At 38.4% G+C, this 121896-nt stretch overlaps 3 protein-coding genes and 2 long non-coding RNA genes across 5 annotated transcripts in view; all 5 read right to left on the reverse strand.

Annotated features, from left to right (window-relative positions):
• LOC121639980 (titin-like) overlaps positions 1-31861 on the reverse strand; it is a 618411-nt gene extending 586550 nt beyond the window's left edge. Inside the window, exons 1-6 of the mRNA XM_041985600.1 lie at positions 31753-31861; positions 31384-31416; positions 30281-30538; positions 29443-29706; positions 22530-22802; positions 21046-21309 (exon numbers count right to left, since the gene is read on the reverse strand). Of these exons, the coding sequence (XP_041841534.1) occupies positions 21046-21309; positions 22530-22802; positions 29443-29706; positions 30281-30538; positions 31384-31416; positions 31753-31792 (1132 nt within the window). The 5' untranslated portion in view covers positions 31793-31861. The remainder of the gene's footprint in view (positions 1-21045; positions 21310-22529; positions 22803-29442; positions 29707-30280; positions 30539-31383; positions 31417-31752) is intronic.
• Positions 31862-49752: 17891 nt separating this feature from the next.
• Positions 49753-81015, reverse strand: LOC121640020 (Fc receptor-like protein 4). The gene is made up of 12 exons (XM_041985686.1): positions 80884-81015; positions 80166-80429; positions 78943-79248; positions 78350-78610; positions 77523-77771; positions 77191-77304; positions 76185-76200; positions 76007-76098; positions 75005-75055; positions 74844-74909; positions 50494-50544; positions 49753-50093 (listed from the first exon to the last, which is right to left on the reverse strand). Exons 2-12 carry the CDS (start codon positions 80422-80424, stop codon positions 50086-50088), a joined length of 1473 nt encoding a protein of 490 aa, XP_041841620.1. The 5' UTR covers positions 80425-80429; positions 80884-81015; the 3' UTR covers positions 49753-50085.
• On the reverse strand, positions 59790-61178 carry LOC121640085. Its single transcript, XR_006010339.1, has 3 exons — positions 61100-61178; positions 60731-60763; positions 59790-59887 (listed from the first exon to the last, which is right to left on the reverse strand). It is a non-coding gene; the product is annotated as an uncharacterized LOC121640085 (long non-coding RNA).
• A 9197-nt stretch (positions 81016-90212) lies between the features above and the next one.
• On the reverse strand, positions 90213-121662 carry LOC121639282 (high affinity immunoglobulin gamma Fc receptor I-like). Its single transcript, XM_041984442.1, has 6 exons — positions 121546-121662; positions 121160-121435; positions 118743-119015; positions 118137-118400; positions 91078-91213; positions 90213-90270 (listed from the first exon to the last, which is right to left on the reverse strand). Exons 1-6 carry the CDS (start codon positions 121574-121576, stop codon positions 90213-90215), a joined length of 1038 nt encoding a protein of 345 aa, XP_041840376.1. The 5' UTR covers positions 121577-121662.
• Positions 110145-111635, reverse strand: LOC121640071. The gene is made up of 4 exons (XR_006010325.1): positions 111608-111635; positions 111447-111512; positions 111280-111330; positions 110145-110880 (listed from the first exon to the last, which is right to left on the reverse strand). It is a non-coding gene; the product is annotated as an uncharacterized LOC121640071 (long non-coding RNA).
• Positions 121663-121896: the final 234 nt, after the last annotated feature.

Consider the following 121896-nt stretch of genomic DNA (forward strand, 5'->3'; position numbering starts at 1 on the left):
ATAGATTTACTAAACTGATGATAAACTGAGACATTTTAGAAAAGAAAAAGCACAGATCAACAAGAGAAAAAAGAGGAGCGCATTAAAACCAAAAACATTTCTACAACTTAAACAACACACATGCTGTTTACACACTTCTTCAGTCTAACCTGGACCAAGACACCTGCTGCTTAAACAATCTGATTAGCAAGAAACACACAGCTCTGTTCTTCTCAGGCTCTCAGAGAAACACATTAAACCAATGATACACAGTCATTCTCACTATATAGAAATATTTTCTATCATCTGCAGACAGAAAGTCAGTGATGTACTTACAGAATAACCCCAGCACACAGAGAAAAGAGTGATCCATCATCACATCCAGTCCTGCTGCACAGCCAGTCAGAAAGTCTTCTAATGTGCATCAACAGTAATGATGAAGGAGATGTTACATCTGACATGCATGTAAGACTAATGTCTTTCTAACTTCTCTTCTTAAACAAAAACCACCTCCGTTTCCTTCCCTTTTACACTGAGCTCAGACAGCGTTGGTAGTTTTGACCGCAGCAGTTGGTTGTCATGGTGACATTTCCTGTCCACTGTAGAAACATTTAAGCTGTTTTCATGTACAGAGGTCTGTGCAAGGTCGTAATTAACATAACTCCTAAAGAAATATTACAATGCCTATCGATAAAGGACGTGTTGTGTGGATGGTGTGGACAGCTCTGCTCGTCCTGTGAATGAGGACATTTCTAGTTTTACTGGCTGTTAAGTGACAGCAGAGAGCGGTGAACAAAGCGCTTTTATAATGTATAAAAACTTATGTCTTAATGTTCAGGAAACAGGTACCAGAAATGGGTTGCGTGTAAATCAAGATGCTCAATCTGTTGATAAATCTCAAAAGAAGATGGGTTGTTCTACCCTCAGGCAAGAGGCAGGTCCAACATGCTAAGATATATTTTTTTTTAATTTAAAGAAAAAAAAAGTTGCTAAAACAGTGACAAAGACTGAAACTACATAATGAGGAACTGGTGTGTCACAAACTGTTTTCTGTAACGAGTTCTGCAATCATTTCAGATCTTTTGTGATGTATGTGCTTCTGGTTTGTCACGCCATGCTAATACTTCTGCCTCTGCCTGCGGTCTATTTTTCCACCATGCGTTTCCATGTAAAGCAGATTGAGGTTACGTATAATAATTTGCTGGATTAGAGAGGATAGAAATGACTAGAGAGGACAGTACAAAGTAGGGATGTCACAGTTACTTAATTTCACATTTAATTGCAGTATTAAACGACACTATTAGTTCATCGTAAATAATCCTGAATATTGTCACTTTCCATAAAAGATCATGTTTAAATTATAGCAGCAGATCAGAGCAACTTGCCCATAAAACAAAAACATAGTTATTTGAAATATCAGATGGATTATCCTACGACCATCAAATTTGAGACTTGCAAATTTTTAGAATCTTCATATATAAAAGAGGATAAAGTGGTTTTTGGTGGATTCGGATTACTGCTGTGGCACCTACATGTCCAAAATCGTCTTCTCTCTCCGAGATAATACCAAGTTTGGATTTTACTATGGCATGAATAATCACTTTGTCATTTATGCGTTAATGCAACAAAATAAAAATAAGGCATTATTTCCACAGATTTATCTCTTTGCATTAATGCATTAATTTTGACAGTCCTAAATAAAACTTGAAGGTTGTGATGTTATACTATGATGTTAGCCTGTCTGCTAGATTCTGCCTCGATCTTATGAACTGGAAGTGTTGCAAGTATTGTTTGAATATGTTGCTTCAGCCAAAATGCCAAAAACTCATGACTGAGTTGCTACCTGTGGCTCTAACACCCTCATCAAATTTGTAGATGATAGGCTACATGATGTAGGCTGATCAGCAGCGATGAGGGGCACCATACAGAGAGGAGGTCCAAGCACTCACAGCCTGGTGCAGTGACAACCACCTCAACCTCAACACCAAGAAGACAAAAAAAATCATCATTGATTTCCAGAAGTCCACACTGCACTCAGGCCTTAACATCAATAAGGAAGAAGTGAAGCGGTTCACAAACTTTAAGTTTCTCAGACAGCACATCTCTGAGAACCTGGGCTGGACTGTGAACACCACCCACATAAGCCCAGTAGCATCTCTTTTTTCCTGAGAACGCTGAGGAGGAATAAACTCCCTCTATCTCTGCTGAAAAACTTCTACCACTGCACAGTAGAGATTGTCCTGATCTAATAATATACAGTTTGGTATGCCAGCTGCATCTGAGAAGAAAGAACTGCAGCAGGTCATCAAGACTGCTCAGTGGATTATTAGCTCCGCCCTCCCACGCCTAGAAGAGATCTATTCAAGCCATCTCCTCAAACCTTTTACGAATCAAACATCTGGGTGAGACACCATTGCCACGGTAACTACTGAATGTGCTTATACTATGAGAACACAGCGGTCTGTGCCTTCAACATGACCGGTAGGCTATGTTTCCTTTTCTTTATATTGTTATCTTTTATAGAGCTTTGCAAAAAGCACACTTTAAAAGTGAAACCATATAAACTTTGGATTTGGAGCTACAGAGGAGCACGACAACCTATGGGACCTTCTCAACAGTTGGTTGGTATTGACCTTTAATCACCCTTAGCATTTATTTTTGATGCCTTTAAAGTTGGTTAATTGTCATCTATTCTTGGATTTCAGGTGCAACCTAGAGAAGTTGTGAGCCAGAAGAGGAGCAGATTGCAGCCAATCATCAAAGAAATACTTTTTTAAATAATAAAAAACCGGAATTAATGATTTTGGCAGTGGCAGAGCGTCGTGAATTTATTTTATCTGTCAACCTTGCCCATCAAACTCAGTGGGCGGTTCCTGACGCCTGATTGGTTGCCCTTTCCACAAGTCCAGGAAAATATGCTCCAGATACCGAATCAATGCAGAGCTACTGAACACATTTCAATACACTGTGTGGCGTTATTCCTCAATGTTGGTTCAGATACTCTATTAAACAAACCCATATAACAAACTTTTATTAACGCAGAATATTGGACAGTATGCGACGTGAAGGAGCTGCTGAGAGAAGCAGCCGATTTGATCGTGGAAGCTCTAAACAGAACTTCTACTTGGTTCTCCAGATTTGCCGTCGGGTCAAACTCCAAACGTCCCGGTCCCTGTGTGTTCTGCTTGTTGTATCATGGTACCAGAGAAGCGTGGAGTACTTCTAAACTTTCAGTCACTCTGTGGTCAATATTTTGGTCGGAAAGTTACTAAATGAGTCCAACGCATTCCGGCAGAGAAGTTCTAAGAACGCAGTTCTAATAACTGTCCTAGTTCTAAGAACGGCTCTTCTCCAGGGGAACTGTTTCATGTTGCATTCTCACATGAGTTGGGGGCGGTAGCGGGACCGATGTGACGCATACGTCTGCGACAGTGGCGTGTGACTTTAGCGCCACATAACAACAAAACAAAACCTGCTAAAAACAAAACAACACGTCAAGCTAATATGGAGAACGAAGAGATCGTAGTGTTCATGCTCTGCTTGATGGAGATGTTACTGATGGACTATAAAATCAGGAGTCCAAAGTCGAGGCTGGAAGGCTCCTGAAAGTCAGAAGATGAAAAATCCAGCGGCAGGAGATACGCTGCAGACAAAGGAGACGACGTGTAAGTTTAACTTATTAAACATGCGCCGATTGTATACGTGTCTTATGAGTAAATATTTCAGACGGCAGGTTTATTGTAACTCGTGTTCTGCGTTTCAGACGTTACTGCAGCTCATTGAACTCCTCACCGTCCGGCTGGTCCGGAGCAAAGCTGATAACTAGTGGGAAAAGGTTGTTCTCAATTTTACCGATGAGCAGTGGACAGAGAATTTCTGTTTGTCCAGGGAGACATTTCAATACATCTGTGGCCGCCTGAATCTGCACTGGAGAGGATGGACACAACCACCTGCTGCAGATACTGAAGGAGATGGAGAACAGCCTGGATGTTTTACCTGCTGCCTTCCAGCTAATCACAACACACCTCTTCATAATAAGCATCATGTTCTGGAAGTTCGACAGACAGAACATACATGTATACATGATGTACACATTTAAAGAGAAAATGTTCCATAGAAAATTCATCATTTCCTTTTTTTTTTTCATTTTGTGTTATGTGCAAAATAAAGATCTCATTATCTGTTTTATGGAATCATCAGTAGAAAGGTGAAGGAGAAATCTGTCACTGAAGGGTTGGTTGTGACTGACTTATGGTCTAGAATTATGAGGACATAGTCACACAGATTTAGCGTATATGAAGGTAAAAATATAAAAAGGGTGGTGAAATGTTTACAGGTGTGTAATTTGTGCCAGATCTTGGTTAAACATGATAAACTTCGTTCTGTGATATGGAGCATATTATAAAGTTGATAAACTAATGTAATTTACACCCAGGGATAAGACTTAAAATGTAGCAGCCAAAGATGGATTATTTAATATTTCATAGCTGTGATAAGTTAAAAAAAACTCAATATTTTTATTAGCTAATATTTTATAGATGTGGCCAAAGCACATCTAACAGACACAAACTGAATACTTCAGACTCTTTACAAAGTCATTTATTTTTTTATAGTGAATACAGTGAGTGAATAGTGAGCTTCGACCTCCTCGTCGGCCCATTTATCGCTTGCTCTGTTGTTGTTTTTGTCCGTACGTGCAACCGTGTTTTTTAAATGTGGCGGGGACACAAAATGCGGAAATCTGGCAAGGGGCTACGTAGCTACCAGTCACCAAACACCTACGTCATGAGGGTTCCTATAGAACCCCGCTCAGACCCTGCCTTGGAGCAGGAGCTAAAATGGTTATAGGAACTGGGGGATTTGGTCCCTAGTTCCTATATGTCGGAATGCGCGAAAAAACGGCCTGGTTCCTGGTTCAGGTGCTGAAGGCGCACAGATTGAAACGTAAGCAGAATGCGGACATTGGCGAAGTCATTCACTTCATCCAGAAGGAGCTGGAAGGACCCAGGAGACTCCATGGTTACAGGTGTATTCACAAAAATTTTCTGATGGATGGCATCAGGTTGAAAAATCCTCATATCTCTGGATCCACACTCATCCGCTCAGCGTCAAGCCCGGAGACTAAACTGAAGGCAGTATTATGCTCAGGGACCAAACTATATTTGGCATGTAGATTCATATCACAAATTCAAATCTACATAAACTGTTGCATTGATGGGTTTTCCCGCAAAATAATTTGGTTAAAAGCTGCAAACACAAGCAGCGACCCACACGTTATTGGAGGCTACTTCATTAATGCCAGTGAACAGGCTGGTGGATGTCCTCGGGTAGTCAGGACAGATTTAGGTACAAAAATGTCATTATCATCCAAACCTCCCTTCACCACCATGATACCGACAACAGATATGGGAGTCAGAGTTTCATTGCTGCATCCATTACTTCAAACCAACACATCAAGAGCTGGTGGGGGATCCTTCACAAAGAAGGAATGGAGTTCTGGATACAGTTCTTCGGAGAGCTGAAAGATGAAGGCCTTTTATGGGTAACTTCCTGGACAAATGTCTGGTGCAACTCAGTGTTCAGAACATGATTCAGGTAACATTTTAGGAATCTCATGGCCTCTGGGTTTTGAGTAATAGATAAATAAATATATAAAGTAAGTAAATTAGGTAAAGTAAATAAGTAAAAAAAAAAAAGTTCAGGTTTACAGAACTACTCCTGAAGTCGAGTGCATGTATATATATATATATATATATATATATATATATATATATATATATATATATATCCATCCATCCATCCATTATCTTGACCGCTTATTCCATTTCGGGTCGCGGGTGAACTGGAGCCTATCCCAGCATTTTAACAGGTGAGAGGCAGGGTACACCCTGGACAGGTCACCAGTCTGTCGCAGTATATATATATATATATATTCATGCACGGCGGCGAGGTCAAAAACAGGGTTACTAGCACAAACCATCTCAGCATTACCATCTCACATAGGAACACAAAGTTCTTATATCAACCATGAATAACAGTGAATAAGGTGGCTCTGTTTATACAGCTCAGCACAGAGCAAACAACGCTGCTGTCCATGGTGCTAAAATACACTGAACGAATCACCAGCGTTGGTGGTAAAAATTCCATGTAATAAATGAATAAACACACAACACTGACAAATTAATGCTTTTCTTTTAAATTAAGAAACATTTGGAACATCATGAATAAATAAATTTATTTTAACTTGAAAGTGAACTTTTTCTTTTTTAGAATTCTGCCTTTGTGGCGTGTTTTCAGGGATTGCAGCTGCTTTTCAGGAAAACCGAACTCCGCTTAGCTCCTCCGTAATTCGGACCATGAACTCAGACAATTATGTCTATTAATCTGCTTTAATTTGGTGTAACACTGCTGTACCACTTTAAAAATTAGAAAATAGAATCTGTCTATGTTGCCAGTGACCTAAATAATCTATGTTTCTCTTTAAAAACATAAGCTTTTAAAGACGTTAATGTGCAAAGACATAATAAATGTACAGATAAATTGTGCACTGTGGCTACTCCATGTCGCGTGATCCCTTGTCCTAAGGTGCACAGACAAACAGGGAGGGTTACTATGTTTATAGTTACTTTCTTTCTTTATCTTGTCAATAAAAGCAAACATTTTTCTTTCGCATGAGAAATGTTTTAACCTGGATTTAAAAGTGTCTCTTGTAAGAAATCTCCTTTTGTTTTTGGTTTTGTGTTATTGGTTTTTCTTTTGTTGTTAAGCTGCCACTTTGGGCTTTACCTGTTTTCACTTTAACTTGGTTTTTGCTTTTTAGTTTAATGAGTTACACTTTTATGGTCGGAGTTATTGTGAAACAAATACTGTTGAGGTGCCTTTCTTTCCCTTTGGTGCCTTTAATACAGACACCCTACCTTGTTTTGAATATTTTATATTATTATTGTAGATAAATTAATTGCACTGTGAGTATCTGTCTCCGGCCTTGTTTTGCTACTACCCTTCTTGCCCCTAGATCACCGAGGGGTCGTTACAGTCTACATAATCTCCACTTGCAGTTTATTTAATGAAACTGAAATTCATCCATGTCTGTTCTTTCCTCCATTTTCATCCTTTGACCTCTGTAATATGATCATGTCAGAGTCAGCCTTACATTTCCAACAAACATACCAGAAGCTGAAGTCCGGGAGGTTCTGCGTTCACTTGTCTTTAACTAAAGTGATTGAGAAATCTGTATTTACAAACTTTACTTTTGTCAAGATCTAAATCACTAAATTTATTGTAACATGTTAAAAAAAACTGTCACCTTAAAATGATGTAGATTTATCTGCTTTATTTGATAACTGTTTAAGTTTATTTTGCTCAAATGAAAGGACTGTTGCATTCCTTCAATAAGTATAATAGAACAGAATATTTTCTGATTGTGTTGCTGGTCATTGTGAAAAGAAAGAATAAAAGAAAAAAAAAAACTTTAGGATTTACACCCCCTTTTCGGTGCCCCAGCTTCCTAATGTTCTTTGCACATTGTAATGTCCTGTGACCTGCTTTGACACGTTATTTTCCCTACTCTGGGATCAAAATATATATATTTTTGTTGTCTGATTTTGCAGCAGTCTCGTGAAACATTTCGTGATGTTTAATGCATCTGAGCTATAATCATTTAGGTATGCCAGTGTGACAGAGGCACAGATACGTACAAGATAAGATCAAACCTGGAGACTTCTTACAGACTCTATGCCCAGCTTTCATAGGGGGGATACTTAGCTTCTGTCAGCAGTGAAATTAATACACAGCCCCATATATATATATATATATATATATATATATATATATATATATATATATATATATATATATATATATATATATATATAAAACCATGACACATCAGGAGAAATTTGGGGTTCAGGGTCTTGCTCAGGGACACCTTGACATGAGCTCGACAGGCAGAGGATCTAATCTGCAACCTTCAGGCCACAAGGTGACCACGCTACCCACTGAGCCACGCCGCCCCTATTGTTCCTGTTGAGGGCAGGAACTGACTGGGAATGATGGTGGATTGACTGGCGTACATAAAATTATATGGATATGGATAGCATCCTCTGCATAGGCTCCTTACTAAAAGCGTACGTGCACCCAAAAGCCCAAAATGTATTCAGATTTATAAAACCAGCCGTACGCACAAATAAAAACAATTTCCCCTTTATAAATCACACCCTTCTTAAATGTTTGCATGAGGGAAATTGGCTTATATCCCGACCCCTGCACACCCACATTCCCACATTCTACCATAAATGGTTAATGCAGAATACCTTATGTATTTAAACAGACCATCTCAGCTGTGGCATTTTAAGCTTAATCGTGACAACAGAGAAGACAAGAAAATGTAATTTTATCAAGACTGAAGTTGAGGTGCTTGTTGGTGAGGTGGAAGCTTATTAAAACACTTTATTTATGGTCAAAGTAGTGGAATCACAAATAAACGAAAGGTTGCAGGGATGGCCTTCCTGAGCACAAGTGTGCCCCGGGCATATGGTGCACCTCGAAGTGGCCGGGTTCTAATGGACGCCATCCTGCAAACACAAAGAGACACAAACAGCGTGGTGAAGAAAGACATACCTGTTCTCTGCTGCATTTCACTAGTTTTTATTTAGAAGTCAAATCAGGTTCTTTTAAGCTGGAATCATTAATATTGTCTTTCCCCACAGTGGAACTTTATTTCTTGCATTTTATCTATTTGATTTTAGTGTCTTCTTTCTGTTTTTATTTTATTAATTGCAGTTCTTTTAATCTTTTTTTTATGAACTTGCATTGCTTTCTGCACCCTACTGTAATGTTTTATGTAAAGAACCTTGAATTGTCTTGTGCATGAAATATACTATACAAATAAATTAGCCTTGTCTTGGAACAATGCATCCAATTCTACAGCAAAGGAAATCGGTGATGAACTGGTCTTAGTCTTTACTGATTGGATGATCATGGTTCAATTTCAGTGGCAGGTCAAAAAGGGGACTGGGATAATTATAACAAAAAAAACACTGATTTTTACGTGCGTTGTACTTGCACAAATCGCTGTCTTTACCACGTGTTAAAGTACGACAAAATGGCACTTTTTGCATGCTTTCATTGAACGCCACAAAAGGCTGTGTGGCCACCAAGAACGTCGTACTTTTGGGCGTTTACAGAAGCTTTAAAAAACGGCATATTATGTGTTTCATGTGGCTAAAATGGAGCTTTTAATGCTGCTTTTCAAACCACAAAATGGTGTATTTTATGCCGTTTTATTACAAACACACCAATAGAGTGGCAATTTATGGCCCTTTTGGCTTGCCATTTGTGTGCACAAGTGATGCACACATACCCATGCACACTCGCAGCACAAAAATGCGTGTACACGTACACATTCACACCTATCTATGATCATGTTAACATTTAGGTGAACATCCAATGCAGCTTTTCCCAGACTTTGTGATCTGCTTAAAATAAGTCCCTCTAGGAAATTATGATTCAAACTCAGACAGCCCTCTCAAATTTAACATATTTTAGCAATTTTGTCCAGTAACTTTGACGCAACCAAAACCAAAACGCAGCAGTCTTCCATGTTACCCAACATACATCTTTACTTTCTGTTTTTGACTGTGGTAGCAGAAGGGCTGGAAATGTGTAGGAGAATACTCTGACAATCTGGCAGTGAGCAGCAGAGAGACTTCTGCTTATGTAGGGAGCAACACAGGTGGAGAGCATTAGTAATCAGGGTAAAGCAATCAGAGCCAGAGGAAAGATGCCGCCCCCTTCAGAGGCGGCTGGGAAATCCCATCCCCAGCCCAAAACCGTGACAACAATAATATCCTCTTAGTGGATGGTAATATTAGTTCAGCCAGAAAAGACTCAGGAGCACGACGTATTTCACAATTTATTGATGTCAACAAATGGATAAAATAAAAAAAAAAAAAAAAAAAACAAAAAAAAAAACAAATGGATAAAATCTTTCTTGTAAGCTCTGTCTGAGGTCCTGGCTGAAGAGCAGTAATTAGCAGATTCTGCCTTGATGTGAAAGCAGGGGTTGTAGCCCTCCCCCAGTAGATAGAAGTTCAATTTAATCCATAAAGAGCTAAAAACAATAAAGTTGTCACACAATGGCTCTGCAGACTTCTGGACGTTCTTGTATTTTTGCTGAATTAAATGCAAATAGTGCAAATAATGCAAAACTTATTAGCTCATTAAGTCTTCATCGCCATTAAAATGTGTTCAAGAGAAAAGTTCTTACATGTGGTAAGCTGCAAAAGCAGACACCGTCTGATAATAAATAACTTCTCTTAACTATGACCAATGGATGAAATCAAAGGTTTTGTATCATCGTTAATATTATTTGTGAGATTCCCAAAAAAGTCACACACTCCACTATTGTACTATGTAAACTAATGAGTGCAGATTTTTACCCTTTTTTAAAATGATAAATTGTGCTTTTAGAAATATGTTCGCTGATAACAAATTGTATTATATTAAACACCATTTACTCATAACATATAATTTACTACTGCTGTCTTGCAAGATTTTTTTAGTGATGAAGGAAAAGTTCTTTCCCTTAGATTTATAACAAGAGATGATTAGGGAGGGTCTCTGCACATTTTGTAGAAGCCGTTTTGATACCTTCAGGATTGTTAGGTGTGACTCTACCACCTCCTTGCTGGAATCAGTCTTATTGAAACAAGATGCCACCGAGAACTCCATCCATTCAGGATAGCAGGGCACTCTGTATAGAACTGTTTGAGAATTGGTCTTCGTGTTTTTCTGTACCAACTGTACATCTCTCTTCATGATCATGGGTTCAGTGTGACTGAGATACTGGCTGTTTCACATCCTTAGGCCTCCCCAGTAACCTACACCAAAATAGCTTGGGACTCCAGAGCCAAAAACAGCTCCCAAGTTTTTTGTCACCTCTCTTTAAGTATGATTAAATGTCTTTGTTAAACCAACAATCTGTGGAATGACACACATTCTACTTTACTTAACTTTGCTAATACACCAGAGCACCTTATGTAAATTAATTTGATAACTAATGTATTTTTGTGTCAATTACACAGCACCTCTGTAGGCACTGGAAAGAGTAAAGAATATGAAAGTGATGAAGAGGTCAACGTATGATGTTTGTCAGCCATGTAAACCTTTGAGAGCCCCTACAAAGACCAAGCATCACCCCCAGCCTACAGCTGTCACTCAAGACAGACCTGCAGGGTTCCTAAAAAATCGGTTTAAATTAAAAATAAATATTTTGAGTTTTTGCATTTCCATGTAATATATATTTACAAGGTTGTGTGTTACTCTTGTGACTTTGTGTAAGTCAAAATACACTTGTTTATTAAATCTGTGCTCTGCTGAGCAAAAGAAGTTGATGTTTAAAATATGCACATTTCACTGTATTTTGTGAAGCTGAAAAACCCACCTACAGTGCTTCATAAAATGCCTCATTACCCAAGCCTGCTAATCTCTATAAACCTGTCATACCCCACATTATATTCATGTAACTATTGTTACATTCATTCATTTAATTTCAGACTGATTGTCATTCATCTTACAATATACATGTCACACTGTACAGCCCTGTCACATGAATAAAAATGTGTACACAAGTTACTTTTTGAGGACATTGTAATAGTGTTGTTGTCTTCGTTATGGACACAAGGCTAACTGTATTACAAAGCTTAGATTAGCTGCTGATACCTGCAAGTGTGTTACTGTGATAGAGTGGGACACTCTGAAGTGGATGTTTATGTTGCTGGGTTGGTAATTCCCTTTCGACAGAGCTCCGGTCAGAGAGAAGGGCACAGAGACGACAGCTCCTTCAACTTCTTTATTGTAGTTGGGTAACAGGATGTCTGTGTTTATTTGTGGGTGGATGAGTGCAGTAAACGTGTGTGTTAGGCGTGTGTGTGTGTGTGGTCTGTGAAAGAAACAAAGTACAAATAATATTAATATTACTGTACATTTGTACAAACTTGCATAGCAAATAATAAATACTATACATATTCTGACTGGTAATATTGTAATTTAGCCCCAATATCTCAGCTGAACCATGAATTAACCATAATCCAGTCAAAGGATCAATAACACAAGTTGGCGGGGTTAGACCAATTTAGCGGTCTCTGGCTCCATCTAGTGGGCGCAACCCGCAATTGCACTGCAGGCTCTCAACACGTGGAGGACGCATGAACCGCGGCAGCAAATTACACTACATTGCTTCGTAGGGAGTGGATTGCATACAATGCGGCTAGAAACACAAACTAAATAAACGACAAATTAAGTAGACATTTCGCTGATACAATGCTTACACACATTCTGGACAATATTAGTATAATAATGTTAAACCTTACTTCTTATTCATGTACACACACAGCGGGTGACCATGTTGTAGCTTGCGGTGTCAGTCAGTAAGGATACACACCGGAAAAGGAAGTAACGCCAGTAACATGCAAGCTTCACAATAATATAGCTAGAAACATAATAGACTTTCCGACAGTTATATACCTGACTTGCTTCCAATACAGGATTCCATATGAACCCCGAATGATATGTGAACTTATGTTTAGATGATATAAACGCAGAGAAACTAATGACGTCTTTACTTCCTGAGTTGGAAGCTATATTATATGGAGATACGTGGACTCTTCACTTTTTAATGTTGCAGTGGCCCCTGAAAGATGGTTTCATCAAGCATGATATCACAGTCAAAATTTATTTAATCCATACAAGTAGCAATGGCACAAGCAAATAACAACATTCTGTTTTCTAATTTTTTCAAAAGCTAATCTTGGTAGACTCTAAAAATGACCTTCAGCTCCTCATGTGACAGCTTTCGCTCCACTTCTCCAACGGTGCCTTTAACAACATCAGATGTTAACTTTAATAACATAAGTCACCACCTCCACACATCGCTATGCAAAGAAATGCAACATATTTATGAGCAACTGGCCCCCTGGAGTGCTGAAATGATGCCTGGAGTAAACACGTTCATGTGCTGAGGTCTGAAAAGAAGAATGAAGTGTGAGCACCTTGACAGAAAGTGTTGCTACTAGACTTGTTGATAAAGTTGCTGATATTGTTATAGGAGACATGCAGGTTGCAGTAAATTATTTCTTTGTGTATGTTGTAAATTCTTAAATTGTTGGTGACATTATATAAAAATGGTATGACCTCTTAAATTCAATTTCTGTTTTGAAATGGCAAACCTAAGCAAACCTATAAGAACCTCACGTTATATTTAAAGCAGACTGAGTTAGAATGTACTGTATGTTGTTAAATAAGTGACGTAATCTTACCAGTGCAGTGTGTTGATTTGCATCCATGTAAACGAAAGGAAAAGAGGGACAGCATGGCTCCTCTGCTATTTTCATCATCTTCTCAATATTTAAAGAAATGCAAAAGATGTAACTTTCAGCAATTACAGGCTGACATAACCTCAGCAGTGGCATGCTAGTACGTTTGAACAAATAATATTTTCAGCAAAAAACACTCGTAATGCATCTCACCCTTTTCTGCAGTAAAGGTGATGTAAAGTAAAAGTAAAAGTATTGTTAACAACTCAATTTTGACAATTAATATTGGCAATAAATAGAAAATCTGCACAGTAAGAAATCTGGAAAATTAACAGCAGCAGGTGGGCGGAGACTTTACTTGCTTTTGTTTTTCCTGTGCACCTGTGCATACAGCATACCGACATCTAAAACAAAAGCCACATGTCACATTTAAGTTTTTAACTCATCATATAATCTCATCGAGGGTGTTCTTCACACACAATAAAACCTGATGAAACTTGACTAGTTGAACCTTTTTAAATGGTAATGCTTCAGTCTGAGTTTTAAAATAAACATATGGCATCTAAACCATTTACACTGAGATCATCTGAAGTACAACAAAACTAAAAATGTCTGATCTTTGGTGAGAAGAGTTAAACTGCAGGAAAAAGAAAACAAAGCAACATTCTGAACAAGTGAAACTTCACATGTTGAACTTAATTAGAACAAATGATTAAAAAGTCAGAGGTGGGAGTGTGATATGTGTCATGTGACTGTCATAGAACAAATACAGTAAAATAATTCATTGGAAATAATTCAATTCAATTCAAACACATCAAAACAATGAATGAGCTTAAAATAAGTTAAATACAATCACAGCTAAAAACAAATAGAAGAACTCTGTCACTTTAGGCCATTACTGTTAAGTAGATGAACAGCAGGAGGGACAAACGACACTTTAGGTCTCTTTGTCCTCCCAAAAGAGGCCCGAAGGTAATAAAATAAACTCATTCTGGAGAGGGTGGTTCGGGCAGTTTAATATAGAACAAGCTTTCCTCACCATGTTTTTGTTAAAAATGGCCAAAAGGCCCTCCTGCTGGGATCCAGAAACTTTGCCAGCAGCTTTCACTAAACGACCCAAACGGGTTTTATTTGCCAAACTAAGGCTCCCGAACCAAGCAATGATACAAAAAGATAAAACCCATTCAATTACACTTTTATAAAAAAGAGACAACATTTTAGTGCAAACTTTAAAAGACCTCATCATTCTTATAAAGAATAACCTCTTATAAAACATTTTTGAGGTGATGTCAATGTGAGACTCAGAACATAATTTATTGTCAAGAACCCAAATATTTATAACTGTCTACCTCCTCGATGGCAGCTGCTTTAAAGGTCCCATATTATGCAAAATTCACTTTTTAATGGTTTTGGAACAGTCATACTGGTCCCCCCGCATGTGTAGGAGACCCGTAAGTGTGAAACTCTTTCAGGCGCTCTCTCTCCCCCCTGCTCCACCTCTAGGGAAGTAAGCGCTGAAATGAGCTTGTTTGAAAGCGTGTACGTTATGACGTCATAAGGGACAATAACCACTCCCCACAGAGCGATGGACCCATCTACCGGCTCTCAAAGCCTGCCCTCTAAAAATCACCTAGCGCCCAGTGTTTTTCCCTCTTCGGCAACCCTCGTTAGCGGACATGGCTAAGCGACAGAAGCACTGTTCTGTTTGTGGCTGCATAAATGAACACGAAAACGTTTTTTTACTTCCATCCACTGAACCCACGAGGACTGAGTGGATTAATTTTATTTTTGGAGGAAACGTACCCGGAAAACTTCCAAAGGTTTTGCATGTCTGTGGCCAGCATTTCAAAGAGGACTGTTTCCACAACATGGGTGCATGGAAAGCAGGCTTCGCCAACCGTTTGAAGCTGAAGCCAGGTTCAATACCAACTGTCCGTGACACAGCTGGAGAGGTAAGAGCTGGCAGTTATTTTATCGTTTCGGCCTTATTAGTCTGATAGCTTGAAAATATATTAACCTTTCAATCACCTCATGACGGGCGATGCGATGGGCGGAGCCAACAGCTGAGCTGCTCCACCAGGGTTCCGCCCAACATAAACGGCACATTTCTGAAGCTGCTAAAAAGAGGGAGGTGAAGAGAAGCCGCTGCACTCAAACTGAGGGTCGATTTGTCCATACCATGGCGGAAATATTTCATTTAGATATTAATGAATGGTCTCAGATTGGGAATAAAGTGTATAATATGGGACCTTTAATAAAAGTAGACGGGGGGTTTGACGGAGACTTTCTAAAATCAATAACCATATCTTTGGTTTTGGACACATTTATATGGAGGAAGGAGTTTTCACACCAGCTCACAAAATCATCCACAACCTGCCCGTGTGCTGTCTCACCACCATCAAGAAGGCTAACGACGGCGTGTCCTCAGCTAATTTTACGATATAATTTTAGAATATAATAAATAAAATAAAGTTATTAAAGCTGCAACACTTTAAAATCTTCAGTGATCTGAACTCATCATGTATCTTAATCTTTTAAATAAAAGAACAAATTATTCATTTTTGGTTTTCATTATTATATTTTGCAAATATGAAACACAACAACACACACGTAAAAAGTTCATAAAAACAATTTACATTTTTCTGCTAAACAAAGTTTGAAGTTATCATAAAAATTAATCATAAAAAAAATATATTAAAACATTTAAACTCCATCCAGGTTTAAAAAAAAATGTATGGAATCGTATATTTTCATATAATTTGTCAAAAATACATATTTTAAAAAATTAAGCTACAATGCAGATATAACAAAGTATATTTTACTTTTATCATTTGCTCCATTTACACATTAAAATGTAACTAAGTGCCTAAATGATAAACAATGAGCAGCTTGAGCTTTGAGCTTAAATAAAGAGGATAAATAAAATGTTCATCATAAAAACAGAAGCTACTCAACATGTCTGATATTTGGATAACAGAGTTACAAACAGCAGTTTCATACAATGATTCTCTTTGCTGCTTCGCTTCTCTTCACAGACTAAGAACCACAGAAGAAGAACAAATGAGGTTATCTAAGACGTCTGCATGTTACTGAGTTTTCTTCAGTCTTGTGTTTTCCTGAATAAAGCAGCACAGCATGCAGCCTACATGGCAGCATTGTTATCCAGAGCTGCTCCTAATCCGACCTCAGAATAAACTGCTGCATCACCTGCTGCAGGACTCCACTTTCCTGTGAACGGAGATTATCTGAGTCACATATTTGCCTGTAAAATCATCTTTAAGACTTAAAGTGGACTTAATATAATTTCTTTATATAAAAGGAATAATAATCTATAAAATGTTTTATTGTCCTTCATCAGTTACCTGCAGACTGTTAGTTAATACATGCAACATGTCAAATGAGGAGGATTTTTAAGAGGTACAATTTTAGGATTATTTGATGAATTACATGCTGTGAATGACCCAAAATAAACTTCTGGGAAAATAAGAAATGCAGGTAAATGCAAAGAGTTTACGTACTTTTGTTTTTTCTCTTGCCTTTTCCTTTATTCTCATGGTTGATTTCAGCGTACACTGGAGTGGACTCTAAAACCAGATACATGTTAGCAGACATGCAACAATAATGCTAAACCTTCATTATTATTATTATTGTTTAATGTAAATGACTGACAGTATTTACAGAGAAACTGTGTAGATGATGAAGCGCAAAACAACAGTAGCAGAAAAAGAAAACAGAAAAACTTAGAACAAGAAAAAAAAAGGAAAAAAGTTTCTAATGTTGACGTTACATGGAGCAGCGTTACTGTGTTATAGGTGTGTATACACATGTGTAATAAGAAAGTAGAAGAAATAATATTGATTGACTGACTGTACCTGCAGTTCCTGTCTTCACTTCAGCGTAAACACAACTCTCCTCTGGTTCATGATGCCTCCCTGTTAACACACTCACATTCATCCACTAAAACACACGAAGCTCAAAACCTTCAGAGCTGTTTTTCCTCCTTTAAACAGTGTGTGTGTTGGTGTAACTCACTCTTTTTCCCAAAATGTTTCAGTTCAATAAGAGAGTATGTGCCATCTCTGGATTCATCTGCATCTGAAACATTTCATAATTCCACATCAGTCACTTGTTACAAGTTTTCTGAAATCACATCATTTTTACATTTTATTTCCTTTCAGTGGATTTGATCGACTCATAGAGACAAACATCATCTACTGGAAATAAAAGAGAAAAAAGAGAAGATAATGGTTATTCCATGATTGGAACAAACATGAAATATTCTATAAAAATATTGTTTTCTGAACTTTTTCATTTTTATTTATTTGTTTATTCTTATTCTGATCAGATCATCGATTTTAAAGGTTAATAAAAAGTTAGTAAAATAAAAAGTGTAAGTCCTGACCGTGGAGAGGAGAGCTGTACTGGTTAGTTTCATTCTGGTTGACTCCAGGATGTGAACTGGAGCTCTGACTGCTGCTCTGTGACTGGATCCACCTAAAACATCATAAATACACAATGTTTAACACAGAAAAGTTAAATAATGAGGATTTATGTTGGAGACGGGGTTAAATGAAAGAATGATGTACAGACCTGATGCAGCATAAATCTGTGAAAAAGACATTAGTTGTTAAAGGACTTTGTAGGTCATTTTGTTCTACTGCTGGTTTGTTGTATAACATCAGAATAACTCTGAATATTTGGTTTATTAAAGAGTAAAAAAGGTCTCACCCTTGGACCGTTTGCAGAGACACAACAAGAGCAGGAAAGTCAATAATATGATTCCAATAACTGATCCAACCAACAACAGCACAGTAAATGAAGAGCTTTCAGGTCTGGACACAGCTGGAAACACAACAGAAAGTAATAATGTTATTTATATGAAGGGTTTAGAACATAATTCTCTCAGTGTTTCCAGAAAAATAAATGTGATTTCAAGCTTGAACACAATGAAAAAAAATCCAGATCTACAATAAAAACTCATCAACAAACTTTTTGTTTCTCCTGCTTTGAGCAGAAAAATGATTTACAAAGTAAAATGTTTCATAATTTAATCCTGCTCACCTGTAACTGACATCCAGCTCTGTTGTGACGTCTTTCCTGCATGTTGACACTTGTAGAAACCTTCATCTGACTGTGACACTGCAGAGATGTTCAGCTCCTCTCTGCCATCAGGTTGGAGAAGTTTGTCATTGTGATAGAAAGAAACACTGGAAAGTGTGTTTTGTTCTCTCAGTCTGCAGCTCAGACTGACAGAAGCTCCCTCAGTCACAGGATGGACGGGGCTCACCAGGATGACGCCATCATCATCATCTGTAAAGAAAAGTCAGTGGATATTAAGTTCAGTCAAATCAAATCTTATTTAAAAAGCACTTTTTATACACACACACACACACACACACACACACACACACACACACACACACACACACACACACACACACACACACACACACACACACACACACACACACTCATGCCCAAAGTATTGTAAATCCTGACAGCAGCAGGCAGGAATGAGCTCCTTTATAGTTCCTTCAGACAGAGAGGTTGGAGGAATCTGCTGCTGAAGCTGCTGTTCAACCTGTCCAGTGAGTCATGGAGGGGGGAGGACACATTCAGAGACTTTTCTCTGAAAACTGTTACTGTGGAAGTTTTTGCTGTGATGTTGATGTGATGTTTAGTTCAGTCAGAGATTAGAAGTCAGAGTGTGACTTGTTAGATCTAGACTGGATGGAAACATCATTCTTGTCAATATATTGTTGATAAAACTTGATAAAAATCTAAAATCTACTTTGAGCTCAGTTTTCTGTAAACAGATCAGTTCTGTTCCACTACAAATGATCCCAATGAACAAGTTTTACATAGTTCCAGATATGACTTCTTTTGTGGCATTTAGTCATTCTTTAACTAAAACACGTGATAATGACCATCTTAAGGAACATTTTGATGTCACAAATATTGAGAAATTCATCAGGAAGAAGAAATATTTATTGTTCTATAGTTTTGTGAAGAGATGAAGTGAATGAAGTAAAACCTACAGTCAAGAGTTTGATGCTGCTTTGTGGTGATGGAAGAGAGAGTAGTTTATTTAAAGAATGGATTTATATTTAATCCGCTGAACACAGAAGGAATTAATCTAGCAATAATAAACACAAAATCATAGGATGCAATCACGAGACAAACACTGAAAATCCATTTCTATATGGAAATGACATTAATGATAAGTGATACTTAAAAATGAAAACAAAGCATCATAACATACTCTGTACAGTGATGTTGACTGTGTTGCTGAACTCTCCTGATCCAGACTCACACCAGTAAACTCCACTGTGGTACCAGTTCATGTTCATGTTACATGAGGATCCAGTCATTCTCCCCCAGGAGGAGCAGCGTGACAGATGATGTGTTTCTGTAAACCTCATCACTCTCCACTCAGCAGAGTTTCCTCCACAGTTCAGTGAAACAGAGTCAGATGTGAAGTGTTGAACTCTGTCAGGATTCACTGTGAGAGACGCTGCTGGATGAACATCTGAAAAACAAACATGTAATGAGATTTCTATAAAACACATTAAAATATAAAAATGCCTCATTGCAAATATTCCTTTGGTTTATATTTTATTTAGTTCTGAAGATCAGAGCTCACATGTCAACAAGATTATCAAACTGGGATTTTATGAACATTTTTAATATGTTTTAAATGATAAGCTGTGTACATCTAAACACTTTGGTTTTAAAGATAGTTTCAGTCACAGAGAAAAATATTAGAATGAAAGTGAGCTCTGCAATATTATTACAATGACAATAAAGTGTTGAATCTGAAAACATAGCTGATCCTCACTGAGAGGACAGAAACACACTGACCTGCAGACCAGAGAAACTTTACTTCACTGTAATCAGTGTGATACTCTGGGTCTCCTCTTCCAGCTCTACACACATATCCTGCTGTGTGTGTTTGTCCATGAATGATGTAGGAATCATGTTCAGTCCCAGCAGTGCTACCAGGCAGCAGATCATAACTGTAGCTGTTGTTTAACAGATCAGGAACAGCTTTATACCAGTAGAACCTCCATCCTGCAGACGGAGGTTTAATCTCACATCTCAGAGTTACTGAGGATCCAGGACTCAGCCATGATGGAGACACAGAGAGGACAGGCCGGGGTTTATCTGCTGGAGAGAGAATTTATCTGAAATATTCATTTCAATATTTAGTTCAGTGGAATTAGAGAAAATGTGCAGCATTCAGATGGATGTCTCTTCGTGAAATGAAATCATTTCTGTTTGTTGTTAAGTTTTCAATAACTAACTAAAGACACATTTCATTGTGCTCATGAGATCCAACTCTGTCCTAAAGAAACACTATTAGGTATCAGGTCAGATATACAGGGATTTGATTTAACTAAATATAATAATAATAAGCAGATAAATGAAGTATCATCTGTTTCTGTACATTACTACTACACACCCATGTTACGTGTTAGAGATTTAACTGTATCAGTCAATAAAATATCTTTTTATTAATGAGGTATTACAGCTGAGATAGATTCAGTATTTTTCCTGTTTCCATGTAACTTTGTAGTACTTAATAAATTACAGATGTACTATTAAATTTTCTGTCTCAATATAAATGATTCTTTGAAACAATAAGAATTAATTTCAGCCACCAAGACAGCAAAAATATTCTTACTTGATGTTTTTACCCTTATTTAGATAAAACTGATGAAAATTCTAACATGATGAAAGACGTCCAACTTACCTGATACAGTTACTGAGACGACATCACTCCACTGTGTTAAATAAAAGTCGTCTCTTCTTCCCCGGCAGCTGTAGTCTCCACTGTCAGTAACTCTGCTGATCCTGTGTTCTCTGGATGATGGAGGTCTATTTAACCTGGTTGGTCTCCATTCATACGTCCACTGAGTTCCTCCACCTTCCTGGATCTCACATCTGGCAGTGATTGTCTCACCTCTGTATATCAGAGTCCAGCTGGGCTGCAGGACCACTGTGGGCTTCATGGAAACTGTTCATACAAACATGCAGTTAGAAAACTTACACACACAGAAAATATTCCCTTTAGGTTTGGAAAGTAAATCAAATAATTGTTTGCTTAAAAAATATCCAGAAATTAGCTGATGATAAGTAAACAATAGTAATGTGAATAAATTCATTTAAATTTAAAGCCTTTATTGTCCTTACACATAGATTTCTTGTCACTCCAAATACATAAAACACACAAAGGTAATGACACAACATGCATAGAATATATTATACATTAAAATCAGTTAAAAAAAATAGTAAAATAGGTATAGAAATAAAAACTGCATGAAGGTGACTGCTGCTTCATTGAGTGATACGTTCTAATAAAGAGCAGGGGGTCATGAGTTGGTCATTTCTTGTTCAGTAGGCTGATGGTAAATGGATAAAAACCTCCGTGTTCTGGCAGCTCTGTAGCGTCTACCAGAGGGCAGCAGTTAAAAGTGGTGGTGGCCAGGGTGAGACGGGTCCTTCATGATGTTCAAAGCTCTGCTGAGCTAGCGTGATGTAACAAGGTTATCCAGGGGGGCAGGGGACAGCCAAGGATCTTTTCTGCTGACTTGATGACTTTCAGTAGCACCTTTTTGTCTGCAGCTGTACAGCCTGCGTACCACACTGAGATGCAACATGTCAGGATGCTCTCAGTCGTTGTCCTGTAGAACGCCACCTGCAGCTTCCGCTCCACGCTGTTCCTTTTCAGCAGCCGGACAAAACAGAGCCTTTGTTTGCTCTTTTGGTGATGGCAGAGGTGTTTAGTGACCAGGAGAGGTCCTCACATATATGGACTCCAGTGAGTTTGAAGGACTGCACTCTTTCCACAACCACACCATTAATGTGGTGAGACAGAGGTGGAGCGTAATTTAATTTATAATTAAACTTTAATTAAATTAATTATTCATTTGTATTAAATAAGAGACCCAAACTATTTTATACAACTACTTGAGATGTGTTGACTACATATAAACTCAGAGCCATGTTGTCATGGAAACAACTAGTGTTTGTTTTCTTTTTCCAGAGGCAGTAATTTCTAAAATCCAAACTAAAGATGAGGATGAATCATCAGTAAAGCTGTCGTCATAATCATGGTTTCATTTGTGAATTTTATTGTTTTTGGTACCAAATGTGTCTTTTCTACATATTTTTCAACTAGTTGAATTTTTTAAAGAGTTTTTATTGTTTAATTTTTAAACAAAGAGCAAAACTCACGAGGTTCCGCGATGGTGACGTCATGGCTGTCTTCTGTGTAGAAAACTGGTTCTCCTCTTCCTCCTCTGCAGCGGTACAGATCTCTCTGTGAGACTCTGATGACTCCACCTGGTTCATTGTTATTTCTGAGCTGAGCTGCAGGATAGACTGACCCATCTCTGAACCAGTTAAACTTCCAGTCAGCAGAGTGGTCCACAGAGCAGGTCAGTGTTACACTGCCCCCTGCTGGTAGGATTGAACTGTCTGCTGCCAGACTGGCTCTGGGTTTACTGGCTGGTGAGTTTAGAGCAAAAAACAACATATGTATTAAAATGTGACTCATTTCACAAACAAATTTGCTAAATTCATCACAATTTATACATTTATCAAGTCATCTTTTGGTTAAATTGACAGTCCTCCCAATCATAGACTACAGTGATGTTGTTTATAGAGCTGCCTCTAAACACTCCTCTATTAACTGGACACCATTTATAACGCTGCCATTTGCTTTATTACCAGATCTTCCTTTAACACACCACCACAGCTTGTGTTCCCTGGTCAGTTAGCCCTCTCTTCACTCTCTTAGATAAACACATTGGTATCTGTTGATTTTAAAACCCTAATTAGAAAAACACAGTTGCATCTTCACTCATTACTCAGATTCATAACATCAGACGTCCTCTTGGCTCAAGTTGCCTCATGAAGCTGCTCATCCACAAAGTCTGCACTACCTTCAGTCATTCATCTTTTCACTTTTCTGCTGCAGATGACTGGAATCACTTGCAGCAGAAACTAAAGCTCAGGACTTTTATACCACTGTCATCTTTTAAAAACTTGCTAATGGAAGCGGTCCAGGATTGTTACACTTACTTTTATCTGTAGCTAGTTGGACCATTTTTATGTCTTCCTACAATCTGTTTTAAATTGCTGTGATCTGCCTCTGGGATCAGTCCTGAGAAAGCATGGCATGTTATCACTTTTTGCTGACGATAGTTAGATCTATGTGCCACTCAAAAAGAAAAATGTTTCCTCCCTTGCACCTCTTCTGACATGTCTTGAAGACATCAAAGCCTGGTTGGCCCTAAACTTTTTATATCTTAATGAGGAAAAAACTAAATGATGGTGTTTGGTTGCAGTGGCTTTTTTGAAGCCCTTTATGTTAATTTGGGGTCTTTGGCAGTTTTTTTTTAAAGCCAGCACTTTCAAACTTCGGTGTTTAGATGGACAGGGATTTTTAATTGGATCGGCAAATCAGCTCTATACTGAAGTCCAGTTTTTTCCACTTCAGGCAGCTAGCTAAGGTCAAGCCTTTTCTTGCACAACAGCACTTTGAAACAGTAATTAATGCCTTCATTACATCTCGGCTGGATTACTGTAATGCTCTCGCTTTTGGGGTTAACCAGTCCTCCCTCGCACGTCTCCAGCTGGTGAAAATGCAGCTGCACGCCTTCTAGCTGGAGTACGTAAGAGGGAGCACATAACCCCATCCTGGCCTCCCTCCACTGGCTGCCAGTGCACTACACAGTTCATTTTAAGATTCTTTTATTTGTTTTTAAATCTTTAAATGGTCTGGCTCCTCTTTACCTCTCTGAGCTACTCCACCTCAACGCTCCTTCTCTGTGCCTGAAGTCAGCTGACCTGCTGCTCCTGGACGTACCGAGGTCCAAACGGAAGCTCAGAGGGGACCAAGGTCCAAAACTATGGAGTGAGCTCCCCCTCCACATTAGACAAGCTTCCTCACTCTCTATTTTTAACAGGCTTCTTAAAACCTGCTTTTTTTGGCTTTCAGCCCAGTATGAGACTCTGTTCCTGCTTTATTGTGCTGTGGTTTGTTTTATTTATTAGTTTTATTTGTTATCAGTCTGTTTATTCTTTTAAAATTGTTTATTGTTTTTAAACTGTTTTAAAAACAAGGAACAATTATTTCATTATTTTATTTATCCCCTGTTGATTGTTGTATTTTCTGTGTTGCTTGTCCATTTATGTACAGCACGTTGTTTCAACTGTGGTTGTTTTAAAGGGCTTTGTAAATAAAGTTGAGTTAGAATAGAATAGAATAGAAATACTTTATTAATTCCTTCGGAGAGCCCTCAAGGAAATTTGGGTACCAGCAGCAATACAACACCAACAGTAAAGCAGGACAAGCACAAGACACAGGTACAAAGCAAAATAGAGGCAAATAGAATACAATAAATATAACAATAATAACAATAAGATAAGTTAAATAAAACAATATAAACAAGCATTGCACACAGTAGAGGTGGTACAGATTCCCAGTTCACTATTGCACGGATAAGTTATTGCAACTGTTTGTATGGGTTATTGTGCATGTGTTGTATCAGGCGGACTGCACACCTCCCTCTCCCCCCTCCTTCTCCCCCTCCTGCCTAATGCAGAGTTGTACAGTTTGATGGCTCGGGGGACAAAGGAGTCTCTGAGATGGTTGGTCCTACTCTTGGGGAGGAGCAGCCTGTTACTGGTCAGGCTTCTCTGTGCACTGATGACAGTGTGCAGAGAGTGACTGGCATCATTCACAATAGCCAGTAGTTTTTTTAGTGTTCTCCTCTCTGCCACTGTCACCAGGGAGTCCAGCTTCATGCCAACCACAGAGCCTGCCCGCCTGATGAGTTTTTCCAGCCTGTTAGCACACCTTTTTGTCATGTTACCCCCCCAGCAGACAACAGCATAAAAAAGCGTACTAGCCACCACAGACTGATAGAACATCCACAGGAGTTTCCTGCAGATGTTAAAAGATCCCAGTCTTCGCAGGAAGTACAGACGGCTTTGGCCCTTCTTGTACAGGTGATTTGTACAGCATGTCCAGTCCAGCTTGTTATCCAGCCACAACCCGAGGTACCTGTAGTTGTCTACAATCTCCAACTTGTCATCCCTGATGGTCACTGGACGTGGTTGTGGGCTGGACTTCCTGAAGTCAATAACCAGCTCCTTAGTCTTTGAGGTGTTAAGCTGGAGATGGTTCATCTGACTCCAGGTGACAAAGTCACTGACCAGATTCCTGTACTCATCCTCTCCATCATCCCTGATACACCCCACGATGGCTGTGTCATCTGCAACCTTTTGGATGTGACACAGCTCTGAGTTGTAACAGAAGTCTGAGGTGTAGAGTGTGAAGAGGAGGGGGGCCAGCACCGTCCCCTGGGGTGCTCCCGTGCTGCTAATAACAGTGTCAGATGTGATGTCCTTTAGCCTGATGTACTGCGGTCTCTCTGTGAGGTAGTTACCAATCCAGGACACCAAGCAGGGATCCACCTGCATTTCCCTCAGTTTGTCCAGAAGCATCAGGGGCTGGATTGTGTTGAAGGCACTTGAAAAATCCAAGAAGAGGATCCTCACTGTGCCCCTCCCCTTATCCAGATGAACTTGGACACGGTGTAAGAGGTAGAGAATAGCATCCTCCACACCCACACCTGCGTGATAGGCAAACTGTAGGGGGTCCTGGGCCTGTTGCACTTGGGGCTTGAGGAGATTGAGGATGAGCCGCTCCATCGTCTTCATCAGCTGGGATGTAAGTGCCACCGGTCTGTAATCGTTCAGCTCACCAGGACGATTTTTCTTTGGAACTGGAACAATACAGGATGTTTTTCACAGGGTAGGCACTTTCCCCAGCTGTAGACTGTGGTTGAAGACATGCTGGAGTGGTTCTTCCAATTCAGCAGCGCAAGTCCTAAGCAGACGAGGAGGCATTCCATCAGGGCCTGCTGCTTTCCATGGGTGGAGCTTCCTCAGTTCTCCCCTCACCTGCTCTGCTGTTATGTGTGGAGGGTGTTGAGATGGGGGGAGGAGTAAAGGTTGGCAGGGGGGCTGCACAGTGGATGAAGTCAGGGAGGTTGTGTACTGCAGTGGGGGAGGGGGGACCGTGGGCTGGTCAAAGCGGTTAAAGAAGATGTTCAGCCTGTTTGCTTCTTCCACTGTCCCCCCCGCTGTTATGGCCTTTGATCTGAAGCCTGTGATGTTGTTGACACCATCCCAGACCTCCTTCATATGGCTCTCACTCAGTTTATCCTCCACCTTCTTTCTGTAGGTGTCCCTCACCACCTTCAGGCATTGTTTCACCTCCCGCTGTGCTAACTGCATTGCCTCCCTGTCATGGTTCATGAAAGCCACCTTCTTCCTGTTGAGGGCAGCTTTGACATCTTGTGTTATCCAAGGTTTGTTATTTGGATAACAACGGACAGTCTTATTGGGGGAGACTACGTCCAGCGAGAAGTTGATGTAGTCCGTCAGACAGTGAGTCTGCTCCTCTATGTCCTCACCATGTTGTCTCAGCAGTACATCCCAATCAGCGATGTCAAAGCAGTCTCTCAGAGCATCCCCTAACTCAGGTGACCACTTCTTGATCGAGCGTGTGGTTTTAGACATCCTTTTGACCAGGGGGGTGTACTGTGGCTGTAGGTGAACCAGGTTGTGGTCAGACTTTCCAAGTGGGTGGAGGGGGGTGGCTCTGTAGGCATCCTTCACATTGGAGTACAGCAGGTCTATTGTTCTGTTGTTCCTTGTGGGACAGTCTACAGCCTGGTAGAAGGAGGCCAAGGTTGAGTCCAGGGAAGAATGATTAAAATCCCCAGATATGACCATAAACGTCTCGGGGTGCTTTGTCTGCAGCCTTGCTGTTACTGTGTGTATCTTCTCACAGGCAGCTGATGCTTCCGCGCTCGGCGGGATGTAAACACAGAGCACGATCACGTGACTAAGCTCCCTCGGCAAGTAATATGGCCACAGACTAATGGCTAACAGTTCCAAGTCATGGCAACGCAGTTCCTTTTTCACTGAGACATGTCCTGGGCAACACCAACGTTTGTTCACGTATATGATGAGCCCCCCACCTCTGCTCTTACCACCGGCGTTCATGTTTCTGCCAGCTCTCACAGCAGTGAAACCCGGTAGATCCACGTTACCATCCTGTATCGCATCAGTGAGCCATGTCTCTGTGAAGATGTATAAGCTACACGCGCTATAATTCCGTTGATTGTTCAGTGCCAACAGCTCGTCCATCTTGTTAGGTAGTGAGCTGACGTTCCCGATTAGTACAGAGGGGATCGCTGGCTTAAAACGTCGTCGAGCAGCCTTTAGCTTAGATCCTGACTTGGAGCCTCTGTACTTCCTCCTCAGCTCTGTCGGAACGTTGTGCTGCATTCCGACGTTAGTTTTCCATGAAAAAAGTTCCTCTCTTGAATAAACAAGACGACGTGCAAGTGCCATGCTAAAGTTAAAAAATATTCAATAGAATCAAAAAATAGGATATATATATAATAAGGAATAAAACGATAATAAAGAAAGAAAGAAGCACTCGAGTGCATAAGAGACACTGGTAAGGCAGCCGTTTCCTGCAGCGCCATTTAAAAAAAAAAAGTTGAGTTGAATTAAGTGGATAATGTGCTGTTAGATGTGTATTGATGTCTTTTGTTGTCTGTTTTTGTTTTTATTTTCCATGTGCTGCCTCTTGCCAGGTTGTCATTGTAAATGAAAATTTGTTCTAAACTGACTCATCTGGTTGAATAAAGGTTTATATTTAGCTAGTAGCACCGCATAGAAATGACAAACCCCACATGAGACATTAAGCTCTGTTATGACAAAACTACACATTTATAAAGATGTCTAAATGTAGTTATAAAATCTTGGACATAAAAACAAACTCTTTACAACATTTAAAAAGCAGATTCACATTTAAGTAAAAATAATAAAACAGCTTCCTAATCGGTTCCAGCTTTGTCAAATAAATCCTGCAATTTTTACCTAAAACAGGTTTTAATATATAAAAACTTGTTGTGGACCAACTATTTTACTGGAGGACTTTTACGGGAGCCTTGCTGGTGAAACAGGAGCATTTTTGTTGCAGCATCATCTGCTACTGGAGCACAGCATGGCTTCATAGATAAACTGTGTTTGCGACTACTCTGAAACAAGTGTTAGCTGAATCTAGAGTTATGATTGTAGCCTGGAAAGGTTTACATCGTTCAGATCTCAAGACTCTCAGCTTTCCAGTGGCGTATAACATGTGAAGCTACTTGGAAGATAGACTGAGTAAAATACATATTTATTGTCATGTCCCGTCCACGGGACGTCTGGTACCAGCGGGTTAAAAAGTGAAGACGTAAACTTTGTATCTACAATCGTGTCCAAGTCAGCTGCAGCCACTAAAGTTCATATTTATCTGAGGTGGCCGTCAGTAGCTTTGTTGGTGTCGGCTCATTGGGTTTTCATAGAACTTCATTTATGTTTTGTCTTTGTGTGATTTTAGTCTGGAAAAAGTTTCCTTTCTTTCATCACTTGAGACACTTTTGTCTCATTTACTGCTGTTTGTTTGATGTGTTGGAAATATATTTGATACCATTTAATCTGATAATTTACCGTTAACTCATGGCATTTAGTGGAACAAAGAAAATGTAAAAATAACTGATTTAAAATGGAGAATTTTGCGTGTGTGTTAAGTTATTAGACAGTTCTTGTGATTTTACTTCTATTGAGGAGGTGCTGATATGATTTATGCTAATTAATATTGCAGCATGAAGCTGTGCTGAAGAAGAAGGTTACATATTCACCTGATGATTCATTATTTCAGGAACCAGAGAGATTGTCTACAAAGAAGATTTACTGCTGTTTGGACAGAAGTGCTGGCAGCTCATACGAATTGTAGTGATTATGTAATGCCAAGAAAACATGCTAAATTTAACTGATTGTGTGTTTAAATCTGTTAGATGTACCATAAAATTTGATTATAACAGGACAGTAAAGTAATTTATTATTATTCTACCTGACACCATGTAAGAGATATAACAAAAATGTTTGAGGACACAAACTCCAGATTATATTAAATAAGAGGAAAACAACCATATTGTTGTTGGAAGTGTTTCCTTCTTGTTTGGATGAATCAGATGAAAACAGAGTTAAAATGGATGAAAGACGTCCAACTTACCTGATACAGTTACTGAGACGACATCACTCCACTGTGTTAAATAAAACTCGTCTCTTCTTCCCCGGCAGCTGTAGTCTCCACTGTCAGTAACTCTGCTGATCCAGTGTTCTCTGGATGATGGCGGTCTATTTAACCTGGTTGTTCTCCATTCATATGTCCACTGAGTTCCTCCACCTTCCTGGATCTCACATCTGGCAGTGATTGTCTCACCTCTGTATATCAGAGTCCAGCTGGGCTGCAGGGTGACGGTGACTCTGTTAGAAACTGTTGACACCAAAACCACCATTTAGGATACAAATAAAAGAGGTTCAACTAAAAAAAACACAACTTTTTCGAGCTTTAATTTTTATAGTAATTATGTGAATGTTTGTTGTTCTGCTCTGACGGAAACTGAAGAAAACTCATCAGTTTATCTTGAACAGTCTGACTCCAATCCATCAGATAAAATCCTGATTACCTCCTCTAGCTGAGGCTTCTGTCTGGTTTCTTAGTTCCCCTGCAGACTCATTTCATCTTCTAAGCTTTATTAACATTAATAGCTTTAGTATATGCACCTTTAAATCTTAATGAAACAAAAACCAGTTTATCAATCTGGACTTGGTGTAACTTTCTTTACTTTCTGAATTCATTTCCATCATTTATCTACTGATTGTGGATGTAACGTCATTTACTTCAGTTTGAAATAAAAATGTTCTCTTTATGTAGATAAGAATGAGGTTAGGCCTTAAATTACTTCTATATTAGTTTTACACTTTTAGAAATAATGTTTTCACAATGAATCTTCTGTCCTCAGAAAATCCATGTTGTTGTATTTAAAAAGAAAAATTTCTAAACTCACCAGTTTGCTGAACAAAGACTGTGTTACTGAAAGATGTATAGAAGTATCTTCTAATCCTTCTAAATCCTCTGCAGGTGTATTTGCCTCCTTCTGAGATCTTAAAAACTCCTCCTGGTTTTTCAGATAGTTTGACGTGATTATTTCTGTACAGTTCATAAGTGAATCTTGCAGGAACCTTCAGAGAACAGGTCAGAGTCACACTGCCCCCTTCTGGTATGATTGAACTGTCTGCTGTCAGAGTGACTTTGGCTTCATCTTCTGGAAGTTAATAAAAAACAAGGAAATGATCATCACTATGATGATGTAAGTTATCTATTAAAACATCATCAGATCAGAAATATACTGAACACCAATGAAAACTTTGTAGTTACACGTTAGACACTCTGATCCAACCAGAATCATTAAAACACCAAATGAGAGGAAAGTTTTTTGGAGGAATTCTGTCCATAATTTCAGAAAAATCCACAAACTTATAAACTACATGTCATGAAGCACTGATGCTGTTTATGAGGCTCTTTGTTTCATCTGTAGCAAACCTGGATGTGAAGCATTTCTAGTTCTGAATGTGTAATTTCTAACTTTGGCAGATCTTGTAGGAGACACTTAAACAACTTTTCAGCAGACAGAACAACAAGTCGCTGTTATTACTGATATTATTAACAGTCTATAATGCAAATACATAATAATAAACAATAAAATAAATAAATAAATTATAATAATAAATACCAGATAACTAACAGACTCTGGGGGAAAATCTCATGGTTCAGGGTCAGAGTAGCATCTCATTCCTTTATAAAATCCACCCCATCAATGTACAGAAAAGAGAAATATTTCATTTTACATCCTTGTGTCTGAGAATGTGATCATGTCTACTATCAGTAAATAGACAGTATCTACATGTAATCCTGAAGATTTCAACTGAATAAACACAAAAAGAAACACAAGTTGTTCTGGAGGCTCATGGTGTCCCAACATCTTAATAACATAATACTGGTTTAACTTTCTATTCACTTATATATGAATAGAATATGAACATGAAAAGAAACTAATGCGATTATGAATATGAACTCAGTTTAAATAAAAACAGAAAAATAATTTCTCACCTTCAGCATTAGCATCAATGGACGTACGGAGCACTGCAATAAAGATGAAAACCTCAATAGATTTACTAAACTGATGATAAACTGAGACATTTTAGAAAAGAAAAAGCACAGATCAACAAGAGAAAAAAGAGGAGCATTAAAACCAAAAACATTTCTACAACTTAAACAATACACATGCTGTTTACACACTTCTTCAGTCTAACCTGGACCAAGACACCTGCTGCTTAAACAATCTGATTAGCAAGAAAAACACAGCTCTGTTCTTCTCAGGCTCTCAGAGAAACACATTAAACCAATGATACACAGTCATTCTCACTATATAGAAATATTTTCTATCATCTGCAGACAGAAAGTCAGTGATGTACTTACAGAATAACCCCAGCACACAGAGAAAAGAGTGATCCATCATCACATCCAGTCCTGCTGCACAGCCAGTCAGAAAGTCTTCTAATGTGCATCAACAATAATGATGAAGGAGACGTTACATCTGACATGCATGTGAGACTAATGTCTTTCTAACGTCTCTTCTTAAACAAAAACCACCTCTGTTTCCTTCCCTTTTATCACAGAGCTCAGACAGCATTGGTAGTTTAGACCGCAGCAGTTGGTTGTCATGGTTACATTTCCTGTCCACGGCAGAAACATTTTAGCTGTTTTCATGTACAAAGTTCTGTGCAAGGCCTTAATTAATATAATCCCTAAAGAAATATTGCAATATCATAAACCTCCGTCTTTGTTATGTTGTCGACTTTTATTCCTTCTGTTCTGTCTCTGTTACATTCAGTAAATCTGTGTTTGTGTTTCTCTTGACTTCACTGAAGCTACATGGCTGCCTTTACAGACCTAAACACCAGACAACAGAAATCATGATGAAATTCTGCATGAAATCATACTGCAACACACCTGTGAACATCCAGGGACTGGACACTGATGTGGTAAAGGAGTACCAGTGACTGGGTGTTCACCTCAACAATAAACTGGACTGACCCACCACAGATGCTCTATACAAGAAAGTCCAAACTCATCTCCACTAGCTGAGAAGGCCGAGGTCTTTTGGAGTTAGGAAGTCAGTGCTGAAAACATACAACACTGTGCTAGCATCAGCATGTATTACTGTGTGGTCTGCTGGGGTGGTGAATGTACAGAACAGGGCAGGAAAGAACTGAACAGAAGCTGATCAGAGGATCCAGGTCAGTCCTGGACTTTACTCTGAGCCCCACAGAGTAGGAAGTAGCACCACAGCAGCTCATTCACCCCCACAGAAAACAGTTAAAGTAGTTCAGCCTAACCACAATTGTTATAAATGCCTTGTGCTTTTGTCTGCTACCCACTGTGGTTTTCTCCATCTCAGAGCTCTATTTGTTATTTTCCTCTGCAACACCCACACATCATTCCTCTAGTGCATCTATAGATCAGATCTATATATAAATAAAAACTCTCATATGGATGTATATAGTGTCCAACCTGCCTGGACTAGATTTAAAATCTCTTTATCTCTACATTTGTCATGTTTTGTTTAATTCAGTGTTTCATTGTATTGATGCTACAGTCTGCAGATGTTCTCACATTGTGGTGGGATTGTGGTTTAGACCCCAAACCGTTGACTGAATGTGTCACTGAGCTGAAGCTAAACCTTTTGTTTCACAAAGACAGCATTTATAGCCACAATGTTAAAAACTCTGACAGGTGAAGTGAAGAACATTGATTGTCTCTTCATGATACAAACTCCTGCTGGGAAACATCAGATTGCTGCAGATTAAAACAGAAAATATTTTGTGAAATTGTAAAGATTCTTATTTGAGATGCCTTTGTTTTTCAGCCATGTTGTTATGATAACCTTAAAAATTTTATCTTCTCAGGAGAAACTAGATAGAATTCTGAATTAAATAATAAAGTTTTTTTGTTTGTGTGTGTGTGTCAAACATTATTAGGCTTCTAGGGCCTGAGAACAAACTGACAGGCCAACTTTCCAGTTCTTCACCAAATACAAGTAGGTGTGAGAGTAAGAATAAGCTCATGCATCACATTCAGCTCAGAGCAGCACGTTTGGTTTGAAACTTCCACTTCCCCATTTTAATCCTGCAGCACAGAAAGAAAATAAGCCCACTGTGAAAACATTGTGCAGATAATCCAGTATCTGTGTGTGTTAGTGTGTGTGTGTGTTGGGGGGGGGTTACGCATTTGCAGCAACAGCAAAATAAATATATATATGGGTGGGCCTGGGGGTGGTGCGCCATGGATCTGGGCTCTCGCTATTCTCCTTCCGCTCCCCTCCTTCCATCCTTGGCTGTCTGGTGGGTGGGTGTCTCCTGAGGTCGGTGGCGGCTTGTTGGCTGCAGTTGCTGTGTGGCCTGGTCATGGGGGGCGGCTGCCTCTGGCCTGTCTTGCACTGGGGGGCTTCCTGGGGAAAGGGGTGCCTCGTGCTGCTAGCAGCTCACCATTCGGAGGGAGGTTCTCTTCCCTTCAGACTTTCATCTCCGGACCCCTCTTCTTCCCCGCTCTCTCTCTCTTTCTCACACACACTGTTGTAGAAGAATTACCAAGAGCCCGGAATGAGTAAGAGTATATGAGGTTGATTACAGGAGAAGTATAAGAAAAATACAAACCATACTTGCAAATTTGCGAGAGCTGTCTTGTCCGGGGGCAAACAAGAGGACTCTGATTTGTTACATTTTAGGAATCAGTTTTATTCAACCTGATCGAAGCTGAAGGCCAGTCTCTGAACCAATAAAAGGAAGGAGAGACTGTGAGGCGCCGTTCCCCTATTGTCTCGCCCAAACAGGCTGATATTTTCTAAACAACTGTTCGTATCTAGCCGCTGCCCCGTCAGTCTCAACCTTTCCCCATATCACGAGTCTGGAAGGAAAGTGGTCAACCTGACCTTACACAAGAACACAACAGGAGAATAATAACTTCAATGTTCTATATAAAGGAAAATGCACATTATAAAATGTAATTGAGGATAATAAAGGAATAAATGTATCATATGAATACAAGAATGATTCCACTTGTGATTGTTATATGAGTAAATAAATCGATTACCATATGCATTAAAATTACTTCACACGAAGGGATTTAAGAGGCGTGCATGTCATGCGGGTCATCACTGTCCACTGGTCCACCTGGGGTATCCTCCATGGCATGGTGGGTGGGTTATGAGTGACGTGACTGTTTGATAGTGAGTGCTTGTGGGTGCGGCACAGGGGAGGGTGTGAGTGTGGGGTTATATGGGGTGGAGATTGGAGTAGGCGGACGGTGGGGGAGGGGGGTCGATGTTGCCCTGGTTCCTGGGGTGTGCAGCTGGAACGTCGGGGTGTGTGCTGGCCTACGCCGGGTGGTTGTCTGGGGGGGGGGGGGGGGGGGGGGGGGGGGGGTGCTGGTCCTCCTAGGCATGATGCGGGCCCTCTGCCTTTGGGGGGTGGGGAGGCCGCCTCTGGGCTCCTGAGGCCCTGGGCCCTTTGCTCAGGCCTCCCTGGATGGCCGGACCCTGGCGGGGCCGGCAGCTGCCGATCTTGGACCACTGGGGCTTGTGCTCCAAGACCGTGGGGGGCTCTTGCTGGGGCTCTCCTCTGCTACCCTTCGAGTGGGGCTGGAGTCGTCTTTGGGGTGGGGTAGCTTGGGTTGGGCTCCAGGGCTGCTGCTGAGGGCCCGGGTCTCTGGGCTGCCCTGGTCTGCCTCTGACCTCCGTAGAGGCGTGGTCACATTTGTATGATCTCACTCACCACTCATCACTGATCACTCCTTATTCCTCATCCTCTGCATGCTGACACAGTCACTGGGTTGTCCAGTGGGTTTATACACTGCTTTTATGTGAGATCTTGAATCTCTGTGGTCTTTGATTTTCTTCCGCAATGAATTTTGTTTATTGCCCTTGTTATCCCCAAATGAAGAGATTAAACATCCACTCCACTCACTTGAAACCCTAAGTCCTTGCTCTGTCTGAACACCCAGTGAGCCGACTTTGCAACACACATTGCATCCAAGCTTTTCGTCCTTGGCAATAAGCCAGTTATTCTTTGAGCAAAAATACTGCACTTGATCCTTTGACCAACAGTCTGGCCACTTCTCATCTTGTCTTATGTCATTGTTTATGTCTCTTTCGGTAGCGGTGTCTACAGGAACAGATGTTTGTGTAGCAGCAGCCTCACCGTTGAATGCTAGCTTGCAGCAACCGACCTTCATTGTCTGGTGTTGTAAATGACTGTTCAGCAGTACTACTGTCATCATTCAACTCTGCTCCAGTACATGTCCTCTTTGAGCCCTTTTGGAGCCAGGCTAACATTACAGCCGTGATCATTTTTCTTCCTCTTTTCCTCTCTCATCCAAAGCACATCCACTTGAATACAAATACAGAAGCGAGTGAATAACGGGAAGTGTGGCGTGACATCGTACAACAAGCGTTGTGAGTTAAAACAATAGATTTCTTTTGAGACAACTTTTTTTCTTTTAAATCAACAAATACAAGCTGTAAACTGTGTTGAGGTCAGAGGAGGGTATACAGACTACTGAGGAAAGCCTATAAAAGTCCCAGTATGCACTGCACGCTGTAAAAAAAAGTCCCAGTATGCTAAGGGATAACATTTAAAAGAGCCGATACTGCGTACCCCTGCATACCGGCCCATCTGACACCCAGTAACTTTATTTGACGTTAGCAACAAGGCTAATCAGACTCTTTTGAAATTGTAAAGAGGAGCACTTCTTATTTGAGATGCCCTTGTTTTTCAGCCATGTTGCTATGGTAACCTTAAAAACCTCATCTTCTCAGGAGAAACTAGATAAATCACTAAATTAAAGAATAATTTGCTTTGTTGTGTCAAACATTGTTAGGCTTCTAGGGCCTGAGAAAAACCTGACAGGCCAACTTTCCAGTTCTTCACCACATACAAGGAGGTGTGAGTGCAAGAATGACCTCATGCATCACATTCAGCTCAGAGCTAGTGTGTTTATAGCAGATAAAATGTGTGAAACTGTGAAAGATGTGCTTCAGTTTTTTCTTTGTTTCATTGCAATGATTCTGAAGAGCTCATAAAGTGACAGAAGTATAATACAACGTGCATTGTGTGTTTTCACAGTTAGTGAATGTACAACTGGATGGCCAATATTTAGTTTTTTCTGAAACATTATGTGAGGACGTCATCAAAGAGATGAGTTGAGCAAATATGAAGATATTTTCTACTTTTTTTGTCAGTTAGGAGTAAATACAGTATGATGTGCAGAAAGCAGCCCGTTTGGCTTGAAACTTCCACTTCCCCATTTTAATCCTGCAGCACAGAAAGAAACATGAGCTCAGTGTGAAAACATGCTGCAGATAATCCAGTAGACGCATGAACTAAAGTCAAATTCAAAGTCAGCTTTATTGTCAGTTTTCTTCACATGTGCAAGACATACAAAGGACATACATCATATTTCCCACGGTCCTGCAGTAAAGACAGGACAGGACGTTTCAACAGTGAAGTAACCATTAAAAAATAAAAAGTGCACAGGCACAACAAGCATCTGACACAGTGATAATAAATAAAGTGAAAAGATTTAAGGCATGAACTGATCCTAAGGCTGACTGTACGGGGTTCACAGTGATTTGAAAGTAGCAGCAAAGTTGTATGTATTAGTTGTGGTACTATGTACAAGCAAAGTGAGTCTGGTGGTACGGGAACTGAGACTCCTATACCTCCGCTAGAGGGCAGGGGGCTGAACCTTTTGTGTGCAGGGTGGCTTGCATCACTAACATTGTGATCACTTTGCGTGTGAGGTGGGTGGTGTATATGTCCTTCAGGGAGGGAAGTGGTGCACCAATGATCCTTCCAGCTGGGTTCACTATGTTCTGCAGGGCTCTGCTGTTGTAGTCAGTGCAGCTCCCGCCCCACACAGTGATGCAGCTGGAAAGGATGCTCTCAATGGTTCCTCTGTAGAATGTGGTCATGATGGGTGGTGGAGCTCTTGCCTGCTTGAGTTTGTGCAAGAAGTAGAGGCACCGCTGGGCTTTCCACACCAGTGATGCAGTGTTGGTAGTCCAGGCGAGGTTTTCGCTGATGTGCAACCCCAGGAATTTGAAGCTGCTCACTCTCTCCACAGCAGCGCCATCGATGGTCAGTGACAGGTGTTGAGTGTTGTCTTTCTGGAAGTTGACAACAATCTCCTTGGTCTTGCTGACATTCAGCAGGAGGTTTTTGTCTCTGCACCATGTGGTCAGAAGATCGACCTCTTTCCTTTAGTGAGTCTTGTCGCCCTTGATGATGAGACTCACCAGAGTTGTGTCGTCCGCAAACTTCACCTGGTGATTTGTGCTTAGGTTGTTTTGCAGTCGTGTGTCAGCAGGGTGAAAAGCAGGGGACTGAGCACACAGCCTTGGGGAGCCCCTGTACTCAGCGTGATGCATCTTTGGGTGTTGTTGTCAACACGTACTGCTTGTGATCTCTGACTGAGGAAGTCCAGCAGCCAGTTGCAGAGGGAGGTAATTTATTTCAAACAGGTTCATCGAGGCATAAAATGAACCTGAGGCATTGTTTAGCTTTTATTCTCACCCCAGCCATACCCAGGGGGAACAGGGGTGTGAGAGGTCCACATTACCCTCTCCCTCCCCGCTCCTGACTGTTTGTGAAGTGTGTGTTGTTTGCAATTTAAATTGAGGGGCAGTGACCGCAATGTCCCGGGAGCCGGGCCGCCCGACATGCACCGCATGACATGTCCCCCACGGTATTGTTTGTGTATTGTGTTTCTTGTGTTTTGGTGTCTAAGTGCAATTAAAATTGAGAGGTGAGTCGCCACGGGGTTCATCCGAGGAGACCACTGAATGGCCCCCTCCGCTCCACCCCGCATGGCGGGCACACAGACATGATGCACAAGACAGACAGAGGGAGCCAGATGCACGCACTAGGGCAATCCAGGAACACACACACACAGGGGAGACAGACAGGAACCCTAACAATCACGCTCTTGTTCATGGTGACTGGTGTCGGTCTTTATTGCTGGCTGAGGCCGAGAAGCCTGGTTGTTGTAAAATGCAGTCAGCATAGCTCATCATTAACAACTAAACGTCCAATGTATTTATATTCTTTAGCTTTGATGAAGGTAGGGGTGTTGCAGCTCTGCTCTTCCTGTGAATGAGGACATTTCTATTTTTACTGGCTGTAAAGTGACAGCAGAGAGCCGTAAGCAAAGCGCTTTTATATTGTATAAAAACTTGTGTGTTAAAGTTCAGGAAACAGGTACCAAAAATGGGTTGTGTGTAAGTCAAGATGCTCAACCTGTCGATAATACTCAAAAGAAGGCACTTACATGCTAAGAAATTAAAAAAAAAAATGTTGATGTGATTTTATTTGAATCGTTTTATGTGATATTTTGTAGCACTTTAAGATTGTTCTTCAATTTAAGTGCTTTACAAATAAATTATTATTATTATTATTATTATTATTATTATTATTATTATTATTATTATTATTATTATTATTATTATTATTATTATTATTAAATGACCAACAGTAACAAAAGGTGCTCAACAAGGGTCTTTTATTCTTAAGTGTGAACACACCTTTAGTGTGCTGGAGATCAGTGCGCAGATAAAATAAGCCTAATTCCCCCAAACTGCAACACAAAAAATATCAGCAAAGGTCTTTGCATGTAGATCTTAATTGACCCTAAATTATTAGAATGTATAAAAAAGCTCTAATTTCAGCTCTGTCTGCTTTCTGCTGCAGTGACGTTTGACAATAAATAAATCCACTTCCTCATTTCTTACTGCCGTCACCAAGAAAAAACTAAGCTCTTTTTTCTTTTTACGTACTAAGATGTACAGATAAACCTGAACAATGACTTAATGTAAAAATACAGGAACCATTAGAAATACATAAAGTGATGTTGTATTGGCCTCTTGTTATTTTCCTTATAGTCTATAGTGAGTGGATTTATCAGCAGGCCTATCTAAAAATTAGCTAATTATTAAGTTCCTGGGTTAAATTCCTAATGGATGACAATGACGATGTTAACATCATCTCAATCTGCTTTACAGTATGTCATTTTTTTTTTATACATGTTTTTTTTTTTGTTGTTGTTGACTTCTTAAGAAATCAGGTGCTTGTTAGAAACCTGTCTGAGCAAAGTGGTCCAGGCTGGTTCCAACCACCAGCCACGCTGTAAAAACTATCATATAGTCTTTCTTCAAAAGCTTGCGCAATTTCTGCAGTTGTTCTCGTCTTCATCCCCCCCTTAATGATCCTCTTCTTCTCTGGTGTATTTCTTTTGCTGGTTGCATGTCAGCTAAACTCTCCATCTGTCTGCGTATCCATCTTCTGCGTCGAGCTTAAATGGTCTTAAAGATGTCGGCTAGAGCTGTGAAACCTCAACAAGTGTCCAGATCATACACACTGGGTTGTATGGCATGTGCCCGTTTCTTTTTCTCAGCAAGTCACCAAAGTTTACAGAAAGATGTCACGCTTCAGCAGATTGAACCCACAAAAGATCAGAGCCTCAGGATTGGATCAATAAAATTTTATTGTGCACAGGAAGATGTCTCAAGACTGTTATATCTGGTCCTTGGCAGTAGGCTCATCTGTGGACGTAGGAGAACTGAGTTGGCGAACTAAATGACCGTAGGGCAATGTTTCAGGTATATGAACAATATAACAGCAGAAGTGATGCAATCCTGATCTGGAATCTCCACCGGGAAACTGCGAGCGACAACAGGAGATAATGTAAGAAGAACTAGAGGGTTAATAGCACCAGGTTATTCTGATTCAGGCAGAGCACTCCAAGAGCTCCAGTATTTCCTTCTATTCCTCCAAAAAGGAAATAAGCTTGGTCCAGAATCCATATCCAATACGTAAAATAATGAGAAGGTGAAAATCCAAGAGAGCCGCACAAAAAATAGAGCAAAACGTTACCAGGCTGATGCAGACAGATGAGAAGGGCTGGAAACCAAGGTTATTATAGTTAACGAAAACTAACGAAAAAACGAAAACTAAAATTAAAAAAAACATTCTCGTTAACTGAAATAAAAATAAAAACGAGAGTTTTAAAAAAAACGAAAACTAACTGAAACTGTATTGTGTGTTTACAAAACGAACTAAAACAAACTAAAATGAAAGCAAAAATGTCCTTCGTTTTCGTTTTTTGTACATTTATTTCATACATAAGGCCTCGGGGTTGATATGAAATCTGTTTACTTCGCTCTGCCGGATTTACGCCAGGTGTCTGCGTCGTACGCCGTGACGTCACGTGTCAAGAGCGTGTCCGCCCGCGCCGCTAGCGTGATGCTACGGAGAAAGTTAGGAGAAAGCGAGGAGAGTCCTATTTGGGATTTCTTTCATTATGACCATGTCAAAGATAAAGTGTCTTGTAGAGAAGAAGCAGGTGGTAAATATGTGGAAGGAAAAACCACGATTCTGAAAATCCATTTGAAAAGCTGCACATGAAGGTTAACCAGGAGTCCCTGGACGTTAAGCTTCAGCCAGGCCGAGCAGCATGGGGAGGGACCGTGAGTCACAGACACACTGACAGTTACACACACACACACACACATACGCAAACAGACCTACACACACAGTCACACACAAAATCTTGAAAAGCTGAATTTGAGAGGCTTAAACTCGTTTTTGTTTACAGTGTTGGACAGCAGGTTATGTATGTTTAGCATAGAAGGAAAGGCAGTTTATTTGTACAGCACATTTCATGTACAGGACCATTCAAAGTGCTTTACATAAAACAAAAGCATTAAAGATATTAAGAAATAGTAAAAGGCAGCAATACATAGCAAGAATCAGCTGCTAGGTTTATATTCTCTGAACATATCACAGATGTATTCTGGGCCTAAACCATTCTGCAATGTAAAAAAGCAGAAGGGTTTTAAAATCTATTCTGTGACTGACTGGAAACCAGTATAAACTAGAAACCAGGTTATACTAGAAACGAGTGTAAAGATTTCAAAACTGGTGTGATGTGTTCAGATCTCTTAGTCCTGGTTAAAACTCTAGCAGCAGCATTCTGGATGAGTTGCAGATGTTTAATGCTCTTTTTAGGAAGTCCTGCTAAAAAATATTACAGTAATCCAGTCTACTGGAGATGGATTCATGGATGATTTTCTCCTGGTCTTTCTGGAAGACTAAACTTTTAATTCTGAAAAGAAAAGAAAAGCACATTAGCATCCAGCTGAGATACATCAGTATCTTAACCAGCTGCTGGCTCTGTGTTCTACCAAACACGTTAACTTTCAGTGTGTAAAATATTCACAGCTTTATCATGTCCAGTATAACATGTAAGGTTCTGTACTGTTAAACAGATGCAGTGATTTATACTAAAGCTGCTGCACCTTTAGTTCAATTCTTTATGTAGTTAATTGTGAATTGTTTCATCTGAATGAATTAAACCTCTGGTCTAGAGTTTGTTGGATTGTTGAGGTTGTTCATGATGAGTCAGATTTATCTCCTTTAGACTCCTGGCTGCCAAGAACTGTGAATTGTCTCTTGAATGGATTCATGTTGTGTTGATGTGTCTTTAGTATGTTGGTTATGTTGATTTTTACCTAGCACACTATCTCAGAAGCAGCATTGCACACATTTTATTTTTTTTATTTATGGACTGTTGTCTTTGATTTGTCGTTGGCTGTTCATGTTTCCTGTTTCCTCCTGATAAAGTTTTTAAAAAGTGTATCTTAAGTTTTATTATACAGTGCTTATTCTGATTACTTTGAATTTTGCACCTGGCAAATACTCTAATTTAGAAAAAACTAACAAAAAACTAAAACTAACACTAAAACTAATAAAAACTAAACTAAAACTAAGCATTTTTAAAAAAACGAAAACTAATAAAAACTAGAAAATATGTTCTAAAAACTAATTAAAACTAACTGAATTTGAAAATAAAAAGTCAAAACGAAATTAAAACTAAAACTAATAAAAAATCCAAAACTATTATAACCTTGCTGGAAACTTACAGGAGTAAACGCTGATTATCTGGCAGTAAGCAGCAGAGACTCCTGATTATCAAGGGAGCAACACAGGTGGAAAGTATTAGCAATCAGATGCCTTCAGAGGCAGCTGGGAAATCCCATCCCCAACATAAAACTGTAACAGAAAGATGTCTCATTAGCAAAGACCTTGATGAGCAGTTTGATTAATCTGAATCAGGTGTGCTGGAGTTTGAAACCTCGAAAACATGCAGGGCAGGTGTCCCCATAGGCCAGGATGGAAAAAGACTGAATTAAATAATAAGGAATTCAAGAAAATAATCATTATAAAATAAAAATGAACATGAAGTTGAACTTCAGCACACAAATGCATGAATAACAAACCAACAGTTTATTCAAATTTCCAAGTTACTGATGAAACTTACAAGCTGTCTCCATCCTCTCTGTGATGTTATTTGTGCTAACATGGTTGTTGCCACTGCAGACAACAGTTCTGTTCTCAGTGAAGACGGTGATGTTGAAATTGTGGAATGACTTCTGAGGTGGTCTGCAGCCGTCTTCATCACAGACGGACCACAGCAAGTTGTCCTGGATGGAGCAGTTTACTGTGACGCTGCAGGATCCCTCAGTCAGGTTGGAGTGGTGCTCTGACGTCATCGTCATCACTGGTCTGGGAACCATGTCTGCAACAGCCAAACAATCAGATACAATCATGATATAATGGCGCCCTCCTCTGGCCGCCAGCTGTAAACACAAGACAATCATCAAACGTTCAGATGTGTGTTTTATGTTTTTATTAAGATATGTGAGGAAATGAGAATTGACTACTTTTAAAGTTGCAGTGTAAAAAAAACATCCTTTTGTAATGTCTTGTAAAGACAGCAAAGATTTATTTGTACTTTCTACCAGGTCAATACTCAGTACAGACATATAAATAGAGAAGATCAATGTATAGTACAGGCTAAATACAAAGTACTGCAAAAGGACTGACCTTGGATGAAGACTTGATATGTCTCAGAAACTGAATTATAATCACTTTATAGATACTGGTGTCGTTGTCAGTCAACATTTTTATGTAAAGGGAAAAGTTTTTGCGACCAGGCCGTGTTTTCTCTTTATAGCTGGAATTGATGCCTCTCTCAGTATAAATAACTTTACCAGAGAATTTCCATTTACCACCAAAATATGGAGGATTTTTACTGACATTCAGACACAAAGTTGTTTCTGAGAACGTAATATGTTGCTTTTGGATGTTCTGCCATAGTTCCTAATGAAAGGAAAAAGAAAACATTCAAGGTCATTTTTAAATACACAGTCACAGCCTTTCAAAACAAAGAACACATAGCAAACATACGGAAATAGGTGATAGAGGGAAAGTGGAGAAAGTGCTCATTTTTAAATTTATTTTACATTAATTTAGTGGCATTGTTGTAAGCAAATGTCTGTAAAGCTAAAGTGAATGCTTGTTAAAAAAAAAACATTAAAATAATCACTTTTTGTCTGTTTGTTTTCTCGTTTTTTAGAGTTGAGCAGGATAGGAAACATATTCTCTAAGATTTTACTTAATTTTTTTATTTAGTTAATGGTCAAAAATGAATAAATGGACAGATTTAATTTATCATAAAATAACTTGTGAAATATATTCATCACTACAATGGTGTTACAGTAATTTTCTTGTTTTTGTAATGAAAATTAAATTAAAGCACATTAACTAGTTCAGACATCCTATATGCAAAGATGAAAAAATGTCATAATTGATCTTATCTGTAAAAGTCCAGCAGCTCAGAAAAGAAACATTTTTTGGACGCTCATCGTTATAATCTTAACAAGTGTGGAATAGGAACGCATGGCGTGTTAAATAGTGCAGCAAACCATGAATCTACCCAGAACAACACCACCAGGTGCCAAACTCAGGAAACGAAAGAGAAAAGAAAAAAATAGAAAAGAGTTCCAGCATTAGAGAACCAATAAATAATTTATCTAAATGCAGTCGACAATCTAGTGTTGCTTCTTTCAACCATGATGCCTAACGTCCCACAAAAAGTGAGATAGCAGTAAGTTATTTTGTGTTAATGCATGCCATAGGGAAGTAGGGCTGGTTTGTGTATCTTTGAGATCTCACGCTGCCATTATGAAGTAATAAAGTAACTGGCTAAAATTCTGTTTGATTTTACTTATTTTATTTGGTGTTGCCTTCAACCATTACTAACAAATAATGTAAACTAATAACTGCAGTTTCTCCCTGTGTGTCAATAACACCCAGACGGTTACTTAATACAAGCACCAGAATAAGAAAACTGGAACCACAAAATGTGTAACTGCAGCTTTTTCTAAGTGAATAGATAAATATTAATGCACCATCAAGATGATGAGCAAATGTTATCTTATTATTACCATTGTAATAAAAACCTGTTACTAATCATAAAGCAGCATTCTGAGAAGCTTGTATATTTGTCTTCTTACGTAAATTACATTTCCTATAAGAGAGGGAATTAATGATATGCCAGCCATTTATGTTTTAGTTGGCAAGCTTCAAGTTCTCTGTGAATGGTTTTTATCTTAAAAATGTCATCAAATAATTTCACATTTCCTGTTTTTTTTTAAACTTGTCCCGTCCAACATTGTAGTAACAGAATGATTAGGTGTGTCCCAATTCAGGGTCTGCACACCCGTGCCTCTATTGTCGAGGCGGCCAGCCGCAGCTGTGGCCGTAAGGGCATCGGTGCCTGTCGTGGCGGTAACCCCCGAACTCGTTGGTGGACACCAGCAGTAAGGGATGCCGTCAAGCTGAAGAAGGAGTCCTGTCGGGCCTATTTTGGCCTGTGGGACTCCAGAGGCAGCTGATGGGTATCGGCGAGCTAAGCGGAGCGCACCTTCGGTGGTCGCTAAGGCAAAAGCTCGGGCATGGGAGGAGTTTGGAGAGGCCATGGAGAATGACTTCCGGACGGCTTCGAGGAGATTCTGGTCCACCATCCGGCGGCTCAGGAGGGGAAAGCAGTGCTTCGTCAACACTGTGTACAGTGGGGATGGGGGGGCTGCTGACCTCGACTCGAGACGTTGTGAGGCAGTGGAGGGAATACTTCGAAGACCTCCTCAATCCTACCAACACGTCTTCTGATGAGGAAGCAGAGTCTGGGATAGCTGGTGCTGGCTCGCCTATCTCTGGGGCTGAGGTCGCTGAGGTGGATAAAAATCTTCTTGGTGGCAAGGCCCCAGGGGTGGATGAGGTCCGCCCGGAGTTCCTTAAGGCTCTGGATGCTGTAGGGCTGTCTTGGTTGACACGCCTCTGCAGCATCGCGTGGACATCGGGGACAGTCTCCCTGGACTGGCAGACTGGGGTGGTGGTCCCCCTCTTCAAAAAAGGGGACCTGAGGGTGTGCTCCAACTACAGGGGGATCACATTCCTCAGCATCCCCGGTAAGGTCTATTCAGGGGTGCTGCAGAGGAGGGTCCGTTGGATAGTCGAACCTCGGATTGAGGAGGAGAAGTGTGGTTTTCATCCCGGTCGTGGAACAGTGGACCAGCTCTACACCCTCTTTGGGGTCTTTGAGGGGGCATGGGAGTTTGCCCAACCAATCTACATGTGTTTTGTGGATTTGGAGAAGGCATTTGACCGTGTTCCCCGGGGACTCCTGTGGGGGGTACTCCGGGAGTATGGAGTGCTGGACTCGCTTGTAAGAGCTGTCCGGTCCCTGTACGACCGGTGTCAGAGCTTGGTCCGCATTGCCGGCAGTAAATCAGAATCGTTTCCAGTGCGGGTTGGACTCCGCCAAGGCTGTCCTCTGTCACCAATTCTGTTCATAACTTTTATGGACAGAATTTCTAGCCGCAGCCGAGGTGTGGAGGGAATCCGGTTCGGTGGCCTCAGGATTGGGTCTCTGCTCTTTGTGGATGACGTGGTTCTGTTGGCTTCATCGGGACATGATCTTCAGCTCTCACTGGAGCGATTCGCAGCCGAGTGTGAAGTGGCTGGGATGAGAATCAGCACCTCCAAATCCGAGACCATGGTCCTCAGCCGGAAAAGGGTGGAGTGCGCTCTCCGGGTCTGCGATGGGGTCCTGCCCCAAGTGGAGGAGTTTACATATCTCCGGGTCTTGTTCACGAGTGAGGGAAGGATTGTGCGGGAGATCGACAGGCGGATTGGTGCGGCGTCCGCAGTGATGCGGGCTCTGCATCGGTCTGTCATGGTGAAGAGAGAGCTGAGCCAAAAGGCAAAGCTCTCAATTTACCGGTCGATCTACGTTCCTACCCTCACCTATGGTCATGAGCTGTGGGTAATGACCAAGAGAATGAGATCTCGAATACAAGCGGCCGACATGAGTTTCCTCCGCAGGGTGGCCGGGCTCTCCCTTAGAGATAGGGTGAGAAGCTCTGTGATCCGGGAGGAGCTCAGAGTAGAGCCGCTTCTCCTCCACATCGAGAGGAGCCAGATGAGGTGGCTCGGGCATCTGGTTAGGATGCCTCCTGGACGCCTCCCTGGTGAGGTGTTCCAGGCACGTCCCACCGGAAAGAGGCAGACCCAGGACACGCTGGACAGACTACGTCTCTCGGCTGGCCTGGGAACACCTCGGGATCCCTTCGGATGAGCTGGTGAATGTGGCCGGGGAGAGGGAAGTCTGGGTTTCCCTGCTTAGGCAGCTGCCCCCGCGACCCGACTTCGGATAAGCGGAAGAAAATGGATCGATGGATGGGGAAAAAATTAACATTTTTATCACAATTTAGAATGTAAATCTGTTCAATTATTGTTAAGAATGTTTTCATCTTTTGTATAAAACTGTACCAATGTTATTTTCAGAATCATTCAGAGTCACTGTGTTCATATTGTTGGTGCAGTTTTATTTGGAATTCTAGTGTTTTGAAATGGCGAGTTTGTCAGATTGTGTTTTATGTAGAGAACCTGTTTGGTGTTTATAAAAATGTGTAATTTTGAATTGTGTTGTTGTGTTATTGTTATTCATTGTTCACATGTGTTCAATAAATGTTCATTAAAATGTTCAAATGTTCAATAAAAACATATTAAAATGTCCATTCAGTTTTGTTCACTCACCAGTAGGTGGCAATATTGAGACAAATGTTGGTAATTGTGTCACTCAACTGTAGAAGAGAATCAACTGATGTTTCAAGCTGTTTGCAAACACTGCAGCTGCAACATTGCAATATGTGACAAAATGAATAACGTTATAAATGCATAAATTTTTTTTTATTTAAACAGATGCTGTAAATGATAAAGATTTCTTTTGAGATGTGAGATGCAGAATTGGAGAACTGCTGATGTAAAACGGTAGGTTGAAGTACAGTTTAGTCCATTATTTACCTGATAATAGCAGTTATCTTTTATAATAGATTTAAGCCAAATGTATTAAGCAACATGATAACAGCACAGAAATAGTTAACAATAAACTGCAACCTGTAAGTTGATGATAACATGATGATGAGCTTCTGCAGCTGATGCGACGTCATAATCAGTGACAAAACCTCCTTTATCCATTTTACATCAGCAAGAAACCTTCTAACTCCATGTAAGCTTGATTTGGGTAAAATATTGATAAAGTAATAACACAATCAAATATATGATGATAATGTAAAACATAATACCAAGTTTGATGATATTATGTCCAATTATTACAAAAACCATAAAGTTTTATTCATTTCTTGAAAAATAACAGTTTTGGACACAGGAGGTTTGCGCCCGACAGCAGCGATATGATGATCGTAAGGAACAGCATGTTTGATGAGACAAATATTGAGATATTTGTCAGGAAGAAGACATTTTTATTGTTCCATAGTTTTGTGAAGACATGAAGTGAATGAAGTAAAACCTACAGTCATACTTCTGCTTTCATTGTTCTACACTGTATACATTTTCTGTAAAAACTGTTTTTCTTCTTGATGGCATTTTGTAATCCTTTGTAATCCATGGACAATGATTATATTTATATTTACTTAAGAATTTGTCATATGCTCTATCAACATCTGCCTCTTCCAATATAGTTTCCAGTTGAATGTTAAGAGCTCATTTTAAATCCATATTGTCTCTTCTGTCCTCACCCGCTTATACTTTAACATATTATCCCTTTTGTCCTTGTTACAGTTATAATAAATGGCAAAAACTGGCAAATGATCACTGATATCATTGATCAGTAATCCACTCACAGTTTTGTTGTGCATTTCATTTGTGAATATATTATCGATAAGTGTAGCACTTTGTGATGTAATTCTGCTAGGTCTTGTTATTTTGGGGTACAGGCCTATGTTATACATTGTACTGATAAACTCTTCTGTCATATTATGCTTATTTGGATTTAGTAAATCTATGTTAAAGTCATTACAAATAAAAATAGTTTTATTACATGAATTCCTAAACTTTTCATCCATCTATTCTTTGAGAATCTCATTTCTGGAACCTGGTGTTCTATATATACATCTCAAAATAACATTTTTCCTATTTTCCTGACATATTTCTATTGTTATAACTTCCAATATAATATTAATAACTGTTGTCATTCTTTCTACCAGCTTATAAACATATGTCTTGTCCACATAAAAGGCCACTCCCCCTCCTTGCTTGTTTTTTCTGTTAATAAAGATCAAATCATATCCATCTAATTCGGAGTCTGTTCCCTTATCTGGTTTCATGCCAGTCTCTGTAACTGCAATGATACTGAAGGCACTGCTGGCTTTTAGGCTGGGCCATTTTTTTAGGCTACTAATAGTTCTAATTATAAAAGGTATGATACCTGTTGGTACACAAATCTTAGATCAACCATTTAGTCATGATTGATTCTTGGCTGAACTAATTATAGCTGAGCACCGATGCCCCCTCCCTCTTGGGCCACGGTTGTCATGTCAGTCAAATTGTTTTTAAAGTTCTCTATAAATAAAGTTGGATTGGATTCCTGATGTTAGAAAGTTAACACAGGAAATTAAGCAGATAATATTTTGTGTGTTATTCTTTTTCTTAATGATTCCAGGCTGATGTTAACGTCCTCCTCTCACCATTTTCAACATGTATAAGATAACAAGACAAGTAACATTTAAATAAAGATATTCAAACATTTATTTTTCACTCGTCTTTATTAACACTCAACAAAATTTGATAAAGAAATGAAACCGGAAAAAAAGGCTAAATAATATCCACACAATAGCATTCTTAGCAATCTTGCTCATCACACTTTAAAGCGTACACCATCATTGTTCAATCCTTGAAAGACATTCAGGGAAACACACACACACACACACACACAACATAACACCACCAACCTCTGACAGGGAGGAAAAACACCACATAACATCCAACATATGACTTGGTTATAGTACACTTGTATATTAAATAAGCAGAGTACTACATACTTACACAGCTGAGCACATTGAAATGTTATCAAAGCCAGTTAACTCTATTAAACCCATTTTAATACTGACAGTGAATATTTCAGTCATTTAATGTTTAACTTGTAAAATACAACAAGGTCAATTTGTTTTTCTTCAATCCATGGTCACATTATTAAAAATCTTTTCATAATTTTGTTTTAATTTGCTACTATGTATTATGTTGCAGACGAGGTATAAGATGGACATGGCTGTTAAGCTTTGGTCTTAGTTTTCTTACGTTTTTGCAACAAAAAGCATAAAAAAGAACAAATAAATCCAGATCATGTAATATTTTAAAGAAATGTGACACAAAACTGGACAAATGACTGTCTGATGGACGCTTGGACGTATAGAACAGTTGCTAACACGTTTAAACAAGAATATTGTTTCTGCTTGTTGTCCACAAGTCTCTTCTTTTGGTGGTAATAATCTTCTTTTCATGGACCTAAAACACAGATAAAGAAAACATTTTAAAGAAAAAAAGAAAATGAAAATGGACAAACGGTGAGATTTTTAAGTTAAATGGTAAATATGAGGTGATGACTGTTAAACTACGATGAGGAACAAAGTGACATCAGAAGCTGATTCATTCACAGTAAATGAACTAGTTGGTCAAATATCTCATCCAAGTTAAAGAAAAAGAAAATGTTTTATTTTACAATAAAACAACATTTTCCTTTGATAAATTTCATGTAAATATCTAAATCTAAAACTTCAACAGCCGTAGTAAGATTGAAGAGGTCCATAGTTACTTCTAGAAAATGATGAAGAAACTTCATTATAAATATATAAATGCAGTTATTTTACTGCTACTCATCCAGAAGTTGTCATGTTTACATTAGTACCTGTTGCTGATTCAGGATGCACATTAATGTAGTCAGAGCTCTCGTGTCTCCCTGTAACAATGATGGTTTCAGTGTATTCAGTAACACACACTTTATGTTTCTATTAGACTCTGATATTTGTAGTAACATAAACAAAAATGATTTTGTAAAATATTTTATGTACTTACTGCTCTTATCACGACCTTTAAGGTTAAGATGAGATGTGACGTTGCTGTGTTCATCTGCTGGTGCGTCTAAAATAAATATTTACATACATTTAGGGCGAGTCATGCTTCCCTACATTATATGGTCTTCTGACAGCTCCACATGAATCAGGTTTATACTGTACCACTTCCAGTGTTTCCACAACCTCTGACTGATTCGTAGACAGCAGCATCACCTGCATGTCAGAGAAAATAAAGAAAATCAGATTTGTGACAAGTTACCATTTTATTACTGTTGTGAAATGCTAAATGAATAGTGATGTTTAATATGTTTAGTTCGCTGAGTATGAATTTGCCTGTATTTCATGATTAGTTGCTGTTAAAACTCTGACATGCATATGAATCGTTTAGTTTCTAAGAGCAACGACAGTGTTTTATTTTGAAGTGCTTTATTTTAAAGTAACAGGAAGTGACCGTTTTTAAAAGGACAAACTGTTTTGAGTTAAACTAGATGTGGCGCGTTTGTCGTTTTTGTTTATTTTAACTTTAAAGTAAAAGTTTAATAACATCCGTTTTGCCTGATTTATGAAGCTCCAGCTACGTAACAATTACAAACTGAGACATTATTTGTAGGACTGACCATGAAGGAGAGAGGAATAAACCTGAGTTTCATTCTCGTTGACTGACTGTTGTGTAGCAGAGACTCGGTCGATGTTCAGAATCTGATTCAACCTGAAAAATAAAAATAAATAATGTTCATTTAATAAGAGTCATATCATGTAAAACAGTTGTTATATTTAATGTGAGCCATGTACCAACCTGTTACAACATGCATCTGTAAAAAATAAAAAAGAGATGAAAATGAGTTCTTGTATAATTAATCTGTTAAACCATGTTAGAATAGTTAGTCATTTTCAGTAAATCAGTTTCTACCATTTTCAATAAGTGATAAAAGTTTTCACCTTTTTTTCTGCAGCAACACAACAGCAGCACAAAGACAATGTGCTGCTGTTGTGTTGTGTTCGTATGGGGTGGTATTTTTAATGTGCTCTTGATTTCTTACACAAGTCTGATGAATAATGGTGAAAGTGTGGTGTCTAATTATTAGCATCATGTAGGCAGTATAATCATGTTTAGATGTACTAAGCACATTTAGGAATTAGGGTTTGTTTCTGTAAGTATCATATGGATCCAGCAAACTCCACAACCTTTAGAGTAGGCAGTACCACATGAACTTGGTCAACTCAATGAACCCTATAGGGTACAGCATCACATGATTTCATATACAAGTCTCAGGGGTTCCACATGTTAGCTTAGGACTGTTCTTTGTCTGTGAACCTATATAAGGCCAGTGGTACCCATAGTCCAGGGGATTTCTCTACAACTGGCCCAGAGACCTCACAGATGCTGCAGATCTGTTTAAGATGTCACTTTTTGTAATAAACCTTTTTGTATTTTACATCAAGCTGCTGTCTAGAGCTCTTTTTACCACTAAACTATTGTTCCACATCATCTGTTTCAAGTAATTCACAACAAAAGTGAGACAGAAATGTTTATAAAGTTCAGCAGGAAAGTCATCAGGTCCAGGTGATTTATTGTTGGACGTGTGGAAAAGGGCTTTATGGAGATCTGCTGATGTTAAAGGTGTTTCAAGCACATCTGCTGTTTCTCTAAACATCTGAGGTAGATTAAGATTTAAGAAAGATTATATTTCCTCTTGGTTTGGATCTTCTTCTGATTAATGTAATTTTATATAAAGTATGTTGATGTTCTTAAGTTTATTTGTTTTTTTTATTTATTTATTTGCAATAAAGAAATTAAGGTCTCACCCTTGGACCGTTTGCAGAGACACAACAAGAGCAGAAAAATCAATAATATGATTCCAATAACTGATCCAACCATCAACAGCACAGGAAATGAAGAGCTTTCAGGTCTGGACACAGCTGGAAACACAACAGAAAGTAATAATGTTATTTATATGAAGGGTTTAGAACATAATTCTCTCAGTGTTTCCAGAAAAATAAAGGTGATTTCAAGCTTGAACACAATGAAAAAAAATCCAGATCTACAGAAAAAACTCATCAACAAACTTTTTGTTTCTCCTGCTTTGAGCAGAAAAATGATTTACAAAGTAAAATGTTTCATAATTTAATCCTGCTCACCTGTAACTGACATCCAGCTCTGTTGTGACGTCTTTCCTGCATGTTGACACTTGTAGAAACCTTCGTCTGACTGTGACACTGCAGAGATGTTCAGCTCCTCTCTGCCATCATGTTGGAGAAGTTTGTCATTGTGATAGAAAGAAACAGTGGAAAGTGTGTTTTGTTCTCTCAGTCTGCAGCTCAGACTGACAGAAGCTCCCTCAGTCACAGGATGGACGGGGCTCACCAGGATGACGCCATCATCATCATCTGTAAAGAAAAGTCACTGGATATTAAGTTCAGTCAGAGATCAGCTGGTAGAGAGATTCAGAAAAAGCTGATTTATAGAGAAGTAAATAAACTCTTTATCATTAAACACAGACATCTGATCATGTGTATTTAAAAACATACACATGTCCTGTATATACATATATACACACATACATGTTTACACAGATCTAGACATGGTGTGGCAGTGGTTCAGTCTAGTTCTGAGTGTGGTCTGTCCAGGGCAGGTGGTGGTGGAAGTATTGTAAAGCCTGACAGCAGCAGGCAGGAATGAAGAAGAAATATTTATTGTTCTATAGTTTTGTGAAGAGATGAAGTGAATGAAGTAAAACCTACAGTCAAGAGTTTGATGCTGCTTTGTGGTGATGGAAGAGAGAGTAGTTTATTTAAAGAATGGATTTATATTTAATCTGCTGAACACAGAAGGAATTAATCTAGCAATAATAAACACAAAATCATAGGATGTAATCACGAGACAAACACTGAAAATCCATTTCTATATGGAAATGACATTAATGATAAGTGAAACTTAAAAATGAAAACAAAGCATCATAACATACTCTGTACAGTGATGTTGACTGTGTTGCTGAACTCTCCTGATCCAGACTAACACCAGTAAACTCCACTGTGGTTCATGTTCATGTTACATGAGGATCCAGTCATTCTCCCCCAGGAGGAGCAGCGTGACAGATGATGTGTTTCTGTAAAGCTCATCACTCTCCACTCAGCAGAGTTTCCTCCACAGTTCAGTGAAACAGATTCAGATGTGAAGTGTTGAACTCTGTCAGGATTCACTGTGAGAGACGCTGCTGGATGAACATCTGAAAAACAAACATGTAATGAGATTTCTATAAAACACATTAAAATGTAAAAAAGCCTCATTGCAAATATTCCTTTAGTTTATATTTTATTAATTTCTGAAGATCAGAGCTCACATGTCAACAAGATTATCAAACTGGGATTTTATGAACATTTTTCAGTATATTTTAAATAACAAGCTGTGTAGGAGCTATAGTTTTTGATATTGATGCGTGGACTGACAGGTGTGCTGAGGTACAGAGACAAAGGTTTTTTGACCGTCACTAAGTTATGTTACCAACAAATACTGTTGCTACAATAAGTGTTAACTAAGAACTGTTGTGAAACCCAGGAAAAGCTTGGATGTACCAACTGAAAGATACTTGGAGTAACATAAGAATAAAACCACAAACACGACCTAAGTCTTCCGTGATTTGTGAGCAAGAAAAAGTAATATAATTACGAATCAAGCCAACCTCACCTCCTGTCAAGTAAAAGAGTGGCTCTAACATGCTACAAGTTGTTGCCACTACAAGCTGTGTACATCTAAACAACCATCTTTCAAACATATAAATGAACGTTTTAAGTTTAAATATTTCATTGCTTCATCCAGTCAGTGTTTTCCTCTTCAGTGTCTCAGTTTGGTAGATACTGATCTCATCCACACACCTGCCCGCTGACTTAATAATAAGTAAGAATATACAGAAATACACGGTTTTCATCTTATTAACTGAACACAAAAAATATTCACAATAACGTACAACATGGAGTTTGGTTTAAAAGATAGTTTCAGTCAGAGAAAAATATTAGAATGAAAGTGAGCTCTGCAATATTATTACAATGACAATAAAGTGTTGAATCTGAAAACATAACTGATCCTCACTGAGAGGACAGAAACACACTGACCTGCAGACCAGAGAAACTTTACTTCACTGTAATCAGTGTGATACTCTGGGTCTCCTCTTCCAGCTCTACACACACATCCTGCTGTGTGTGTTTGTCCATGAATGATGTAGGAATCATGTTCAGTCCCAGCAGTGCTACCAGGCAGCAGATCATAACTGTACCAGCTGGATAACAGATCAGGAACAGCTTTCTACCAGTAGAACCTCCATCCTGTAGACGGAGGTTTAATCTCACATCTCAGAGTTACTGAGGATCCAGGACTCAGCCATGATGGAGACACAGAGAGGACAGGCCGGGGTTTATCTGCTGGAGAGAGATTTTATCTGAATGAAAACATGTTGGACCTTGTTGACTCTTAACTCTGAATAACATTTCTCTACAAATGTTATCAATTTTATATTTAAATTTTTATATGTATTTAAAACGTCTACATTTGTTCAGATAAACTGTTTAATTAAAATACAAATAAAGGGGTTAATTCATCTCAATATTTAGTTCAGTGGAATTAGAGAAACTGTGCAGCTTTCAGATGGATGTCTCTTCATTAAAGAAAATCACTTTTAAGATAAAACTCATCATCAAATAAATGAAATCATCTCTGTCTGTTGTTAAGTTTTCAATAACTAACTAAAGATACATTTCATTGTGCTCATGAGATCCAACTCTGTCCTAAAGAAACACTATTAGGTATCAGGTCAGATATACAGGGATTTGATTTAACTAAATATAATAATAATAAGCAGATAAATGAAGTATCATCTGTTTCTGTACATTACTACTACACACCCATGTTACGTGTTAGAGATTTAACTGTATCAGTCAATAAAATATCTTTTTATTAATTAGGTATTACAGCTGAGATAGATTCAGTATTTTACTGTTTTCATGTAACTTTGTAGAACTTAATAAATTACAGATGTACTATTAAATTTTCTGTTTCAATATAAATGATCCTTTAAAATGATAAGACCGACTATGTACCACCAAGAAGGCAAAACTATTTTTACTGAATGTTTTTGTCCTTATTTAGATAAACCTGATGGAAATTCTAACGTGATGAAAGACGTCCAACTTACCTGATACAGTTACTGAGACGACATCACTCCACTGTGTTAAATAAAACTCGTTTCTTCTTCCCCGGCAGCTGTAGTCTCCACTGTCAGTAACTCTGCTGATCCTGTGTTCTCTGGATGATGGAGGTCTATTTAACCTGGTTGGTCTCCATTCATACGTCCACTGAGTTCCTCCACCTTCCTGGATCTCACATCTGGCAGTGATTGTCTCACCTCTGTATATCAGAGTCCAGCTGGGCTGCAGGACCACTGTGGGCTTCATGGAAACTGTTCATAAAAACATGCAGTTAGAAAACTTACACACACAGAAAATCTACAGAAATATGATATGATCAAATATTCGATTCAAATATAAATTGTAATAATTTGCTAATATTGATTTGAACATTTTTTTTCCTTTGACAACAGTGGATAGCAAACTAAATAAAATAAAACAAAATAAAAAAATCAACTACCACTAATGGTACATTTAGACAATTGACAGATAAATAATTTTACTTGATATAAACAATGGAGAGAAACCAATAGATAAGAATGAAATCATTTTACACCAATAGAAAAACTTTCGCTTTCTGTAATCTAAAAAAAACAAAAACAAAAAAAAAAAGCATCACTTAGAGCTGCTGCTGAAATTATAATTACACATGTTTTCTTCTTATGGTTGGTAATGAAGTATGTCTTTTTACACATTAAAATTACAGATAAAACATTTAAAGTGTATTTATTGTTGTTTCAGAGCAAATCATCAAAACTCACTAGTTCCCTCGATGGTGACGTCATGGCTGTCTTCTGTGTAGAAAACTGGTTCTCCTCTTCCTCCTCTGCAGCGGTACAGACCTCCCTGTGAGACTCTGATGACTCCACCTGGTTCATTGTTATTTCTGAGCTGAGCTGCAGGATAGACTGACCCATCTCTGAACCAGTTAAACTTCCAGTCAGCAGAGTGGTCCACAGAGCAGGTCAGTGTTACACTGCCCCCTGCTGGTAGGATTGAACTGTCTGCTGTCAGTCTGGCTCTGGGTTTACTGGCTGGTGAGTTTAGAGCAGAAAATGGAAAACAAGCTAAATTATTAGACTTAAGGAAAAAAATCTTATTTATTATTCATTGACTGAATGTATAACTTAAATGTAAACAGAAAAGATTTAAACATTTTTTCTCTCCACTGATTTTCCTCAAACGTTCCAGTTCTCTTCCTGCTGTTTCCTCTTTCTGTTCTCACACTAAAACTCTTCATCACTGAGCTTCCTGGATGAAACTGGATCAGTGTTGGATGGAGAAATTCTTCCTGTAATCTTGTTCCAGTGAAGTGAAACATTAAAAACAGACATTTCATGATAAACTGAAGATGGTTCAACTTACATGAAACTCTCAGAGTGATAAAATTACTCCATCCTGTTAAGAGATGGTGACTTCTACCCCTACATCTGTAGCCTCCACTGCTGGATTCAGTAGCTCTGATGGTCCAGTATTCTCTGGATGTTGGAGCGTTTGTGTTGGTCGGTGTCCATTCATATTCCCACTCTGTGTTTCCTCCTCCCTGGATCTCACATCTGGCAGTGATTGTCTCACCTCTGTATATCAGAGTCCAGCTGGGCTGCAGGACCACTGTGGGCTTCATGGAAACTGTTCATGAAAACATGCAGGTAGAAAACTTACACACACAGAAAATCTACAGAAATATGACATGATCTTTAAATTTTCATATCAACTCTATTTTGCGTATTTATTTTCTACATCTGTGGTTTTCAGACTAAATCAAGTATTTATTTGTTTCTTAAAAAAAAAAATAACACACTGAAAGAAATTTATGGATTAAAATAAGTTATTCATTTACCACTAATGGTACATTTAGTAGAAAACTGACAGATGAAGGCTTTTACTAAATATAAACAATGGAGAGGAATCATTAGGGAAAAATAAATACATTTTAATTTCTCCCTCGTCTTCTTAAAACCTGAACAAGCAAAAAAAAAAAAAAAAAAAAAAAAAAAAACACAAAGCATAACTTAGAGCTGCTGCTGTGATTATAACTACATATGTTTTTTTTATTATGGTTGGTAACAAAAGTATTTCTTTTCTACTCAATAAAAAAAAAACTGATTATTATTGTTGTGTTTTACAGCAGATAATCAAAACTCACGAGTTTCCTGGATGGTGACGTCATGGCTGTCTTCTGTGTAGAAAACTGGTTCTCCTCTTCCTCCTCTGCAGCGGTACAGACCTCCCTGTGAGACTCTGATGACTCCACCTGGTTCATTGTTATTTCTGAGCTGAGCTGCAGGATAGACTGACCCATCTCTGAACCAGTTAAACTTCCAGTCAGCAGAGTGGTCCACAGAGCAGGTCAGTGTTACATTGCCCCCTGCTGGTAGGATTGAACTGTCTGCTGCCAGACTGGCTCTGGCTTCATCTTTTAGAAGTTAATAAAAAACAAGAAAATGATCATCACTATGATGAATGAAACTAAGTCTCACGTTAAACGTTATACAAAACTACTGATAAGGTTAAAACTCATTGTTCAGGGTCACAGAAACATAGTCCTTTATAAAATCCACCCCATCAACGTAAAGAAAATAGAAATGTTTCATTTCATGTGTTTAATCTGTTAGATGTGTCATAAAATGTGATTATAACAGGACAGTAAAGTAATTTATTCTTATTCTACCTGTCACCATGTAAGAGATGTAACAGAAATGTTTGAGGACACAAACTCCAGATTATATTAAATAAGAGGAAAAAAATCATAATGTTGTTGGAAGTGTTTCCTTCTAGTTTGGATGAATCAGATGAAAACAGAGTTAAAATGGATGAAAGACGTCCAACTTACCTGATACAGTTACTGAGACGACATCACTCCACTGTGTTAAATAAAACTCGTCTCTTCTTCCCCGGCAGCTGTAGTCTCCACTGTCAGTAACTCTGCTGATCCTGTGTTCTCTGGATGATGGAGGTCTATTTAACCTGGTTGGTCTCCATTCATACGTCCACTGGGTTCCTCCACCTTCCTGGATCTCACATCTGGCAGTGATTGTCTCACCTCTGTATATCAGAGTCCAGCTGGGCTGCAGGACCACTGTGGGCTTCATGGAAACTGTTCATAAAAACATGCAGTTAGAAAACTTACACACACAGAAAATCTACAGAAATATGACATGATCTTTAATTTTTCATATCAACTGTTTTTTACATATTTATTTTCTACATCTGTGGTTTTCAGACTAAGTCAAATATTTATATGTTTACTTGAAAGTATTAAAAAAATAACACACATACTAAAATAATAAATGAAAGGATTAAAAAAGTAATTCAGTTACCACTAATGGTACATTTAAACTGAAAGATTGACAGACAAAAGATTTTACTGAAGATATAAAATGGAGAGAAATCAAAGGAAAAGAATAAAACATTTTAGATAAACTAAAAATTTCTGTCTCCTCTCTTGAACCCGAAGACAAAAAAATGTTTATAAATATTTAATAGCTTTAGTATATGCACCTTTAAATCTTAATGAAACAAAAAGCAGTTTATCAATCTGGACTTGGTGTAACTTTCTTTCCTTTCTGAATTCATTTCTATCATTTATCTACTGATTGTGGATGTAACCTCATTTACCTCAGTTTGAAATAAAATTGTTCTCTTTATGTAGATAAGAATGAGGTTAGGCCTTAAATTACTTCTACATTAGTTTTACACTTTTAGAAATAATGTTTTCACAATGAATCTTCTGTCCTCAGAAAATCCATGTTGTTGTATTTAAAAAGAAATTTCTAAACTCACCAGATTGATAAATAAAGACTGTATTACTTGAAGATATAATAAAGTTTGTGTCAATTTTTAATCCTCTGCAGGTGTAGTTGCCTCCCTCTGAGATACTGAAAACTCCTCCTGGTGTTTTATATTGTTTCAGCATTTCTCCAGATGATAGAAATCTGATGAGCTGATAAGTGAATCCTGCAGGAATCTTCAGAGAACAGGTCAGAGTCACACTGCCCCCTGCTGGTATGATTGAACTGTCTGCTGTCAGAGTGGCTTTGGCTTCATCTTCTGGAAGTTAATGAAAACAAGGAAATGATCATCACTATGATGATGTAAGTTATCTATTAAAACATCATCAGATCAGAAATAAACTGAACACCAATGAAAACTTTGTAGTTACACGTTAGACACTCTGATCCAACCAGAACCATTAAAACACCAAATGAGAGGAAAGTTTTTTGGAGGAATTCTGTCAAAATTTCAGAAAAATCCACAAACGTATAAAATACATGTCATGAAGCACTGATGCTGTTTATGAGGCTCTTTGTTTCATCTGTAGCAAACCTGGATGTGAAGCATTTCTAGTTCTGAATGTGTAATTTCTAACTTTGGCAGATCTTGTAGGAGACACTTAAACAACTTTTCAGCAGACAGAACAACAAGTCGCTGTTATTACTGATATTATTAACAGTCTATAATGCAAATACATAATAATAAATAATAAAATAAATAAATAAATTATAATAATAAATACCAGATAACTAACAGACTCTGGGGGAAAATCTCATGGTTCAGGGTCAGAGTAGCATCTCATTCCTTTATAAAATCCTCCCCATCAATGTACAGAAAAGAGAAATGTTTCATTTTACATCCTTGTGTCTGAGAATGTGATCATGTCTACCTTCAGTAAATAGACAGTATCTACATGTAATCCTGAAGATTTCAACTGAATAAACACAAAAAGAAACACAAGTTGTTCTGGAGGCTCATGGTGTCCCAGCATCTTAATAACATAATACTGGTTTAACTTTCTATTCACTTATATATGAATAGAATATGAACATGAAAAGAAACTAATGAGATTACAAATATGAGTTCAGTTTAAATAAAAACAGAAAAATAATTTCTCACCTTCAGCATTTGCATCAATGGACGTACGGAGCACTGCAATAAAGATGAAAACCTCAATAGATTTACTAAACTGATGATAAACTGAGACATTTTAGAAAAGAAAAAGCACAGATCAACAAGAGAAAAAAGAGGAGCATTAAAACCAAAAACATTTCTACAACTTAAACAATACACATGCTGTTTACACACTTCTTCAGTCTAACCTGGACCAAGACACCTGCTGCTTAAACAATCTGATTAGCAAGAAACACACAGCTCTGTTCTTCTCAGGCTCTCAGAGAAACACATTAAACCAATGATACACAGTCATTCTCACTATTTAGAAATATTTTCTATCATCTGCAGACAGAAAGTCAGTGATGTACTTACAGAATAACCCCAGCACACAGAGAAAAGAGTGATCCATCATCACATCCAGTCCTGCTGCACAGCCAGTCAGAAAGTCTTCTAATTTGCATCAACAGTAATGATGAAGGAGACGTTACATCTGACATGCATGTGAGACTAATGTCTTTCTAACGTCTCTTCTTAAACAAAAACCACCTGCGTTTCCTTCCTTTTTATGACAGAGCTCAGACAACGCTGGTAGTTTAGACCGCAGTAGTTGGTTGTCATGGTTACATTTCCTGTCCACTGCAGAAAGATTTTAACTGTTTTCATGTACAGAGGTCTGTGCAAAGTCTTAATTAATATAATCTCTAAAGAAATATGGCAATGTTTATTGATAAGGGACGTGTTGTGTGGATGTGTAGTTATTTATGCAGTTGTGCTGTTTGGGTTCAGGGACTGGACACTGATGTGATAAAGGAGTACCAGTGACTGGGTGTTCAGCTCAACAATAAACTGGACTGACCCACCACAGATGCTCTATACAAGAAAGGCCAAACTCATCTCCACTAGCTGAGAAGGCCGAGGTCTTTTGGAGTTAGGAAGTCAGTGCTGAAAACATACAACACTGTGCTAGCATCAGCATGTATTACTGTGTGGTCTGCTGGGGTGGTGAATGTACAGAACAGGGCAGGAAAGAACTGAACAGAAGCTGATCAGAGGATCCAGGTCAGTCCTGGACTTTACTCTGAGCCCCACAGAGTAGGAAGTAGCACCACAGCAGCTCATTCATCCCCACAGAAAACAGTTAAAGTAGTTCAGTCTAACCACAGTTGTTATAAATACCTTGTGCTTTTGTCTGCTACCCACTGTGGTTTTCTCCATCTCAGAGCTCTATTTGTTATTTCCCTCTGCAACACCCACACATCATACATCTGGTGCATCTATAGATCAGATCTGTATATAAATAAAAACTCTCATATGGATGTATATAGTGTCCAGCTTGCCTGGAATAGACTTAAAATCTCTTTATCTCTATATTTGTTATGCTTAGTTAAATTCAGTTTTTCATTTTATTGATGCTACAGTCTGCAGATGTTCTCACATTGTGGTGGGATTGTGGTTTAGACCCCAAACCGTTGACTGAACGTGTCACTGAGCTGAAGCTAAACATTTTATTTCACAAACAGAACCAAGTGAAAAGACAGCATTTACAGCCACAAAGTTAAAAACTCTGACAGGTGAAGTGAAGAACATTGATCGTCTCTTCATGATACAAACTCCTGCTGGGAAACATCAGATTGCTGCAGATTAAAGCAGAAAATGTTTTGTGAAATTGTAAAGATGAACAGCTTTTTTGAAATGCCTTTGTTTTTCAGCCAACCTTAATAATGTTATCTTCAAAGTGGAAACTACATAAATCACTAAATTAAAGAATAATTTGCTTTGTTGTGTCAAACATTATTAGGCTTCTAGGGCCTGAGAACAAACTGACAGGCCAACTTTCCAGTTCGTCACCACATACAAGGAGGTGTGAGTACAAGAATGACCTCATGCATCACATTCAGCTCAGAGCTAGTGTGTTTATAGCAGATAAAATGTGTCAGACTGTGAAAGATGTGCTTCAGTTTTTTTCTTTGTTTAAGTGCAATGATTCTGAAGAGCTTATAAAGTGACTGAAGTATAATACAATGTGTATTATGTGTTTTCACAGTTAGTGAATGTACAACAGGATGGCCAATATTTAGTTTTTTCTGAAACATTATGTGAGGACAAGTCATCAAAGAGACGAGCTGTGCAAATAAGAAGATATTTTCTACTTTGCTTTAAGCCTTGAACTCAGTTTATAACTGTTTATAACTTCCTTCATGTTTTCTTGTCAGTCAGGAGTAAATACAGTATGATGTGCAGAAAGCAGCATGTTTGGTTTAAAACTTCCACTTCCCCATTTTAATCCTGCAGCACAGAAAGAAACATGAGTTCAGTGTGAAAACATGCTGCAGATAATCTAGTAGAGGCATGAACTATAATCAAATTCAAAGTCAGCTTTATTGTCAGTTTCTTCACATGTGCAAGACATACAAAGGATTCGAGACTATATTTCCCACGGTCCTGCAGTGAAGACAGGACATTTCAACACTGAAGTAATCATTAAAAAATAAAAAGTGCACAGGCACAACAAGTATCTGACATTACACAGTGATAATAAATAAAATGTAAAGGTTTAAGGCATGAAATGATCCTAAGGCTGTCTGTAACAATGACAATACGGGCTTCACTGTGATTTGAAAGTAGCAGCAAAGTTGTATGTATAAGTTGTGAGGCGGGTGGTGTATATGTCTTTCAGGGAGGGAAGTGGTGCACCAGTGATCCTTCCAGCTGGGTTCACTATGCACTGTTGTAGTCAGTGCAGCTCCCGCCCCACACAATGGTGCAGCTGGAAAAAATGATCTCAGTGGTTCCTCTGTAGAATGTGGTCATGATGGGTGGTGGAGCTCTTGCCCGCTCGAGTTTGTGCAAGAAGTAGAGGTGCCGCTGGGCTTTCCTCACCAGTGATGTAGTGTTGGTAGTCAAGGAGAGGCCTTCACTGATGTGCACTCCCAGGAATTTGGAGCTGCTCACTCTCTCCACAGCAGCACCATCGATGGTCAGTGACGGGTGTAGGGTGTTGTCTTTCTGGAATCTCCTTGGTCTTGCTGACATTGAGCAGGAGGTTTTTGTCTCTGCACCATGTGGTCAGAAGATCGAGCTCTTTGCTGTAGTGAGTCTCGTCGCCCTTGATGATCAGACCCACCAGAGTTGTGTCGTCCACAAACTTCACCTGGTGATTTGTGCTGTAGGTTGTGTTGTAGTTGTGTGTCAGCAGGTAAAGAGCAGGGGACTGAGCACACAGCCTTGGGGAGCCCCTGTGCTCAGTGTGATGCATCTTGAGGTGTTGTTGCCAACATGTACTGAATGCGATCTCTGATTGAGGAAGTCCAGAGCCAGTTGCAGAGGAAGGTCATTTATTTCAAACAGGTTCATTGAGGCATAAAATGAACCTGAGGCATCGTTTAGCTTTTATTCTCCTCACATGTGGAACAAACTTCCAAAAATCTGCAGGTTTGCTGAAATTCTCATCAATTTTAAATCAGGGGGGTTAAAAACTTTTCTATTTGCTGCCTATTAAAAAAAACTATTGGAAATTCCTCACGCTGGGACTTTATATCTTGCATATCTTTTATTGTAGCTTTTTTTCTTTTTATTTGATTTCTTTTAAAGTGTGTTTTTAATGCACTTGTTATTGTTTCCTGCACCCCGCTTTAATGTTTTTAATGTTTTATGTAAAGCACATTGAATAATCTTTTATGTGAAATGTGCTATATAAATAAACTTGCCTTTCAAATAATGCTTCATGAGATAATCTACAATGTAACAAAAGTACCAAGCACTGATTTAATCGTCAAGATTAGTGTTGATGTGTCTAGGGTGTACCCCACTTCTCACCCAGTGGCAACTGATAAACACAGATGGATGGATGGATGGATGGATGGATGGATGGATGGATGGATGGATGGATGGATGGATGGATGGACGGATGGATGGATGGATGGATGGATGGACGGATGGACGGACAGATGGACGGATGGACGGACGGATGGACGGATGGATGGATGGATGGATGGATGGACGGATGGACGGACAGATGGACGGATGGATGGATGGATGGATGGATGGACGGATGGATGGATGGATGGACGGATGGATGGATGGATGGATGGATGGATGGATGGATGGACAACCGGACCAGCGGATGGACGGATGGACGGACGGACGGACGGATGGATGGATAGCACAGCTACAACAAACATACACAGAAAGAAGAAACAACAGTTATTTGCTCCAACGTAAGTAAAGAATCTGATCACGGATGAGACTTTACTGATACTGATTATATGAGGACTAGGGTGGCTGATGGATGATGTATAATAACAATATTATTTACAAAACTGAAACAACATAAACTCTACTTGCTTTTTTGTGCGTCTGATATAACATTAATCTAGTCTTTTTTCTTAAATTTTTCGGGTGATAGTGTGATAAGTTGTGTTATGCCCTCTTACTGAGGAGGTGAGATACTGTTTATTTATGTTGGGAAAGATGTAAAAATGATTAATTCATTACTTATGGTGATAACTGAGTTAAAACGGTTGAAATAATTTGTTTATACAATTCCATATAATCTAAGAGATCGTTTAAGCCGTGTTTTCACAACGATCCGTTACTCTGGGATTGACTGTCTCGCTGCTCATGCTAACAAGGGGATTTCACAGGGTTTTCTCATTCAAGTAAACCTGTTCATGAGCAAACATCACTGAGTCTCCCTTGTGATCATTTATATTTTTTTACCAGGTATGTAATGAGTAAATAACACTAAACATAACTGTAATAACTGTTAGTTTGTTTTCCATATGCTCTAAGTTTGGGTACTGTTATGGCAATGTGTGTCAAGGGAAAATGAAGATGTTAGCTTGGTTAAACGATTGTGTTAACATAGGCCTCGTGGATTAGCCTCACAAGTTAGCCACGCTAGCTAGCGCAAGTACACCATAGTTATATTATTAGCAAGCATTTGTGTTAATATAATATTTCTGACATTTGTTTACACATTGTCAAGCAACTTATTTAGTGTTTTACAATGTCCATTATAATTTAGTGTGTTGTAATAGTTGGTACTTATTTAAATGATTTCAGAAGCCATATGTATGCTACGAGGGTATGTATTCTATTACTGCGAGCCTGGCATTTTATTAGGTTGTTCATTGTCAATTTGAGTGAACCTGTTCATGAGGAAACATCACTGAGTGCCCCTTGTGATCGTTTATATCTTTTTACCAGCCACCCCCACGTTCAGGGGTGCAACAATAGCAGCAATGGGCTGATGTTAACTAGTGCGCGAGGTTGAGTGGTTCAAACTAGATATAGTTGGATTCACCTCAACGCATGACTTGGGCTCTGGAATCACTGTCCTTAAGAGGGGCTGGACCCTCTTCCATTCTGGAGTTGCTCCCGGTGAGAGGCGCTGAGCAGGTGTGGGTATGCTCATTGCCCCCCAACTTGGCACTTGCATGTTGAGGGTTTGCCCCAGTAGGGGCTCAGAGTAGAGTCGCTGCTCCTCTGCATTGAGAGGATGCAGATGAGGTGGCTCGGCCATCTGGTCAGGATGCCTCCTGGACGCCTCCCTGGTAAGGTGTTCTGGGCACGTCCTACAGAAAAGAGGCCCTGGGGAAGACCCAGGACTCACTGGACAGACTACTTGTCTCGGCTGGCCTGGGAATGCCTCAGGATCACCCCGGATGAGCTGGTGAATGTGGACGGGGAGAGGGAAGTCTGGGTTTCCTTGCTTAAGCAGCTGCCCCCGCAACCCGACTCCGGATAAGCGGCAGACAATGGATGGATGGATGGATGGATGAGTGATGGGATGTTCGGCTCTTTTCAGAGAGTTGGCTCTTTTGGCTCGGCTCCCAAAGAAGAGCTGGTTCTTTCGGCTCTCGAACGGCTCTTAATTTTGCATCTTTTGTAGCCCCATAATTTACTTTAACTTCTCAAAAATTGATGAATTGTCTTTTGAAAGCCCTTTTGTGCTCAGCACTCACTCATTACTCTCCTCATTGCTGTCTGCTGTCTCACTCAAATTGTAGGGCCAAAACTGGGAGTCGGCTCTAGAGATGGGATTTATGGCTCTTTGAAGGGAGCCGGATCTTAAGGAGCCGTTCCTTTCAAAGAGCTATTTAAAAGACTGGCTAGTTCTTACAATATCTTACAAAATGTCACAATATTTAAGAATGCCTACTACTGCCTACCGCAGGTGAATCTTTTAGCAGTATGCAGTACTGGACTGTACCGGCTTACTTTCACAGTGTTCATGACTTTTGACTTTCAGGACTCTTGGAGGTGCTGTGACCTTACATCTTTTGGCTTCTCCAACAAACAGTACACCGTTTCAGTTTGTGTTGGGTGTCGTGTCTCATCCAGTGTGACAGACTCTTGTGTGTTCCTATGTCTCGCTGATTCTTCACCACTGTCAGTCTTAAATTGAGAGTCTTTTCGTTTTGGTACACTATAGACAGTATTTGCTCCCTTACTTTCCCAGGAGAACTGCTGCTCTATTGGGATGCTGATCTCTCTGGGTTGAGGCATATCCACATTCTCATAGGAAGGCTCAGCTTCACTGGAAGAAGATGTTGAGACTCTGGGATCGGATTGTGTTCATATCTCTAACGGCCGACTGGGTATTAACAGAGCAGCTCTTGTTGTTGCTGGAATTTATACAGTAAAATAGTTTTTATTCTCATCTTTAGAACAAATATCATTTCAAACAAGATCAGCCATGCTGACATCAAAACATAGCATTACATTCATGAAATGAAGAGAAATGATTAAATTTTGCTGTATAGCTTACTATACCTGATGTTTGCAAAGAGCAGAAAAGAGTTTTGTGGTAAAGCAAGAACAGACCAACATGAAATCCAATCCTGAAAGAATATAGATCAGTGTTCTATAGTGTTGTTGTGGTTCATCTTTGGCTTCAGGGTTGGATTTAATTAAATAATCAGAATCAGGTGTGCTGGAGTTGGAAACCTCCAAAACATGAAGGGCAGGGGTCCCCAAGAAAGCGGATTTAGACAAAATAAATTAAATAATAAGGAAATCAAGAAAATAATCATGATAAAATAAAAATTAATGTGAAGTTGAACTTCAGCACACAAATGCATGAATGATAAACCAAAAAACTTTCCAAGTAAGTGATGAAACTTACAAGCTGTCTCCATCCTCTCTGTGATGTTATTTATGCTAACATGGTTGTTGCCACTGCAGACAACAGTTCTGTTCTCAGTGAAGACGGTGATGTTGAAATTGTGGAATGACTTCTGAGGTGGTCTGCAGCCGTCTTCATCACAGACGGACCACAGCAAGTTGTCCTGGATGGAGCAGTTTACTGTGACGCTGCAGGATCCCTCAGTCAGGTTGGAGTGGTGCTCTGACGTCATCGTCATCACTGGTCTGGGAACCATGTCTGCAACAGCCAAACAATCAGATACAATCATGATATAATGGCGCCCTCCTCTGGCTGCCAGCTGTAAACACAAGACAGTCATCAGATGTTCAGATGTGTGTTTTATGTTTTATTTAAGATATGTGAGGAAATGAGGATTTACTACTTTTAAAGTTGCAGTGTAAAAAATCATCCTTTTGTAATGTCTTGTAAAGAAAGCAAAGGTTTATTTGCACTTTCTACCAGGTCAATACTCAGTACAGACATATAAATAGAGAAGATCAATGTATAGTACAGGCTAAATACAAAGTACTGCAAAAGGACCTACCTTGGATGAAGACTTGATATGTCTCAGATAATGAATTATAATCACTTTATAGATACTGGTGTCGTTGTCAGTCAACATTTTTATACAAAGGGAAAAGTTTCTGCGACCAGGCCGTGTTTTCTCTTTATAGCTGGAATTGATGCCTCTCTCAGTATGAATAACTTTACCAGAGAATTCCCATTTATCACCAACATATGGAGGATTTTTACTGACATTCAGACACAAAGTTGTTTCTGAGAACATAATATGTTGCTTTTGGATGTTCTGCCATAGTTCCTAAAGAAAGGAAAAAGAAAGCATTCAAGATCATTTTTAAATACATTCACAGCCTTTCAAAGTAAAGAACACAGAGCAAACATACGGAAATAGGTATTTTCTTTAATCAAGAGCATACTTGTTTGCTTTGAGAGCAATCAGTGATTGTTCATTCATTACAAGAGTTCTCTGCAACCCTTAAATATACAACTCCACATATACTCCACAAACAATGTCCAAACAATCTGATTTGTGTTCACCAACCACCACATACTGTTGCCTTTTAGTTAAATAGCTCTGAATCCATTTCAGCACAACCCCTCGTATCCCATACCGCTCCAATTTATTAATGAAAATACCATGGACAAAATAACCCTGCTGCTAATAGTTTCTGATCTATACAGTTAGTAATTTCCTCTATTAAATGCATTATCGCCAAAGATGTTGATCTGTTGTTTCTAAATTGAGTCTGATAAGATATTATGTTTGTTATTAAATCTATCCAGTCTTTTTATAAATAACTTTTCAGGATTTTAGAAAACTGTGAAAGCAATGAAACAGGCTTGTAATTTTTTTAAATTTGTGTTTGTCTCCTGTTTTGAACAATGGTATAACTTTTGCAATTTTCATTCTTCTTGGAAAAGTTCCTGTTTGAAATGATGAATTACAGATATGTGTTAATGGTTTAGAAATTCCCAGAATAACCTTTTTGAGTGTTGCCATGTCAGTTTTATTCCAGTCTGTTGATGTCTTATTTTTGCATTTACTTACTGTATTATCTCATTTTCTCCAGCTTTACATATAAACAATGAGCTAATGTTTCTTGTTATTGTTTCTTCATCATCATCTTCAGGCACCATTTTCATTCTTTTCTCTTGCCAGTTTTGGTCCAACGTTAACAACGAACTCACTGAAGCTATTGGTTTCATCATTTATGTTGGTCATTTTTTGCCATTATCAATAAAATAATTGGATGATGATATTTCCTTAGACCCATAGTTAATAATACCATTTAATATTTTCCAAATCTCTTTAATATTGTTTCTATTTTCCTCTAATATTTTACAATAATAATATTTCTTACATGTTCTCATTATGGTGGTTAATTTATTTTTATACTTCTTATATTTTACTTCTACTTTCATTGTTCTACATTCTATAAATTTTCTGTATAAACTGTTTTTCTTCTTGATGGCATTTTGTAATCCATGGGCAATGATTATATTTATATTTACTTCTATATTGTTTTATGTTTATCATGTAAAAATAAAAAAAAAATCTTAAGAATTTGTCATATGCTCTATCAACATCTGCTTCTTCCAATATAGTTTCCAGTTACATGTTAAGAGCTCATTTTAAATGCATTATTGTCTCTTCTGTCCTCACCCGCTTATACTTTAACATATTATCCCTTTTGTCCTTGTTATAGTTATAATAAATGTCAAAAACTGGCAAATGATCACTGATATCATTGATCAGTAATCCACTCACAGTTTTGTTGTGCATTTCATTTGTGAATATATTATCGATTAGTGTAGCACTTTGTGATGTAGTTCTGCTAGGTTTTATTATTTTGGGTTACAGGCCTATGCTATACATTGTATTGATAAACTCTCCTGTCATAATATGCTTATTTGGATTTAGTAAATCTATGTTAAAGTCATTACAAATAAATATAGTTTTATTGAATGAATTCCTAAACTTTTCATCCATCCATTCTTTGAGAATTTCATTTCTGGAAGCTGGTGTTTTATACATCTGTTAAATGTAAAAATTATAAATAAAAAAAAGTCAACAATTTGCCAAAATATAACTTAAACAGGTTCACAAAACAAATAAATATAGTCCAAATGCCAAAAGCAAAATATAATACGAACCAAATCAACTAAAAGTGTCCCTTAATGGGTTAACAATTACTGCATCAACATCTCAAAATAACATTTTTCCTATTTTACAGACATATTTCTATTGTTATAACTTCCAATATATTATTGATAACTGTTGTCATTATTTCTACCAGCTTATAAACATATTTCTTGTCCACATAAAAGGCCACTCCCCCTCCTTGCTTGTTTGTTCTGTTCATAAAGATCAAATCATATCCATCAAATTCAAAGTCTGTTCCCTTATCTGGTTTCATCCAAGTCTTTGATAGTGCAATGATACTGAAGGCACTGTTGGCTTTAAGGCCGGGTCATTTTTTTTTAGGCTACTAATAGTTCTAATTATAAAAGGTATGATACCTGTTGGTACACAAATCTTAGATCAACCATTTAGTCATGATTGATTCTGGGCTGGACTAATTATAGCCGAGCACCGATGCCCCCTCCCTCTTGGGCCACAGTTGTCATGTCAGTCAATTTGTTTTGAAAGTGCTCTATACATAAAGTTGGATTGGATTCCTGATGTTAGAAATTTAACACAGGAAATTAAACAGATAATGTTTTGTGTGTTATTTTCTTTATGACTCCAGGCTGATGTTAACGTCCTCCTCTGACCATTTTCAACATTAATAAGATAACAAGACAAGACACATTTAAATAAAGATATTCAACCCTTTATTTTTCACCCGTCTTTATTAACACTCAACAAAATTTGAAAAAGAAATTAAACCAGAAAAAAAGACTAAATAATATCCACCCAATAGCATTCTTAGCAATCTTGCTCATCACACTTTAAAGCGTACACCATCATTGTTCAATCCTTGAAAGACATTCAGGGAAACACACACACACAACATAACACCACCAACTTCTGACAGGGAGGAAAAACACCACATAACATCCAAAATACGACTTGGTTATAGTACACTTGCATATTAAATAAGCAGAGTACTACATACTTACACAGCTGAGCACATTGAAATGTTATCAAAGCCAGTTAACTCTATTAAACCCATTTTAATACTGACAGTAAATATTTCAGTTATTTAATGTTTAACCTGTAAAATACAACAAGGGTCAATTTGTTTTTCTTCAATCCATGGTCACATTATTAAAAATCTTTTCATAATTTTGTTTTAATCTGCTTTTATGTATTATGTTGGAGACGAGGTATAAGATGGACATGGCTGTTAAACTTTGTACATGGTTTTAGTTTTCTTACGTTTTGGCTACAAAAAGCATGTAGCGTAATGCCTCGATATTAATATAAACCTCGACGGTAGAAATTAATATCAAAACCAATTAAACCTTATAACTGTGTTTTTCCTCGAAGTGGGGCACCACTCTTCTGTATAAGCTGATTAAATAATCCACGGTCCAGAAGAGAAAACCGTGAGTAGGGTTGTAATAAAAATTATTTTAATCCAGTCTAATCCTCATATCTGAAGTGGCGAATTCAACGTCTGAAGGGACCTTGATTCCATCCAAAATTAACCACGGAAATGATTCTAACTCTCAAAAATGTAACAATTTATTAACACCAATAATCAATTAACAGCAAGGGTAAATCAATGTCAGAAATTATGAAATTATCAATATCGCTTTAGAGACACTGCCGGCCTTCTGTTGCGCCGGGAGGGTAAACCAGCTTAAAAGACAGTAGAAAGACAACAGTACAATGAAATAAACAAGAGTAAAGAAGGCAATGAAATGAAATCAGGGATTATAAAGAAATTGATATCTGTATCTTACACAGTTTGGAATATGGGAAAATTGACTAACTAATGAGTAACCTTTAATTCTAGTCGGAACCTAGCGAAGTAGACGGGAATTTAGGAAGACAATTTAGAATAGTCAGTTGAATTAAAGGAATGACTAAATGAATTTTGGAGTGGAGAGTGAATAAAATTCAACGTTTCAAAGACACCAGCTAGACCCAGTTGGAGGCTCGGTTCGGTCTTACTTGGAGCAGGCGGTAGGGCCTACAAGTGGGGTTTGGTACGGCTTCAAGGTGGCGAGGTCCCTGAGGTTGTCTGGTACCCGGCAGAAGACAGCCCGTCTGCAAGGGTTTGGATCAGCTTCCAAGACGAACCGGGTTGATTCCCACGCTCCACTGGCACAGCGGTGGTAGCTGGTGTGGTTCCGGAGGCTTGGAACCGGAATCAGAGCCTTGTTGTTGGGAATGTCCACAATTGAGCGTTATGGATCAGAACGCTTTTGGCAGAAATTGGCTCTGAAAACTGAACTTTGGACTGACTTCCCCAAAGTTCTTCTCAAAAAGGAAAACAATAAAAAATGCAACAAGTTGGAATATCTCTGGCGCTGGATACAAAAGTTGTATATGTTAGTTGCGTAGCAACGGGTTTGGCTGCTTTGAGCAAAAATGATCAAAAACATCAACGAATAACACAAAGGACAAAACTAAATTGAACGTTCTACGACTTATTCCATGGACTTATCTCTTCGTACAGATCTGTTTTAGTAGGTACCTATTCTTTTCTCCTTCTTCTCTTTTCTCTTCCTTTCTTCTCTAAATTAAAATCTCTGAGTTTCTGGTAATGTCCTCTGGTTAAGGCGGGGTTTGGTGTGGTTAGGCCAATCGCAGTGTAGAATGTTGGCGAGGTTGAACTTAATTTACATACAAAGGCCTAGACGTTTAATATCTGTCTATGTAAGAATAAACTTATTTTCCCATATGCCAGTTCAAACAGAAAGTACACTATAAAACACATTTCATAAAACAGATGAATATCCTGTTTGAAAGATAAACACACACAACTTCCAATTATTACAGGCAGTTAATTATCCATGAGATATAAACACATTTATACCATTTCGTTAATAAAACACAGATATACTTTGGTAATCCGTTACCTGTAAATGAAGTTCATATTTACAATCACACACTATCCGTTCTGCTCTGGATATTTCTGGATAAAAGTTTCTGTAAACTGTTTAAAGTTTGGTTTGTGATCCCGATAGCAAACCTTAAAAACGGCCAGCAGGATGAGATGTTGATCCATGGTAAGAATCCCTTGAATTGTAACTTTGTGATGGTACATCACAGAGAATCCATTCAAAGTTACCATTTGTACTTTCCTGAGATGTGTGATCATTTTAAACATTCATTATTACCAAAATTCAAACATTAGAGGCCGTTTAAAGACTATAGGTTAAACAGTCCTGCAAGAAAAGGGTTGTTATTTCTGACACTTCTTGGCAAAGTCCATCTGTGAGAAGAATGTGATCTGGTGTCTTAAGGTCCATCTCAGGTTGATTTACATGTGCGAATGTCTGGGGAAGAGGGCCTTAAATGTTGTTAATCACCAAAAGGTTTGAGATGTTCCCTGGTACGGTTGACACTCGGCCCTGAATTAACTCAGCTTAAGAGTGTTTCTTCTTTTTGAAGTTAATGAGTTACAGTTTTCAGTTTCGGATGGCAAATCAAGTTTCCTCTAATTGCAAAGTTGTGTAGGCTGGGAACTCAGTGTTAGGTCAACAATTGTCCATCTGTTGGTAGACAGGAATTTTCTCTGGGTCGTAAAACATGTAGATAGGATAGAGGGGTAGAGCACCCTCTGGGTGATACCAAGGTCTTGGGGCCTAATGCTACAAGCCCAAATGAGAACAAATAAATCCAGATCATGTAATATAATAAAGAAATATAACACAAAACTGGACAAATGACTGATGGACGCTTGGACGTTTAGAACAGTTGCTAACACGTTTAAACAAGAATATTGTTTCTGCTTGTTGTCCACAAGTCTCTTCTTTTGGTGGTAATAATCTTCTTTTCATGGACCTAAAACACAGATAAAGAAAACATTTTAAAGAAATAAAGAAAATGAAAATGGACAAATGGTGAGATTTTTAAGTTAAATGGTAAATATGAGGTGATGACTGTTAAACTATGATGAGGGACAAAGTGACATCAGAAGCTGATTCATTCACAGTAAATGAACTAGTTGGTCAAATATCTCATCCAAGTTAAATACAAAGAAAATGTTTTATTTTAAAATAAAACTACATTTTCCTTTTATAAATTTCATGTAAATATCTAAATCTAAAACTTCAACAGTCGTAGTAAGATTGAAGAGGTCCATAGTTACTTCTATAAAATGATGAAGAAACTTTATTATAAATATATAAATGCAGTTATTTTACTGCTACTATTGTACTTTTACTACTATTGTGTTGAGTAACACACTTTATCTTTCAATTAGACTCTAATATTTGTAGTAACATAAACAAAAAAATATTTAGTAAAATATTTTATGTACTTACTGCTCTTATCACGACCTTTAAGGTTAAGATGAGATGTGACGTTGCTGTATTCATCTGCTGGTGCATCTAAAATAAATATTTACATACATTTAGGGCAAGTCATGCTTCCCTACATTATATGGTCTTCTGACAGCTCCACATGAATCAGGTTTATACTGTACCACTTCCAGTGTTTCCACAACCTCTGATTGATTCGTAGACAGCAGCATCACCTGCATGTCAGAGAAAATAAAGAAAATCAGATTTGTGACAAGTTACCACTTTATTACTGTTGTGAAATGTTAAATGAATAGTGATGTTTAATATGTTTAGTTTGCTGAGTATGAATTTGCCTGTATTTCATGATTAGTTGATGTTAAAACTCTGACATGCATATGAATCGCTTAGTTTCTAAGAGCAATGACAGTGTTTTATTTTGAAGTACTTTATTTTGAAGTAACAGGAAGTGACTGTATTAAAATGGAAGGACACAGTTTTGCCAACTTAGAGACTTTGTCGCCATACTGAGCAGTGTTCAGACTTTTAATTAAAAAGAGACAGATCTAGCGACTTTTCTGGTATTATTTGGAGACTTTTGGAGACTAATGTGAATGAACGTAGTTTATTCTTCTCAGTGAGGAGTGGGTGCTGCGCAGACTCCTCCCCCGTCCAAAAGCACTCAGAAGAGGCTTGGTCCTCACGCAGCAGCAGCTGCATTCAGAGCAGCAGATGTTCAATGTTTCATGATTAAACTGAAACGTTCAGTTTCTGCTGCTGGATGATCCACGCTGGCTTACTGTCAGATAGTTCATTCATTCATTATCTACCACGTAGTCCGTTAAAGGTCGTGGGTAAGCTGGAACCTATCCCAGCATCTTAGCAGGTGAGAGGCAGGGTACACCCTGGACATGTCTCCAGTCCATCGCAGGGCCAACACAGAATGAGACAAACAGAGAAGCCGGAGAACTTGTCTCTACAGAGAAAGGCCACCAGGTTTCAACCTCCCCCAGCCAAGGCTCCAACCAGCAACCTTCTTGCTGTGAGGCTGTGGTGCTAACCACCACCACACCACAGTGCAGCCCGTCATAGTAATGTCTATTAATGAAGAGTATGGATAAAAGTGTCCGTATTGCCTGATTTATGAAGATCTAGCAACAAACTGAGACATTATTTGTAGGACTGACCATGAAGGAGAGAGGAATAAACCTGAGTTTCATTCTCGTTGACTGACTGTTGTGTAGCAGAGACTCGGTCGATGTTCAGAATCTGATTCAACCTGAGAAATAAAAGTAAATAATGTTAATTTAATAAGAATCATATCATGTAAACAGTTGATATATTTAATGTGAGCCATGTACCAACCTGTTACAAGATGGATCTGTAAAAAATAAAGAGATAAAAATGAGTTCTTGTGTAATTAATCTGTTTAACCATGTTAGAATAGTTAGTCATTTTCAGTAAATCAGTTTCTACCATTTTCATTAAGTGATGAAAGGTCTCACCTTTTTTTCTGCAGCAACACAACAGCAGCACAAAGACAATGTGCTGCTGTTGTGTTGTGTTCGTATGGGGTGGTATTTTTAATGTGCTCTTGATTTCTTACACAAGTTTGATGAATAATGGTGAAAGTGTGGTGTCTAATTATTAGCATCATGTAGGCAGTATAATCATGTTTAGATGTACTAAGCACATTTAGGAATTAGGGTTTGTTTCTGTAAATATCATATGGATCCAGCAAACTCCACAACCTTTAGAGTAGGCAGTACCACATGAACTTGGTCAACTCAGTGAACCCTATAGGGTACAGCATCACATGATTTCATGTACAAGTCTCAGGGGTTCCACATGTTAGCTTAGGACTGTTCTTTGTCTGGGAACCTATATAAGGCCAGTGGTACCCATAGTCCAGGGGATTTCTCTACAACTGGCCCAGAGACCTCACAGATGCTGCAGATCTGTTTAAGATGTCAGTTTTTGTAATAAACCTTTTGTATTTTACATCAAGCTGCCATCTAGAGCCACTTTTACCACTAAACTATTGTTCCACATCATCTGTTTTAAGTAATTCACAACAAAAGTGAGACAGAAATGTTTATAAAGTTCAGCAGGAAAGTCATCAGGTCCAGGTGATTTATTGTTGGACGTGTGGAAAAGGGCTTTATGGAGATCTGCTGATGTTAAAGGTGTTTCAAGCACATCTGCTGTTTCTCTAAACATCTGAGGTAGATTAAGATTTAACAAAGATTATATTTCCTCTTGGTTTGGATCTTCTTCTGATTAATGTAATTTTATATAAAGTATGTTGATGTTCTTAAGTTTATTTATTTATTTTATTTATTTATTTGCAATAAATAAATGAAGGTCTCACCCTTGGACCGTTTGCAGAGACACAACAAGAGCAGGAAAATCAATAATATGATTCCAATAACAGATCGAACCATCAACAGCACAGGAAATGAAGAGCTTTCAGGTCTGGACACAGCTGGAAACACAACAGAAAGTAATAATGTTATTTATATGAAGGGTTTAGAACATAATTCTCTCAGTGTTTCCAGAAAAATAAATGTGATTTCAAGCTTCAACACAATGAAAAAAATCCAGATCTACAGTAAAAACTCACCAACAAACTTTTTGTTTCTCCTGCTTTGAGCAGAAAAATGATTTACAAAGTAAAATGTATGATAATTTAATCCTGCTCACCTGTAACTGACATCCAGCTCTGTTGTGACGTCTTTCCTGCATGTTGACACTTGTAGAAACCTTCGTCTGACTGTGACACTGCAGAGATGTTCAGCTCCTCTCTGCCATCATGTTGGAGAAGTTTGTCATTGTGATAGAAAGAAACACTGGAAAGTGTGTTTTGTTCTCTCAGTCTGCAGCTCAGACTGACAGAAGCTCCCTCAGTCACAGGATGGACGGGGCTCACCAGGATGACGCCATCATCATCATCTGTAAAGAAAAGTCAGTGGATATTAAGTTCAGTCAGAGATCAGCTGGTAGAGAGATTCAGGAAAAACTGATTTATAGAGAAGTAAATAAACTCTTTATCATTAAACACAGACATCTGATCATGTGTATTTAAAAACATACACATGTCCTGTATATACATATATACACACATACATGTTTACACAGATCTAGACATGGTGTGGCAGTGGTTCAGTCTAGTTCTGAGTGTGGTCTGTCCAGGGCAGGTGGTGGTGGAAGTATTGTAAAGCCTGACAGCAGCAGGCAGGAATGAAGAAGAAATATTTATTGTTCTATAGTTTTGTGAAGAGATGAAGTGAATGAAGTAAAACCTACAGTCAAGAGTTTGATGCTGCTTTGTGGTGATGGAAGAGAGAGTAGTTTATTTAAAGAATGGATTTATATTTAATCTGCTGAACACAGAAGGAATTAATCTAGCAATAATAAACACAAAATCATAGGATGTAATCACGAGACAAACACTGAAAATCCATTTCTATATGGAAATGACATTGATGATAAGTGATACTTAAAAATGAAAACAAAGCATCATAACACACTCTGTACAGTGATGTTGACTGTGTTGCTGAACTCTCCTGATCCAGACTCACACCAGTAAACTCCACTGTGATACCACTTCATGTTACATGAGGATCCAGTCATTCTCCCCCAGGAGGAGCAGCGAAACAGATGATGTGTTTCTGTAAACCTCATCACTCTCCACTCAGCAGAGTTTCCTCCACAGTTCAGTGAAACAGAGTCAGATGTGAAGTGTTGAACTCTGTCAGGATTCACTGTGAGAGACGCTGCTGGATGAACATCTGAAAAACAAACATGTAATGAGATTTCTATAAAACACATTAAAATATAAAAATGCCTCATTGCAAATATTCCTTTTGTTTATATTTTATTTAGTTCTGAAGATCAGAGCTCACATGTCTACAAGATTATCAAACTGGGATTTTATGAACATTTTTAATATGTTTTAAATGATAAGCTGTGTACATCTAAACACTTTGGTTTTAAAGATAGTTTCAGTCACAGAGAAAAATATTAGAATCAAAGTGAGCTCTGCAATATTATTACAATGACAATAAAGTGTTGAATCTGAAAACATAACTGATCCTCACTGAGAGGACAGAAACACACTGACCTGCAGACCAGAGAAACTTTACTTCACTGTAATCAGTGTGATACTCTGGGTCTCCTCTTCCAGCTCTACACACATATCCTGCTGTGTGTGTTTGTCCATGAATGATGTAGGAATCATGTTCAGTCCCAGCAGTGCTACCAGGCAGCAGATCATAACTGTACCTGTTGTTTAACAGATCAGGAACAGCTTTATACCAGTAGAACCTCCATCCTGCAGACGGAGGTTTAATCTCACATCTCAGAGTTACTGAGGATCCAGGACTCAGCCATGATGGAGACACAGAGAGGACAGGCCGGGGTTTATCTGCTGGAGAGAGATTTTATCTGAATGAAAACATGTTGGACCTTGTTGACTCTTAACTCTGAATAACATTTCTCTACAAATGTTATCAATTTTATATTTAAATTTTTATATGTATTTAAAACGTCTACATTTGTTCAGATAAACTGTTTAATTAAAATACAAATAAAGGGGTTAATTCATCTCAATATTTAGTTCAGTGGAATTAGAGAAACTGTGCAGCATTCAGATGGATGTCTCTTCATTAAAGAAAATCACTTTTAAGAGCAAACTCATCATCAAATAAATGAAATCATTTCTGTCTGTTGTTAAGTTTTCAATAACTAACTAAAGATACATTTCATTGTGCTCATGAGATCCAACTCTGTCCTAAAGAAACACTATTAGGTATCAGGTCAGATATACAGGGATTTGATTTAACTAAATATAATAATAATAAGCAGATAAATGAAGTATCATCTGTTTCTGTACATTACTACTACACACCCATGTTACGTGTTAGAGATTTAACTGCATCAGTCAATAAAATATCTTTTTATTAATGAAGTATTACAGCTGAGATAGATTCAGTATTTTTCCTGTTTCCATGTAACTTTGTAGTACTTAATAAATTACAGATGTACTATTAAATTTCCTGTCTCGATATAAATGATCCTTTAAAATGATAAGAATTAATTTGTGCCACCAAGAAAGCAAAAATATTCTTATTTGATGTTTTTACCTTTATTTAGAAAAAAACTATTTTTCTACTATTATTCTACCTGTCACCATGTAAGAGATGTAACAGAAATGTTTGAGGACACAAACTCCAGATTATATTAAATACGAGGAAAACAACCATATTGTTGTTGGAAGTGTTTCCTTCTTGTTTGGATGAATCAGATGAAAACAGAGTTAAAATGGATGAAAGACGTCCAACTTACCTGATACAGTTACTGAGACGACATCACTCCACTGTGTTAAATAAAAGTCGTCTCTTCTTCCCCGGCAGCTGTAGTCTCCACTGTCAGTAACTCTGATGATCCTGTGTTCTCTGGATGATGGAGGTCTATTTAACCTGGTTGGTCTCCATTCATACGTCCACTGAGTTCCTCCACCTTCCTGGATCTCACATCTGGCAGTGATTGTCTCACCTCTGTATATCAGAGTCCAGCTGGGCTGCAGGACCACTGTGGGCTTCATGGAAACTGTTCATAAAAACATGCAGTTAGAAAACTTACACACACAGAAAATCTACAGAAATATTATTTGAATGTTTCTTATCAACTTAGTAACTTTTATATTAATTTGCATATTTATTTTGGATGTCTGTGGTTTGTAGACTAAATCAAATATTTATTGATTTGAAAACAAAGAAAACATGATAAAAAAATGAATAAAAAAAACATTATTGGTAAAAGTTGACAGATTAAGGCTTTTCCTGAATATATAAGAATAAATAAATTTTAGACAAAATGATCTTTCTCTTGAACCCAAACAAGACAAAAGAAAATGAAGCATCATTTAAAGCTGCAGTAATCATGATTACATATATTTTATTTAATGGTTGGTAACAAAGCGTCTTTTATACATGTTAAAATAACAGATAAAACAATAGGAGATTATTTTTGTTTTGTTTTAGAGCCAATAATCAAAACTCACGAGTTTCCTCGATGGTGACGTCATGGCTGTCTTCTGTGTAGAAAACTGGTTCTCCTCTTCCTCCTCTGCAGCGGTACAGACCTCCCTGTGAGACTCTGATGACTCCACCTGGTTCATTGTTATTTCTGAGCTGAGCTGCAGGATAGACTGACCCATCTCTGAACCAGTTAAACTTCCAGTCAGCAGAGTGGTCCACAGAGCAGGTCAGTGTTACACTGCCCCCTGCTGGTAGGATTGAACTGTCTGCTGTCAGTCTGGCTCTGGGTTTACTGGCTGGTGAGTTTAGAGCAAAAATAAAACCAACATATTATTAAAATGTGACTCATTTCACAAACAAATTTACTAAAAGAATCACAATTTATACATTTATCAAGTCATCTTTTGGTTAAATTGACAGTCCTCCCAATCATAGACTACAGTGATGTTGTTTATAGAGCTGCCTCTAAACACTCCTCTATTAACTGGACACCATTTATAACGCTGCCATTTGCTTTATTACCAGATCCTCCTTTAACACACCACTACAGCTTGTGTTCCCTGGTCAGTTAGCCCTCTCTTCACTCTCTTAGATAAACACATTGGTATCTGTTGATTTATAAAACCATAATTAGAAAAACACAGTTGCATCTTCACTCATTACTCAGATTCATAACATCAGACGTCCTCTTGGCTCAAGTCGCCTCATTAAGCTGCTCATCCACAAAGTCTGCACTACCTTCAGTCATTCATCTTTTCACTTTTCTGCTGCAGATGACTGGAATCACTTGCAGCAGAAACTAAAGCTCAGGACTTTTATACCACTGTCATCTTTTAAAAACTTGCTAATGGAAGCGGTCCAGGATGGTTACACTTACTTTTATCTGTAGCTAGTTGGACCATTTTTATGTCTTCCTACAATCTGTTTTAAATTGGTGTGATAAAGTTCTGTTGGATGTGTATTTGTATGTTTTGTCATCTACTTTTGTTTTTATTTTCCATGTGTTGCCTCTCGCCAGGTTTGTTCTAAATTGGCTCTTCTGGTTAAATAAAGGTTTATATTTAGCTAGTAGCACCACATAGAAATAACAAACCCCACATGAGACATTAAGCTCCGTTATAACAAAACTACACATTTATAATGATTTCTAATTAACCTGCTGACACACAAATGTAGTTATAAACCAAATATGCTTAAATTATTTCTGAAATTATAATTTATTTTCTGTACATTTATCTTCCTCAAGCACTTAACCTGCATGGCTCCCCTTTTCCTGTTTTCACTATAAAACAGAAAACATTTATGACTCAGCTTCCAGTGAGAATCTCCATCAAAGATGGACGAACAAATCTTTTCTCTTGTCATATTTAAAATGATGTGAGAGATGGAACTGACTAATTATGTCTCCTCTTGTTGCTGTAATAAACGTCTGCTTACATGTCTGTACGTTAAATAAAAATTAGCACGGTCAAAAATAACATGTTAACAGTGGTAACTAATTTATGTAATTAAGTGCATTAATATTTTTAACACAATTAACGCTTGTGCAGCATGACATGCCCCATACATCCATCATCTCAGCGTCACTTCCTGTTCCTGTGAGACAGCACTGTTTTGTTTGATGTCCTGCACAAGTAAGAAAAATCTGTTTAAAATTAGCTGATTCAACAGAATTGTCTCAATTTCTACGTCATTTGATGATAAATTAACAGTTGGACATATTTCGGGACCAAGTTTGAGTGGATTGTCAAAACATATAGTGATATCTATTGGATTGCATTCTGACTGCTACCACTCAGGAGCCACAGGCCACATCACTACTAGGCCTCCCAGGCTGAGGCTATCAGCCTGGGCATCTTTGTTACATGTGGGCCAGCAGGCTACCACCTGGGCTACTACTACTGGACCTGGGCCAGCGGGCTATTACCAGGGATAGCATCTACACCTGGGCCAGCAGGTTACCATTCTGAGTTAGACCAGAAGTAAATCAACTGTTTTACATCAAAGTATCCTTCTGTTTTGAAAATGCCACCTTAACAGAAACCAAACACAAAACCTGAGGAAGAATTTGTTACAATGGCTCAGGTAAATGAAATTTTACAGCAGCAGAAAGAAATGTATTCTGCCCTATTACAGCAGCAACAGGAAAATTTTATAGGTTTTGTTAAAATTATCATTGATTCTACAAATACAAGAATGGATACTCTATCAAGGGACATACAAGAAATACAAACTAGTTTAACCTATACACAAAAAGAAGTTGATGACATTAAACTGAACCTGGCCAAACAGACCAACAACAGTGAAACACTACAGTCAGACTTTTTAAAATTGTGTGACAGTGCATTAGCTGTTTCAGATACATTTGAAAATCTAGAGGCACCATCAAAGAAGAACAATTTAGTGATAGATGGAGTAGCCGAGTCACCTGGTGAAACATGGGCTGAATCTGAGGAAAAAGTCAAAAACATATTTAAAGAAAAATTACAGTTTCAAAAAGACATAGAACTGGAGGTAGTGCATAGGATAGGAAAAATACCACAGAGCAGTGACAGACCAAGATCCATGTTAGTGAAGTTTTTAAAATTCAAGGATCGATTGGCAATCATGCAAAGAGCAAAAAACCTAAAGGGAACAAATATCTACATTAATGAAGATTACACAGAAGATGTTAAAAGGAAAAGAAAAGAACTACTCCCAAAAATGAAGGAAGCAAGAGACAAGGGGAATATTGCTTTCCTTCGTCATGATAAGCTGATCATACATCCACGCAGCAGCACTCCTAATAAGCAATAATTGTGAAGTGTACAATTTTTTTTTTAAATTGTTTTTTCAACATCCACCATTTCTCTTTTAATGTTATATGAAAAGGACTGTACAAAAGTCAACTAAAGGACTGAAAATTTAACGTATAAATATAAATAGTATAAGGAATAAATTAACAGAAATTGCAAATATTCTGTGGTCTAATAACTTGAATATACTTGCTATCTCAGAAACTCATTCAGATGAGACATTCGGTGATAATGAGTTGATTATCAATGGATATAATATTTTCAGACGAGATAGAAATAGATGTGATGGCGGTTTAGCCTTCTACGTGCAAGATCATGTACCAGTTGAAATTAGAGCAGATTTGATGAATTACAACATTGAAGTGATATGGTTACAGATACATTTACCACATATAAAACCTTTACTGGTTGGAGGTTGCTATCGACCTCCAAATGCTGACAGTAAGTACTTGGTCATATGACTGAGATGTTGGGCTACAGTAGCACACTGGGCTTAGAAATGTACTTTATGGGACACCTTAACATCGATTGGCTATCAAAAAGATGTCCTTTGGGAGCAAGACTTTCAGATGCCACAAATTCATCTGGTCTTACACAACTAATGAACAAACCAACAAGAATTAATTGTAGAAATGATGGTACTATCACATCAACTTGTATTGATCACATTTTTACAAATGCTCCAGAATTGTGTACTGGTACTGTTTCTGTTCCGATGAGCTGTAGTGACCATAATTTAATTGTGACTATAAGGAGAGTTAAAATGGACAAGCCAGGGCCTAAAATTATTTGTAAAAGATCATTTAAAACGTTTAATCAAGATGTATTTATAGAAGATGTTGAAAATATATGTTGGTCTAATGTATTTGCTCAAACTGATGCTAATGATGCACTTGAGGAATTTAATAGTAAGTTTATGCTTTTATTGGATAAACATGCACCACTCAGGAGGTTTACAGTAAAGAATGTCAAAACACCTTGGTTAGATAAAGAATTAAACCAATCTATAAAACAAAGAAACCAAGCCAAGAAACCGCTATTCTAACAGGCAATCAAGAGGACTGGATATTCTATCGTAAATTACGAAACTGTGTCACAAAATTAAATAAGACGAAAAAGAAACTATATTATGAAAATAAATTTGAACATACTAAGAATGATCATAAAAAACTGTGGAATACAATCAACGATTTAACTGGAAGAAATAGAAAATCTAACCCAGCATATATTAATAATGATGGTAATTTTTTAACAAAGCCTCTTGATATAGCAAATTATTTTAACAGTTATTTTAGAAATAAAATTGGCAAATTAAAAGAGAAAATGTCAGCAGATACAAACACATCTTATTCAAATAAAAAACAAAATTATGAAGGATCGAAATTGTATTTTTAAATTTTAAAATGTAACTGTGAGGTTGTAAATATTCTAAGAAATCTTAAAAATAAGCCACCAGGTGCTGATGACATGGATGGAAACCTCCTGAAGATGGCAGCAGATTTAGTCGCTCCTGCCATTTGTCACATAATAAACCTAGGTTTAACCACAGGTATATGTCCAGAAGACTGGAGAAAAGCAAAGATTATCCCAGTACTAAAAGATAAAAAGCAGCCTTTCTCTGGTAAAAATAGCCGACCTATAAGCCTTTTAACAACTATAGGCAAGCTCATGGAGAATATTGTATACAAACAAGTCAACAACTATTTCCTAGATCAAGGATTATTTACTCCTTATCAACATGCATATAGAAAAGGCCATTCAACAGCTACTGCTCTGACAATGATGACTGGCTAACAGACATTGGAGAAAAGAAAATAGTGGCCAGTGTTATGTTAGATTTTTCTGCCGCATTTGATATAATTAACCATACATCATTAATTAATAAGCTAGTGGCATATGGATTTGATGAATCTGCTGTAATGTGGTTTAACAGCTACTGCTCTGACAATAATGACTGATGACTGGCTAACAGACATTGAAGAAAAGAAAATAGTGGCCAGTGTTATCTTAGATTTTTCTGCCACATTTGATATATTTAACCATTCATCATTAATTGATAAGCTAGTGGCATATGGATTTGATGAATCTGCTGTAATGTGGTTTAACAGCTACTTAACTGACAGAACACAAACTGTTTACTTCAATGGTTGTTATTCCAGTATTAAGACTGTGACTTGTGGAGTTACCCAAGGAAGCAGCCTTGGTCCTTTTCTTTTATAATATTTACACTAACGATTTACCACTTGTTTTGACAAAGGCAAAAGCAGTAATGTACGCTGATGACTCAATAATCTATGCATCAGCAACGACCATGCAAGAGCTAAATGCTGTCCTACAAACAGAGTTAAATGCTGTGGGGGGATTGGATTAATAAGAACCATTTAATTTTAAATTTATCAAAAACACACTGCATAGTATTTGGTTCTAAATATACAATAAATCGAAATCCATCCCTAAAGATCAAAGTCCAAGAAACCCAAACTGAACAAGTCAACGAGACTAAGCTTTTAGGAATCATAGTAGATGATAGGTTATCATGGTTGAAACATATAGATAGTATGTGTGCCAAAATGGGTAGGGTAGTTACAATAATTAAAAGATATGCAAAGTTCTTAACATTTAAAACAATCAAAGTAGTTTCACAAGCATTAATATTGTCAAATCTCGACTATTGTCCAACTGTATGGTCAAATGCAACAGCTGAAAAGATAAAATTACAAATAATACAGAACAGAGCAGCAAGAATGGTTCTTCGTTGTGACTATTACACCAGTGTAAAACTCATGCATGAGAAATTAAACTGGATGTCGGTTTATGACAGACTTTTATATTCATTGTTGACATTTGTTAGGAATATTTCAGTCACTAAAACTCCTCAGATCCTCTACCAAAGTCTACTGTTTAGTGTAGACATACATAAGTATGATACTAGACATGCCTCCACAAACAAATTTATTTTACCCACAGTAGTAACAAATTATAGAAAGAAAACATTCAGTTATAGAGGAATGCAGGAATGGAACTTACTCCCTAAACAAATAACACAAATAGAAAATAGTTTGAATTTCAAGATTCAATTAAAAAAGTAAATTCTACAAAATTCAAGTGAATCGTTAGCATAATTGCCCAGAATGAAAAGGCCTATGACTGAAAAGGCATTTTATTATTACAAATATCTTTTTAATAATGAATTTGTAAACTGTTATTTAAAAAATGATATGATGTTTATTATCGTAAGAATATGGTTTTAATATTGGTGAGTACTATTTTACATTATTTGTGCATGGCAATGAAATGTATGTAATGTATTGTATAATTATTTTGATCATGTCATTTTAAAAATGTGTAACACTCTTTCTGGACCCCAGGAAGAATAGCTACAGCTTTGTTGTGCTAATGGGGATCCAGATAAATAAATAAACATAAATCTCTCTGTTATGAATGTGGGACGTGGAGAGGCGAGATAAAAATCATGAGCTACACTCGCACTTTTCCCCTCATTCTTTTTAAACTTATCCTGCATTTTGCAGCAACGTTTCTGCTCTAGAGGATCTCTGGTCATCAGTTTGTGCAGCAGCAGCTTCTTTCCTTTCCTCTCATGTTGTTCCATGAATCATGACGACTGTCGGTGATCAGCTGATCTGCTTTTTGTTGTGTTTGTTTATGTTTCAGGTGAGAAGGAGGAAACTAGCGGTTCATGGTTCACACGTCACATATTTACCACAAAAGTTTTGTTTTTGGCAGGACCTTCTCTAACACAGTAGCTAGCTGGTGGTAGACATGGTTTATACTCCAGCTATGAAGGGGCGGGTCTAGAAAAGTTCTGATGGGGGGCCAGGCAGGAGCACTGACCAGGAAAATGGGCACAAATGGGACCTTTTTTTTTAGGTCTAAATTTTATGAAGTATTGAACTGATTATTACAACTAAAATGATCATATAATGTAGAAAAGTGAAGAATAAGTTGAAAAACAAACAGCCAGTGATGTATTTTATCAGCAGGTGTTTACTTTGGGTGATGCTGCACAAACACTCACACTTCAATGATAAAAGGAAAAATGTGTTTTTATCCAGATCATCAGTTTTATCAGAGTTTCTTCATCAATGTTGGCTGTTTAACTTCAGTCGTCACATCTGCTGGTTTTATTACAGAATTTATCACCATGGAGACGGTTGGTGAGATGATGATATGTGAATTCTGAATTATTATCTAGAACATGGTAGAGATGATTTAGAACAACATCTAGAAGAACATTACATGCTGCATTTACTGACCATTGGACATCTGATGTTTACCAAAGTGAAGGTCAGTTAACAGTAAATATTTGTAGCATCGTTTCGTTCTGTTGATACAATACAGTAAAAATGGGCAAATTTCTGGTTTAGTCACGAATGGTGATTAATAATTAATGAAAGCTGTGATTAATCTGATTAAAAATTTTAATCATTTGAGAGCCCTAATAAAATCTAAATGTAGACAAACTGAATCTGATTCCAGGTCACATTCAGCTGAAACTGATGTTGGACAAAAAAAAAAAAAAAAACATTTAAAGATCAGATTCACATTTAAGTAAAAATAATAAAACAGCTTCCTAATCGGTTTCAGCTTTGTCAAATAAATCCTGCAATTTTTACCTAAAACAGGTTTTTATAGATAAAACTTGTTGTGGACCAACTATTTTACTGGAGGACTTTTACGGGAGCCTTGCTGGTGAAACAGGAGCATTTTTGTTGCAGCATCATCTGCTACTGGAGCACAGCATGGCTTCATAGATAAACTGTGTTTGCGACTACTCTGAAACAAGTGTTAGCTGAATCTAGAGTTATGATTGTAGCCTGGAAAGGTTTACATCGTTCAGATCTCAAGACTCTCAGCTTTCCAGTGGCGTATAACATGTGAAGCTACTTGGAAGATAGACTGAGTAAAATACATATTTATTGTCATGTCCCGTCCACGGGACGTCTGGTACCAGCGGGTTAAAAAGTGAAGACGTAAACTTTGTATCTACAATCGTGTCCAAGTCAGCTGCAGCCACTAAAGTTCATATTTATCTGAGGTGGCCGTCAGTAGCTTTGTTGGTGTCGGCTCGTTGAGTTTTCATAGAACTTCATTTATGTTTTATCTTTGTGTGATTTTAGTCTGGAAAAAGTTTCCTTTCTTTCATCACTTGAGACACGTTTGTCTCATTTACTGCTGTTTGTTTGATGTGTTGGAAATATATTTGATACCATTTAATCTGATAATTTACCGTTAACTCATGGCATTTAGTGGAACAAAGAAAATGTCAAAATAACTGATTTAAAATGGAGAATTTTGTGTGTGTGTTAAGTTATTAGACAGTTCTTGTGATTTTACTTCTACTGACTCCTACTACTCCTCTACACCTGTAGATTCCTCCCTGTGACACACTGATGATTCTGTTTTGTTCATCATTTGTTTTAAGGCGCTTTTCAGAAGTGTGTGAGGTTCGTCTGAACCACTGGTATTTCCATCCAGCAGAGTTGTCCACAGAGCAGCTCAGTGTCATGCTGCCTCCTACTGATATGGTTGTTGTTCCTGCTGTCCCTTCTGCTCTGGGTTTATCTGTTGTATCGTCCAAAAACACAAACAATTTACAACGACATAAAACAGAAAATATTAAATATGTTTTTTCTGGTTCAGTTTACAAGAATCAACAAAATGACAGAGATGTGACACTTTCATTAAAAACCATTTTTAAATCATGTTTGATTTTAAAGTTTCATGATTTCCTAACAAAATGTATAAATACACTTACATTTAAAGTTCATGTAAAGAAAGATGTGCATATGTACAGCTTAAAAAATGTTAGTCCCTCCTCCTTTGGATAAGCATCCTGACTTTGGCCTCTCTGTGAATGACCTTTGCCTGTTCTCTTGACCACGTATCTGGAGATCGGACTTATGCTCAAACTGTCAAGTTTTCAGATCTCAGAACCAAGCTGTCCTGGAATGTGCTTCTACTCCACGTGACCAGACTGCCTTCCCAGGATCTGATGACCAACCACCATCCTCTCTCACTCCTCACAATAAACCAACCTCTGTTTAAACGTTTACATTTGTGCGGCTGAACGAAAACATGATAAATTTTGCTGAGTGTGTGTTTAATCTGTTGGATGTGTCATAAAATTTGATTATAACAGGAAAGCAAAGTAATTTATTATTATTCTACCTGTCACCATGTAAGAGATATAACATAAATGTTTGAGGACACAAACTCCACATTACATTAAATAAGAGGAAAACAACCATGATGTTGTTGGAAGTGTTTCCTTCTTGTTTGGATGAATCAGATGAAAACAGAGTTAAAATGGATGAAAGACGTCCAACTTACCTGATACAGTTACTGAGACGACATCACTCCACTGTGTTAAATAAAACTCGTCTCTTCTTCCCCGGCAGCTGTAGTCTCCACTGTCAGTAACTCTGCTGATCCTGTGTTCTCTGGATGATGGAGGTCTATTTAACCTGGTTGTTCTCCATTCATACGTCCACTGAGTTCCTCCACCTTCCTGGATCTCACATCTGGCAGTGATTGTCTCACCTCTGTATATCAGAGTCCAGCTGGGCTGCAGGACCACTGTGGGCTTCATAGAAACTGTTCATAAAAACATGCAGTTAGAAAACTTACACACACAGAAAATCTACAGAAATATGACATGATCTTTAATTTTTCATATCAGCTCTGTTTTGCATATTTATTTTCTACATCTGTGTTTTTAAGACTGAATCAAATATTTGTTTACTTCAAAGTATTAAAAAAATAACACACATACTAAAATAATAAATGAATGGATTAAAAAAGTAATTCAGTTACCACTAATGGTATATTTAAACTGAAAGACTAACAGATAAAAGATTTTACTGAAGATATAAAATGGAGAGAAATCAAAGAATAAAAATAAAACATTTTAGACAAACAGAAAATTTTCTGTCTCCTCTCTTGAACCTGAAGACAAAAAAATGTTTATAAATGTTTAATAGCTTTAGTTTATGCACCTTTAAATCTTAATGAAACAAAAAGCAGTTTATCAAACTGGACTTGGTGTAACTTTCTTTCCTTTCTGAATTCATTTCTATCATTTATCTACTGATTGTGGATGTAACCTCATTTACCTCATTTTGAAATAAAAATGTTCTCTTTATGTAGATAAGAATGAGGTTAGGCCTTAAATCACTTCTACATTAGTTTTACACTTTTAGAAAAATGTTTTCACAATGAATCTTCTGTCCTCAGAAAATCCATGTTGTTGTATTTAAAAAGAAATTTCTAAACTCACCAGTTTGCTGAATAAAGACTGTGTTACTGAAAGATGTATTAAAGTTTGTGTCTCTTCTAAATCCTCTGCAGGTGTATTTGCCTCCCTCTGAGATACTGAAAACTGGTGTATTAGAGTGTTTATACTTGTTTTCAGGTAATGTGAGTCTGATGAGCTCATAAGTGAATCCTGCAGGAATCTTCAGAGAACAGGTCAGAGTCACACTGCCCCCTGCTGGTATGATTGAACTGCCTGCTGTCAGAGTGGCTTTGGCTTCATCTTCTGGAAGTTAATAAAAAAACAAGGAAATGATCATCACTATGATGATGTAAGTTATCTATTAAAACATCATCAGATCAGAAATAAACTGAACATCAATGAAAACTTTGTAGTTACACGTTAGACACTCTGATCCAACCAGAATCATTAAAACACCAAATGAGAGGAAAGTTTTTTGGAGGAATTCTGTCATAATTTCAGAAAAATCCACAAACGTATAAACTACATGTCATGAAGCACTGATGCTGTTTATGAGGCTCTTTGTTTCATCTGTAGCAAACCTGGATGTGAAGCATTTCTAGTTCTGAATGTGTAATTTCTAACTTTGGCAGATCTTGTAGGAGACACTTAAACAACTTTTCAGCAGACAGAACAACAAGTCGCTGTTATTACTGATATTATTAACAGTCTATAATGTAAATACATAATAATAAACAATAAAATAAATAAATAAATATTAATAATAAATACCAGATAACTAACAGACTCTGGGGGGAAATCTCATGGTTCAGGGTCAGAGTAGCATCTCATTCCTTTATAAAATCCACCCCATCAATGTACAGAAAAGAGAAATGTTTCATTTTACATCCTTGTGTCTGAGAATGTGATCATGTCTACCTTCAGTAAATAGACAGTATCTACATGTAATCCTGAAGATTTCAACTGAATAAACACAAAAAGAAACACAAGTTGTTCTGGAGGCTCATGGTGTCCCAACATCTTAATAACATAATACTGGTTTAACTTTCTATTCACTTATATATGAATAGAATATGAATATAAAAAGAAAGTAATGAGATTACAAATATGAGTTCAGTTTAAATAAAAGACAGAAAAATAATTTCTCACCTTCAGCATTTGCATCAATGGACGTACGGAGCACTGCAATAAAGATGAAAACCTCAATAGATTTACTAAACTGATGATAAATTGAGACATTTTAGAAAAGAAAAAGCACAGATCAACAAGAGAAAAAAGAGGAGCGCATTAAAACCAAAAACATTTCTACAACTTAAACAATACACATGCTGTTTACACACTTCTTCAGTCTAACCTGGACCAAGACACCTGCTGCTTAAACAATCTGATTAGGAAGAAAAACACAGCTCTGTTCTTCTCAGGCTCTCAGAGAAACACATTAAACCAATGATACACAGTCATTCTCACTATATAGAAATATTTTCTATCATCTGCAGACAGAAAGTCAGTGATGTACTTACAGAATAACCCCAGCACACAGAGAAAAGAGTGATCCATCATCACATCCAGTCCTGCTGCACAGCCAGTCAGAAAGTCTTCTAATGTGCATCAACAGTAATGATGAAGGAGACGTTACATCTGACATGCATGTGAGACTAATGTCTTTCTAACTTCTCTTCTTAAATTAAAACCCCCTCCGTTTCCTTCCCTTTCACACTGAGCTCAGACAGCGTTGGTAGTTTTGACTGCAGCAGTTGGTTGTCATGGTTACATTTCCTGTCCACGGCAGAAACATTTTAGCTGTTTTCATGTACAGAGGTCTGTGCAAGGTCTTAATTAACATAATTCCTAAAGAAATATTGCAATGTCTATTGATAAGGGACGTGTTGTGCTGATGTGTAGTTATTTATAAAGTTGTGCTGTTTGATTTTTCACATGACGGTTTGCCCGAGTATGTTTATATTTTCTGCTCCTCTGTTGGTGCATCCACTTCTTCAAATATGAAGTTAAAAAAGTGGTGAGTTGTACCTTCTCACCAGTTCCAGGTTGCTAAACTTTTACACTCAGCTGTTTAACTCTCACTCATCCCCCAATCACCCTCACTGTATCCAACCAGCTCTCCATCCCTGTTAAAGACCTCCATCTTTGTTATGTAGTTAACTTTTATTCCTTCTGTTCTGTCTGTTACATTCAGTAAATCTGTGTTTGTGTTTCTCTTGACTTCACTGAACCTGCATGCCGTGCACCAGTATACCAGTGACTGGGTGTTCACCTCAACAATAAACTGGACTGACCCACCACAGATGCTCTATACAAGAAAGGCCAAACTCATCTCCACTAGCTGAGAAGGCCGAGGTCTTTTGGAGTTAGGAAGTCACTGCTGAAAACATACAACACTGTGCTAGCATCAGCATGTATTACTGTGTGGTCTGCTGGGGTGGTGAATGTACAGAACAGGGCAGGAAAGAACTGAACAGAAGCTGATCAGAGGATCCAGGTCAGTCCTGGATTTTACTCTGAGCCCCACAGAGTAGGAAGTAGCACCACAGCAGCTCATTCATCCCCACAGAAAACAGTTAAAGTAGTTCAGTCTAACCACAGTTGTTATAAATACCTTGTGCTTTTGTCTGCTACCCACTGTGGTTTTCTCCATCTCAGAGCTCTATTTGTTATTTCCCTCTGCAACACCCACACATCATTCCTCTAGTGCATCTATAGATCAGATCTATATATAGATAAAAACTCTCATATGGATGTGTATAGTGTCCAACCTGCCTGGAATAGATTTAAAATCTCTTTATCTCTATATTTGTCATGTTTAGTTCAGTGTTTCATTGTATTGATGCTACAGTCTGCAGATGTTCTCACATTGTGGTGGGATTGTGGTTTAGACCCCAAACCGTTGACTGAATGTGTCACTGAGCTGAAGCTAAACATTTTGTTTCACAAACAGAACCAAGTGAAAAGACAGCATTTACAGCCACAATGTTAAAAACTCTGACAGGTGAAGTGAAGAACATTGATCATCTCTTCATGATACAAACTCCTGCTGGGAAACATCAGATTGCTGCAGATTAAAGCAGAAAATGTTTTGTGAAATTGTAAAGATGAACAGTTCTTATTAGAGGTGCTTTTGTTTTTCAGCCATGTTGTTAATAACCTTAGAAATGTCATATTCTCAGGAGAAACTAGATAAAACACTGAAATAAATAATAAAAGATTTTGTTGTGTCAAACATTATTAGGCTTCTAGGCCCTGAGAACAAACTGACAGGACAACTTTCCAGTTCTTCACCACATACAAGGAGGTGTGAGAACAAGAATGACCTCATGCATCACATTCAGCTCAGAGCTAGTGTGTTTATAGCAGATAAAATGTGTCAAACTGTGAAAGATGTGCTTCAGTTTTTTCTTTGTTTTAGTGCAATGATTCTGAAGAGCTCATAAAGTGACTGAAGTATAATGCAATGTGCATTATGTGTTTTCACAGTTAGTGAATGTACAACAGGATGGCCAATATTTAGTTTTTTTCTGAAACATTATGTGAGGACAAGTCATCAAAGAGATGAGCTGTGCAAATATGAAGATATTTTCTACTTTGCTTTATGCCTTGAACTCAGTTTATAACTGTTTATAACTTCCTTCATGTTTTCTTGTCAGTCAGGAGTAAATACAGTATGATGTGCGGAAAGCAGCACGTTTGGTTTAAAACTTCCACTTCCCCATTTTAATCCTGCAGCACAGAAAGGAAACATGAGCTCAGTGTGAAAACATGCTGCAGATAATCCAGTAGAGGCATGAACTGCTGAATTCTACTGTACAAACATGTTTAAAACAGCTGTCATAAAATGAACTATATTAATCCTTCATGAGGTGATCTACATTATAACAAAAGTACCAAACTTTATACCACTGATGTAATCATTGAGATTTGTGTTGACCTGTCCAGGGTGTACCCCACTTCTCACCCAGTGGCTGCTGATAAACACTCCAGCCTTCTGAGATGGATGGATGGATGGATGGATGGATGGATGGATGGATGGATGGATGGATGGATGGATGGATGGATGGGATGGATGGATGGATGGATGGATGGATGGATGGATGGATGGATGGATGGATGGATGCCAGATCTAGAAAATGTCCCTCAAGGTTCACAACGTTCACAAAATGGGGAAGAAAACAAACAACCAGAAAGCAGAACGCCTCCATCAGCAACTGTCACCAGCAAGTAACACGAGAACTAGATTTCAGACTAAATGTGAGAAAACCACAAGTTTGGTTTTTACCTTTTTTGGTCTGTGTTAGCAAAGCTAAGGGTAACCAGTTTTGAGTTTTTAAAAGAAGAGGAAATTAAGTGTGTGTGTGTGCGTGTGTGAGAGAGAGAGAGAGTGTGTGTGTGTGTGTGTGTGTGTGTGTGTGTGTGTGTGTGTGTGTGTGTGTGTGTGTGTGTGTGTGTGTGAGAGAGAGAGAGAGTGTGTATGCGTATGTGTGTGTGTGTGTGTGTGGTGGTGGTGGGGGGGGATTACGTCTTTAAAGCAATTACAAAATAAATATATAAAAAGAAAAACAAACACAAAAAATGAATATATATCTTTGTCTTCATGCAGAACAGATGTGAGTTTCCAGCTTTGCTCATCATGCACTGAGCTTCCCATGAATCACCACCAAGACGTACATGGACATTTTTTCGGGATTCTGTCTGTGAATTTGTATTTATTTTCCTGCATTTTCTAGCATTACTAGATACTGGACACACAGATCTACAACTTCTTCCCCAGGCCATCAAGATGGTCCAAAGCATGAACCTGGTCTTCAGTTTGTGTGTCGTGTGTTGAACTGCAGAGAAAGTGAGTGAGCTGAAACCTCTCACCCTCCATGGGTGTAAAACCCATTCCAGACTATATGAGAATTGAGATCCACACACATTTTCTTCGCAGTACAAAGTTATGATGTGTTTGAGTTGCCTCGTATTTCCGAGTTATAGGTGATGTGACATCATTACCAGGTAACTGTCCTCTCAGTGCTGCAGCTTCCTTTACTCCCCCTTCCTCCTGTTGCTCCTTGTCTGAGAGTAGATAACGCAATGCAAATCCCGGATGATTTTGAAATTCCGGCCCAATGCATTTTTTACCTGTCATGTCACCCTAGCACAGCTACATGCATGATCCAAATGAGCAAATTAGTGGTGAGCATCCTAACAGTTAGCAGTAAACATGTTTACTGCTAACCGTTTTACCGCTGTTTGCTAAGTTATGTTGAAGGGTTGAAAACATGACAATAAAACAACTTTTTTAACTGATTCTGTTTAGTGCTTGAAACAGCAGATATTAAATTTAGCTATTTAATGTATTTCTGAAATAATTCATCTCATTTAATATTTTCTTATCAGCCTATCATACAGGGCTGCCAACTCTCACACATTGGCCATGAGACTCATGCATTTGAGGGGCTTCACACTCTCTCACGCTAAATCTCTGCTTTCTCACGCTGAAATAAACATCAAGAGCAATACCGGCTAATCCTGAAGTTCGAGAGGATTCCCAGTGGGCCACATCACTACTGGGCTGGTGTCCCGGTGAAACAAATAAATAAGTGGGAACGGGCCTACGATATGCTCTTCTGAGAAGAATACATAGTAGTGATGTGCAGACCAATAGTGAAATATCTATTCCTCCAACATTTATAGAACTAAACTTTCAAGATAGGTAGGAACTACTTATTCTTCTGCCTGCCATAGGCATATGCAAAAAAAGTGCAGAGTCGCGTTGCAGCAGTGTCAAGGTCAAGTCACGCACAAGACAACGGCATCATAAAAGATAGTTTTTGCCTGTTATACTGTATCATGCAGCTCTCACACTCAAAGAAATCATTCACATCACAGCAAAAACTTCACCAAAGCTCCCTTGGCCTCTGACAGCATAAGACCTGACACTTGAGAGGGCCCTAAATATGGTACCAGACAAACATGTCAACTTTGTTGTATGGAAATGTGGAATCTCACTGGAAGTGTCAGACAATCACCGTGTTGAGGTCACATTAGAAGACAGGTTTCTACCTGTCAAGACATTATTACCTTGAGCACCAAAGGAAGGTGGCTCATGCCAAAACAGTGCTATCTAGCAATAACAGTTCGGCATATGACTGGCACAGCTCAACTTATAGGCCTGCTAAATGGTCTTGGCCACTGCTCATCCAATTCCCATGTCCTTGAGCATGACACAGCTCTTGGTCACCTACAAACTGAAAGAGAAGAAACATACATCCCAGAAAACATATATGCTGAACTTCCTGCCACACTTGTCTGGGACAATAATGACTTTGGAGAAGACACTCTCAGGTAAAGGGATAACACACAACACCAGTGGTATAATTATTCAGCAGGCCATTGCTAGTGATTCAGCAACTTTATCTGGGACATCAGGACAGAGAACGAGACTGTGATCCATTAATCCTCCTCCCTTTAATCTAGTGACATACATACGAGGAAAGCGGTATGGTCCACAGAATTCTGCATTTAAGGTAGATCTCCAGCAGAACAAATACAGACATGCTCAAACAACTGCAAGAAAAGCTGATGCAGCATTCTTCCTCATGAAAATGTCAGAGCCTCTGGGGAAATCCCTCCTGGGTGGACAAGTTTTACATTATGTTAAAGCAGGACACAATCCTACCCTCTACAAATGTAGGCTACTTAAAGTCATTGATGCCAGCCCAACAGATCTCAACACTGTCCATACCATCCTGAGTCACTCCATTGCTGTTGCTGACATATAGTGAAAGTCATGGATCACGCCATATATGCCAAAGACCAAGAGATCCACTGCCAGACCAGGGGCCTCATTTATCAGGCTTGCGTAGGTACAAAAACAGGCGTACACCAGATATAGTCAACTTTTATGATTTATATAACCAAACTTGACGGGAAAATGTTTCACAAAAGGTTTTCACGAAAAGGGAGACGATGTTAATGAGAACCTCAGCCACTAAAATATGTTCTGTCATTGTGAAACAAAACTCACATGTTATAAAATACGTTCAGCTAAATAAGGTGACAGTATGCTGCCAGCATGTCAGTGTGAAAGTCAGTCAGCAGAGCTAGAGGCCCCCAGACCGAGCAGGAAAAACCGGCGGCGTGGAGGAAACACGAGGAAAACACTGGAGTTAAAATTAAAATGAAACAAACTTAAGAAACAGTAAAATCAGATAAGAATGAATAAATGAATAAATAAATAAATAAATAAATAAGAAGCAGTACAGTTGAATAAAATGAAAATAAGATAACGTGAAATAAAATTATGTAAAATAAATTAAAATCACATAAAATTTAGTTAAAAGCTAAAAAGGTAGGTCTTAAGCCTCTTTTAAAAACATCAACAGTCTGTGCAGGCTCTCTGGCAGACTGTTCCACAGACGAGGGCCGTTACAATGGAAAGAGGCCTCGCCGTATGTCTTGGTCCTCACCCTTGGAAAAACCAAAAGGCCAGTACCAGAGGACCTCAGGGTCCGCGAGGGTTCATGACTTAAAAGAAAGTCTGATAAATAAGAGGGTCCAAGATGATTAAGACAGTTATAAACTACTAAAAGAACCTTAAAATCAATGCTGAAACGTACAGGAAGCCAATACAACTATTTTAAAACTGGTATAATGTGTTTATTTAACACTAAATAAACTGCTATCAATCTCAGATGTATTTGTCCATATTTATTTTATAAATTAAAACAAATGACTAAATTACTGGCATCAGTACTGTCATTTAGCAGATGCTTTTCTCCAAAGTGGTTCACCACTCTGGGAATTGAACTTTGGCCTCCCGTATGGGAGACGGATGATTTAGTGATGGAGATATTCAGCTGTGTGTTCTGACTTCTATGGCATGTCTTCTCTGCTGACACTGCGATGACAGGATCTGCCACCTGCTGCCACTATTCTGCCTTTTTGACACAAATAATGCCCACGCTGTGCCCATCATTTAAACATTTTCTATTCTATTCTATTCTACACAGTCTCACACCCTGAAAGTTACACTTCTTAACTCTTTTTTCCTCCCTGAGCAATCATGCAAACGATGTGATGAATATGTATCATATGCGTCCACCTGACCATTTATAGCCACCATGTGGGCGTGGGAAGGCGTTGCCTCACATGCGCCTGCTTTAGAGTTGATTCTTATTTATTAACAGAAGCAGGTGTAGGACGTGCGTGGGCACTCTTTGATAAATCTGAAAGAAGAAGTGCGCAGCATTTCAGTTTTACACCGCAAACACCACCTGTAGTTTGCTTTGCTATGCACAGTTTGATACAGGGAAAGACTTGTCCTAAGGATGGGAGAGTTTCACACAGCCATGGCATACCTTTCCTGCATTGGGAAGATTTTTGCTGATGCTGGCTTTCAGGATATCATGATTGAATCTGAAATTGTAGCTGCTGGGTCTTTTGATGGAGTCATCACAGGCCATCACTACAACAGGATCATTTGAGCACACAAACTGTCAAAAGTCTACTACGTTACCCAGAATGCCCCTGTCCTATTGTAGTTCTGCTGGATTATAGTGGCTTAAGTTTTGTTTTTCTGGTCTCGACAGTGTCTCGACAGTACAAGCGCAGCATCTACAGGGCAAAGATTGCCATCCATGTCCCATGCTGTATTAATCCTGTGTGTATGAGTTCTGTGTGTGTTCCTACCTATGTGAGTACAGGGTTTGCAGGAGAAAACGTGTGTTTATTCCTTAGTTGTTACCCGGTGTGACGAAAATCTATGTGGCCACTTGTGTCTGCTACAACCCACGGCTGCATTATATGTGCATCTATAAATAGTTATTTAATGTGATGTCAATTATTGCCCTACACCCGTAATGGTAATTTCACTGTTAACTTCTCCTGTTCTGGTGTATTTAACCTGTGGTGGCTTTCCACTGAATTTCATTTGTGGTGTTAGCGCTCCCTCTAGGGGATTTCAGTAGTACTGCAGGCAAATTCTTTTGCATTGACATAGCATTACCTGTTATTAAGGTACATACTTGTTCTTTCTGTTACAGATAACCACACCTACACACATACCTACACACATAAAGATACACAGGCACCTGAAGAATCCATTGTACCATTGTACCTCCTCCCATTGAACCCTCTGCAGTAAATGAAATTGAATTGTACTACTGCAGTCGGTCTATTCTTGCTGACCAAAAGCGAGTCACAAGGAAGTGACGAACGATCCAGAATCAGCTAACAAATATAATCCCTAACACAAACTCCTTATGGAAGCCCTCCAGAGACTGTGCTAGCAGGCATACCTGGACACCTCACGCATGAACACCAAGCTGCAGCTCTGCAAATTGCAAGAGATTTACCAAAGAAGTTTCCTAGTGAGGAATTCAATGCCATGCTTACATCTGATGCATTTCTGCAGTTGCTGAAAGTATATGAAGAACTTGACAAGCAAAAACAAACAAAAAAAAGAAAACAAACATACAAAATAAACAAATAAAAAAAAATTAAAAACAAAAAACCAAACAAACAAAATTCAACCAAATAGACATTTATATTTTGGAGCACTTATATTGAAGTGGTGGAAAATTTGCTCCTATTCATCAGGACAGCCAGAGAGGGGAACTGGGCTCTTCATATGTCAACAGTGCATTGTTTGCTGCCCTGGTTTTTTGCATGTGACAAGGTGAATTATGCCAGGTATCTAACAGCACACTGGGTCGAGATGACCAATCTGGAAGACACACATCTCATAGCACATCAGCAACTACTTTCAGGTGACTTTGTCGCACAAGACATCAACGGCATGATTTTGCTGGCACTGCATGTGACCAAGTCATTGAACAAACAGCTAATTGTGTTTCTAAGACAACAGGAGGCATTAGTGGATTCTCTTTAAACAAAGGAGCAGTTCACAGATGGACCCTGACACAATGCTGGATGGAGTCTCTCTATCAAATCTCCTCTGGTCAAGAAGCACTAAACAGTGTTGCCAGGGATTTAATGGGTGTAAAACAAAAAGGTGTGGAAGCTTTCACAGCGTTCTGTGAGACAAGGATTGTTATGGCAGAGACATCATTCCATGACCCCCTAAAGAAAATCAAATTGAAAACATTCAGAGATTCTGGTCACAGTACAAGCACAGAAATCAAAGGAAAAGCGATCACCCTCAAATCCCATCGAAACCTGTTTGCCAGATTAATTATTGTGGGAAATGTCCGACAAATCAATAAATGAAATGCTCACCTACAGTCTGGGTCCTTTGCCGCAATCACTTGCCAACTTTGATGGCTCTCTGGTAAAGACTAAAAAAGCAAAGCTGATGCACACGCTGGAGGAGAACACCACCCACTGTCAGGGACATTCCAGATGGCTCTGTTTAGATATGGGATGCTATGGCTCTGGTGCAACAGCTAAAGCTACAGCCAACATTTGGCCTATATGCTGATCATGTCTTGAGGACACTGGTCAACTCAGCCAACGAAACCCTGTCTACAGAAAATTCCTGGCATGTGGGCAAAATAAAGAAAAAAATGTTGGAGTATTTCTTCAATCACTGGAGCCACCTGCAAAGCACATAATTAGAAACATAACAGTCCTTATTGGGCACAGGGACAAATGTCATGATATAAAGATGAATGGGAGCAACACAGACCTTGAAATACTGCAGGTTCAGGACTTGTAGACAACCCAGGAGGAAGCAGACACCAAAATTATTTTGGATGCAGCTTATGCAGCAAAACATAGCAGTGATCTGGTAATCAAGAGCCCAGATACTGATGTCTTTGTGCTGGCTCTTAGGTTCTGCAGCAAAATTGATGGTTGCCTGTACTTTCACACAGTCAAGAGCAGAAATCCACATATTATTGATATTAACAGACTTCATGCTCATCCTGGGGAAGACAAATGTGATGCTCTTGTTGGTCTGCATGCATTCTCTGGATGAGACACTGGGAGTGCTATGCATGGGGTCGGGAAAAAGCTAATTTCCCAGAGACAATACATCACCATGTTTATAGCACTAGGGACAAGTTTCTCCCCATCACCAGAGTTCTGCAAGGCAGTGGAAGCTTTCACATGTGATCTGTATGATCAGGAGTGTTAACATGTTGAGAGTTAAGCTCAGGAAGGTGTTCTGAGAGAGACCTACCCCCAAACAAAGACTCCTTGAACAAGCACATCCAGCGTGCTGACTATCAGGCTGCAGTCCACAGAAGGAGCCTCGAGTGTAAACCTTACATTCCAGCCCCGAAAATCATGGCTGGAAGATGGTAGGAGATTTCTTAGAAGTGGACTGGATGACACTTCCCCCAGCTCCAGAAGCAATAACAGAACTGGTCCACTGCTCCTGTAAAAGATCTAACTGTGTTAAGGGGAGATGCACCTGCAAATTGCATTAACTGCCATGAACAAACATGTGCCAACACACAAATTGTGGCAATAGATCATTTGAAGATAAGTAGAGGTTCCAGGGCAAGCATGAGACGCTTATCCTTCTCATCAGATTGTGTGTCAAAGAGCACATGATGGAGAAAACAGAAGTACAATGTTTATGTTAATGTTTGACTTTTTCTTGCATCATTGATTTTATTCCTCTGCATATGTTCTTTAGCAGTCAGAGATATTATTAGTTCATCAATGTTAAAAATATATCAGAATACAATGAACTCACTAACAGTGTATGATTTGTGGTGGGCTTGGGTGGCTGTAAGGGCAGGAGGGAATTGTCCTAATAACTAAACCACGTTGTGTTACAACTTACATATGAAACAGTGTGGCATGGCAGCTGCACGGAGGCCGACAGGAAGAGACTGCAGAGGATAACAAATACTGCACAAAAGCTCATTGGCTGCCCTCTGCCCTCCCTGACTATCATATATGATTCCCGCTGTCTCAGCAGAGCCAGAAGCATCATAAAGGACACCACCCATCCTGGCTTTCATTTCTTCAACCTGTTACCTTCTGGCAGGTGTTTTAGATCCATCAAGAACAGAACAAACTCAGGGACAGTTTCTTTCTCAAGGCTGTCACCGCATTGAACGCAAACTTGCACTAAATCAAAGTGTACTGCCAGTATTACATAAGTTATTTGCACTGACCATTGCACCGCCTTTTAGCTACCTCAGTCATTTTTATTGTGTATTACTGTATTATCTGTTTTTTCTTTTTATTATAATTTTTTTTATTACTGAGTCCTTTAATTATAGTATTGTGAGTGCACATACATGGAGCTGCTCTTTAAATTTCATTGTACCATGTATAATGACAATAAAGGCTATTCTGTTCTATTCTATTCTATTCTATTCTTTTCTATTCAATTCTTTCCTATTTTTGAAGCAGTTTGTTTAGTTTAGAGTGTTTCAGTGTGACTTTGTTTTGATTGTTAATTAAGAGACAAGAATTTGTACATTAGTTATAAAATGTGTGAAGCTGAGTTATGTAGCTTCAGTTTTGGTAAGGATTTTGCCACATGGGGTGGGGGCCAAAACTTCTGTTTTGCCTAGAGTACCTGCCGGTCTAGAGCCACCCCTGGCTTTAACAGACCTGTCAAGTCATGCTCATTAAATATAAATAGTGTAATCCAGTAGAACCTCACCAAGTGATAAACAGTCATTACTTTCACTATTACAATACAAACACTATTAAAACTGTAGACTGTTACATTTCTTTTGTAAATTAACAAAAAGAAAAACAAAACAAAACAGGGGTCAATTACCTATTTCCACCACTGTCTATATGTTGCATACTGCATTTATCAATAGCTATAAATAATAAACAATACATGGTGTTTACAGAGAAACATAAAACTGGACAGAAAAACACAGTTTCAAAGGACTAGAGGGAAATTGTGTGCATAAATGAAGTTTATGTGGCTGACATGTGGCTAACTTGAAGCCAGCTAGCAGCACAACTTAGCTTGAAATTATTGATGATATGAAACTCATTCTACTGTATTTGTACTGAAAACATGTAAAGCAAACATTGCAGGAGAAACACTGCTTTAGTTAAGAAACATAAAAAAAAAAAATCAATGTTATATTTATATTAGCTCGTTCAGATCCATTTCCTCTCAGGCACACCTGGCAACCCCAAAACCAGCACGCCAAAACACCATCCACAGAAGGTTCTTATGTTGGCACTGTAATCAGCTATACACTGTTCAGTCTAAAAGTTGTGAACACTTAGTATACTGTACTTATTTTCAATAAGACATTAACACTGTCTTAATTTTATGATGCTGATTGGAGATATCACAAAAACCAAAAACTATCAAAAAAAAAAAAAAGAAAAGGAAGACTACATCTTGTATAGACAACGTAACCTAAAGGTGATCAGTGACTGCAAAGTAGTGGTAGGTGAGAGTGTAGCCAGACAACATAGAATAGTGGTGTGTAGGATGACTCTGGTGGTGAGGAAGATGAAGAAGACAAAGACAGAACAGAGTAAAAAGTGGTGGAAGCTGTAAAAGGAAGAGTGTTGTGTGGCTTTTAGAGAACAGCTAATGTGATCAGGGAGGCAGGTAGGAAAGTATTGGGTGTGTCTTCTGGAAGGAACGTAAAAAAGGAGACTTGGTGGTGGAATGAGGACATGCAGGAGTGTATACAGGAGAAGAGTTTAGTAAAGAAGTGGGACACTAAGAGGACTGAAGAGAGTCGACTAGAATACAAGGAAATACAGCGTAAGGTGAAGGTAGAGGTGGCAAGGGCCAAAAAAAGAGCTTACGATGACTTGTATGCTAGGTTGGACAGTAAGGAGGGAGAGAAGTGGCAGGTTGGCAAGGCAGAGAGATAGAGATGGAAAGGATGTGCAGCAAGTTAGGGTGATAAAGGATAGAGTTGGAAATGTACTGACAGATACTGGAAGTGTGATAGGAAGATGGAAAGAGCACTTTGAAGAGTTGATGAGTGAGGAAAATGAGAGAGAACAAAGAGCAGAAGAGGTGACTGTTGTGGACCAGGAAGTAGCAAAGATTAGTAAGGATGAAGTTAGGAGGACATTGAAGAGGATGAAGAATGGAAAGACTGTTGGTCCTGCAGAGCTGTAGAGTTCCTGACTAGGCTGTTTAACAAGATCTTAGAGAGTGAGAAGATGCCTGAGGAATGGAGAAGAAGTGTGATGGTGCCAATTTTCTTTCTTTTTTTTTTTTTTTTTTACCCTGTCCTGTCCAGCATCCTAACATACAAAACAGTGGTCTTTGTGCCATATTTTGCTTGACAGATTTGCTCTACCGATGGAGACATGTTATATACATGGCTGCCCTTGATATTTGTATTATTAGGGTCCGAGCCATACAAAGTATGGCAAGGCCCTATTGTTCCTGAAATGTTTAGTCTTCTCCTTCTAAGCATTTCGACGCCAAATTTGACCCCCTTAACACCCATGAAAAGTTGTGAAACTTGGCACACACCTCAAGTCCCGCGTAACTCAGATATCATAAGGTCCGCATACTATTCAATGCAAAATTGGCTCAACAGCGCCACCTACAGTCACCAAAAATCACCACATGAATGGGGCCCCGGAAGTCTACTTCAGCGTAGGAAGACGAAACTCGGCACACACGTGTACCACCCCGTGTTGACCAAAAAACTCAATGTAACACCTGTCGCCATGGCAACGGGGCGCCCGCCATCTTGGCGTGTGCGGCCATTTTTTTGCCATTTTTTGCACTTTACACACATCGTATTTGAACGAACTAGTCTGAGGGGATTCATGCGATTGACTCCAAACTTTATGGGAAGCTTCCTGACAAGTTGGGGACCAAACGCTCCTCAAATCTTTCTAATAGCAGAAAGCATGTTGCCGTGGCAACCGACGCAAAAACGCCTTCTCGCCATGAAACACGGTTTGCTCATATCTCCATAGGAATACATGGGATCTGCACCAAACTTGACAGGATTCATACTTGTGACACCCCAAGTCCAGCAAAGAAGTCAATCCAACAACTGTTGCCATGGCAACGGGGTGGCCGCCATCTTGGATTTCACTGTCATTTGAACAAACTAGTCTTGGGGGATTCGTGCGACAGACTCCAAACTTGGTGGGAAGCTTCCTGACAAGTTGGGGACCAAACGCTCCTCAAATCTTTCTAATAGGAGAAAGCGTGTAACCGTGGCAACCGATGGAAAATGACCATCTCGCCATGAAACACGGTTTGCTCATATCTCCATAGGAGCACATGGGAACTGCACCAAACTTAACAGTATTCATAAACGTTGGGTCCTTAACGTGTTATACCACCTGTTGTCATGGCGACATTGGGTGGCGGGGACCAGGCCGCTCGGACCCGATGGATGCCGCTTGCGGCTTTAATTTTTATTGTAATCTTATTTTCTTTAGTCTTTATATGTCAGTGCCGAACCTGACAGGGAGATAGAGGAAGAGGGGAAAAATATGGAGAAAAGGACAGGATTAAAATGTGTAAATAACAATTGTCTAGGCTGCCTAAAACACACCACCAAAAACAATATAAACTACCACAGTACTACATGATATATAAAGAAAATAGGATAATGATATGAAAAAGTACAGTAGTCATCAAACGTACCTGCAGAGAAACGTACCAACATACAAACATCAGCAACATCTAGTCAGAAGCAGATGGAGAGGCAAGCACGTTTGTGAGCATGCATGTGTGAATGCGCGTGTGTGACCATGCAACAAAGAAGAAATGTATGCTTGCAAGGGGGCTGGGATCACTCCGCACCCCGAAGCATCAGCGGGGGACGGGAGGAGCCCGAGGCCCCAAAGGACCAGCAGTGTCCACAGAGCACCAAGTCCAGGACAGTCAAAACAGACAGAGCAGTGGCCCACTCAGACCAGAGCAGAGGGGCCCCCAGACCGGAGCCCACCGGCGCGATGGGGCAGGGGCACCGGGCAGCACAGGGCGACGGTCAGCAGGCCCAGCGGGCGCTGGGCGCTGTGGCGCAGGCCGCACAGAGGGCAGGCACCCCACAGGCCCAAGGGCCACCCATTCCCCCCAGCAGAGCCCCGCCCAGGAACCCAACGGGGCCCAACCGCCCCGGGCAAAACCACTGCCGGCCACACCAACCCAACACCAACGCTTGATATCCCAGGGACAAGAACATGTCTGCAGGTCAGAGGACTGAAGTGAACATTTGCGAGCAGCAGTGTGGTTTCATGCCAAGAAAGAGTACCACAGATGCAATATTTGCTCTGAGATTGTTGATAGAGAAGTACAGAGAAGGTCAGAGGGAGCTGCATTGTGTCTTTATGGATTTAGAGAAAGCATATGACAGGCTGCCGAGAGAAGAACTGTGGTACTGTATGAGAAAGTCTGGAGTGGCAGAGAAGTATGTTAGAGTGGTACAGGACATGTATGAGAGCTGTAAGACAGTGGTGACATGTGCTGTGGGTATGACAGAAGAGTTCAGGGTGGAGGTAGGACTTGTTGTAGAAAATTACCAAGAGTCTGGAATAAGTAAAAGTCAATAAGGTTTATTTACAGAAGAAGTATTGGATAAAGAATTACTTGCAAGTAATGAGAGTGATCGTCTCGACTCGCATGTAGTCAGGAGAGACTCTGATGATTCATCAGAGAGAAACAGTTTTATTCAGCTGGTTCCCAGCTGAAGGTCAAACAGCAAAATAATAAATGAGGAATAGAAGACTGAGTGGCGCCACTTTCTTCCAGTTTTCAGAAAAAGACCACATACCACAACAAGCTGATATCCCAAACAACTATTGCTATCTAGCAGGTGTGAAAACCAGTCTCAACTCTTCCATATCAGAGCTCTGGGAAGAAAGTGGTCAGTCTGACCTCACACACACATACACAATGAAAACTGTAACTTCAGTATTCTGTAAAATGAAAACACACAATATGAAAACATAATAGTGAATGGATTAACAATAATAAATGAATAAAGAAAACTGAATATACATGTGGTTTGTGATTTTTATATGAGTACATGTGAGTGATTACCATATGCAGCTACATTTCTTTCACTATATATATATATATATATCTAACACAATAAGGGTCAATTTGTTTTGCTTCAATCCATGGTCAAATTATTAAAAATCGTTTAATAATTTTGTTTCTAATTTGCTACTATGTATTATGTTGCAGACAAGGAGTAAGATGGATGTTACACCCGTGCCAGGCCCTGCCATGGGCACACCCACTCCTACCACACATCACCGCAGTCAATCTCCGGAGTACTGATTCTTCACACCTGCTATCAATAATCCACCCGACTTCTTATACACCAGCTCCACTCTTACTCTTTGTAGGACCTCGTATCAGCTAAGCTGGACCTTTCCCTTTGCTCCGACTCACTTGGAAATTATCTGAACATCTGTGAGGGATTCCACCTGTGTTCCCTTCATAAGCCTCAAGTAGATTTCCAAGTCTGTTAATAAAGGTGTGACTGAATCTTCTCTGTCTCGGAGAGGTCCTTCGTTACAATGGACATGGCTGTTTTTCATTTTCTAATGTTACATAAATCACATCAGGTGTGTCACACCCGCACCAGTCCCTGTCATCCTCTGCCCAGCCAATCTCCACAGTAACCACTCCACATCATTCACACCTGTGTTCAGTCACCTGCCCCGGCTTTATATTCACCAGCTCCACATTCAGTCCCTGCCAGACCTTGACATTCTTACCTGAATGGACTCTCCTGCTTTCCCTTCACAGCTATATGACACAATACAATAATGAGCTTTGGTGATTACAAGTTCATATTAGTGTGTGCGTAAACTTGTGTGAGTGTGAGCACATACATGCAGTATGAGTTGGGATGGCCTGAGTGACGACTCCTGGCCTGACTTTGTGTCTCAGTTTTAGGACGCTCAGATCAATGAGAAGACACAGCTGTTTACTGTGATCACAAGAGTTCAAACACAACCAGAAGACAAGTTAACACAGGCCAGCCAACAATGTTAGAACTGAAGTCCAGTCTCAGGACACATCCTTATATAGCCCATCCTCCTGGGAACAATGGTCCCTCTTGGCCTCTGGTGCTAGACCCCTGGAGTAAGGTCCATGTTGACTGACCATAGAAGAAGGCAATAAAGTCCTTTGATGTGTTTCTACAACTGTATTCAATCCCAGAAGCACTAAAGATAACAGTGTCCTATAAAAACAGTCCTGATCACAATCTTTAATGACTAGCTGTGTCTCTCACAGATGGTCACAATATCATCAGTCCGGCCCTGCACAGAGATGCTTTTCATTCTGCTGCTGTGTAAATGTTTTTTTTTTTGTTTTTTTTTCAAATACGCAGAAGAAAAAGTATTGCATTTTTCTTTGAAAAGTGGTGTAAACAGCACCTTATTGTTGTAGCCAATAGTCTGCATATATGTGAAATAAAATTGTGGCTAAGAGGTAAATTAATATCTTATATAACAGCTGTTACATAAAAGGTTGGAAATTGTGTAAAACTTATAAAAATATTAAGTTTTGTTGTTTGAAATGTGATTGTTTAAATAACATGTTTCTATAATAACCACCAAAATTATTTGTTGGATGAAATCAAATAAAGAACTGACATAAAGCTGCAGCTGATCTGAGACCTGAGAACAAACTGACCAGTAACTTTTTGGTTCCTCTTCAGAAGTAAAGAGATGTGATAGCAAGAACTTGAACAGATATGTGACGTGTAAAACTGTGAAAGAGTACAATGATTTATTTTTTATGTGTTTCAGAGAAACAATGAAACATACAGGAAGATGGTGAACGTTCAGTTTTTGTCTAAAACATCATGAGGAGAAAAAGGGAAGAAGAGAAATTAAGCGAGATAATTTGAAAATGCTTCCCACTTCACTTTTAACCTTCAACTGTGACCTCTTTCTCTCTCTCTCTCTCTCTCTCTCTCTCTCTCTCTCTCTCTCTGTCATCAGGGGTAAATACAGCATGATGCCCAAGTTTCCTACTTGTACTTCTCTACCTGTAATATTGCAGTTTACTTGGTCTGGATTTTCATTTTTCTATTTTCATACTTATTCTTGTAGGAAATATATTGTCACTCTGTTCCTCTGCAAAGTGGAGTTGAAGATATTTTTGTTGTCTTATATTCATCGATGCTATAAAACATTTGTCGTTCCTGATGTTAGAAAGTTAACACAGGAAATTAAGCAGATAATGTTTTGTGTGTAATTCTTTTTCTTAATGACTCCAGGCTGATGCTAACGTCCTCCTCTCACCGTTTTCATCATGTATAAGATAACAAGACAAGATACATTTAAATAAAGATATTCAACCATTTATTTTTCACTCATCTTTATTGACACTCAACAAAATTTTAAAAAGAAATAAAACCAGAAAAAAGGCTAAATAATATCCGCACAATAGCATTCTTAGCAATCTTGCTCATCACACTTTAAAGCGTACACCATCATTGTTCAATCCTTGAAAGACATTCAGGGAAACACACACACACACAACATAACACCACCAACCTCTGACAGGGAGGAAAAACACCACATAACATCCAACATATGACTTGGTTATAGTACACTTGCATATTAAATAAGCAGAGTACTACATACTTACACAGCTGAGCACATTGAAATGTTATCAAAGCCAGTTAACTCTATTAAACCCATTTTAATACTGACAGTAAATATTTCAGTCATTTAATGTTTAACCTGTAAAATACAACAAGGGTCAATTTGTTTTTCTTCAATCCATGGTCACATTATTAAAAATCTTTTCATAATTTTGTTTTAATCTGCTTTTATGTATTATGTTGCAGACGAGGTATAAGATGGACATGGCTGTTAAGCTTTGTACATAGTTTTAGTTTTGTTACATTTTTGTTACAAAAAGCATAAATGAGAACAAATAAATCCAGATCATGTAATATTTTAAAGAAATGTGACACAAAACTGGACAAATGACTGTCTGATGGACGCTTGGACGTCTAGAACAGTTGCTAACACGTTTAAACAAGAATATTGTTTCTGCTTGTTGTCCACAAGTCTCTTCTTTTGGTGGTAATAATCTTCTTTTCATGGACCTAAAACACAGATAAAGAAAACATTTTAAAGAAATAAAGAAAATGAAAATGGACAAATGGTGAGATTTTTAAGTTAAATGGTAAATATGAGGTGATGACTGTTAAACTACGATGAGGAACAAAGTGACATCAGAAGCTGATTCATTCACAGTAAATGAACTAGTTGATCAAATATCTCATCCAAGTTAAAGATAAAGAAAATGTTTTATTTTAAAATAAAACTACATTTTCCTTTGATAAATTTCATGTAAATATCTAAATCTAAAAATTCAATAGTCGTAGTAAGATTGAAGAGGTCCATAGTTACTTCTAGAAATGATGAAGAAACTTCATTATAAATATATAAATGCAGTTATTTTACTGCTACTCATCCAGAAGTTGTCATGTTTACATTAGTACCTGTTGCTGATTCAGGATGCACATTATTGTAGTCAGAGCTCTCGTGTCTCCCTGTAACAATGATGGTTTCAGTGTATTCAGTAACACACACTTTATCTTTCAATTAGACTCTGATATTTGTAGTAACATAAACAAAAATGATTTTGTAAAATATTTTATGTACTTACTGCTCTTATCACGACCTTTAAGGTTAAGATGAGATGTGACGTTGCTGTATTCATCTGCTGGTGCGTCTAAAATAAATATTTACATACATTTAGGGCGAGTCATGCTTCCCTACATTATATGGTCTTCTGACAGCTCCACATGAATCAGGTTTATACTGTACCACTTCCAGTGTTTCCACAACCTCTGATTGATTTGTAGACAGCAGCATCACCTGCATGTCAGAGAAAATAAAGAAAATCAGATTTGTGACAAGTTACCACTTTATTACTGTTGTGAAATGCTAAATGAATATTGATGTTTAATATGTTTAGTTCGCTGAGTATGAATTTGCCTGTATTTCATGATTAGTAGCTGTTAAAACTCTGACATGCATATGAATCGTTTAGTTTCTAAGAGCAACGACAGTGTTTTATTTTAAAGTGCTTTATTTTAAAGTAACAGGAAGTGACTGTTTCTAAAAGGACAAACTGTTCTGAGTTAAACTAGATGTGATGCGTTTGTCGTTCGTGTTAACTTTAACTTTAAAGTGAAAGTTTAATAACATCCGTATTGCCTGATTTATGAAGCTCCAGCTACGTAACAATTACAAACTGAGACATTATTTGTAGGACTGACCATGAAGGAGAGAGGAATAAACCTGAGTTTCACTCTCGTTGACTGACTGTTGTGTAGCAGAGACTCGGTCGATGTTCAGAATCTGATTCAACCTGAGAAATAAAAATAAATAATGTTCATTTAATAAGAATCATATCATGTAAACAGCTGTTATATTGAATGTGAGCCATGTACCAACCTGTTACAACAAGCATCTGTAAAAAATAAAAAAGAGATGAAAATGAGTTCTTGTATAATTAATCTGTTTAACCATGTTAGAATAGTTAGTCATTTTCAGTAAATCAGTTTCTACCATTTTCAATAAGTGATAAAAGTTTTCACCTTTTTTTTCTGCATCAACACAACAGCAGCACAAAGACAATGTGCTGCTGTTGTGTTGTGTTCGTATGGGGTGGTATTTTTAATGTGCTCTTGATTTCTTACACAAGTCTGATGAATAATGGTGAAAGAGTGGTGTCTAATTATTAGCATCATGTAGGCAGTATAATCATGTTTAGATGTACTAAGCACATTTAGGAATTAGGGTTTGTTTCTGTAAGTATCATGTGGATCCAGCAAACTCCACAACCTTTAGAGTAGGCAGTACCACATGAACTTGGTCAACTCAATGAACCCTGTAGGGTACAGCATCACATGATTTCATGTACAAGTCTCAGGGGTTCCACATGTTAGCTTAGGACTGTTCTTTGTCTGTGAACCTATATAAGGCCAGTGGTACCCATAGTCCAGGGGATTTCTCTACAACTGGCCCAGAGACCTCACAGATGCTGCAGATCTGTTTAAGATGTCACTTTTCTTAATAAACCTTTTTGTATTTTACATCAAGCTGCTGTCTAGAGCTCTTTTTACCACTAAACTATTGTTCCACATCATCTGCTTCAAGTAATTCACAACAAAAGTGAGACAGAAATGTTTATAAAGTTCAGCAGGAAAGTCATCAGGTCCAGGTGATTTATTGTTGGACGTGTGGAAAAGGGCTTTATGGAGATCTGCTAATGTTAAAGGTGTTTCAAGCACATCTGCTGTTTCTCTAAACATCTGAGGTAGATTAAGATTTAAGAAAGATTATATTTCCTCTTGGTTTGGATCTTGTTCTGATTAATGTAATTTTATATCAAATGTACAAAATGTAATATTATAATGTATAATGTATTATTTCATTTAAAGGGGATCGTTTACAATTTTACCTGCTTAGTTTTTTTTATTACAGATTTTATTGTTTGGTGTTTTTTTCATTAAAGTGGCTTTGTTAAATATTTTTCTGGTTTATGTCTGTATTAAACGTTTTGATATTTCAATCGTTGGGTGAAAATTGTGTTTTGTTTTTTTTTTAATGTATCATTTTTTGGAGTTTAGCGTCTCTGTGTTCAGTAGTTTAATAATTTGTATCTATAGATAAACTGTCTGACAGTGTTTATCTTTTATCTATCTAACCAGGGATGGATGTATTGATACTCTGGAGTTGATACTTAGATATCAGCCAGTCAAAATATCAGATTAAATACTTTTTTTTTTAAATATTGAGTCATAATATCGACTTATCACATTATAATATAATAAGTTCCCAGTTTTTTTATTAGGGTGGCAGCTCTACACTTCCATAGATTTCTTTCAAGTATGTTGATGTTCTTGAGTTTTATTTATATTTCACACTGCTTGCAATAAAAAAATTAAGGTCTCACCCTTGGACCGTTTGCAGAGACACAACAAGAGCAGGAAAATCAATAATATGATTCCAATAACTGATCCAACCATCAACAGCACAGGAAATGAAGAGCTTTCAGGTCTGGACACAGCTGGAAACACAACAGAAAGTAATAATGTTATTTATATGAAGGGTTTAGAACATAATTCTCTCAGTGTTTCCAGAAAAATAAATGTGATTTCAAGCTTGAACACAATGAAAAAAAATCCAGATCTACAGTAAAAACTCACCAACAAACTTTTTGTTTCTCCTGCTTTGAGCAGAAAAATGATTTACAAAGTAAAATGTATGATAATTTAATCCTGCTCACCTGTAACTGACATCCAGCTCTGTTGTGACGTCTTTCCTGCATGTTGACACTTGTAGAAACCTTCGTCTGACTGTGACACTGGAGAGATGTTCAGCTCCTCTCTGCCATCACGTTGGAGAAGTTTGTCATTGTGATAGAAAGAAACAGTGGAAAGTGTGTTTTGTTCTCTCAGTCTGCAGCTCAGACTGACAGAAGCTCCCTCAGTCACAGGATGGACGGGGCTCACCAGGATGACGCCATCATCATCATCTGTAAAGAAAAGTCAGTGGATATTAAGTTCAGTCAAATCAAATTTCATTTAAAAAACACTTTTCATACATAAGTACGAGCAATGTTTGCAAATAAAAAGAATTGCAATTAAAAATACACACACACACACTCACTCACTCACACACTCACACACACACACACACACACACACACACACACACACACACACACACACACACACACACACACACTCATGCCCAGAGTATTGTAAAGCCTGACAGCAGCAGGCAGGAATGAGCTCCTGTATAGTTCCTTCAGACAGAGAGGTTGGAGGAATCTGCTGCTGAAGCTGCTGTTCAACCTGTCCAGTGAGTCATGGAGGGGGGAGGACACATTCAGAGACTTTTCTCTGAAAACTGTTACTGTGGAAGTTTTTGCTGTGATGTTGATGTGATGTTTAGTTCAGTCAGAGATTAGAAGTCAGAGTGTGACTTGTTAGATCTAGACTGGGTGGAAACATCATTCTTGTCAATATATTGTTGATAAAACTTGATAAAAATCTAAAATCTACTTTGAGCTCAGTTTTCTGTAAACAGATCAGCTCTGTTCCAGTACAAATGATCCCAATGAACAAGTTTTACATAGTTCCAGATATGACTTCTTTTGTGGCATTTAGTCATTCTTTAACTAAAACACGTGATAATGACCATCTTAAGGAACATTTTGATGTCACAAATACTGAGAAATTCATCAGGAAGAAGAAAAATTTATTGTTCTATAGTTTTGTGAAGAGATGAAGTGAATGAAGTAAAACCTACAGTCAAGAGTTTAATGCTGCTTTGTGGTGGTGGAAGAGAGAGTTTATTTAAAGAATGGATTTATATTTAATCTGCTGAACACAGAAGGAATTAATCTAGCAATAATAAACACAAAATCATAGGATGTAATCACGAGACAAACACTGAAAATCCATTTCTATATGGAAATGACATTAATGATAAGTGATACTTAAAATGAAAACAAAGCATCATAACATACTCTGTACAGTGATGTTGACTGTGTTGCTGAACTCTCCTGATCCAGACTCACACCAGTAAACTCCACTGTGGTTCATGTTCATGTTACATGAGGATCCAGTCATTCTCCCCCAGGAGGAGCAGAGTGACAGATGATGTGTTTCTGTAAAGCTCATCACTCTCCACTCAGCAGAGTTTCCTCCACAGTTCAGTGAAACAGAGTCAGATGTGAAGTGTTGAACTCTGTCAGGATTCACTGTGAGAGACGCTGCTGGATGAACATCTGAAAAACAAACATGATGAAAGGTCAAACTTTGTGAAAAAATACTCTGCAATATGTTTAAAAAATATTGAAAGTAAATTTATATTTTCATAAATTCTTCATAGTGAAAGGATTAAATGCTGTTAGTGGATAAGATGTTTGGAATAAGCATGAACGAATGATTGTAAAACCTTAAAAGTGCAGAACCACAGATACCAGTAGGCAAGGTCAGGGTTAATGGAGACAGAAAGCAATAAACAGACATTCAAACTGACCTTCAGACCAGACAAATGTGGGTTTACTGTGATCAGTGGAATAAACACGGTCCACTCTTCCAGCTCTACACACACATCCTGCTGTGTGTGTTTGTCCATGAATGATGTAGGAATCATGTTCAGTCCCAGCAGTGCTACCAGGCAGCAGATCATAACTGTAAGAGATATACTGGTGTGACAGATCAGGAACAGCTTTATACCAGTAGAACCTCCATCCTGCAGACGGAGGTTTAATCTCACATCTCAGAGTTACTGAGGATCCAGGACTCAGCCATGATGGAGACACAGAGAGGACAGGCCGGGGTTTATCTGCTGGAGAGAGATTTTATCTGAATGAAAACATGTTGGATCTTGTTGACTCTTAACTCTGAATAACATTTCTCTACTAATGTTATCAATTGTATATTTAAAATTTCTATATGTATTTAAAACATCTACATTTGTTCAGATAAACCTTTCAGTCAAAATGTAAATAAAGGAGCTTTGCTTATCTCAATGTTCAAGGAGAAAATTTTTTTTTATATTTTAGACGTTTTTCTGCTCATACAACAAAAACAAATATGTTTAAATCTGTAAGAAATTACTCAAATGTTAAAGAAAAGTTTGTTCTCCTTCATTTGGATATTAAGATGTGTGATTTTGGGTTCAGCTCCACCAAGGATTAAAATTATAACAGTAATAAAATAATAGAATAAATTTAATTGTTCTTATGAGATCCAGCTTTGTCTTAAAGAAACACTGTTAGGTATCAGGTAAGATATACAGGGAGCTGATTTAACAAAATTTAATAATTAGGGCTGTCAAAAATAATGTGTTAGAGGCGTTAATTAATTTATGTAATTAACTGCATTAAAATTGTTAACCCATTAACACATGAATGACATGACAAGCCCCATACATCCATCATTTCTCTGTTATGATGGCGGGACGTGGAAACGAAGAATGGAAGAGATCAGCCGGGTGGCTGTATGGATGGACTTCAGAATAAACACAGGCCTCCCTAATTCATATACTGCACACATATGCTTGCATGTACACACACACACACACACGCACACACCCACACACACACACACACACACACACACACAGGCTGAGTAATCACTAAACTTCTATAATATTCTATAAAGACCGACATTTACAGACAACTATCAGCCACCAGTCCATAGCTTTTCTCTCTCCTGCTCTCATTAAAAGACTCAATACAAAGTTCACAGCAGGACTCTATTATTCATATGATGATATGATTTCATGTTAATCTGGAACTACATGATTGTGTCATTTTGTCAGTAAATAATTAAAATGCCAGTTTACCATAAATATAATACGTTAAAATCAATATTTGCTGCAACAGTAAAAACAAGAAGTGGTCAACAGCAGCTTCACCTGATGTGATTCTACTAACAGAAAATGAAAAAGTTGACTCAACTTACACAGATAGGAGACTGTCAATCTTTAAAGGTGTTCCCAAACTTTATCATGCAACAGCCCACATGTAGAGGTATGTTTGGTCCAGAAGGACCCACCTCAAAAAAGTCAAGTGTCTTTTAGTCTACTAGTCCGGGCTCTGTGTGACCTGTGGAGCCGTCCCGAGGGTAAGAGCTCAAACAGGTGGTAACCGGGGTTTATTGTTTATTGTTTTATTTGGATCCCCATTAGCTGCAGCAGCTTCTTGTTGCTGTAATTAACCATCTGCTTAAAAGTCTGTAAATTAAATAAAAATTAGGGCTGTCAAAATTAACACGTTAACGGTGGTAACTAATTTAATTAATTGTGTTAATATTTTAATGCAACCTGCCCCATACATCCATCATCTCTCTTTTTTTATTTTTAATTTTTTAACCTGTGCTGTCCAGCATCCTAGAAAGCAGAATGATAGTCTGGTTGCCCCAGTGGGCCAAGATCAGCAGCTGCCGGCCCCGCCAGGGACTATGCCATCCAGAGCGACCCGAGCGAATGGTCCAGGGTCACAGGAGCCCAGAGGCAGCCCCTCCACCCCCCAAAGTTAGAGGGAAAGTTAGAGAGCAGGTCAGAGTCACACTGCCCCCTGCTGGTATGATTGAACTGTCTGCTGTCAGAGTGGCTTTGGTTTCATCTTCTGGAAGTTAATAATAATGTATTATTATTATTCTACCTGTCACCATGTAAGAGATGTAACAGAAATGTTTGAGGACACAAACTCCAGATTATATTAAATAAGAGGAAAACAACGATAACGTTGTTGGAAGTGTTTCCTTCTTGTTCGGATGAATCAGATGAAAACAGAGTTAAAATGGATGAAAGACGTCCAACTTACCTGATACAGTTACTGAGACGACATCACTCCACTGTGTTAAATAAAACTCGTCTCTTCTTCCCCGGCAGCTGTAGTCTCCACTGTCAGTAACTCTGCTGATCCTGTGTTCTCTGGATGATGGAGGTCTATTTAACCTGGTTGGTCTCCATTCATACGTCCACTGAGTTCCTCCACCTTCCTGGATCTCACATCTGGCAGTGATTGTCTCACCTCTGTATATCAGAGTCCAGCTGGGCTGCAGGACCACTGTGGGCTTCATGGAAACTGTTCATACAAACATGCAGTTAGAAAACTTACACACACAGAAAATCTACAGAAATATGATTTGAATGTTTCTTATCAACTTAGTAACTTTATATTAATTTGCATATTTATTTTGGAAGTCTGTGGTTTGTAGACTAAATCAAATATTTCTTGATTTGAAAACAAAGAAAACATGATAAAAAAAAAATAAAAACAAACACTAATTGTACATTCATTAAAAGGTTCACAGATTAAGGCTTTTTCTGAATATAAACAAAGCGTCTTTTATACACGTTAAAATAACAGATAAAACAATTGGAGATTATTTTTTTATGTATTTTAGAGCCAATAATCAAAACTCACGAGTTTCCTCGATGGTGACGTCATGGCTGTCTTCTGTGTAGAAAACTGGTTCTCCTCTTCCTCCTCTGCAGCGGTACAGACCTCCCTGTGAGACTCTGATGACTCCACCTGGTTCATTGTTATTTCTGAGCTGAGCTGCAGGATAGACTGACCCATCTCTGAACCAGTTAAACTTCCAGTCAGCAGAGTGGTCCACAGAGCAGGTCAGTGTTACACTGCCCCCTGCTGGTAGGATTGAACTGTCTGCTGTCAGTCTGGCTCTGGGTTTACTGGCTGGTGAGTTTAGAACAGAAATAAAACCAACATATTATTAAAATGTGACTCATTTCACAAACAAATTTGCTAAAATTACTTTGAATTGTCTTGTACATGAAATGTGCTATACAAATAAATTTGCCTTGCCTAAAATCATCACAATTTATACATTTATCAAGTCGTCATAGACTACAGTGACGTCGTTTATAGAGCTGCCTCTAAACACTCCTCTATTAACTGGACACCATTTATAACGCTGCCATTTGCTTTATTACCAGATCCTCCTTTAACACACCACTACAGCTTGTGTTCCCTGGTCAGTTAGCCCTCTCTTCACTCTCTTAGATAAACACATTGGTATCTGTTGATTTATAAAACCATCATTAGAAAAACACAGTTGCATCTTCACTCATTACTCAGATTCATAACATCAGACGTCCTCTTGGCTCAAGTCGCCTCATTAAGCTGCTCATCCACAAAGTCTGCACTACCTTCAGTCATTCATCTTTTCACTTTTCTGCTGCAGATGACTGGAATCACTTGCAGCAGAAACTAAAGCTCAGGACTTTTATACCACTGTCATCTTTTAAAAACTTGCTAATGGAAGCGGTCCAGGATGGTTACACTTACTTTTATCTGTAGCTAGTTGGACCATTTTTATATCTTCCTACAATCTGTTTTAAATTCGTTTGATAATGTTCTGTTAGATGTGTATTCATGTCTTTTGTAATCTGCTTTTTTTTTATTTTCCATGTGCTGCCTATCAGCAGGTCTTCATTGTAAATGAAAATTTATTCTAAACTGACTCATCTGGTTAAATAAAGGTTTATATTTAGCTAGTAGCACCACATAGAAATAATAAACCCCAAATGAGACATTAAGCTCCGTTATAACAAAACTACACATTTATAAAAATGTCAAATTTACCTGCTGAAACACAAATGTAGTTATAAAATGTTGGACATAAAAAAAAGCTCTTTACAACATTTAAAGATCAGATTCACATTTAAGTAAAAATAATAAAACAGCTTCCTAACTGGTTTCAGCTTTGTCAAATAAATTCAACAATTTTTACCTAAAACAGGGTTTTATAGATAAAAACTTGTTGTGGACCAACTATTTTACTGGACGACTTTTACTGGAGCTTTGCTGGTGAAACAGGAGCGTTTTTGTTGCAGCATCATCTGCTACTGGAGCACAGCATGGCTTCATAGATAAACTGTGTTTGCGACTACTCTGAAACAAGTGTTAGCTGAATCTAGAGTTATGATTGTAGCCTGGAAAGGTTTACATCGTTCAGATCTCAAGACGCTCAGCTTTCCAGTGGCGTATAACATGTGAAGCTACTTGGAAGACAGACTGAGTAAAATACATATTTATCGTCATGTCCCGTCCACAGGACGTCTGGTACCAGCGGGTTAAAAAGTGAAGACGTAAACTTTGTATCTACAATCGTGTCCAAGTCAGCTGCAGCCACTAAAGTTCATATTTATCTGAGGTGGCCGTCAGTAGCTTTGTTGGTGTCGGCTCATTGAGTTTTCATAGAACTTTTGTCTCATTTACTGCTGTTTGTTTGATGTGTTGGAAATATATTTGATACCATTTAATCTGATAATTTGCCGTTAACTCATGGCATTTAGTGGGACAAAGAAAATGTAAAAATAACTGATTTAAAATGGAGAATTTTGCGTGTGTGTTAAGTTATTAGACAGTTCTTGTGATTTTACTTCTACTGAGGAGGTGCTGATATGATTTATGCTAATTAATATTGCAGCATGAAGCTGTGCTGAAGAAGAAGGTTACATATTCACCTGATGATTCATTATTTCAGGAATCAGAGAGATCATCTACAAAGAAGATTTACTGCTGTTTGGACAGAAGTGCTGGCTGCTCATACGGATTGTAGTATTTATTTAATTGTCATGGTTCATGTTTCTTCCAGGTCTCTAGTGATTGCTTCCTTAATCAGGTACATTTGTTCCACCTGGGCTTCCCTGATTGCTCCCTATCCTCACCTGTGCTCAGCTTTACTTAAACTCTCTCCAGTCTCTCCTTCCCTGCAGATTATCGACAGTCTTGTGACAAATTGAGGTCCTTTGTTTCTTTTCTATGTGACAGTTTGCTTGTTAATCTGGACAGAACACACAGCAAACATGACTGACCTGATACTGACAGTCTGATGGCTTCACTCCACTTTGTTGAAGAATATGAGTCATCTCTGCGTTTACACTGACACTGGTAGTCTCCACTGCTGAGCTCAGAAACAGTGAAAGTAAACTGTTTACTGGAAATCTGCGGTATAATTGACCCAAGATGTCTCCATACACACATCCACTCAGTGTTTTCTCCTCCCTGGATCTCACATGTCAGAGTGATTTTCTCTCCACTGAAAATCTGAGGCCAGTCAGGTTGTCGTGTTACAACAACCTGGTTGGAAACTGTTTCCATAGATATGAACAGAAAAACACAAACAAAAATATCATCAGAAAATATTACATGTAACTTTCATATAAAATATTTTTTTTTTATATGAAATAATAGAACTCACAGATTATATTAATACTGGCTTTATGACTCATATCAGAGTAAAAGGCTGGATCTCCTCTCTCTCCTCTACACCTGTAGATTCCTCCCTGTGACACACTGATGGTTCTGTTTTGTTCATCATTTGTTTTAAAGTTAAATTCAGAAGTGTGTGAGGTTCGTCTGAACCACTGGTATTTCCATCCAGCAGAGTTGTCCACAGAGCAGCTCAGTGTCACGCTGCCTCCTACTGATATGGTTGTTGTTCCTGCTGTCACTTCTGCTCTGGGTTTATCTGTTGTATCGTCCAAAAACACAAACAATTTGCAAAGACATGAAACAGAAAATATTAAAAATTTTCAGTTTACATGACTCA

Source organism: Melanotaenia boesemani, chromosome 5, assembly GCF_017639745.1.
Source record: "Melanotaenia boesemani isolate fMelBoe1 chromosome 5, fMelBoe1.pri, whole genome shotgun sequence".
Classification (NCBI taxonomy): domain Eukaryota; kingdom Metazoa; phylum Chordata; class Actinopteri; order Atheriniformes; family Melanotaeniidae; genus Melanotaenia; species Melanotaenia boesemani.

Bases quoted from the DNA above. Each gene is read 5' to 3' on its own strand.
- LOC121639282 (XM_041984442.1), bottom strand. From the start codon at position 121,576: ATGAGTCATAAAGCCAGTATTAATATAATCT. The intron at 121,436-121,545 runs GTGAGTTCTATT...CTATGGAAACAG, and splicing joins AGCCAGTATTAATATAATCT to TTTCCAACCAGGTTGTTGTA. The intron at 119,016-121,159 runs GTCAGTCATGTT...TAAACTCACCAG, and splicing joins CATCAGACTGTCAGTATCAG to CCAGTAAACCCAGAGCCAGA.
- LOC121640020 (XM_041985686.1), bottom strand. From the start codon at position 80,424: ATGAAGCCCACAGTGGTCCTGCAGCCCAGCTGGACTCTGATATACAGA. The intron at 77,772-78,349 runs GTGTGTTATGAT...TTTTCTTTACAG, and splicing joins AGTCAACATCACTGTACAGA to ATGATGATGATGGCGTCATC. The intron at 74,910-75,004 runs GTACAGTATAAA...TATTTATTTTAG, and splicing joins TTGTGGAAACACTGGAAGTG to ATGCACCAGCAGATGAATAC.